Below are 141,815 nucleotides of genomic sequence, written 5' to 3'. Positions count from 1 at the left end.
CTTTATGCATGTTTACAATCTGTCTTTGTCATCTTGATTGTCCATACTGTAAATTTACTGTTGCTCCGTTCTGTACACACAACATGTCTGTCTGTCCTGGACGAGGGATCCCACCTCTGTTGCTCCTCCATAGGTTCCATCTATTATTTTTCTGTTAAAGTTTTTTAGGGGGGGGGGGGGGTTTCCTCATAATTCAATGGTCTATAGAACAGAGGGTGTTGCATGTTTTATGGCCACTGTGGCAAATTAATGATTTGTGCTATCTGGCTATATATAAATAAACTGACACACTGAAACAATCAGACCTTCATTCAAAGCTTTTATCTCTGATGACACTGCAATGGTTAAGCTTTAATACATATAATGCTTCCAGTATAAAACACACCTACCAAATCAGTTGGTTGTATAGTTTTTAGCTGTAACAATAAATGTTCACTTCAACTGCATATACATTTCAAACCATTCTCTCCAGTCATTTGTACAATATTAAATGTAATTTCTCTCATCACCCACAGTCTCTTAACATCCATGTGAAGAATCACTGTGCAATGTCATAATAATAATCTCGTAGTCTCGGCTCAACTATGGTAAATCCAGGTCGTTCATCTGCCCTGTAAGACATGAGAAAGCAAACAGTTATCTCTAACACACACTCATCCATTATTCCCGTCTGCTGTGACAACATGTCAACCTTGTGATGACTCACTTGTACGTCCAGCAGGTTCTCATCATTTCATATATCTCTTGTGGACAGTTCATTGGGGCGTCCATTCGCATTCCACTCTCAATCATCTGCATCACATCGTTTCCTTTCATTCCCTGTGAACACAGACACATTCAGATTCAATGTGAAACCAGCAGGCATTTCTCAGTACCTCTGAAAGGTACACAGAATGATTGAGATGATACAAAACTGTATTAGTCGATTTTTCATATATGGTTATCAACAAAACTGAGTTCAAATGACTTCTTTTATTAGTAGTATAGCCCTTCTTTGTAGCCCACTGATACTCTTCTACCTTCTCCCATCATTGTGAAGTTGCACAATCTAGTCTCTTACTTGTTCCGGCAGCTCAAAATTAGACACAACCAAGCAGCAACCTCTGGTGCTGAAACATGTGAACAACAGTGAAGAACCAAAACCTGCAGTTCCTCTAATGACCACTGGAGTTTGGCTCCAACAGTGAGTCAATCCCCATAGACTCCCATGTCCTTACAGCAGAAATAAACACGTTTTCAGCCTGGTACTGCCAAGATGGTGACGGTGGAGCAGCTCACTCTGAGCTTCAAAACTGCTTTTCAGAAACTTGTTGGTGACGTCACAGAGGCTACGTCCATCTTTATTTACAGTCTATGGACAGAACCCAGGCAAACACTAAGAAAGATGTGGAGTTCATAGGGTCTTTGTCACTTTGTTCAGGCATTTTAGCCTTAACTGAAAATCACAGGTGTGATCACAATAGTTGCAGTGAGCACAAGTAAACTGACTTTTGTTGGGCCCAAATTCTCAATATAGCTATAATATAGGTAAGCAAATACCCTACACATTTAGTGGTATTGCACAGAGCTTTTTTGTACTGTAGGTGGTGACATTGACATGTCGACATGCAGGTCTGACAACAACCAAACAAACCCAGTGAGTGAATGACTTCATGTGTAAAAAGAAAAAAGCGTCATCATGTCTTAGGTTGGTGAGTAATTGTTCATACCTTGTATGGTTTCTGGCCGTAGGAATACGCCTCCCACATGAGCACCCCGAAGCTCCACACGTCACTTTTGGAGGAGAATTTGAAGTAGTTTATACACTCAGGAGCGTACCACTTCACTGGCCACTTCCCATGACCCTTTGCCTGCAGGAGGAGTTACACACAAAACATTAGTGGATGTGACTTCCTGTTATATTCTACAGTCTCGGATTAGAGTCTGTCTCATGGCACTGAGGGGACCCTGTCAGTTATTCTGATGTTCATCATTCTTTCTTCCTGGCTGATAAGCAGGTGTAGGTCCTCTGCTTTGACTTGTCAGTATTGTAGTAATTCTTGAGGTAAAAAAGCCGTTTTGTGTGGTTTTATGTCTCTTCTTGAGCTCTAGTTTGATCTTTAGAAAACAAGGACTTAAGACTTAAATTAAACATGTAGACATTTCAGATCAGATCTCAAACCTTTCAGTATTGGTTTTTCTAGTCTTGATGCAAAAAACAAAATTATGAGCTCTTAAAGAAGTAACATCGGCTTCTTCCTTTTTTGCTTTAAATGGCTGTATGGCAATGTGCTGCAGGGATGATGTATTCTCTCTCAAAACACAGCCAGAATAATCCCCTGAGAGTAACCTCTCTCCTGCGTACCTCCACAGTTTAACAGCTTCCCTGCCTGAAGATATCACCAGCTCAACTCAACTTTAATGTAAATATATTATCAAGTCCTTAATTGACTCTTCAAGGCGACCTGCACCTTTCCAAATTATATCCTTAGGGGCAACCTGGAGACTTCATACTGCGCAGTAGTTTAGGGAATATCTAGCTGCCCATGAAGTGACGAGGGAACTGCTATAATTAAACTGGGTTGCATCAACAATTGTTGTTTTTAAAGACATGTCAGCAGCCATAATTAATGTCATTGTGTTTTGGGAATGAGGGAACATGAGGGAACCCTGGAAAACACCAGGTTCATAGATGAGCCCCATGGTCTGATTATTTGAAACTGTGCTGGTCACAAACAGCAGCATGTTATGGTGCTGCACAGATGTTCAGTCTGAGCTTTTGTGACAGCAAAGTTTGATTCGAATTCTAATTTCGTCAAAAAACATTATTAAAACAGATTTTTAATGTTGAATGAAAAACTGTTAATTCTGGTCAGCCAATTGAAAAAGTCCTTGTATAAAAGCCATCAAGTACTAATAGTACTACTACCATATTGCCACACTCAACCATTCTGTTGTAAGGAGGTAGAAATAAGCCTTAGATGTGAGTGTCATGGGCCTGAATGAGTGTAATGCTTGATCTATGTATCCATCAGTGTATGTCCCTGTCAGCATTTACCTTGTAGTAGTTCTGCTCTTCAGCGACGGCTTTGGAGAGTCCAAAGTCACTGATTTTGGCATAGTGCTGCGTGACCAGCAGCACGTTCCTGGCAGCAAGGTCCCTGTGGACGAAGTTATGTTCCTCCAGGTACTTCATTCCCATAGAAACCTGATGGACCAGCTCTGTGATGTTCTTTATGGTTGTTTGCCTGCAGATGATCAATTTTGATTTTGAGTATAAATTTCATGTGATACAGACGCTAAGCTCTTCTTAACCAAACCTTTGAGATATCTTAAATTCATTTTCACTCATTTTCATTCAACATAAGGTTCAAGATCAGTTTTTAAACATGAAAAAAAATTCTGTTCAATAAAACTTTTAGTTATAATTGAAATGATTTCTCTGCCACCATCTGAAACTGGATTAAAACTTCAATAAAACTAGTCTTTGTTGGGAATGCTCTCTATTACAAAGAGCACTGTCCTTATCTTTGACTGATACTCAGTTCAGTGGGCCAGACCACGGGATTTTAATAATCTACCAGGGACTACTGGCTCAATCTCGGTCAGATGCTGAATCATCAAAACATCCATTAAGTTTTTTAAGTTTTTACCAGCTCCTTCAGTGTCATTCATGCGGGACGGTCACAGCGGACAAGTCCAAGGCTGAATTTCTTTCCCAGTCCTACTGTGGAGTCAATACTGGTCTGTCTTTACAGAGAGGAGAACTCTACGAGCTGCTAATTAGTCTTGAGTCGACTTGAACTGGCTCTTCTTCTCCTTGATGGCTACATAATGCACCGTGGCCAAATGGTTTGTTTTGGTCTGAGATGCTGGTGGTCTAGTGTGACATCTAGTGGCAGTGATGATCATTTACAGAACCATTAAAAAACAAAATTCAAAACAAACAAATGCGTATCATTGTCCCTGATAATAATGTAAAATAAGCAGTGTGACATTATGTCTTGTTCCAGAGCATAATAAGGATCCATGTGGAGCACATACTTGTGTTTCTGCAGGAACTTGTTGAGTGGTCCCAGCTCTGCCAGCTCCATGACCAGCATCAGGTTCTCTGCCTCACAGATCCCAATCATCCGGACAATGTAAGGATTGTCCAGCTGCTGCATCACGTTGGCTTCCCGCAGCATCTCCTCGCGCACTGAGGGGTTGTTATCATCATTCTTCAGGATTTTGACTGCAACCGACTTCTCTGTTCTGTGAAACAAGGAGTACAGTGTCAGGAAGTCTGTGCTGCCTGGTTTGTATTGATACTCACCATAAATGAGCTTTGCAGACATTATTGCTCAAACACAGTAAGCCACATTTTTTAGACAACACAAACAGGGATCAACAAACAGAGTGACACAACATGATGGAATAAGAGTAGGCAAGTACACAAACTGTCTCACCTAAACTCAAAGTGTCATTCATATGACTTATTTGGACATGGGGAACATTATCAAAACTTATGGAAATAAAATCTGCAGATGTCTGATAATCTAAAATCGTGGCATCATTATGTACTGGGTGATTGAAATGGAGGAGTGGTGTTTGGGGGGTGATGTGACGTGGTGTGATTTAACATACTTTCTCATCTTGTAGATTCCCCTCATGACTGTACCAAAGTTCCCTGAGCCCAGTTCTCCATCCTCCAGGAAAAGCTGGCTGCGATCCACTGTTGAGCTCCTCAGTTCATCTGGGTCTGCATATGGACTCTCATATACCTCTGTATCCATTGGCATGGCCTCTGATGAAGAAATTACCGTATCACAATAGTCTATCCTGTACATTATGTGCATGTTTATGTCACCAAATTTAGACACGGATATTGTTTTCAACAAGTTCTTGAACCTGAATGATTAACAAATAATTTGTTATTGTTTCCAAAATCACCACTTTGAACGATATGATCATCATTCTGATTTGGTGCAACATGGTTTTGGTTAAACCAAACACTTTGCGCTCTTTAGAGGACCTTCATCATTTTGATTGAATTAAACATGTCATTAAAGTTATAAAATCATGGTTAAAAGAAATGTTGACTATTGGCTGGAAATGGGAGATGAATGTGACGAGTCTCTGGTGTGACAGTCCTGTGCTTTGTATAAGCATATGTGGCCTATAGCATATGGTGGGTGTGTACCCACCATCCAACCCAACAGACAAACATTCATTTAAAAAAAAAAGAAAAATCCTACAAAACGATGTATCGAATGCTAAATGCTAAATGCTAAATGGTGTGTACACCTGTACAAATGTACAATTAAAAAGAAACACAAAAAGGAAATTATTTTAATGAACAGAGAACATCAAACCCCAAGATTTTCTACCTTGTGTTGGAAAAAAACATGTCTCTGAAGGAACCATAGAACTGTTTAAAAGTTTTATCAAGACACTAAATCACTAATAGCAATGAACACTCAAACAATGTTATCATCATCATAATTTTCTGATACCGAGTCACTGTAGCATCCAAGCTAGGTGTGCTCTGAGGGCGTATTGTAAACGTTGGCTAAGTGGCAAAAGTAAAACTTACAAATACTCTAGCTTTAGATTTGCCATCAACCAGCAGTGATGTGGGGGGTATGAGTGAGATTGACAATTGTTTTGATTTCCGTTCTTAAGTTAAACTTGCTAAGTTCAAACTCCCAAGATTGCAAGTTTGAACTTATTTTACTTTGAAGGTAATTGTTAAGAAAATCAATTTGCACTTAAACAACTTACCTTTTCCGCCAGCCTGATTGTTAGGCACCCTGGTTTCATAAGGATTGAGATTATCAGTGGTGTTGTGTCGAGGTCCCTGGCTCTGTCATGCATCATCAAAGACAACATTTGAGAGAACAAACAGAGAGAAAACATATGAAGCATATTTTTCATAAGGTGAACTGCTGAAATATCATCTGCAATGAGTGAATTAATTCAGCACTGAGGGAACAATAAAATGTTTCTCTTATGCAGCAAGATGCCACTCTTTATATGGGGCCTGTATTACAGCGACAGACTGAAATTAAACTAATTCCAAGAATGTGAGAAAATGTGAAAATGTTTATCCAAAACGTTGGTACAATCTGGTTTCTCAGCCATCAGTCAGTATCACTCTAATACATGGTGTCCATTAAATGGGGCATTCAAAAGGGTTGAGAGGAAGAGAATAAATGCATGAGGTTAATTCACATGCATTCAAAGAAGGGGTGTGGAACAGGTTTAGCAACCAATTTACTGTCCAAATGTTCTTCGGACCATTTCATAATAGCTTCATGTCAATGATCTGTAAACTTTGAAAATATACTGTATTATGTCCCACACCCCTGCTTTTAAAATATTCACATTCAAGACCCCCATTTGAATCTCTAGCATTGATAACTAGAGTTCATAGAAAAATTATTAAAAGCAATTGCATTTTAAGTTGAAGATGCTGAACTCAAAAAGCAAAGACAGGCGCGAGATGCAAAAAGCTCCAAAGTCAGCAAGACCAAGGAACAAAGTCGAGGGTCAGGCAGAGTTTGTTTCAGCGGTTGCCTCATTCAAAGACCACGTTCAACCTGACCAACCAACATGACGGTGATTCACCAGAGCCTCACAGGGGACAACTCAGCATTTTGTTTCAAGAACCCCTCTGTCAGTTACACATTTCAAGGCCAAACACATCAAACACATCATAAAAAGCTGCCGAGGCGGTTCAAAACCAAAGGCTGCTCCAGGACATGTCCTCTCTTGTGCCCTAAAGGAAATATTCTGAGACGCCAAATATCCCACAGTCAATTGTTAGCCTTAAGTCTCCCATAAATTACCCTTGTTATGTTTTATTTTCATTTTCTACATAGGAACTAAAAATGACTATGTAATTTGGTATTAATTAAGAAAAACAGAGACAGTGGGCTGCATCCAAAACCCATTCCTAAAGATTTGCTCTTCAGCGGCAGATACCAGTGTGTTAAGAGATCACACCAATTTTCTCATATTTTGAATTTGCAGGTGGTGTTTCTCTGGTTGTTTACTGCAGTTGATTTTTCATATGAAAGTCAAATAGACAAACCACAGGACTGTGCAACAATAGCTATATGATTTTAGAGTAAATTTAAAGGGACTATTTGCAAGTTCTCTGCCACCAAACATGGTTTCTTGCGGGTGGTGGTGATTGTGCCTTGACCAGAGCTTCAGTCATCGTTGTGTTTACAAGACAAGAGGTTATAATACATCCTCTAAGCAGCTACTTCTTCAGATTGGGCAGATTGGAGGCTACAGTGAGTCGCTATCTTAAAGTGACGAGACGGGTCAGAGCTAGCTGGTTAGCATGCTAACTTCACCTCTGGAGACAGCTGTTGGTGAGTAAAGGAATGATGTTTGATGCTTAACTCACAATGTTTCTTCTAGACTGGTATGTAAACCGCTGCTAATGCTAACATTAGCTATGTGGCAAAACTAACAAATAGCTCCTTTAAAAACTAAACTATTATTAAATCATGTGGCTCTAAATCTGTTCCACAGGATATGTGAAAAGTTTGACCTGTTGATAGCACTAGAGGAAAAGTTGGGGGATCATCCTGAATATCTTAACCAAAGTTCATGACACCCACTGGACCAAGATGGTGGACCAACAGACTGACGAATAGACATTATCATCTTTAAACCCACATCACTAGCATGGCTAAAAACTCAACCAAATAAATGGGTACATGTGTACTTCATACAAATTGTCTAAGAATATTGTCTCTTATTTTATTCTAAATCTTACAAATATGGGCAAAAGAACATGTGGAGCAGCCTTTGAATGGGACATGGTTGGTCTTGTTTGGTCTTGACATGTTGGGTCTTGACATGTTGGGTCTTGACATGCACACATAGAAGGAGGCAGTGAATAGGACACGGCATCAGACTGCTGGCTGTGGTTCAGGATGTAAGTGCATTGAGTAACCGCTGGGTGGCGGACGACTCAAAGGAGAGAGGAAGGAGAGTCGAGCAAGTAAGTAGCAATCTACACTTAGGCTAAATCACAGAGGGGGTAAGAGCTGGGGGGGTGGGGGTGGGGGGGGTGGGGGGGTTACACACTGCTGTGACCAGTAGGTTCATGAGGAGGCAGGAGGTGTGTTAGTGCACCTTTTTTCGGCCAGGTATGGGAACAGTTTTGAGTCTGGAGAGAATTCCACCTGCTGCATTTTGCTAGAAACCAAAATGTCAGAGAGGTTATCAGTAGGTGACCTGGCAATGTTAAAGTCATACATTTGATCATTACAGTAGGAACAGATTCAGGGAAAATCTTAAAACAAGAACCTGTCAGGTTTATCTCTTACTGACTCATTCATCAGTGAGAAACACCTTCTTCATACAGTCGGCCTAAATAACATTTACATGTTCATTTTACTGTAATGTGCCTGTAAGGAGGAAGAACAAAATCATACGGGTTGGCTCACCAAAATGACGAAAACACATATTATCAGACCTCCCCGCCTCAAGCCCCTCAAGCGGAGCGAGGCAGGAAGTACGTTCATGTCATATGTTTCACTGTTTTTCTGACAGGCTCTGGCCCATGAGAATATGTAAATACATCAAGAACTTACAAGAGCAGAGGTTAGCCCAGGGTGGTCCCGTGGGAGCAGCGGCCGCCCTATCAACCCTGTGAGCACAACACATGACAAATGTGTTAGATTTGAGAGTTTTCCATCACTTTTGATTGTTAGACACTGATTAACATGCAGCAGACTTTGTTTGAATATCAGTCATGCTGTAGACACGTGTGTGTTTTTACCGGTTTCTCCATCAGGTCTTGGACAGGGCTCTGTGAGCACTCGCAGCAGGCCGTCTGGTTTGTATGAGTAGTGCTCAACCAGCTGTGGTTAAAGCAGAAGTTATAATACATGCATCAATAACTGTACAAGACTGTCATTCAGTTTTCACAGGTCAAAATGTTTGTAATCCCTAGATGATAAGAAACCAACTAGTCCTCCAACCTGAACAGCCATACAGGTTGTTTTTTTCAACCCTCTGATACAACCCAGCATCAACCTCTGAGGCTGAAACATGAAGCCAACATGGAAGAACAGAAACCTGCAGTTCCTCTAAAGACCACAACAGTCTGGCTCCAACAGTGAGTCAGTCCCCATAGACTCCCATGTTAAAATGTCCAACTTTACAGCACAAATAAACATGTTTACAGCCTGGTACAAAAACAGTTTGGGTCTCTATAGACAGACGACCTATGGGTTCATTTTGTACACATGCTTCAGCATAAATGAAGAATAAAGTTCCCAATAATAAATGAATGAATAAACACGTGCAGCTTTCTGAAGTCTTGTCATTATCGAGGTTACCAGGTTTGATACCACTGTTACTGTCCATAGACCAAAACCAACATCTGTCTTCACTCATCACATCTGGACCTCTGCCCTGTGACGACAGGAGCTGCTCAGAAACTCCAGGCAGGTGGAGAATGTTGATGGATAATCAATGTCAAGAAATACTGAACTACTCTGGACTCCAGCACATTTCAATACAGTGTCCATAATGGATATAAATGTAACTATAACAACCAACAAATACATCCTCATATTAGAATATGAAATCAGAATAAGAAATAAGGATAAATTGTATTTTATCAGTCACCAACATTTCAGACGTCTGCTGGGAAACCTTTAAAATAACAACATGAGAATAAGAAGACAGATGAGGATCGTTTTGTTAACCTGCCACAGCGTGTCAAACTTCTTGCCATCTGGGATTGAGAGCTTGCCGGTCCGGTCCCTGTCGATGCGATAGTGCATGACCTGTCCTTCATGTAGTAAACACAGAGCGTAGGATCCATTCAAGTCTCTCTGTCGAATCCTGTTCACACAAGAAGAAGATGAGAGGTATTTACTTTCTACTGTGGAGAAAGATGGATACAGATCACACATCTTTCTACTGACACCAAAGAATCAGTCAGTAAAGACAAATCAGTTGGAGCAAAGCTATGGAGCTACGGAGGAGGCAACTTCTCTGACTATAATGTCTGTCTGTCTCTAAGGAAAGGCTTTTGTAGAAGAGGTCAGAGCTAAATCAAACTACAAGCTGAAGTTTAGTGGTAGTGACGTTCAAGTCATGTGACCGTGGTGTTGAAGTCAGGGGACCGTGGTGTATTTGGTTTATAGCCTAGTTGAGTTTATTTTCTGTAATAATCCAAAAGACAATGTTAAAATCCCATCGGCTTTTTGTGGAGGGAACCAGGGGGATGATAACTTCAGGGTTGGACTACAACAAAACATCATACCTGCAGGACTCAGTACACATCAACGTAAGAATATCATTGATAGATAATAGTAATAGATGGTATTAAACCCTGTGTCATTTGTCTGTGAGAGTAAATGTAGCAGTAGTGTAATAGTAGTGAATAACATGTTGTAAAAAAAAACAGTTACTTCATCAAAACAATTGTATGAGAACAAAGATCCAGAATAAACCAGACAGGAAATACACCGTGGTTACAACAAAAGCTTGGCTCAACTTGAAGAATGTGAGGCACATCATGTTTCTTTGAAGAAGACGATTATTTACATCTCTTCCTCCTCGTGACTTCAGTACTTATGTTTTATGGTTTTAGACTTCTGTGATGGAGGAACCTTCATGGAACTACACTTACATATATGAAATATATGTACGTATGAATTAAAATCAAACATGTACATATATGTAAAAAATAATATATATGAAACTTATTAGAAATTTTAACAATTTCCTATATTGACATACATGTATATTGTAGATACATAAATATATATGCATAGCCTGTCACAATATGTTGATACAAAAGGTAGAATGTGTAAAATTTATAAGAACATATACAAATAAATTTAGAACTATTTAAATGTATATCAAAATTTAAAAAGCACATTATTTTAATAAACTTGCATCTAGAAATAAAATATAAATTGTTAACAAATATGGTCGCAACATGTTATATCATATAAACATTTTTCATATAGATTAATATATACATTTTACTGTGGATATTTCCTATATGTTATAACTTATATATTTATATATACTTTATGTATATATGTTATAATAATAATATAGTATATGGACATACTGTATGTGTCATATGTTACATTTCTGTATAACCCAAAGACAGGATCTGAGTACAACCTGTTGCATGAGCAGATTTTAAACTTTAAAAATATATATTTAAATCTTTACATCAAACTGTATTTTATTTTCTCTCATGTACTTTATATCTTAATTGCTACCAGTCAAAAGTTTGGAAACAGCCTGAATAACCTTTACGTATGCGGTAAACTGCTCAAGGAAAAAAAAAGTTTAGTTCACCAACAACTGATAAATCATGTAAATGTGATGGAAAACAGGCTTTTTTATCAGGGGTGAAAAAATTGGTTAATTTACAATTTTTTTTTCTGCAGCTGTGAAAGCAAATGAAGCTCTGACAATTTATGCAAACAATTTCTACAGGTTGATGACTGACAAACCCTCTATCTGTACAAAGGCAGTGTTGGAGCAAACTGTGTTACAAACCCCTGTGTTACGACAATGCTGTAATGCAGGATGTGGTGTTAATGCTGTCAGAATGGTGAGAAAAAGGCGGGTGAGACAGACCGGTTGGTCAGGGCTTCATCCTGCAGCAACATAATGAGCCAAAATATTAGTTCATCAAAGAACCAGATGGTGGAGTTTACAAGGTGAACACCGGCACAGTCTCCAGACTTAAACCACATGCAGCTGGTTTGAGATGAACTGGACTTCTGCAACCTGCAAGTGCAACACATCTGTGGGGACTTCTGCAACAGTGTTGGGACGAACTTTCTGAACAATGTTCATTTCCACTGTAGAAAGAAGGTCACAGGTGTGTTCGATTGGTGGATGAGAAAAAAATTTAGATTAAAATGAAACTTTGCACCAGTTGCTCATTGTTTGACATTAATCAAAAAATGTGCAAAATGCAAACTTCAAAGTGAATTACAAAGATAAGGCTGGAGTCATAGATTATGAATGAATAATAATACTGTCATAAAAGGTATAATCTTTACCCATTATTTTACAGGTGTGTCAGATCCATATCCATCCATCTTTATTCCATCGTTACTTCCTCTTTCTGAACTGTGTGTTTGTGTGCAATTGTAACAAACCATTTCCCTGTGGGATCAATAAAGTTTTTCTGATTCTGATCTCTCCCTCTCTCTCTTCAAGCATCCGTTGAAGACTCCTCTCTTCAGAGAGCACCTCCTCTTCTAACACCCCCACATGTGTAACTAGCTCTTACTGTGGACTTCACCTGATCTCCTTCACTTATTAAACACATGTACTTAGTTCTTACACCGAGGTCTCTCCTGCTCTGAAGCTTCAGTGATGAACCTCACTTGTAACACTCATTAAACTTCTGCCGAATGAGTAAGTGTAAATGTAAATGGTAGTCAGGCAGACGTCAAGCAGGGCACATATGTGGTCTGGGATGAGGTTGGTTCTGTTGGACAGATTGTTGTCCAGTAGCAGTTGTTTCCTACAGTCTTCACTACGGTGGCCCTGAGAGCTCAACAAACTGCAACTTCAGAAAACACGCAAATACACAAAAGAGCTGCAAATTCAGAAAACATCTTCATCAATGTGACAACACATGTGCTGCAAATTCACACAACACAATGGAAGTGTTTCCAGGGGACACTAAACAGTGATGAACCTGGCTGGGACTTTTTGTTCAATGACCAATTGTAACTTTTGAAGTTAAAAGCATCGAATAACAAGTGTGTCTCAGCAGGTTCATGTCTTTTTCTTTGTAGAGAGAGATTACGCCTTCGTGGTACCTCGTGGTAATCCCACACTTGTGTCCACTGGAAATACTTCTGTTGTGTTGTAGGATAGAATTCGCAGCGCATTTGTTTCAAACTGATAAAGATGTTTTCAGAATTTCTTTGTGTTTTGTCTTTGCATGTGTTGCAGTGTGTTGAGCTCTCAGGGCCACTGTACACTGTACTGCTTCGTAGGTGGGAGTGCATGTACAGCGTGAGGTGACACCGTTTCATCTGAGTCCAGTTTTTGATGTGGTGCGGTGTTGCCGACCAGACAGCTGTGATGGTGGTCAGGTGGTAATGTTGTAAGTTACCAAAAATGCCACTGGTGATGGGTCTCAGTGCGGCTGCTTCCACCAGTATCTTGGGGAGTCCAAAAATGCAAAGGGTGGCCTCCCCATGTTACAGGCGGTAATATAGTGGTCAGTCAATGGCTTGGTCCAGTCTTGTCAGGGACACGTCCACCTACAGTATGAGACACTGAGGCAAGATCCTACCAGCAGATATAACAGGACAGCAGTTAACTGCCTCCAACAACTTGTAAAGGTCCAAGAACTGAAGCAGGTCCAGATGCCTTCATATACGTCTAAGACAAACCTACATACAGTGTGTTGACTCCTAGCTACAGCTAACTTGCTAGTTCCATATGAAACACATCAGTACCTCGCCAATGTCTGTACTTACAAGTGAAAAAACGTATATTTCAGTTTAAAACTATTCACTCTAAAATTAAACTCAAATGACACGGGTGGAGTTGGAGAGTGAGTCAGAGAATCTTGTAAAAAAAAATTAAAATAAATCTTTATAGTTTAAATGACAAAGAGTAGCCCCTCCAATTATTTATATAATAAATAATCTAAAAGAAAAATGTAAAAAATCTAAACATTGTTTTTACTCCAAATATTCATGTAGAATTTTCTAAATCTAAATAATAAATTACTAAATAACTTCAACATTGTCACATGTAAATAAGACACATTATAAGGCCAAATAGTTACTGTCAGTTTATTTAAATTTAAGTATCTACACCCTGGGGCCCCAAGCAGTTGCCTGTCTCTCCTCACAGGCTGCGCCTCTGTTCATTATTCATGACTGATCCAAACTGTGATCTCAATATTTCTAAAATGCAAAACTATTCTAGAAACAAAACTCTAATGACAAACCGTAACAAACTGTAATAGTATTATTGTGAGCTGTTGTTGTCCACTGCTGAAATCTAAATCCTAAACCAGGAAAGTGACTCCAGGATATTCATCTGTGCAGAGTGTCTGAAACAGCCTCGACTTAAGAAAGAGGACAGAACAGTCACATCGCGCCCTGCGTCTCTCTGTCTCTGGTTTGGCCACTTCAGGAAGCTTTGCAAACTACCAGAGCGGAAACCACAGCGTGCGTGTGTGTGTGTGTGTGTGTGTGTGTGTGTGTGTGTTCGTGTGTGTCCGTGTGTACTGCTCAGCTGCTATAAATACTCTATACTCTGTTTGCTCAAACGTAACAAACGCCCATTTCAAACATTTAATATCTTGAATTAAATGTAAAGCTGTGCTGCGGTCTATGTGCAGCTGCAGCTGTAGATGTAAATTTCCATTTATTACACCACTCACACTGTTACAGTGCAGATCTACATTTACACCACAGCATTATGAAATCCACCAGCACAGACAGAACAGTTGTCTGAACGTCTGTGACTTACTATAGTTAATCATTAAATCATTAACAATGAGGCCTAGACGGGACAACATTGCTACAAATAAGAGTTAGCTCAGAAAATGTTTAATATAAACTAAAAACAGCTGACTGGTTTGTGACTGGAGCAGCTTCTGTCTGCCTACCAACACCCAGCTACACCCCCCACTCATGAAGAGGAAGAAGTCCCACTGTTGCATTTGTAGTGAACTTCGATGTCCTGCTTGTAAAGTGCAGAGGAAACACAAGAAGAACCTCACAAAGTTCTTACAAGTCGAGCTTACAGGTTGCTTGGTTCCTGCCCACATAACCATGGGTGTAAGTTTGCATATGGACGTAGAGACACGTCCTTAACTATATTTAAACTCGTTTGCACTATGTTTGGTCATATTATATAATTCTGACACCCCCCCACCCCCCCACCCCCCCAGAGGCTGCATCTGCAGGATGACTGATTTAGGCTAGAGCTTGATTGGTTGAAAGGGTGGGGACTATCTGGAGCCGCATATCACGTACAAATATCACAATTACTGCCAGACACGGAGGAGGGAGAGCAGATCAGTGTGCGGTCAGTTATCAGTGCTGTCAGTCCAGACCTCAAACATATGCGTAAATATAATATTTCAGATGACTCTCTGTCCTCTGTTGAACTGCAGCACACATAACTTCATGTTGGAACCAACACCACAAGGAACATGAGACCTGTTGAACTGTTCAGTGTTGAGTCCATCTGACTTCATTGTGTCACACAGCAGAGACATGTCGTCCTGTCAAGAGCCTCTCATACTTTGCAGTCCTAAAAGACAACATGTATTGTACACATCCAGTTTATGCAGTGTTTAGCTGTGCTGCGTCAATTACACCTGTAGGGTAAGCTCCAGATCAGAGGCAGCTTCATTTGTCTGAAAGGCTCATTTGTAGAAAGTGAAACATTTTTTTGTGGTTGGATCTGATATTTAGACTGAATTTATTTAGTTTTTATGAGGTGGGTCTACTCTGCTTTATTTTCCCATGGCAACACACAGCTTTGAACCATCCAGCGACATTTGGGATCAAACCATGACTTGATGTAGGCTTTGTAAAACTGATTTTTAAGAAGGCTGTACAGATGATGTTCAGCCTTTCACATGATTCCCTCCAGGCATGGATTGTGATGATGTTCTGCAGGGTTTTTAGTAGTTTTTACAGGTTGAGATGGTTCAGTTACAGTTTGGAATTTGAATTGGTGAAAATTTCTGGTGGACTGATGGAACCTGGGAGGAAAAGCTGCTTGAGAGGATGAGAAGATAAGCTACTTTTACAGTGAAATAGGTTTGACTCTGGATGCTCTGAATACTGTGAGTTCTGGAGAAATACTGAAACTGGTCAGATTTGGATTGTAATTCATTTTACATCATTAACTGTAAACGCGGCCGAAAGACACGTGAAAATACTTACAGGAATTTTCCGTTGGTGCGGGAGCCGTTTTGCAGCCGGGGCTCAGACTCTTCTCGAGCGATTGTTCCGTGGAACCAGGGCATTCGTTCATGTGCGGTGGTGGCAATGAGCTTCTCCAGCTGAGGCCTCTGGCTGATGATGGCCTGCTCCAGAGCCGCCCCCTGAACACACACATGAACCCACGCTTATAATAAAGAAAATATTCAGGCCAAACCAAATCTGTGGCTTGTTGGTAAGCCACTCAGTACAGTATTGTAGTATTGTGTGACTCTGAACAAGTCCCAAAATGGTGTGGATGACCAGACACAACATCCTCCTAAATTTCTCACTTGAAGGTGGTTTTTCAACAAGATTCAGGGCGATCAAATAATGGAATGACTTTCTCTCTCTCTATTTGTCAAAGACCTGTTCCTCTATAAAATGTTACAAAAGGTGCTTTAAAGACCATTCAGCTGCTGTTTTATAACTGTCTTTTTCCCATGTGTTACTGTCCATGTTTAAATGTTTTGTATGTTTTGCTCATATTGACATGTAGCTATTATTACTGTTGCTCATGGAGTTACACTCATACACATCACATTTTCTGCTCTTATTTTGATATTATTATTATTGCTGTTCATTTTATTATATATATTTTGAATCATTTTTATGTTGTCACGTTATTTTCTCGTATGTTTATTTTGTATTTCTATAATTTTGTGATATTTCAACATAGTTAAAATGATGTAGGTCACGTTCACAATTTTCAATTTTGAGTTCACAGACCTAAAAAAATGGATCAGTTTCACATTTGTGTCTTTTTTTTTTAAAAGGCTGCTCTGAGCTTTTTCTTTTCAGGAGAACCTCCTCTTATCATCCTTCCCCAGCTCCTTGTCATCGCCACTTCCCACATTATATGAATTACTGTGCACTACCACTGAGTCACAGACAGACTTTTAAAAGCCAAGAGAAACCAATAAAGAATGTATCATAAAGCAGGACAGGTCAAGACTGATCAGTTTATAAATATAATTCAGCACTATGTTTTTTTTTTGTTTTTTTTACAGAAAGTGAAAAAAATATTTAGCAGCATAAAGGCAGAATAAAATTTCCATTTCCATCCATCTACAGTTACAGCTCCTCTTTTTTCACTCCTCTCTCAGGCTTCTCTCTGGAGCTCTAGTAACAACAGGTCGGTGAGCCAATCAGTAGGGAGGATGCTCAGAGCCTCTCTTCTCATTGGCTGACTGTTTTCTGAGTGATCCAATAATAACATGGCAGATTTCAAGTAAACGCTCAGAGAAACCAAATCATGCAAGGTTGGATGGTGAGTCCAGCAGTGACTGCTTTGTTGTGACATCACAAAGTTCCAGAAGTCCTGACGGCTGGTTTTAAGGCTCAGTTTCTGAATACAGGCTGTGTGCATTTCTCTGTGGACTGAGGCTTTGATACTTTCACAGTATTAATATAGAACCTAGACCTGCTTTATAATCAAACAACACATGGACAGAGACCTTTAGATTATATGGGACCTTTAAATGGTAAAACATACTGGCTTCAGCAGTACCGATAGCTGCATTCTTTGAATTGTCAGCTCCACACATGTAGGACATTGTCTGACTGTCTGTGTGCTCGTGCTTCTTGACCTCTTCACCGTTTGGTGAGTACAGCGTTATCACTGCCAACAAGTAGTCTGACTGTATTGCTACTAATATTCTATCATTTCTGTTAGACAGTAGTTGAAACTAACCTGCAGGTTCCAGGTCTGCTTTACATACTCCCGGATCAGTTTTTCCTTCAGGTCCTCAAAGGGCCCCACCTTTGGCTGCATGTTTTTGGGCCGGTTGCAGGGTTTCTTGAGCAGACACACTAGGCCGTCCGTCTCCTGGGAGTGGTAGTCAATTACATCCACGGGGCTCCTGTGGCTCTTACCACCAGCTATTGCATATGTTTCACTTGGTTCTCTTTCGATGGTGTAGTGATAGCAGCGGCCTGAATGTAACACAGAGAGCGCAAACCCTCCGAGATAGTTGCGACTTTGCCGTAGCAGGTACATGCCATTGCCCGTGCCCGCCTGCTTCAGGTAACCCTCCGCCTCCTCCCTGGTGATGTTGCCATAGAAGAATGGCAGTGTGTTCACCTGGTCAGCCATTTTCCAGATGGTGGCTCCTAGAAGGACAGTCCCCAAACAAGTACAGCCACCAGGATGCAATCAACCTGAAAACAAAAATAAATACAAATCAAGATTAATTTACACAAAGAAAATTATGCACATTATTAATGTTAACTGTTCAGTTTTCCCAGAAACAACAGGAAGTCATGAATTGTCAGACATACCTTCAGTTTCCTAAGTTTGGCCTTGGTGTGTGTGTGTGTGTGTGTGTGTGTGTGTGTGTGTGTGTGTGTGTGGTTTGTGTTTTGTATAGGCTCTGTTAATGACCAGGTGTTAGGTTCGGTTGTTCGGGTTGGAGGACTGGTTGAGACCATTTCACTCACATGGCAAGAAGTTCAACAGTTCACCAAAACATTAGAGTTCATCATCTGGGGGCCGTGGACATCAATACGAAATTTCATATCAATATGGCCAGTAGCTGGTGAGACATCCTGCTGTGGCTCTAACTGCTGGATGGACCAACAAATCTACAGACTGACAAACATCTGATCAGTATTACACTATACTAGCAGGGTAAACCTGTGGCGGCCCTGAGAGCTCAATGCAATGCAACTACAGGACATGCAAATACACAACTGTGCTGCAAAATAAAAAAAACCCTGGTAGAGTGCAGCAGCCTGGGTTCAAGTCCGATCCCTGACCCTTTGCACCATATCATCCTCTCTCTCTCTCTCTCTCTCTCTCTCTCTCTCTCTCTCTCTCTCTCTCTCCCTCTCATAATTAAGACAACGAACAAAAAACAACTACAACTTCAGGGGTCACTGTATAAAACTGACAAGTGCATAAAATGACCAGAAACACAAAAGGCCTTGAGCCATTTCTATACCTTGTCACAGTAACCAGGGTAACCACAATACAGCCACAAGAAACTGCAGTGTAGTGAAGTGAGGAACCTTGAGCAGATTGAGTTGCCTTTGTCTAACATTTAGAAACACCACGACCTGGACGACTGAAGTTCTTCACAGACATATGCCTGTGGATCTGAAAACGTTCACAAACACGTCCCTGCAACTGTGCAACTCTCCATCAGTTACAATACCACAGCTCCAACTTCTCAATGACTAAGGAAACTACAGCTACACCTGCAGCAGCACCAACAACATCACAGCTTCACTGTCTCATAGAACAGAATATATAATCCTCAAATCTAATATTATCTTAAGACTCTGGCCCGCAAACGCTCAGTCACTTCAAGCATTTCAAAATGGAAAATCAAATGCAATGCACTGGCTCATACAGCCACTTCACAGAGCCTCTCGTTCACCTGTGCACACCCACGCACACTCAGCACGGATGGAGGCGAGGGACTGGGGTCTGTCAACATCAACTGTCATATTACTTGACGCTTACAAATATGCTTGGACAGTTATTTACGGCAAAGTGTGTTTGTCTGATTTCTTGTAAGAAAAATCACCAAGGTCTTTATTGTTTAGTAAAATAACTTCTTTTCACTTTCTTCGCATTTGCATTGTGTAACATAAAACAGATTTACACACAATTGACACCAAATGATCCCAAAGCAAAATTAAAAAAAAGATAAAACACATTTTGGTATGTTGCTAAAATCATTTAAGTTACCCATAATGACAATGTGAAAACAGAATTTTAGACATTTTTGCAAGTTTATTTGAAAGAAAAAAACAGATTTATTCTTATCGACATGGGTATTCAGACACTTTAGCTCAGTTCCCTCCATTTCTCTGGATCGTCTCTGAGATATTTCTGCACCTTGATTGGAATCCACGGATTTAGTCAGACCCTTGACTCAGCAGTTAGGATTCATGGATTTTCTGCTCTTCTTCTCTGTAGGTCCTCTCAGACTCTGTCAGGTTGGATGGGGGCCGTAGATGGACGGCCATTTTGTAGTTTCTCCAGCGATGTTCAACTGGCTTCAAGTCCGGGCTGTGGCTGGGTCACTCAAGGACATTCACTAAGTTGTCTCTAAGCCACTCCTGCGTTGTCTCGGCTGTGAACTTAGGGTCATTGTCCTGTTGTGAAATAAACCTTCAGCCCAGTCTGAGGTCCTGAGCTCTGGACCAGGTTTTTATTTAATCATCCGACATTTTTATCTTAAGAGTTGAATCAGTTTTGTTAAAGGTGGTGTTCTTTCATCATGTGAATATCTGAGAGACAGGCTGAGATCCGCTGAGAGACAGTGGGGTTGTATGGCGGGAACAGCAGTTATAGCTGGGGGTCGTTTACATAACAGTGATAGAAGAAGCCATGCGAGTGGATAATTGTACCCAAGGAGGTGGTGTATACTGCAAAGAGAAGGGGCCCCAGCACCAAACCTTGGGGCAACCTTGTGGGGAGGGGATGGGGTAAAGACGTTTGTCCTTGCTATGACACACTGAAGTGCCCAGTGAGATAGGACCATATCAGAGAGTACAGATACATGTCCCACAAAGCATGTCCTGCTTTCCATCAGACTGTGAGAAACATGATTCTCTGTTCTGATGAAACTAAGATGAACTGTTTGGCCTTGGTCCTAAGTGTCATGTGGTCAGGATACCAGACATGATGCTTAGCACTGGTTCTCCTTCTAGAAGTTTCTCCATGTCCACACAGGATCTCTGCAGCTCAGCGTGACCATCAGGTTCTTGGTCTCCTCTCCTCTCCCTGATGTCTCAGTCCAGGTCCAGCTCTAGAAGAGTCCTGGTGGTTCCAGACTTCTTCATGTCAGAATGATGGAGACCGCTGTTCTTCTCAGGAACCTTCAATGCAGCAGAAATGTCTCTGAGCCTGGACACAGTCCTGTCTCTGAGCTCTGCAGCAGCTCCTTCCTCCTCGTGGTTTCTGCTCTGATCTGTTTGTCGGCTGTGAGACCTGATACAGACAGGTGTGTGTCTTTACACATCATGTCCAATCAGCTGAGTTTACCACAGGTGGACTCCAGCCAAGGTGGAGAAACATCTGAGATGATCCAGAGAAATGGAGGAACCTGAGCTAAACTTCAAGAGTCAGAGCCAAGTGTCTGAATACTTATGTCAATGGGATTGTTTGATGTGAATTGTGTGACTGTTCTGTTTTGGTTTGTGTTCTTTTTGTCTTTTTAAGCTCCACCTTAGGGACAATCAAGAAAGACTGAATGTCCAGCTCGAGGACACATTGACACATTGGCTACAGCCACTGGACCAAAGCAAAACTGTAAAAGGCCTTTCACTAGAATAATTAATGCTGCTTACATTGCAAGTCACACAAGTCACAACTAATTGAAAGTTTCAACAACACATTATTTCCTCTTTTTAAACTTTGTGATAAGTTCGTAAAACCCCATGAAAGTGCTGAGATCAAAAGTTCCTATTCTACCCTGCGCTGCACCGACAGAATCAGTAATTGAACTTGTTTTGCTGGAAGTGCAGTTCCTGTATTTGGTTTTGTTGTGAGTGTTTGAAGTGCGTTTGTCTATTTGATTGTGTTGCGTGTATTTGCAGCTCATCAAGTGTCAAAACTGATGAAGACGTTTTCTGAATTTGCTTGTGTTTTGTCTGTTCGCATGTGTTTTTCAGGTTGCAATGCGTTGAGCCCTCAGCAGTATAATGTTGTTAGACGAGACCGTCACTTAAAACTACTTCGGTATGAAATCGCTCCAGGCTCTGAGCTCCTTGTCGGACTGTTGCAGCCACAATTAGCTCCCGGGTTTCCACTCAAAACACATACTTCTTGGTAACTGCAGGAAGTGTGTGTGTGTGTGTGTGTGTGATAAGCTAAAACAAAGGTAATCATTGGGAAGCATGCATAAGTACTTTTATATGTTATTTTGTGATTTATTTCAGATATTTTCTATCAGTTTTTCAACAACAGAAATATGTATAATCTGTGTTTGCAGATGCTGTTAAACACAGAGTCATGGCTTGATGGCGTCACGCTGGAGAGTTGTGTCAGATCCTCTCTGACATAGAGAACTCTTTCTCATCATATTGGACGTTGCCTCTTTTACTTTGTACAACTGCTGTCGGTGCAACCGACTAATTCTGATGCTACAAAGTCTAGTTTGTGTGTTTTGTAGTTTTTCTGTACAAACAAGTTGCATTGTGTTGGAATGTGTCTCTTCAGGCTGCAGCTGATCATTGTTGAAAATAAGCCACAATATGTTTTACTCTTAAAGGAGTGAAGCATCATCTGAATTCAGCCACCAGATAACTTCTGAATTTATATTTGTCTTTTCATCAAACAACGTGACAATTAGGCTGCAGCCAGCTTCAAACATGGCTGCCGGCCTGACATGCGGACATAACTGTCTTTTCAGAGGTTTTGTCATTTTGGGAAACTGATTACTGGCAACTCTTTTTGCACATTCAGTCCATGTGACAGTGCTATTTAGTGTCAGCATACAAAGCTCAGTTAAGTCAGTGTTATGTGAGAGCTGTGAAAGTATTCTATTACTAAATTTTGTAAAGGTGAGGTATTTTGGAAACTGATATTTAACACACTACAGGGTCAAAGCTTTAGTGTTGTTTAGAGTCTGCTAAATGACTAAATGTAATGTAATTCCAAAGTTTGTGGAGGCTGTCAGGATTTTTTCTTCTAATGCTGTGATGAAATTGTTTACCTCTCATTTGATTTTTAATGCTTCAATTGTTTGAATTACAGGAAGTTAGCAATTCTAAGAATTACTTAATAAATTTGGTTATTAAACATAAATTATTGGATGTTAACATGTTAATATTTGTTTTTTAAATGTAATTATTTTATTTGTTAAAATGTGAATTGTGTTAATTCTAACTAACTATTCAATGTTAATTTGATGCAAAACACAAGAAAATGTTAAAATTCACAACTACAGTTGATTAAACTCGATTGTCAAAGCAATTCCCTTAAATTTACTCGGTTTAATCGAGTCTAATGTAATTCATATGTTGAATGTAATGAAGTTAGTTGAACTGATTTCTTTGCTTTTTCATGTAGAATAGACTCAATTTTTAGTGTTACAGTTACTTTACATTTTTTGGTTTTACAAGCTCAAATTACAACTACAATCACTAAACTTCTTGATTTTTTTTCACAATGACGTGAGCTGTGTTTTATTATTGTTAGAAACAACACAGAGGAAATTTGAATTGCTCGCACAATTTTATCTTTTTACTTATTAAATACTTTACATATTTTGTTACACACCTTCCATTTCTGATGTTTTGAATTTGTTTTACAGTGTATCATTCAGGTATATTTTTATGATTGAAATCACAAATTCATTTCTACTTATGGTCACCTTTAAAATGGTATGGTGCTGAGCAGCAATGTACATTATACAGACCATTAATATTAGTGTTAAACATTATTATCAGATCTGAAAGCACATTCACAGGAAAGATATCTTTGATGTTTGAAAACTGGACCAAAACTGTCAACAAAGCGCAAAGTGTAGAAAAATGAAAATTAGATTTCTACAGTTTTATCTGAAGATGAGGATGATATCATATGATTGAAAGCTCTACAACAATGACTAAATGGTCCCTGTGTTAAGACTGTTATGTCAGCATCTGAATCCAAATGATGCCCCTTTCTTTAACAGCATTTCTACGGAGCTTCTACTTTGTTCCCTGCAGCAGCTCCAGCAGCTAAAACCCACAAAACAACAGAATCCAGGCCTTTACTTTGGAAGAACTCAGACCTTTCACTTCAGTAAAAGAACCAATACAACACTGTAAAAACAGTTGTACATTCAAAATATAAAAGAAACATTTTCTTTAACTATCAAAGTAAAAATGCTTCTGCAGAAAACTGGGCCCTGTGACGATGTTGTGATATGTCACACTAAAATACTGTCAGTGTCACTGCAGCTGCTCGAGGTGGAGCTAGTTTTAGCTATAGTCATGTAATCAGGTCGTTTAATTCAGTCGTTCCCAACCAATCTAAAGCACTTAAGAGAAATCTGGGGAGGGTTGAGATGATTAATGTGGTTGGAAAGAAGCAAAGACAAAAGCTGCGCTACACACACATGAGAAATGACTGCTAACAAGACACTGCAGTGGAGAAAGAGTCCAATATCACCCTCTGAAATGTAATGAAGCTATATTAATGCATACACCAAAGGTCCTAAAGTTGGACTTAAGTTCAATACTTTCATTAATTACTTTATTAATTAGTACTTCATCACTTTCCTCCCCTGATACACACTTGGACAAACTGTATTTGTACTTATTCAGATAAAAAGCCTCCTGGTCGACTGAGTCTGAACGAAACGTCTGTTCCTGTTTCCTAAAATATCTACTTCATTTGTCCAGAATCACTTTGTCTAGAAAACACAAAATGGTTCTATGCAGTTTATGCTGATTCATTCATTTCTAGTTAATTTATTTCCTGAAACAAGGTGAAGGGCACTGGCAAGAAGAGGAATGATCTGAGCCTGATTTTTATTTTGTTTGGTCAAAAATAAATTAGCAAGGAGCTGCGGTAGTAAAGTCTGACACGTCTGTCTTAAAGAAAACACTAAAACTGCACTTACTCTATATAATGTGGTGAAGCAGAGCCAGAGTCTGATCCTCCTCTAGTTTAGTCCTCTCAGCTGCCAGCAGCCTGAACAACATGTGAACAGCTCATCATCAACTCACCTCCTCACAAACAAGAAGAAAACCCCTGCCGTCTAACCAGAAGAAAAACAGTGGGTCACTCACAGTTAGATCCCGGCTGTGTTCTCCAGCTGGAGCACATTAACCGTCAGTCTGTTTACTGACACACAGGAGCTGCTGGAGCACTGACGCTTCCTCATTTCAACCACTTCCTTGACAATTTAATGCTTTTACTTCCCTTTTTTTTTTTTTTATCTCAACACTGACCAACGCGTCTGTTGTGCACAGGAAATCATGTGACAACTGCAGCCATACAAATGACGGCACTAATTACTTTAAATGTACCCTTTTTTAAAGTTGAAAAAATATATGTTTAAAATGTATTTTTTTGAAATGTATTTTTAAACATTTTTTAAAAATGATCCTGAGCAGGAAGGAAGACTGTGAGAAACAGTTGAAAGCTACTGAAAATAATAATTGAACCTTTGAAGTCCTTTTTTTTTTTTTTTTCTAGCATGTGACGTAAAAAATATGCGTGATTATTTAACTGAATTACATTATTAACTATGAATAATTAATAGTTTTTTGTCGTTCCATGTGTTTTTCAAGTCTATCAAGATCTTTGACATCTATTAATATAAATAAATAAGTACTTAAAATGACACTGACCATAGGTGACCATTACTAATATTATATGAATATGTTTAGGTCAGTCATTTTTTTATCCAGCTTTGTTGGCAGTTGGTGTTACTTACGTTGCTAATTTTGTTGTTTCATGTGAAACACTTTGTGTTGCAGTTTGCACTCAAATACTCTGCCACCAGTGTAATTAGAAAATACACTGTGAGTGCGGTGTCTTCAGTTCTGTACTAAGATTATTACTTTATCTGTGAAATGTTATTTCATGTTATCTCATGTTATGTCACGTTATGTTACGTTAATCCTCCATTATAAGTAAGTATAAATAAGTCATGTCTTTAAACATTAAGCAAATGTACTATTAGCAAAATGCGTTGTCATACAGAATATGATACAGAGTGTTATATTATATACATTATTTGATTTATATTACTGATTATTATTACTATTATTGTTATTACTGATGCATTAGTAAGTAGCATTTCCTGTTTCAGCTTGTCAGGGAGGAGCTCATTTAAGTTTAATCTGTATAAATCATTTACAAGCTTTTCATATGTTCTGGATAGAAAATGTGAATCTGAAACGTAATAATTAACGAGAGCTGTCGTCATGTAGTGGAGTAAACAGTACAATATTTACCTGTGGAGTAGAACTGTAACATAGAATAGAAATACTAGTTAAAATCGAGTAAATGCATATTTGTAATAACTGACACCATGAGACTCAGATCTGTGTGTTTGAGCAGAGAACGAGAAATGACTGTTTTTGGCTGCTTCACGCTCTTTTCACTTTCAGCCAACCACTGACCAGGCTGCACAATTACCCTGATTAACCTTGATTAGTCTTTAAGTGATGGATATATTCATTAATATGGAAATATATTGTCATCAGTCATCATCACAGCCTCTGTGTCGTCCACACTTTCACTTAAAGGCCCCTCTGTTTATCTGTCTGTCCGTGTGTGTGTGTGTGCGTGTGTGTGCGTGTGTGTGCGTGTGTGTGCGTGTGCGTGTGTGTGTGTGTGTGCGTGTGTGTGTGTATTGGCGGTGTGTTGGCGGTGTGTTGGCGGTGTTCGCGCTGAGCGGTGTGAGGCAGCAGGAACAGTCAGTCAGTCAGTCAGTCATGTGTCATTACCAGAACATGTTTACCACTCCGGAAATACCAGCTGGCTTTGGTGTGTTCACACTCACAGCACAGTGTCAGTGAAACACACACAGCAGCGCTGAAGCTACAGCCGTCAGCTGACTGTGTGACAGTGTGTCCAAAAATATAGTTTCAGTTCATTTAAATTAAAAAATTAACGTAAATGTAAAATGTATTTTCCAGTAAGTAGTCTGTGTGTGTGTATGTGTGTGTGTGTGTGTGTGTGTGTGTGTGTGTGTGTGTGTGTGTGTGTGTGTGCATGTGTAAGTGTCAGACAGTTTTAGACCTTTACACTTCCTCACTGGGCTGTTTGAAGATTAAAGTCTGGATTCAGGATTCAGGTTGTGGCTGTAACGGTTGAGATCTACAGCAGTTCTGTAACTCACAAATATGGAAACACAAATGTGTGTCCACAGTTTATAAGTGTGTGTGTTTGTGTGACCTGTTCTTACTCTTTCACACATGCATCTGCATCATTACTGTGACTTCTTGTTACCACTTTTTATTCTTATGAGCCTTTTATTTTGTATCTTGAAAACCTTTCATGCTAAACTTACCTTTCTTATAGCAATGCACATTTAACTGTGCTGTTTTTTAAATGCATATATTGACATATTTAATGAAGTATTCCTGAAAACAAAAGTTTATAAAGCCACAGATCTCCACTTACATTTGAAATACTAACAAGTCAACTGATATGTAAAAGTGATTCTTGTCTTCTGGGACTTTTATTTGAGATAACTTTATGAGTTATTAAGTTATAAAATCAACGGCCTAGATATAATATGTATATCGCTATACAAACTCCAGTCCAGTCTCAAACTCCTCTATATCACACGCTTGTTGACTATGAATAAACTCATGATGATATAAACAAAATTCTCTAAAGCCAGATGCAGAAGTGATTTAAAACCACTTCTACTGCATTTATTGCTAAATCAGTACATAAAGGTCACACTGAGTTTTCTCAGAATTATTTCTCAAAATAAAATGAAATTATATCAATCTGCATCATTAATCTCTAAAATTATATTTTCCTTTAAACAAACAATTTGAGTCATATATGATTTTGTGGATCAACGACCTGCGATCAGAGTCAGAGAGACAAGCAGTAAAACAATGTGGCATGAAAGAGATTGTGCAACACGGTGACATTTCAGACTCAGACCCGCTAGCGGCAGGTCTGAGTCGGTCTACAAGGTGACGAGGTTCAGGTTTTGTTTGGAGTTGATGCACCGAGGAGTGGAAAATCTCACCATAAAATGTGCACTTTACATTCTGTGGTCTTTGTACTGTGGCTATGTAAAAACTACTCACATCTGTTCCCACTGAAGGAAGTGGAGTGTCTTCACTTCCTCAGTTGCTCTGACCTTGGCTGAATGTGGCCTCAAAAAGCTACAGGTCTCGATCTACAAAACAGATTAGGCGTCACCTTTACTTTTGGAACTGTTAACTAGCCTACAGCTAATATGTTTTTAAATGCTTCTGTTTTCATTTTGAAATGAGTTGAATCTGCTTCTAAAGAATTTTACAGTTTTCTTCACATGTGAAAATAAAGGACTTGAGCCACCGATGACTCTGGTGACCCCTGGAGTCTCTTCACCTGCAGAGCTCTCAGGAAATTCATCTTGACTGGTTTCACATTGAGCAGAAATCGGAGGGACGGGTTTTATTTTTGCTAAGATATAATGATTATTTTCTAAAAGTTCCCATCAATTTATCAGGATTTCACTGACAAAAACTGCCCTACTGGAAGAAAACATGCGCACATAACTTTAGTCCACGTGGCTCCACCTTGTGGAACAACAGAACCATCACAATCAGGGAGATGATACTGATGTTACGCCACTGCTGGGAGGGTTTCCACTTTAATCAGTGCTCACAGTTACAGACACCCAGTCAGCGCAACATGCTTCAGTTTGGTTGAAATAATAACACATTTTCACTGAGGTCACAATAAAGTCAATCAATCATAAAAAAAACAGGAGACTCGTTACTTGTCTTGTTATTTTATGAGATTTGCTGTCTGGTGTTTATCTGCTGCCACCTGCTCATTTGCACGATTGTGTGTTGTACATATTTTAACGGTGTGTTGTGTTATGTGGCTTGTAGGGTCGAGTCAGCTAAAATGGGCCATCAGGTAAGGTTGAAAAATTTTACAACCAATCAAAGTAACTGATCAAAAATAGTTTTTATTGGCCTGAGATGGCTGTGGGAGGCGAGGCATAGTGTTGCATAGTGTTCATAGTGCAAGAAGCGCATCAGAGAAATCTAAGAGTTGGGAGGAGTCAGCTAAAAATGGGCCACTGTTTGGTAAATGATTTATAAGACCATCAAAAAAGGCTATGCATGAGATCTAATGATATTTTTATAACTTGGCATGGCCCTCTTAAATATTTATCTTTTTAAAAATGTGAAAAAGTATAATTGTTTTGGCATTATATGAGTTAGAGTATCAGCAGGTCCCCTCCTCAGCTACAATGTTCCTGTAAAATGGGCCAACAGTAATTTCAGCTGGAATCATTTTACCTTGACAGTGAATTGACACTGCAAATACATTTCATGCAATAAAAAGCTGAACAGATCATGTTGTACAAGTGTGTGTTTCTGCACGTTAGTGTCTTTGGGTCTGTTTTGCCTGCGTGTGTGCGTGTCTCTGTGGGACTGTGTGTAGCTGTGTGTGTGTAGGTGCATGCTTGTGTCAGGCATTTGTCAAACATTTTGTTCAAGAAGAAGAAGCATGAACACTTCCTGTCGCTCGGTCTTAACAGCTCACCGCGTCAGGTCTTGTCCTGCGTTCTCTTCAAAAACAGATGATACATTTTTAAAAAAAGATTGTTGGGATTTTGCATGATACATATCCAGACATATGAACCTGTTTTACACCCTCAGTATATGTGTAACTTTTGTGTAAGTGTGTATGTGGCCCATTTTAGCTGGATCGTTAAGCTAAAATGGACCAGCACCTAAATTGACTTTTTTCACAAAAATCAAAGTTTCTTTTTAAATTTCAACCTTTCTTTCTGAAAGCGCCTGTCAAAACATTGTTCATAACCATTTTGATTCGTTAGTAAGTTTGCTTATAATTGCCTTATTGTCCTTATTAGTAATGAGTGAAATTTGCTATGCCATGCTCATTTAGCCTTTGTATTTTTAATGTACTTTCTTTGGGAGAGGCCAAAGACAAATAAAGTCAATCAACCAACAAACAAGGCAGATTTTGATCAGTTAATCTTCATACTTAAAATATCAAAAATGACTGCAACATGGAGTCTGATTAGAAATGTATGTTTGTGATATCTTTATTTATCTTTTCCAACATAACATAACTATGTGCACAGTTATACATAGCCTGCAGTACATTAACATCAAATTAACATTAAATATAAATTGATTTGATGTTAATTTGAATAAACAAAGGGCAGAACAGCTGTACAGGGAATACATGTGTATGGAGGTATTCAGGTTCAAACTGCAGTACACTGAGTGTTCTCTCTTTTTGCTTCTGTCAGGTTCCTCTTTTCTGTTATCAGCAACATGTGTTGCTGTTCCATTACGGACATTTCCTGACTGTGCCTGGGTGCAGTTTTACACAGTAAATATTTTAATTATTGTTGTTGCAGAAACCAATTCTGTCTCTAAAGAACAGCGGAAAGTTTTATTCTTAAATCAAATGTGTGATGGATGTCAGTGACTAACCCTATAAATACAGTACCACTGGTTTGAATAATTATAAGCCACATAATGTATTTTTTTAATAATAATAATGATAATAATAATCATGAAAAGAGACAAAAACAAGTTCATATTTACTCCACTGATGTATGTCATCAAGATCAAGAGCAAAAGGATATTAAAGCATTGCTGATATAAAAAGCTAATTCATTACCATATGTTGCACTGAATGGTAAAACTGCAAACTGCTAAATACATTATAATTAATGGCATCATTAATGACCCCACCCGCTTCCTTTCATTCGGTATTTCCCTCTTAAATATTGACACACTGAGGTTCTTTTATATTCAGTGTGAACAGTGTGGAGGAAGCTGAACACTACCAGTTACTTTACACTGGAAGAAGCTGAACTACAGCAAAGCTACAACTGAGCCCAGCTCTGGGCACGGGCACGTGGGGGGGGGGGGGGGGGTGCTTCATCCCAACATTTAAAAAAATAACTGAAATAACTGAAAAGTATTTTATTTAGTCCTTCTCCATTTGACCAATCATAAACATGCCACATTCAAATAATCATAGTTTATTTATATCTGATTGGCTGGTCTGGTGGACAGGAGGAGAGCAGTTACTTCCCTATCACTTCACTTCATCACTCAGTTACTTACACTCTGGTTACCAGCCTACTTCACTCACACTCAGTGACAACAGCTGGTTTTATTTTTAGTTAATCCATGAGATTTAATGTCTGGATCTGATTTATTTGGCTACTTGCAAATTGTGTTTTTTGTGATTATTTATTGTTTTTATTGTTGATTATTATTATTATTTGTGATCACCTTCTAGACGCAGAGGTTTAAGATTAAATACATTATGGGCTTATGTATTATTAGATTCTATGGCTTCAGTTTTAGAGAACATTAAACAGTGCATGTTACAGTTTACAGTCTTAAAGAACACTCATAGAGAACCCCAGTGATGAGTCTTGAAGTCTGGCAGTTAGTGACCAATCAACATCTCTTAATTTGAAGCAGTGTAGGACTGGGCCTGGCTACGCCTGCGGGAGAAATCCAGTTTAGTCACTAAAGCTAATTAGAAAAAGTTCAAAGTCAAAGTCAAACTTCTTTGTAAAAAGAATGATCAGATTGACACTTTACATGTCTTATGAAATTATAACAAAATATAAAAGTCGCATGTCAGCTGTTTGGTAAAAGACTAAAATACCCCACTATTCAGCTGGAACATAAACTTTGGTTTTGTAAACAATAACAGCTTAATTATGGCTGTGGTGATTCATGATTGTGGAGGTTTATCCATGAGGATGTCGCTGTGTGAGCACTGAGAAACACCCGCCTTTGGCTTTTGCACATGAACTACACAAAGGTCAGGTGTGTGGTGCTGTCTGCTGGATGAATGCATTACCTGGGTATGACTTCACAATGGTCAGGATGAAAGAGAGAGAAGCAAAGGTAAAAATACATTTCCTCTTGTGGCCCAAAATCATTTGTAGTTTCAGTTGTTAAAAACACAAAATGACAAGAAAGTAACTGGACTATTTGAATCACTGCGCACATATGAATGTAGTTAAACTGCTAGTTTATTGTGTAGTTCACTGCTCCCAAACACTCTGTGAATTATATGATAAAGCAAAAGGTGAATTAAGTATAATAATAGTATATAATAGTATGATTAATACAAGTGAGTAAGAAACATGATAATAAATGTGTGTGAACAGGTAAAGTCAGATCAATAAATGAATGTGCGGCTGTTTCTTGAACAAAATGCAAAGCTGAGTCAGGATATTGATCCTAGTTCTGTACAGTCCCATCTTTAACCAACAGGTGCCGACACAGCAAGAAGATACAAGATACAATTTCTCTATGAAACATACTGATGGTTTCATTTCTTCACACTGATGAAACATGACCTGAACATCCTCTCTGTTACAACAGCGATGAAGTCAGTGATCTCCATCTGTTGTTCATGTCACATGTTTTTTCTTTTCCGAACTCTGAAATATTTCCTGGGTTTTGTTTACCTGCCTGCAACGATCTCTGACTTGTTTTTTTGTCCAAAGCCTTCTTAACTTCTTCTTTTAGAGTCCACACAACTCGGTACGAAGTGTTTCACCTTGTCTTCACACACTGTGACTGTCTGCTCAGTCTGTTTTTTTAGGACATAGAGCAGCAACGCTATGTACAGCACATTGTGGCTTCTAAATGAGTGCTAATGGGAATATGACCCTGTCAGAATAACTTAATTGTTAAATTTGTGCCAATTTTTTATTACAAAAATACACTGTACAAATCCTCATCCCTCCAAAAAACTACAAATCCCAGTCAGGAATAAAGAGTAACCTATTTTTAAACATATAAACTTCTACAATAATGCCCTCTAGTGATGAAAGTGTGGAAAACATGTAACTGTCAAATGTATGTGGACTTGATTTTAATACCAAAAATGAGGTGAAGTCTGTCAGTAAGAAATAAGGTAGTCACTTCTTTTTAAACAGAACAATTAATTAATTAATTAAGTAATTATAGTGATATTATATAACTATCTGATTCCTCCTTATTCATCTTCCTTGAACAAAAACTAAACAGAGGGAAACAAAATAAAAAAGGGAAGCATGTGACATCATTTACTGTAAAAATCAAGTGGGAATTAAACTATAGAATCAGAGCCATGAGAGAATGAAATAACGAAATCATTACCTAACATAAAAATAAATTGATATGACAGAATATTTGATAGTAAGGCCAGGAACAAACTGGCCAGAACATCTTGGTTTTCATGCGCCCATGTTCACGGTTAGAGCGTTGCATGATCTAGAGATTTGCCGTCTCGCCTATTTTTAATGCTTGACGCGTCTCCCAGTAAAAATAGACCGAGAAAATACCTGTTGATGTCTTATTCACGTCATAGCAGCAATATCATATAAAACTATGCCTGGACTGAATCTGAATAAAATACAGACATGAACAAATATAAATATATTTTTTAACCATTTTAGCAGCTGCATGTGGAAAAAAAATCTGAAATTAATTTATAATCAAAAGAAAGTCAACATTCAAGTAGCCTGCAAACTCTATGTAGGGAAATCGAGCGGGCAGCCAGTGTGAACATACACATGTGTGTGTGTGTGTGTGTGTGTGTGTGTGTGCAGTGTGGATTCTTCCATCCATGCATTGCTATTAACTACTTCTCTTGACTCTTGGGATATAAAATAAATTGGTCTAAAAATAAGGCTCTTCCCCAACACCATAAGCTACTGTCCCAAAACTTTATTCCAGGCAGGGAACTTCAGATAGTCGGACCGGCGTATTGGGCATCTTGGGGTCTTATTCACACCCAACCAGTCAGACATTATAAAGGTAAATATAGAACATTTACTTGAGAAATTCAAACTAGACAAGAGCACCCCTTCAACCTCTCTCTGTGGGCAAAGGCTAATGTATTATATATTAATGTCACCCCCAAGTTCAACTACAATTTGCAACCGCCGCTGGTGACAGTCCCACCAAAGTGTTACCACGGGGTTGATCGCTTGTGCAGCCTCTTTCTTTGGAGAGGTAGATGGGTGCTGGGACGCACATTAAAAACTACAAAGCAGGGTGGAGCAGGGAGGCGTAGGGAGGCGTAGGGATACCGAACCTACACATGTACCTTTCTGACTTTAACTTCACCTTCCAGAGCGCTCACCCCCATGGTTCAGTATAGAAGCATGTGCCTATCTTTCTGCCTCTCTGCCCCCAAGTCTTCAGTCTCCTCCTGTTCTGTCCTGCCTTGAGGGTATTTGGAAGATGACTGCAAAGATCCTCAATTTCTACCCCTTCCTCAACACAACCTCTGGTATACGGTACAACTGCGTATTGGCAAATCTTCTCTCTATGGGAAAGAATGGGTGCGGAAAGGTATTACAACACTTGTGTACCTCTACACAGAGCAGGACTTAGAATCCTTGGGCAACTTGCAGGACTAGTTTAAGTTGCACAAACAATAATACTGGCGGTAAGTGCAAATTCATAGTTTGCTGAAATCAATTTTTAAAAACACTGCTGTTCCCCTTGTTCATTACGGTAGGGGTCATGAACTATCACTTTACTTCTCTATGTTTTCTGAAAACACAACTAAACATGGAACATGGAACATATCTTTGAATTATATTTACAGAAAATAATGGGTCGGCATCCTATGTAATTTTAAGTGCATGAGGTTAATTCAGTTCAGGATTATTGAACGAATGTATTGGAGGCCTAGATTGAACAGAGCTAAGGTTGAGGGTGACTCCTGGTGCTGGAAGCGCCGTGACGAAGGTTTATTCATGTCCTGTGGTTTTGCCTGAAAGCACGGGACCTCTGGGGGTCAGTTCATTGTCAGGATTGTATCCAGAGAATTACTGGTAATTTAAGTTGTAATATGTAACTTTTCCACATTAAAATGTATAAAAATGACTGGACCTATGATATATATTGAGTATTGATTATTATCATCCCCAATTCTCAAACCAGAGAAATCTGTGATTTCAATCATGGTAACGGTACATGTCATTTGGTCACTTGTCAATGACATCATGTCCTCTATGATCAAGTGTCAGTGTTGTGGTTGTCTGCTAGAGGACCCGTCCATCCTGAAAGACACAATTCCTCCTATATTTACATCGACTGGGTGAAGACCATTCTCATGCTGGGTAGGACACTTCTTGTCTTTTAATGGAAATTAGAAGTCACTGACTTCTGGGCAGAATAGAATGGTATTATTTGAAATGGGAATAAGTTCCTCTCTATATTAAAGACAAATTTAAGTCTTTCTTCACACCCACACACACATCCATACATGAGCTCACCAGGTCTTAACTACAACACAGCCTCAGCCTATTGTTCTTATTTTTGGAAATTTTTCTTGTTCACTAGATGATGTCTCAATCTTCTCTTTCATGTTGCACATGTACATACCCCCCCCCCCCCCCCTGTAGTTTATGTTTGTTTATGTGTCTGCCAAAAATTCAATAAAATGTCAATCAAAAAAAAAAAGATTTGTCTATCCAGTGTGGGTTATTGGAACTGACATGGGGTGTGTTTGTGTGTGTTTGTGTGCATGTAAGTGTGTGTGTGTGTGTGTGTGTGTGTGTGTGTGTGTGTGTGCGCATGCAGTAAAATAATTACCTTCTTCTGCGTTGCTCCTCCTCCTCTCTGCAGCCACATCTTCCTGGTTTTAGTCAATAGCGGAAAGAAACCTGGAACATTAACAACATAACAAATTCAAAGTGCTGCACTATGACACAAGATCAGTTTACACAGCTGAACTGTGAAGTATAGACTGTGATACTGAACATTAACTTCTTATGGTTTATGGTGTGCTATGTGAGTGCTACGTCATCACTACAGTTTTTCTTGTACATTGTTTAATCCCACTCTTTCTCATCGTCTTCATTACCTCCCTCGCCTTCTCATCGCACGTGGTCTGACTCATCTAAGGCCTGTATCCTGAGACAGCTTAATAGCAATCATAATAACTAATATCTAGAAGGTGATGGAACAACTAATCACCATCAACAACACTAATTATCCTGCCCTGTCCAACAGTTGTTGTGGAGTAAAAGACATATTTAGGGTTCCCCTTGAGATATCATTATTCCCAGGAGGTGAGAGTTCTCATCACTAAAGCCTTTTCTTTCGTATGAGTGAAACATGAAATACAGTAACTTGTGTAGCTGTTCTATCACAGACTCACACTCTCTGCTGTCAGGCTGTTGAAGGTCAGAATCATTTTCTCTGACAGGGAGGATTTTTCTGCTCGTCATCTGTAACAGCTATAATCCATGGCTATTTGTCAGATGTTCTCCATGATTCATTTCTGCAATAAGGACGTAGGGAGCAGCTACGAACCTGTTTTCACTTGTCCTGAATTTATTACCATTGTGGCAAAACATGTTACACCTGCTTTCAGGGACAGCCTAACTCTGGACTCACTATAGTCACTATAATGTGACTCAACATTAAAGGTCCATGTTTTACACTTTTCAGTTTAAAGTGTTGATCCATAAGAATATATATTTGTCGGTGAGGGTCGGTGAGCAAATCAGAAGAGAGGAGGCTGTGACTCTCTTCTGATTGGCTCACTGATTTCTGAGTAATCCAATAAAAATATAGCAGATTACAAGTAAACACTCAGAGAAACCAAATCCTGCAAGGTTGGATGGTGGGTCCAGGTGTGCGGGGCTTGGGGCATGGATGAGGGTGGTGACTGCTTTGTTGTGACATCACAAAGTTCCAGAAGTCCTGACGGCTGGTTTTAAGGCTCAGCTTCTGAATACAGGCTGTGTGCATTTCTCTGTGGACTGAGGCTTTGTTACTTTCAGAGTATTAATATAAAACCTAGACCTGATCTATAATCAAAAAGGACTATGTCTAAACCTAGTATCTCTCTGGACCGCCTACAGTCAAATCCCGTTTTTATAACTGCAACTTCGTCTGACACAATCACCAAACACATAAATGAAAGACAAAGACTGAGCTGTGACTTCAGCTGTTCAGCTCACAGAGAAAGTTAAAAGAGACAGACTATCTTTCTTTTTTTAAAAGTTATTTTTAGGCTTTACTACAGTCATAGTGTGTGTGCGTATGAGAGAGAGAGAGAGAGAGTAGAAGCAGAATGTAACAGAGGCAGGTCTTTATGTCTAACTCCCTCTGTAATAATGATACATGTAATGAAAGTAGTTTATTTGCTGTAATGGAGGCGAGGCTCAGTGTGTCGGAAGCACTCCTCCTCTTCCCTGCAGTTCTCAAGCAACTGGGAAACCACAGCGGCCATTATAGGGCTGGCTGCGCTGCAGCGGTCCAGCCAAAAATATTGTCAACAAATTATTGTCTAGCCCTCGAACAGGAGATGTCTAGACCCCCGCTTTCTCAGACATAATCTCCCGAAAAAATACTATTTCATAAACTGAAGAATATGATAACTGTCCTCCCACATACATCTGTCAGCCTTCCTTCTGACTTAGGTTAACTGCCTTAGACACGCAGATACCACAGTTTGAATTTTCCATGGTAAAGTTACCTGTAAAGTTATCTAAATTACTCAGCCAAATAAATAAGTGCTGTAAGTGAAAAACACACTTCACCAAAGCAGCCAAATTCTCACAGCAGAAATCTTTTTTTTTTGCTTGTGTTAAAGCAGATGGAATGAAAATGTCACTCACTTCACCTCAGCAGTCGTCATCCACGGGCAGAGGATGAGACGTGATGCTGCGGCAGAGAGCGGCTCTGAAGTGTACAGTCATGGTGTTGGCAGGGGCAGCTGGCAGCCAATGGAGAAACATGTGGAGGGAATGATGTAATAAGCCAAGATTCTACTGGACATCAAGTTGGTGGGTCAACTGAAAACATTAACTGAAGTATGTAAAGAGTTATTAAGCCATTTACATAAATGTGTGTTTATTTTTATTAACTAGATGCCACATCAGTGAGAGACAGAGGGAGAGATCCCTTTCAATTTCCTGATCCCCATTTTAAAATGATTCCAATGACCCTTAGTCTAAGAGTGGCTAATCGGAAGTCACCGGATGATTCCTGGTCAAGCAACAACCTCCGAGGCTGAAAATGAAACCAACGCTGTGGTTGCAAAAGCTGCAGTTCCTCTAATGACCACTAGAGTCTGGCTCCAACAGTGAGTCAGTCTCCATAGACTCCCATGTTAAAATGTCCAACTTTACAGCAGGAATAAACATGTTTACAGCCTGGTACAAAAACTGTTTTGGTCTCTAGAGCTAATTTCCTCCTTCATGACACCTGTTAACTCACCTGTTTACATTTTATTAAGACTTAAATTTATGGATAATTGAGGGCGTGGCCTCTTTAGTGACAGGTGGGTTGGTCACGCGTTACTTAAACTGGTATTGTACATTCCACATCTGCCAGTACCCGAGGGTCTCCTAGGGTCCATGTGATGTAAATTTCATCATCATAGGCTCAGAGCAGACGTCTGTGTTCCCTCTGTGCCGCTTGTCTGAGCCAGTACACGAAGCCACTGCTGGCTACTGGAATGCACTCCTCCCAGTCAACCCAGCCAACATCAGCTGCCAGGACCACCTCCTCTGGCCTGGCACAAGACTGGGAGCTGAAACTCAACCTGGAGAAGCAACTAAGTTCCCAAAAGCTGCTGCTACAACAACAACTGCAAAATCAGACATGATGCTGATCTCAAAAGTCTCCGAGCAGATCATTGTCTTAGACCTCACTGTTCCCTGAGTGGAATGCACTGAGGAGGCCAACGAGAGTAAGAGGGCAAAGTACGCTGGGCTGGTGGAAGAACACCAAAGTAACAAGTGGCATGCAAGATGCGAGCCCATTGAGGTGGGATGCAGAGGTTTCACAGGCAAGTCCCTCTGCAGGGCCTACAACATGCTGTGCATCACAGGGCCCGTAGGCGAAGGGTTATCAGTCAGCCACAGAGGCAGCAGAAGTTGCTTCGAAGTGGCTGTGGATCGGAGAGGAGAACCGCAAGTGGGGTAGAGCTACCTGGACACAAGCCAGGGGCTTGATCAACCACAGCTGGATTGGCTGAATGATGTTGAAAGACCCGAAACACCCAATGAGGAAGAAGGATTTTAATTAAAATGCATTTAATGGGAATCAGGGACTTTTTAAATGAGAGAATATTCAGGTAAAAGTAAGACTGAAATGTCCAAAAAATATGTGGCAGAACACAGGACTCCACTTCATTATTTCTAAATTAATACTTTCCTTTGTGCTCTGTGCCTGATCATTACAACAACAGCCATGTGCAAATGTAAATGAAATATATATGTACAGATAAAATAAAAACAGATATGTAAATTAGAAATTTTAACAATTTCATATAACATATATGTCCAGTCCATACAAATATGTATGTTTATGTATGTATTATATTGTGTGTGTGTGTGTGTGTGTGTGTGTGTGTGTGTGTGTGTGTGTGTGTGTGTGTGTGTGTGTGTGTGTGTGTGTGTGTGTGTGTGTGTGTGTGCTTTGGGAATATATATATATTACATATCTGTATGTTGCAGGTTATTTTCACCTAGCAGGTTAATCTGACCCTGGCTTCTGCTCCATTTTCGTATTTCCATTATAAATCATACTCAAGTTCATATTCATTGAACTGCGACTTTAAAATCATCCGTGCACAAGCTCTCCCACATGCATAGCAGAACATATTAATCTTTGGTGTCTGCGACAAGAGGAGCATCTCCCTGCAAGGATCAGAGACGAGGCTCAGTGTGTTGCACCTCCGCATTGCCTACGTCGTTACATTTCTGCACTGGGACCTGAGTCCATTAGTTGAACGGGTCTATTTAACGCACTTTCAACATCCTCCGTGTCTGCTGATCCATGTTTATTGCTAAATAAATGATATCCGGCACATGTCCTCTAAATTAAGCTGTTACAACGATGCGGCTAAATGAATCGACATTGGCGGTCATATACTCACCCTGTGGAGTGCAGTCCATTTATTCTGAGCATCGCTCTGTCACCCCATTGTTATGATTCTGTGAGGTCGCCTACTTCAATATGTTTGTATATAGGAGATTAGTCTGAGTCTGTGCTGTGGACGGGGCTGGTGGTGTTTTCACGGCTCGGCAGAAGCATCCTTTTATCACTGCTTTTAATGTTTAGAGATGCACAATATGTCCTTCCGCTCCGGGGCTGCCAGATTCCTGGATCATTTCCTATTGGTCCGGAGTCAGAGACAACGAGCTGACTGAGCCGGCCAATGATTCTCCTTTTCACTTCATTGTCACATTTCAATTTAACTGTCCATTTAACCACAAATAGGCTAGATATCTACATATATTGAATTTCCATAAAGCATATATGTAAAAATTATGAAACCTATTAGAATTGGGAACAATTTCATATATTGACATACCTGTAGTCCATACACATGTTGTTATGTTTATGTATGTATACTTATATTGTAAACATATTCATAAATATATTTCCATCCAAAATCCTGTCAATATACAGTATGTTGATGTTATAAACAGTGGGTACCACTTTCTCCTAATGGGAAGATAGACATGTTTAAAAGTAATTAAAAATTAACAAAAAAACCCCAAAACATATATATTATATATGTTGTTTTAATAAACCTGCATATATAAAATAAATAGATGGTCTCAACATTCATCATATAGATATTGTTATTGTATATAAATTTTACCATGGGTATTTCATATATGTTATCTTCATATATGCAGAGGATGTACATATATATGATAATAACAGCCAACATTCCCTTATAGATGACATATATGGTGACATCAGGGCGCCTTTAAAAACACTCAAGGACATCTTACAACACACAGAACAAGAAATAAAATAGCACAAACAAAGAATATAAATACAAAATAAATTAGAATAAATATATGACATTTACAGAATTAAATATTACATGTCTGTATGAGTTAACAAACTAATTATTTATTAAAAACCCTAAATCTTTGAAACATCCACTGTGGTGGACTATTTGAAGATTAGAGGGCAGGTCTCAAATCACCTCCACCTGACAACCAAAATATCTCTAGCTCCAAGAGGCAGCTTTTCTTACTACAGTTGGGAAGGTCTTCCTAGAGTGTGGTCAAAGAGTCTGACATTACAAACCCTTCTCACCCAAAGGGAACATGGAACATGGAGAACCCAACGTACAGCTCACAGGTGATGATTTGAATGATGCTTAGGAGAGTGCAAACTTGATTGTCTGCAACAGAGCAATTCAACTCTTTAAATTTTGCAGGGCCCACATATCCCCCTCCCAACACTGACCCACCATGTCCCAAATGCAAAACAGAGATAGGCAAGAAATTAATAAGATCCTATCTATTACTACAGAGTACGACCCAGTATGTGTGATATCAAAGGTGTATTTAACATAAGTCAGTGGACATAACATAACACTGAGATAAAAAAAAACAGAAACTTCAAACAAGTCTATAGGTGCTCCTAAAAAAGAAAAAAAAAAGATGTTTGTGATGACTTTACATGTGTATGTTTGTATTGAAGGAGGTGTGTACAAGTGCTGGTATATATATCATCAGCTGCTGAATTTTGGTTTTGCAAAAGATCAACAGTGGTGCCATTTTCTGTATGTAGAAAACATTCGTAGGCTGTGCAGAAAAAGGCATCATCAGCAGGCAATGAATCTAGAAGCCTACAGTATTCATGGTCACCACCCAAACACACTGCAAAGATAACTGTGTAGACCACATATCAGGTATGAGAGATGATTGTAGAAATATTATTTTGGGTGAATAATTTTTTTTAATGTAAATGTATATCATAATAGTGATGGTAATTGCCTGTGGTGTTTTGTTTTCAATTAAGAACCTATAGACAATTTAAAAGTGTCTTAGTAAGCACTCACTGACCCCTCGGGCCCTGTGAATGGGGACAATGTCATCCTGTTTCTCCACGAATTTTTCAGGTTTTTCCTTTCATTTTAATAATGATTGGGTAGAACAGGCCTGATTTAGTCTAAATCAGAGAATCGTTTTAATCCTTAAAACAAATCGCATTTTCACATTTTACAGCCCTGTTGATTGGATTTAAATTAACATGCCAGTGTATACTTTAATTTATTACGAATAAGTACTTATTGCCAATACATGCCCGCTGCCAGATGTTTGCTGCTGTTGCTGTAATGAGAAGCACAGTCGTTACGTCACTGCCCGGGGTTTCCTAGTGAAGTGAACCCTACGGCGTCATGGCGGAGGCCGGTGGTCGGAGGACCCTGGATTGAAATGCCAGCTTTCTACAATCGCAGTTGACCGACGAGCATTAGACTTTGCTTACATCTAAAACGGGAGAGGGGACTTAACTTGATTTTTGAAGCGAGAGGAAAACCAACATTGCACCAGCTTTACAGAACTGAATCGTTCGGGGCTGCTCTCCCGAACTGGGAGATAGCTAGCTAGCGTAAGGTAGCGTTAGCTACCAGCAGCTGCTAGCTCACTAGTTAAATAAAAGAAGAAAGGACCTCTGAAGTGGAAAGGTGGATTTAGACAACTATTTCATTGGAGTTTCCCAGGTAACATAAATTAACTCAAAGTAACATACAGCGTGGAGCTACTCGTACCTTAGTTCAGCGAGAAAGTAAGCTAGCGCTGCATGTTTATGTGGTAAAAGCCGCGAGAAGTGAGCGGCGAATTAAAACAAGATGGAAGAGGGTGAAGTTAGGTTAGCTAATTTGGTTTTGTGGGTTTAATGATGAATAGTAAATAAGTTTCGAACTCTACTGTGGTCCACTACTTGCACAGACATTTGCATAGTGAAATATAGGTGACTGCTAAACAGCAAGTGTCGACCATAACTGGTAAATGAACATTCCAGCGGTTCCCTGCTCAGATGAACTGGGGCAAAGTTTTGTCATTTTGTTAGCTTCCGTGGTAGCCTCGTGCTTCAACAACGTTAGCCAATGGTACTTTCCTTGACAACCTCAGTAAACGCTGGGCTATCATCTCCCCGAATGTTCATTGAACTCACGCTGACTTAAAATAAAATGGGCACCACGTTTAACATTTGGCCAACATAGTTGCGGGGCATTTTGTGCAATTTTAACGCGAACTGTTGTTTTTTTTGTTTTACAAGTGTTGGGATTTTCTAATCCTGAAAATCATAACGCTAGCATAACACATTAGCGCTAGCAAACAGTAATTGGTTATACGTAGGAGACAGTGGCTAGCACAGTGGTTAGCATTAATCAAGCTGTTGTTGGTAATACGATATTGCCGCTTGTTGTGGGGTTTTATTGTCGGTTTGAATGTAGAGATGAAATATTGACTGGCGCATTGATCGTTTCTGTACACACTACTGCTAACGTACCCCGCCAATAGCTAATGTTTGCGTCACTAACCGGTATTAGCTAGTTAGCAACAAGCTAATCTGTAGCAACAGTAAGACTAAATGGTAGCCCGAATCGAAGGTTTGTATCACCTCGAGTAGTATAAGATGGTTTTTGACCACGGCTAAGGCAAGTGAGGTTATTTAGTGGTTATAATTCTCAAGGAGCTTTGTGTGAGTGAGAAAACACGCTGCTGCTGCGCAGGCCTGATAGGCCTCTGCGGTGAGAGAACAAATGCTGTTAGCAACAGCCATCCGCACAGGACTGTCTGTTAAAATTTTAACTTAACATTTTTTTTTTTTTTAAAGTGATTTAGTGTGCAACAGAGACACTTATTCTCGCTAAGAGATGAAGCGCAGAGCATAAATGAATTTAGAGATATTGACATTTTAAAAGATTTCGTGCGAAAGTGTAGTGACAGCTCCACAAGGACAGTTCATTGTTGAACTTTGATGCAGGGGCTATAGTTTGTTTGGGATGGTGTTCTGAGCTGCAAATGCATTTTACTTTATAAGCATGAGGATTTGTATCTGCATTGTGCAATATACCCAAGTTGTTACATATTTTAACAACCACAAGGTACTGTCCTCAGATTTCCCAAACAGTACTTATTATGTTTTTAATGTGTATCTTCTATCAGGTTCACCACGTGGAACATAATACTACAGGTTGTCAGGGGAAGTCTATATTTTGGACTTCAACATGGCTGGACGCAGTGAGGATGAAAGTGTAAGCAACAGCAGTGGAGAATCAAGGTAAATCAATCTTTCTCAAAATGACTTTAGAGTACTGTAAATACTGATCAAAATCTTTATAATTTATTGTATTGTATTTTTATTATTTTTACACAATAGACAGGAGCAGGAAGCTTTTGACAACTTGTCTCCCATTTCTGTGTCTGGAATGCTGTCATGTGTTTGTTTACATTGAAATGTGTCATTTATAAAGTTTCAGACTGATATCTCATGATATACTACTGTTGTTTTGCACAAGTCTTTATTCTGCACAGCAGTTAATAATTCAATTCAAGTTTTTTTGTATACTGTCAAATAACAACTTACATTAAGATCAAGACCTTACAATAAAATAGATCATATGTTGCATTGAGGTAGGATTTTACTAGAGAGTGAAGCAGGGATAACATGTTTTTAAAGGCCAACCGGGATGTTGGCATCACGCTGGTTCCCTTCACAAAAAGTCAGTGGGATTTTTACTTGTCTTTTGGATTATTAGAGAAAACAAACAACAGTTAATGATCCTGACAGGTTTTGTTCAGCAGGATCATCTTCACTACTGAACACCGCTTTATGATGTTTGAAGCCTCAATACAATCAGCAGAAGTAAAAAGCTAATGTTAGACTATAAACCAACTACACCACGGTCACATGACCTGAACATCACCACTACTAAACTTCAGCTTGTAGTTTGATTTAGCTCTGACCTCCTCTACAAAAGCGTTTCATCTGACAGAGTTCGTGACAGTTTGTATAAACACAACGAGGCTGTAAAGGTGGACTGATGAGTAGATCAGTTTTCATGTTCAGCGTGATGATGTTTAACGTCCCCGACAACCTCTGTAGTCTTATTTAGACACTTGTTAACAACCGGCCTTTAACAGACGTAAAAGCTTCAAGAAATCAGCACTGGGGTATTTACTGATGTATTTTATGTTGTAGAATAAAACTTGAAAATGGTTTGTTAACAACAGACCTTATTTCAGTCATCTAACTAGAAACCCATTCAGCAAACCCAGACACTTCAGGAGGTAATCATTTCTGAAAATAGAATTTACCCAATGCGAGGTAATCCAACTCCAATGTACAATTTAAAATATGTATTTGGCTAACATCCATTATTGTCGAATGACATTATATTATATTCTATTAAAAGTTGTGTGAGGACAAACTTTTGTTGCTGCACATCTGCTTTTTTTTGTAAAGCAGTGTTGTTATTTATTTATTTATTAGTATTATTTTATTGGCACTGATAAAAACATTTTGAATGAGTCAAACTGATTTGTGATTGACTGATCTATTGAAATAATAATTTGATCTATTACTAATGCACAAATATGTGTTTTATTATTTTCTATAGTAATTCTGATGATGAATCCGGTTCTGGATCGGGTTCTGCATCAGGGTCAGGCTCAGGCTCCAGTTCCAGCTCCTCCAGCAGCAGCAGCAGCCAATCAGGAAGCAGTGACTCAGGAAGTGGCTCAGACTCTGGCAGCCAGTCAGACTCTGACACACAGAAATCCAAGGAGAAGATGGAACCACCAAATAAGTCAAACATTGATGGAGCTGAGGTAAAGAAACGTGATCAAATAAATAATCAAAGATGGACTCCATCATCCATTTGTTACAGAAAAATATTTGAACATCATGTGTTAACTGTAAAGCTGCTTTTGTATAATCAGCATCAAAGTGCTTAACACTGCGCGAAACTATTTGTCAAAATCGACTCAGCATTTCCGTCTCTGCGGCAACACTGCATCAAATGACTGCTTAAAAAATGCAGAGTTGCAATAGTCAGAGTTCACATGGTTTAACCTAGTTTAACATATTTTACTATAAGTGGTACACAGGTCTTTTTGGATGTTTTAACACAGCATGTCATGTGTTAGGTTGTAAACCTCACATATTTTGGTTAACCTTTGACCTCACTCATTGATTTAGTTCTGGAAGTCCAACCCAAGTATCCTAGCAGTGCAAAGGTCTGCTATGCTCAGGAAACAGCAACTTCAGCAGCAGCAGCAGCAACTGCAACGGAGACAAAGCTCCTCAAACAGTGGATCTGATGAGGTTTGTTACAAAAAGAACATTTTTGTGCTGTTTAACTGGAAACGAATCAATGTACCTAAATATAACATCTGTAAGTTGATTGCTAGTTCATGAACATTCTGTCGTTGACGGTAATCTTTTGTAGGACTCGTCCAGTAGCGATGAATCTGACTCATCGAGTGGTTCCAAAAGGAGAAGAAATTCAGGATCCTCTGACTCTGGATCTGGGAGTGGTTCTGGATCAGACTCATCAGCAGAGGACAACAGTGATGAAACAGCGTCAGACTATGAGCCCAGTCACAAAATCAAAAGCAGAAAACCTCCAACCAAGTAAGTGGACAGCTACCTGTGTATGTAGGGTTACATTATTGTCCAATTATGTCGTTTCACAGTGGTCACTCACCGCAACTGTTTAGGTATTGATCATAAGACCTCTGATCTTTGAAGAAATACACAGTGGCTTGAGCTTAACTTGACAAATGCCTCCTCTTGTTGTGCTCCAGGATGAATTTTCGGAATGGGAAAAAAAGCAGCACCCAGAGGAAGAACACCAAGAAGTGCTCTTCTTCTGAGGACGAGGACGATAACTACAAGAAGGTGGCATCAGCAGGGCCGCGGCGGCAGGCCACGGTCAACATCAGCTACAAGGAAGACGAGGAACTTAAGACGGACTCAGATGATGTCGTGGAAGTTCTGGGTGAAGATGTTCCGCAGCCTGAAGAAGACGAGTTTGAAACACTGGAGAGAGTGATGGACAGCCGGATAGGAAGAAAGAGAGGTAAGGGAGACAGCGCTAAGATGATGATGCCATCCACTCTGATTTAACTTGGGCTGTACACAGGAAATTGTTTAGCCCAGTTCTAAGGATGAATAAAGAAATGTTATAAAGTATTTCTTTTTTTTTCCTAACAGCGACAGGAAGTGTAACCACTGTATACGCTGTAGAAGCAGACGGGGACCCCAATTCTAACTTCAGCCCCAACAAAGAGGCTGGTGATGTCCAGTATTTGATAAAGTGGAAGAACTGGGCCCATATCCACAACACTTGGGAGACAGAGGAGACACTCAAGTTTCAGAACGCCAAGGGCATGAAGAAACTGGACAATTTCAAGAAGAAGGATCAGGAAAAAAAGAAATGGTGAGAGCTTGTTTATTTACCTTTATCAAAACTGTACACACTGAGAGTCAGAGCTGCCCTGTCTTCTACTGACCAATGAGCAGCAGGAAACTCAAATGTGATTACAATCACAAAAGTACTGGAGGTCTCAGTGGCCAGCCAACCTCCCTGGTGAATTCAGTGACCATATCAATGCTAAAGCCATACCTAAACATAACCACTCCTATCATTATGCATTCATATGGATAAAAGAAAAAAACAAAATGTCACCATCTCTTTGTTCTACCTAAACAATCAGTAACAGTGTCTCAAAATAGCCACATGCACGTAAAAACAAATGGCATCCATTGGAACCTGTATTCAGTGTGACTGGTAGTGTAAGCCAGTGGCATAACTGTGAACCTACAAGACCCTATTTAACCTCTGTGTATCTAAAATAGCCCACAGCCCCCCTCAGCCCCATGTGACTGATGACGACTGGCCACCTTAATTGGTTAAAATTTTAATCACATTTGTCCCCTAAAAAAAACAGGTGCCTCATTTATTTCATTGGTACCATTGCATTGGAATGAAAAGGTAACTTTGGTTCATCTTTTGTCACAGCAATTTCCTGCTCCAACAGGGATTCAGACCATTCATCTACTGCTCACAGACCTGCTCAGTTTTGATGATGAAAAGTTTAGAATTTTATATAGTACCCTCTGAAAAAATGTCAGTTTGGCCCAGATTAGAAATGAAATACAGGTTATTGCTTACTTTGTTTTTTCCCTCTCCCCAGGTTAAAGGCGGCTTCACCAGAGGATATAGAATATTTCAATTGTCAGGAAGAATTGATGGATGACCTGCACTCTCAGTACCAGTTAGTCGAGCGAATCATAGGTGGGTTTTCTACTCAGTACTTGTTGTTTGCATGAAGCAGTTTACTCAGACTGGATTTGTGTGACTAAATATGTCTTTGAATTGCTTTGAGCAGGCCATTCAAACCAGAAGTCAGCGGCAGGTTACCCAGACTACCTGTGCAAGTGGCAAGGCTTACCATACTCAGAGTGTAGCTGGGAGGATGGCGCTCTGATCGCCAAAAAGTTCCAGAAGTGCATCAATGACTACATGTGCAGAAACCAGTCCAAGAACATTCCATCCAGAGACTGCAAGGTAACATACAGCCAGGTCTCTACTGGCAGTGCCAGTGTGTTGGTGATGTTGCCTTACATGTTGGTAGAGTAGTAGAGTTTCGAATTTAGTCTAGCTTGGTGTCATCTCTTCCGCTGTCATTTTCCAATCTTAAATAAACTGAACTCTGAGTTCTGAAAACTGACTAATTGCCGTTCTATCCTGCAGGTGCTTAAACAGAGACCCAGGTTTGTGCCCATGAAGAAGCAGCCGGCTTACATCGTTGAAGGACTGGAGCTAAGAGACTACCAGTTGGACAGTTTGAACTGGATGGCCCACTCCTGGTGCAAGTACGGCTCAGACTGTCCTTAAATTCTCAGCTTCAGATGTTAATGCACTGCTGCCTTTTATCACATGACTGTAAAAAGTTGAAAGTGAATATAGCTGCTGGTGGAAATCTGCAGGTTTTAACTGTTTTACGCGCAACAGAAAGAAGCAGGTTTAAGTTTGGGTTGATGCTTCAGCTGTTTTTCGCATTATGCAAATTAACTAACAACTCATTACGGCCTTTAATTAGGCTGTGCTATAGAGCCAAGATGCTACGCCCATGCCCAACTGCAATATCAAATCGATAGTATTAGTTCGAACATGGTTGCAAAGTTTCATGAGTTTTTCTGCATCCTAAAGACCTAAAAAATGTCTTTGTGAAATGAAAATTGATGCATGAAATCCAGAATGACTAACTTCCTGTCCGGTGGACAATTTTTAAGAAGTATGTATTATAGCCAGAAAAATGAGAGCAATGATCCCACCAAATTTCATAAACATCCAACCCCCCATTGTATGTACAGAAGTAGCATGGCCATTTCAAGTCTGCAGCTCTCCCCATCTGTCCTTAGCTTTGGGGTTGTGTAGCAGCCAGTGGCACAGGAAACAGTATCTAGAGGCATGGATTCCTCTGGATTTCAGCAAATTGTAGATGTAAATGTCCTGCAGCGAGTAAAGATACTGAAAATCAAAAGAGGCCAGCTTCTGCAGCAGGACAGTGATCAATGCAGAGCTCAAAAGCCACCATGATCTACTTAAAGACATGCAAGGTAAAGCTTTTGGTATGTCCCTCCCGTGACTTGAATATCACTGAAAATATACGGGTAGATCTCTCTATATTCCATGTTCATATGCTGAATGCTTCATAACAGGCACACAATTTGAACTTCTGCTCCGTCTTCATTCATAGAGGCAACAGTTGCATCTTGGCTGATGAGATGGGCTTAGGGAAGACCATCCAGACCATCTGCTTCCTCAACTATCTGTTCAATGAGCACCAGCTGTACGGGCCCTTCCTGCTGGTCGTGCCTCTCTCTACGCTAACCTCCTGGCAGAGAGAGATCCAGCTGTGGGCCACGCAGATGAATGTTGTAGTGTACCTGGGAGACATCAGCAGCAGGAACATGGTACAGTGGTTCAGGCACCTGTTAGACGGACACTCACTCACTCACTCACTCACTCACAGTAGAGTGTGACTTTTTTACAACTACATTGAAACAGTTGATACAGTTTCATATTCCCTTCTCCTGCAGTTGATGGTTAAGAAGTTAGTTAATGAATGTCTTAACTTTTGTGATGTTTTCTTTTCTCCTGTGTTTTCATTTAATAGATCAGGACACATGAGTGGATGCATGTCCACAGCAAGAGACTGAAATTTAACATCCTCCTTACAACATATGAAATTCTCCTCAAAGACAAGGTAAACAAATACTTAACTGTGTTATGGAACAATGTCTTGCTGTTGTTTGCCACACATATGAAGTGGTATATGTCAGATCTTAAGCTGTACAGCATGAATGTTGGCACATAATGCAACTGTAATAAATATGTGTTCTGTCTCCAGTCATTTTTGGGCAGTGTTAACTGGGCCGTCATTGGTGTTGATGAGGCGCACCGACTGAAGAATGATGACTCCCTCCTCTACAAGACAATGATCGACTTCAAGTCCAATCACAGGCTTCTGATCACAGGGACACCACTGCAGAACTCCCTGAAAGAGCTCTGGTCCCTGCTGCACTTCATCATGCCTGAGAAGTACGTCACATCAGCTGTTAAAGTTCTCTCATTGCTTTAGAAGGACAATGAATATGTTCAGTGGTTACAGGTGAAACACAGAAATCTTAAAAAGTCGCACATGTAAAAAAAAAAAAAAACAAAACAAAAAAAAACCAGACGTATAAAGCCTTTTGTGTCTCCAGAGGGAGCTGTGAGAATTCTAAAAGCTCACCTCAAGGTACTGTATGTCACTTGAGTCATCAATTTTATTGGCTGAAGACTACAAGTTTAAAAAAGAAAAAAAGACGAGTGACTCGAGGCTACAATACCTGCTACTAGCATAACACACCTGAAACTATGGATAAGTTGCATTGTGTGATTCAGGTGTCATATTTTGGCAAAGAAGAAGAATGTGTGGAATAACAAACAGTATCTGTGGCTCTGCTACTCTGATGCTTTTTTTTAACCAACTAAGAAGAAATAATAGCTCTACTGCACAAATTTCTATTGATTTTGTTTAATTTTTATTTTGCCTTTTTCTTCTGATTTTGTGAGCGCATCATTACTGATGTAACAATATGAAACATACATACAACATATACCAACAAACCAATGAGACACTTTGTAAAAAGTCAAAATACTGAAATTGAACCAGTTTTGCTTCTAAGGAGGAATAAATAAGGAATTTTCACCTTTTCTGTTTATATCTTGTACCATGAGCTGACTGTATCTCTGTTTGTTGTATGTCTTGTGTCTCAAGGTTTCACTCTTGGGAGCTGTTTGAAGAGGAGCATGGTAAAGGCAGGGACTCGGGCTATACCAGTCTGCACAAAGAACTGGAACCTTTCCTGCTGCGCAGAGTCAAGAAGGACGTGGAGAAATCCCTTCCTGCCAAAGTGGAGCAGATCCTCAGGGTCGAAATGAGTGCTATCCAGAAACAGTATTACAAGTAAGAGCTGCACGCTACGCTAGCTTTTAATCAAAGAAAGCATGTAGTTGTTTTATTTATTGACATTAAGAAACGACACATATTATTGCTTTCCTGACTGGCAAAGAAAACTGATTCATAACCACTTTTATCATGAAGACATGAAAATCTGCTCATGTTTGTGCAGGAGTTTAGGCTGTGTTCAATAGCACCATAACAAAATACTGCAAGTGTCTGTGGTATGGACATGTAAATGATGAGATGATAAAATGTGAACCCAGTTTGAAGAAAGTTCAGGTGAAGCTCTTGTACCAACCATAGGCATTATTGATCCTCAGTTTGTTAGAGCAGGATATTGTGAGTGTGAACGCAGCTGTACCCTGCAATCAGCTGATGTGTATTCACCTCCTGCTGAGTGATACAGAGAAGAGTCGGTCATTATGGGAGTGGATTATATATAAAAAAGTGTGTGTTTGTGATTAGATGGATCCTGACCAGGAACTACAAGGCTCTGAGTAAAGGTACCAAAGGCAGCACATCAGGTTTCCTGAACATCATGATGGAGCTGAAGAAGTGCTGTAACCACTGTTACCTGATCAAGCCCCCAGAGGACAACGAGTTTCTCAACAGAGCTGAAGCCTTACAGGTCTGATTGTTTTGTTATTGTGTTTCACATCAGGGTGACTGTGAGTCCTGACAAACATTTCTATATATTTTTATCATTTAAAGTCACGATTGTCGTTTACAGTAGCTAATAGCACTGAAGAAGACGACCGTGATGAAGGTATTAAACATCATATTCTGGTTTTTAGAAACTCAGACAATAATTAGCATCATGTTAACAGGGATATGACCCCATTTTCACACTGTCACATTGATTTCACATGGATCCTTAACATGTCTTAAAAGCTCTAAAAATAGATTTTAGAAATAGATTAGAAAGTCTTATTTCTAACGATGAAAGGTCATAAATTTTGAGATAATGCACACCCATAAGAAAAATTTGCAGGTTCACCTGGGTGTTGTGTTTACATCAATGCTGATTGAAGCCAGAACTGATAAATACCTGCGTCTACTGCAGAGTCATGTGACCCAGGTGTGAATGCAGATTAAACCCTTTTCCATTATTGGCAAAAGTGGGGTTTTTGACCAGTGGAAAAGGGGCTTTACTGTAATGTCATGTAGGGACCAGTTCTCCCCAGACTGTCACCTATTCTTAAGATTTTCCCTGGAAGTAACAGGGCAAATGCTGATTTCAACATTAATAAGTGAATGAGTTGAACTGAAAGAGCTGGAGAGCAGTTGTGTTCAGACAGAGACGTGGTGGGGGGTGGATGGGGAGGGGTCTCGTGAGAATAAGAGACAGTAAATCTTGAACATGCTAACAGATTGTGCCAATTAAGGAAAGCCAGGGGAAGGAGAAGGAGTCTACCCTTCTGTCATCGCCAGACCGTATGGAATTTTGAATGACATTGTTTGGAATTGCAGACCAAGGATCAGTATTGTTTGGTCCTGTTTGCTAATGTTTGTGAAAGCTAACCCCTTTGTGGTTAGTTAACAAGCAGGTACCCGGGTCGTGTGTGTGTGTGTGTGTGTACACGTTGCACTTTGAGCGAGAGAGAAAGAGCCAGTGTGTGGAGTGTTGGTAGAATGATGAATACATTTCATGGCAACGTTAAACAGAAATTGTCATCACAAATAAAGCATTATTTATTTACATGTAATAATCAGAGCATTCACAGTAATCACTCAAAATCAGCCAGAAGAGGTGTGTAGAAACATTATAGTATCAACAGCAGTCAGAGTGTGTGTGTACGTGTGTGCACATGTCGGTGTTTCAAGCATCAGTTATAATTGTTAAACTATAGCAAGACAAATTAAATTTAATAATTTAATACTACAAATAATGATGATAATAAGTAATATATCAATGGGAAAACAAGCCAAATATCATCTTATTGCCACATTGGCAATGGCATGAGCTATCAGTGATCACTCTGATTGTCGATCACCAAGATCATCGTCCATCAGCACAAACATATTGCATATTGTTTTATTGTTTTTACACATTTCTCTTATTTAAATTAAGGATTTCAAGCAAATTGGAATTAAAAGCTCCCAAAAGTAGTTAAGTAAGGCCCACTGGCAATTATTCTGCTGTAGAAACAGTGCTGCATTTTCTCTGTTGAGGTCATAAAAGGAATTAATAATGTTATTATTATTTTTTGTAATTCATATCAAAAAGTGTGCTGATACCACATTAATATTTTTTTATCTGCTTAGGGCGGCCTGACAGAAAAATGTTGTGCTAAATTTCAGAAGCATACGGATTCAGATCTCTGACTGTGGAGGCCACAACTGAGCATACTGTATTGATTTCATGGCATGACTTGAAGAGGCCTGACCAATAATCGTCCTTTCGTCTTACAGCAACTGATCCGCAGCAGTGGGAAACTGGTTCTGCTGGACAAACTTCTGGTGCGTTTGAAGGAGCGAGGCCACAGAGTTCTTATCTTCTCCCAGATGGTACGGATGCTGGATATCTTGGCTGAATACCTGAGGAGCCGACAGTTCCTCTTTCAGGTAGTTACACACTATCCTCACATGACCATCTATACACATGACAAACTATACACACACACACACACACACACACACACACACACACACACACACACACAGAGACAGCATTTTGTTAGAAATTGTCTGCCACTAAAAATCATGTCACTGAGATGGTATTTTTTCCCTATTCTGCTGTATGATGATGAATTACACTGCTGCCACATGATTGGCTCATTGGCCAATTTCTAGGAATAAACAGGTGAACAGGTGTTCCTAATAAAGTGCTCAGTGAGTGTACTCATACAGACATGCTCCACAAAACTACTCCTGGAATTTCATTCCAGCTAACCCCAAAAGATGAAATGTGTTTGGCTTCAGAATGTATTCAGACCCTCTTCACCTTTTGCCTCCTTTATTGTGTTAAAGGTTTCATTTTAAATGAATTATATTGCCATTATTGCCCATCAGTCTTTACTAAATAATCCATAAAGCTGCTCCAGGACAAGTCTCTAACTGTCGTTGACCGGCCCAGCCAAAGTCCAGACTTAAACCCCAATAGACCTAAACATCCCATCCAATTTGATGTAGCTTGAGAGGATCAGCCAGGAAGAACGGGGTGAACAAGTCCAGGTGTGCAAAGCTTGTAGTGACTTACCCAAGAAGACTAATCTGCAGCTTCTGCAAAGAATGGATGAATTAAGGGTCTGGATACTTTTGTTAAAGAGAGATTACAGTTTTTCATTTTAAATAAATTTGCAGAAATATCTAAAAACATGTTTTTACTTTGTCAATATGGCAAATAGCAGTTTTGGCCATTTACAATCAAATCTACAACACACAGTGAGGTGGTTTGCATGCTGTTGGAAACCACTGTATGTCTTGTTATGAATGTGTGAATCTGAAATATTGTGTGTTTGTGTAGAGATTAGACGGCTCCATCAAAGGGGAAATGAGGAAGCAGGCATTGGATCACTTTAACGCTGAGGGCTCGGAGGTGAGTTCTGTGCTCTACATATAGGTACTGCTGTTTGCGCTTTATTTAAATAAAGCGGTGTGCTCTTATATATGGTCAACCTCCTCATGTGTTCCCAGGATTTCTGCTTCTTGTTATCAACACGAGCGGGTGGTCTGGGTATCAACCTTGCATCAGCTGACACGGTAGTCATCTTTGACTCAGACTGGAACCCTCAGAACGATCTGCAGGCCCAGGCCAGAGCCCACAGGATCGGACAGAAGAGACAGGTAAGCAGCCACTGTCATCGACCTCGGCCCATTTCTACTTAATTGTTTGTTGCAGTGTATTTTGCCACAGCTGCAAGCTGTCACCTATATTCATGTAAAGATAGAAATACAAATTCTTCTGATATTTATTTTACTTAATCTTTGTAAAGTGCTGCTGTCTGCATGTGTTCAAGAGACCACACAGTCTGCCATCTCTGTAATGGCCCAGACAAACATTTTCTCATCCAGAGTGGTTTATGCTTCTGCTTTTGTTTTTGTCACTGCAAAGTATTAAAACTGTTACAAGTTGTTGCACCACAGGCCATTTTGTATACGTCCGTTTTCGCAGTGAGATCATGTGAGGTGGTGCATCATGCCCTAATTGCTCCCTCTGGCATGATAATCTAAATAATATCCTGTAGTGTGTGATGAACCATTATGTTCAAATCTTGTAGTGTGAGCATGTTTGGCATTAGAGAGAAGAACGTCTGTTAAATTTCCCTTTTATGTGTGTGATGTAACCTGATTTCAAAATGGGTTAAAACTCCTGTAATCTGAGCCCGGACTAACACACACCATAGTGTTCACACATTCAAGCTTTTCTCTCTATTTAATTGTCTGTGAGCTTCTGTAAAGCTGCTGGTTCTAATTATAAATTCTTAGTGTTGTAACAGGAATTAACCTTGATCTGTATCTCAAACTCTGCCACGTCAGGTCCTTGAATTTGTGGGAATTGGGCCTGGAAAGTCCTTGAATTTAATGTTTAAGAAGCATGATAAAGGAAGGAAAGAATAGCTGGCCAGTGGAATGCTAAATGTAATGTTGACAAACAAAAACAGCAGCTCCTCAAAGAGTGGCTGAGAAATAGGAAATTATCACCTGTAGTGTTTTTACCAGTAGCTCATTACTGATGGAGATAAATGTTTGATCAGTCATCAACAAGACGTTTTCATTCACAGAACTGCAGAGATGTATTATAGGATTATTTTATTATTATTGATGATAGTAGTAGTGATGAAAGTAGCATTTTAATCTTGGAGCAAACTTTATATCATATTTATGACAGGTTTTATATTTTTAAAATATTTATTTATTTCATATTTTTAATCGATAAAGTAACTGGTATAGCTTTAAATGAATAAAAAGGATTAAAAACTACAGTATTTCAAACTGAAATGCAGCTGAATAGAAATATAAACTAGCATTAAAAAATAATAAGTCAAGTTCAGTGCAAGTACCTCAAAATTATACAGAACTTCACTGCTGTGTGGCTTTCCAATGAAATCCCATGTAGAAGTATAAAGTAGCAGGAAAAAGAATAGCTCAAGAAAAACACAAGTACCTCAAAATTTAGGTAAACTTCAGTAAATGCTGGTAATGTGGTAACTTTTGTAGACCCACTCAGATTATCCTTAGTACATAGAAATTGCCCACCTTATCCAAACATGTGTCCAGAGCCCACACAGCCCTCAGTCTGCTGTTCTTTATTGATTTACTTAGTGTGCTGTATATCTTACTGTTTCCTTGTGGACTGGCAGGTGAATATCTACCGTCTGGTGACAAAGGGCTCCGTGGAGGAGGACATCATTGAGAGGGCGAAGAAGAAAATGGTGCTTGACCACCTTGTCATTCAGAGGATGGACACGACAGGGAAAACTGTCCTCCACACTGGTGCTGCTCCCTCCAGGCAAGCAACACACACCACACTCTGCTGCTCGATTAACTCCCGCCCTCTTTGTCTGTCGACCACCTTGTTAATGACAAAGGTGCAGCTTTTCTTTTTATGCCTCCAGACTAGCAACAGCCAGGGATTTGAGTTTTCCATCCATCCATACCATTCCAGTGAACTCAGTATCTCAGCAACTCCTTTAGGGAGAGTTTTTTAAATTCTGCACTTTTTTCTTGATGAAGATATTGGCACATCCAAATGTCTTAGATGCAGGTGCTTTGGAAAATGTCACTTCAGTCTTATAAAGAATATCCCGTACCTTGCTCTTGCTCAGCATCACCATTTATTGATCATCTTAACATTTCAGTCTCTCTAGACCCCCCAGAAGTATTTAAATTTGGCACAAAGTTTCATTTGGACTTGAGGAAGAACTTGTTGGTGGGCAAAGGTCAACATCACTGTGACCTTGCACTAGTAGACAAATGAAGAGATTTCATATGTAGGGATTACATTCCTCTCAAAGTTTTCTGCCATACTTTGTCATTATCTCACTTGAGTGTTTTATTTCATACAGCTCAGCACCTTTCAATAAGGAGGAGCTTTCTGCCATCCTCAAGTTTGGTGCTGAGGAGCTTTTCAAAGAACCAGAGGGAGAGGAACAGGAGCCTCAAGTATGTAGTTCTTTTCTTAATTGTATGAACATAATTACACATTGTTTCTGCAATGTACTGGAGTAGCATGTCATGGTCTGTTCTACACTGTAGGAAATGGACATTGATGAGATCCTCAAAAGAGCCGAGACCAGGGAGAACGACCCTGGACCCTCCACAGTGGGAGAAGAACTGCTTTCTCAATTTAAGGTTAAAAAATACTTCTTGAACAATATCCACAATGGTTATACCCTGTTGTTCTGCGAGTTCACATTTACAGTTGTTTGTTGACCCGACCTGTACAGGTAGCCAACTTCACCATGATGGAGGAAGAGGAAATAGACATTGACTCTGAGCGTAGTCAACGAAGTTGGGATGACATTATTCCTGAGGAGCAGAGGAGGAGGATGGAGGAGGAGGAAAGACAGAAGGAGCTGGAGGAAATCTACATGCTACCACGCATGAGGAATTGTGCCAAACAGGTACACAAAGATGATCAGGACCCATGGTTTAGATTTTTGTTTTCAGTGCCATATCTGTGCTCACGAGTTTTGCAGGTTCTGGGTTCTTGATTAATCTCCAGGTGATTTTTCTTGGTTTATGGGAACAGATAAGCTTTAATGCTGTGGAGGGCCGGCAGAGCAGGAACAGGAGATACTCCGGGTCCGACAGCGACTCCCCCTCAGACAGAAAGAGGCCAAAGAAACGAGGGCGGCCTCGGACCATTCCACGAGAAAACATTAAGGGTTTCAACGATGCTGAGATCCGGAGGTGAATGTATTAACAACAGATTTCTCAATGTGGCTTTTTTTCTTCTCCTCCCAGCAGATTCCTGTTAACATATCTGATCCATTTACAGGTTTGTCAAGAGTTACAAAAAATTTGGAGGACCACTGGAAAGGTAAGCTACATCAGATTTACCGGCTGTTTTTATTTACAAAAACATACCACACAGTATGTTCACAGTGTTTGTTCTTCACTCAGGTTGGATGCTATTGCTCGTGATGCTGAACTCGTGGATAAGTCTGAACATGACCTGAAACGATTGGCTGAAACGGTTCACAACGGCTGTGTGAGAACACTACGAGAAAACCCCTGTGGACCAGACAAGACCTCAGGTAACCAGACCTGATCCTGGTGGTTTTCACAGACTTGTAAAGATTTAATCTCTAAATCGTGATGATGAGGATTTCAGAAGATAAATGACTAATATACCTCAGTTATTTAAATACTGCTGGAGAAGACAGAGTGTCTTCCCCAGTGAAGTTTTCTATGGTTTATGTGAATATGAAGTGATCATAGTGCTGCACTGCTACATACACATAGGCGGAGCTTACTACATACATGGTATTTTGTTCACTATGATGTGATGCTCATCATGCCATTTCACACAGGATTAAATGGCTATTAAAAAGTATGAAACCAGATGAAACTCATGCTCTGATCCATCAGTTGCAGTTATCAGCCCGTAATCAGTGGTTTCCAGACCAATCAGATGACATAAAGTTTGTTTTAATTGCGATGATTACGGTGTACAGCTCATGAAAATCAAAAATCTAGTATCTCAAAATACTACAATATTTCCTAAGATCAATCAAAAAAGGATTTACAATACAGAAATGTTCTGAAAAGTAAGTTCATTTATGCACTCAATACTTGGTTGGAGCTCCTCTAGCACGAATTATTGAATCAATGCGGCGATCAATGGAGGCGATCAGCCTGTGGCACTACTGAGGCGTTATTGAAGCCCAAGTTGCTTTGATAGCGGCTTTCAGCTCGTCTGTATTGTTGGGTTGGGTGTTTCTCATCTTCCTCTTGACAATACCCCATAGATTGTCTATGGGGTTCAGGTCAGGTGAGTTGGCTGGCCAATCAAGCACAGTAATATCATGTTCAGCAAACCAGTTAGTAGTAGTTTTGGCACTGAGGGCAGGTGAGGAAAAGGAAATGGGCATCTCTATAAAGCGTGTCAGCAGACAGAAGCATGAAGTACTCTAAAATCTCCTGGTAGACGGCTGTATTGATTTTGAACTTGATAAAACACAGTGGACCAACACCAGCAGATGACATGGCTCCCCAAATCACCACAGACTGCGGAAACTTCACACTGGACTTCAAGCAACTTTGTTTCTGTGCTTCTCCACTCTTCCCCCAGACTCTGGGACCTTGATTTACAAATGCAAATGCAAAATTTACTTTCATCTGAGAAGAGGACTTTGGACCAGTGAGCAACAGTCCAGTTCTTTTTCTCTTTAGCCCAGGTATGGTGCTTCTGACGTTGTCTCTGGTTCAGGAGTGGCTAGGTTCTAAGAATGTGACAGTTGTATCCCATTTCCACAGATGTCTGTGTGTGGTGGCTCTTACATTGACTCCAGCTTCAGTCCACCGCTTTGAAGCCATCCTAAGTTCTTGAATCGGCTTTGCTTGACAATCTTCTCAAGGCTATGGTCATCCCTGTTGCTTGTGCGCCTTACATACCACACTTTTCCCTTCCAGTAAACTTTCCATGAATATGCTTGGATACAGCACTCTGTGAACAGCCAGCCCTTTCAGTGATGAACATCTGTGACTTAGCCTCCTTGTCTCACCCCTTACCCTCTATCGTCTTCTGGACAACTTTCAAGTCAGCAGTCTTCCCCATGATTGTGGTTGCATGTACTGAACTAGACCGATAGATACCCGGTATTATTCTGTATGAATGGTAATTTAACCAAACTCAAAATGCAATATTCTAATATTTTGAGATACTGGATTTTCGAAAAAAAAAAAAAAAAGGAAAGAAAGAAAAAAAGCTTGAAATATTTAACTCTACGTTTGATGAATCTAGAATACATGAAAGTTTCACTTTTTTAATTATTAAGATTATTAAGATCATGTTTAGATTCTCTTAGCACATTTGGATGTCTCTGGAAAGAAAAAAAAAAAGCTGTTGATGTGTGTTGGTTAGATTTTTTTTCCCTGAACACTTGGGGGAAAATTTTCAAAAGCCATGTGTAATTTGAATTTTATAGTTCTGTTTGATTCATTTAGCGTCATATAACTATTTGTACATTCATGTGAGATCACTGGAGCATCCATATTCTGATAGTCCAGGATGTCATGGGGAAAAAAAGATGCTTCATTAACTCAATTGTACATCACAGGGTTGAGGTTACACAAGAACTGGTGCACAAGGAAACCAGTCGAACCAAAAACAGGAAAAGACTTCAGTGGTTTAATACTTCATACAGTGTTGTTCATAGTTCAATAAAAAATGCTACATGATACAGTAAATGGGCTTCAAACAATCCCTGTGATCAGTGATCGTTATCATTCGATACTGCTTCCATTGATCTTTGATCAGCCAAAGAAATCCTGATTAGAGCACCCTTAGATGAAACTGCTTGTTTTTCCTCTTGTTCAATCATCAGGAGGCAGACGGGGGAAAGTAAAAGGCCCCACATTCAGGATCTCTGGAGTCCAGGTGAATGCCAAGCTTGTTATCTCCCACGAGGAAGAGCTCGCTCCACTCCACAAGGCTATTCCTGCTGATCCAGAGGAGAGAAAGAAGTAAGGCTCCCAATAAACTGCATACTTTTCTGAGTTTAGTCAGACACCACAGCTCCTTTTTATTTGGCTAACTGAACTGAACCAAACTGAGACCATCTGTTGATATATCAGAGCTGAAATGGACTATAAAGAGAAGAGTCCTCTTTCAAATGAGCTCACAGTGTGAACACAGAAAGACCTGAGTCCCTTTTCTTTTGGTCCACTTTAAGAGGACTGAGTTTGGTTCATGTAAAAATGACTACATGCGAAAACAGCCCCAGTCTGTGTAATATCCACTAAGTTAATGTCACATCGGCTTTATATTGTTTCTACATCAAGCACCCGTGTTAAGTATGACATGATGAATGTATTTGTCTGCTTTTTAACAGGTACATGATTCCATGCCACTCGAAGGCAGCTCATTTTGACATTGAGTGGGGGAAGGAGGATGACTCCAGCCTCCTGATAGGCATCTATGAGTACGGTTACGGCAGCTGGGAGATGATCAAGATGGACCCGGACCTCAACCTCACACACAAGGTGAGTTTGGAGGAACACACTTGCATGTATATACATACTTTATATATGTCTGTGTATGTATATGCGTGTACATATGTATGTACACATTTTGTTATGCTGAAGCCTGATGCTGAAATAAAAAAAAATCTTTTTTTCCCTCATCACTTTGATTGAAGTCCACCTGTGGTAAACTCAGCTGATGGACATGATGTGTAAAGACACACACCTATCGTGTGTAAACATGCATGTGTGAGACAGGGAGTGTAGGATTGACACATTAGTGAATCAGTCCTTTTTGGTTTTACTTCTTCTATGTAAGTAACAATTAAGTACCAATGCAGAGATAGTCTTCCTGTCACAAAATGTAGATTTTGGTTGTTAACTCCCACAATGCCTTGTGTCCATGTAGTTGTTCCTCTAAAATGACCATTTGGTCTGGTCATAGATCTCTCTGATGAACCAACAGCTGGTCTGGTACTGAAAGAAGGATCCTTCGTCTCTGTTTCCTGTTCATTTGATAGTTTGATGGTTGAAAGCTAGGAAGAGTGGCCTGTTGGTCCATGAACTCTAGGATGTCTGCTCCTATGTTTTCCTTTCAAATGCCACTACAAGTGCAAACTGATGGAAGACTTTAATGTATTTGCGTGCGGCCATTTAGGAAAAGTGACTTTAAGTGCGACGTCATTGCTGCTTACTCATATTGAATTTCAGAACTTTGACCGCAACAAATAAATTCTCATCCGTAATCATTTTTTATACCTTTCCAACACATGGACACATTTGTCAGTAACATCTTAAAACAAAGTGGTTATGTTCTTTCATAAAAAAAATATTAAATAATGTTAACTGTGTCCACTGTTGATCAGCTCCTACCAGATGACCCTGACAAGAAGCCACAGGCCAAACAACTACAGACCAGAGCAGACTACCTCATCAAGTTACTGAGCAAGGACCTGGCCAAGAAAGAAGCACAGAAACAAGCAGGGACAGTAAGTCCAACAATGTCCAACTCTGAATATCTGACTAGAGTCATTTTCAGCATTGATTTGTAAAGGTTAAAGGGTCTACCAGAATGTAGCATGCCTCTGTGTATGTCTTTAGGCTAATTCACGGAAGAGGAAACCAAGAAGTAAAAAAAGCAAAACTCTGAAGCCGACAAAGACAGACGAGGTGATGAAGAGTCCGTCCTCAGATGCCCCATCGGACAAGAGGTCAGACGATGAGGATGCACTTAACGAGGAAAAGGTACGTTCAGATTCTAGGTGTACTGTTGCTGCAGCATGTACTGGATGTTTCGGAGTTGATGTGTGATGTGCTTGGACCTTCTCAGGAGATGGCACCGACGAAGCCACCGAGCAGACGAGGCCGACCAGACAGAGTTTTGGTGAAGGAGGAAGAAGATGAGGAAGAGGAGGACGGCGATGAAGAGGCAGAGCCTGAGCAGGACGAGGGTTCTTCGTCGGGGGAGAGAGAGGTCAAAGAAAAAGAGATCAAAAAAGAAGGAAAGAAGGAAAAGAAGGAGGACATCTGGGACATGAAAGAGTCAAAAGAGCCAAAAGAGAAAAAAGAAACAAAGCCTCTGGAGGCCGTTCATAAACAAGAGGAGAACATGGACAAGGTGAAACAATAACTCTATATGTGATACACTCTCCATTAATTAAATGACCTATAATTATGCTGAAGGCTGTCAGTGTAAATAAGTAAAGGAGAAAACATGATGTGGTTAGGAATTAATTCTCAAATCCTTTTCATCAGAATGAAGTAAAGGCTGAGGTACGAGAGCGAACGAAGAAAGCCTCCGATGTCCCAGTCCACATAACAGCAAGTGGAGAGAACGTGCCAATATCCGAGGAGTCGGAGGAACTGGACCAGAGGACCTTCAGTGTGGTAAGTTCCACTGAGAACCAAATCTGCAGGTGGTTAAAGATTCAGCTACCACAAACCATTTTGCTACATGCATAGCTGAGTTTAGCAAACCAGATGTTCACAGTTAATTTTTCTACTTTATTGTTTCTCACACTGCGCCTCCCCTGAAGTTATCTGGGGCCCCCCGGGGAGGCGCACCTCACTCTTTGAAAACCGCTGCTATAGTGTATTTATACTGTGATTTATCTTGGCTAAAATTGTCTCTGTGTACATTGTCCAGCCATTCCATGAGTCATTGGCATATTATTACAGACTGACTTTTAATGAAGTTGTGTGTTGGAATTGCTGGAGTTGACTTGTGTTTGAATGTTGCAGTGTAAAGAGAGGATGCGGCCGGTGAAAGCCGCCCTGAAGCAGCTGGACAGACCCGAGAAAGGGCTGTCGGAGCGCGAGCAGCTCGAACACACAAGACAATGTCTCATAAAGATCGGAGACCACATCACAGAGTGTCTGAAGGAGTATTCAAATCCAGACCAGATTAAACAATGGAGAAAGTTCGTATACACTTTTAATGAGTTTACAACCCAGAGTGAAGCTGACCATCAACACAGATCGCATCTTTGTTGATATGTTATATATATTAACCTGGAGGTGTTTTTCTTTCACAGAAACCTGTGGATTTTTGTTTCCAAATTCACTGAGTTTGATGCCAGGAAACTTCACAAACTGTATAAGCATGCAATCAAAAAGAGACAGGAGAACGCCCAGGTATGAGGAGGCCTTAAAGTCATTCGGATTACACTATGACATCCTGTACTGACGACGACGATGATGATGATGATGATGATGATGATGATGATGATGATGATGATAATGATAATGATGATGATGATGATGATTGTGTTTCTTCAGGCAATGGAACAGAACACTAGAAGTATAAACATCCATGGCTATAAACATGCAGGTACACTCACTTTCCCTTTGTTGTATATCAAACATAAGATAAAGTTGTCTCCGTCACAGTGCACTGATTCATTTCTCCTCATCCTCAGATGTTGAAAGACTGAAGGACAACTCTCACCAGGACGAGAGCAGCAGGGACAGCTACAGCTCAGACAGGCACCAGGCTTCAGGTCGATACCACGAGAGCAGCAGCAGCAAGGAGAGACACAGCTCAGAGTCCCACAGGAAGACCACCGGAGGAGAATCCAGGAAAAGACCACACTCCTCCTTCAGCAATGGCAAAGACCACAGAGACAGAGACCACTACAGACCAGATAGCAGGGACAGAGACAGACAGGACAGGTGAGGGACGAAGACCGGCTAAGTGCTTATTCCAGGAATAAAATACATATTATTGTCATTTATTTGGGACCGTATAAGGGACTGTGCAAAAAACATGAATCTCATACAAAGAGGAAAAAATGCTTTGTACCAGCTTTAGTTAGTAATTTCCATCTGCAGTCTCGGCTGGTAGAAACAAGTGTTAACAAATGCAGTTAATACAGGGTGTGGCTCGTTTCACAGTCAGTCAGCATATCTGTCTGTTTTTGCATTTGAATAAAGACTTATGGAGACATAAATGTTATTGATTTTGCATATTTTGAAAAATCAGAGTGACAAACTTGTGAATCGACTGTAGGTTGTATTGAAGCAAAGTTTAATCACAATTTAGTGGATGTGCTGAAAGAGTTTCAGCTCTGTAAGACGTGCAGGTGATTTGTTTTGTTTAGAAAGTTAGATTACTTTGTAAACCCACTTAAATGAATTATTACCAAATTTTATGGATGGACTTGAGCCCTATTAAACTGACACAAACAAAATTATGGCACTGCTCTGTCAGTCCTTGAACCATAATAATAATAATAATAACAATAATAAAACTGGCGCAAAAACTCCAGGGTTCTGCCGCTTCGGGTTTGAACACTAATGACTTGAAGCTGGTACACTCAGTGTTTTGTTTTTGACTGGATGTGGTCTCCTGCTGCCCAGTCATGCTGATGTGTGTTTATGTGCAGATACTACAACGACAGTAAACACAGGAAGCTAGAGGAGTTTCGCAGCAGCAGAGACCACCGGCTGGACGTAAAGGATTATTCCCACTCAGACCAGCGCTCTTCCTACCGCTACCACTCAGACTGGCAGTCAGAGCAGCGGGCCTCAGCCAGTGGGCCCCGCTCTCCCCGAGACCAACGCTCACCGTATGACTCACGCTCACCCATGGGCCACCGCTCGCCTTTCGACTACTCGTCAGACCACAAGAGCACACCTGAGCAGATCTGGAGCAGCCGCAAGACATAACAGGAGCTGTCTGGGTCTGCTACTAGCAGCCATAGACTCAGCAAATGCCTTACAGGGACTGTTGACTCCAACCTGAAGCTGTTTGAAACACTGTGTATCAGTCAGTTCAGCATGACTGTCATCTCCACGCTTCAGCTCATCTCGGGAACCTGGGAGATGAACGCCAGGGCACGGCTCAAACCAGGTAGCAGATAAAAAATCAAAGCATATTTTTATATTTAAGAGTTGAAAGCTGCATCGTTGTGTAGGCTCAACAGCATGCAGCACAATTTTTTGTTATTTTTATAAACTTTTTTAAATTCTGGAAATGGACACAATTGACCCTGAGTGCTGCCTCATGTTCCCACCAACCCATGACACTGGATCCTGTATTTGACTGTTCTCTATGTTCATCTGTCTCTGTCTCTATCATGCTCAATGTGATTATCTAGCTTATTTAAGTGTCGGCCCGGCAAGGCGTCAGTCGTCACATGAATAACATTAGAAGCTGATGTAAAGGTTGAATCCAGTCTGGGCTCAGGCTCACCACCTGAAGTACCTCATTTACAGCATTTCTCATTTCCTCAGTAGGTTTTCTTTTTTCCACCAGGTGTGAATTATTTAATAACATATCTTAGCTGTAAAAAAATAACTTGGATTTTTTTTAGAGCAACTTGTATCATGTTTTTTTTCCTTCAGTAATACTGTTGTAAATTTTTGTAAAATAGTAAATCAGTGGTCTTTTTCCTCAGGCTTTTTGGATTTATTATGACTCTACTTTTCCCCATCAACTCAGGCTTTTTTGTCGTTCTACTATTGACTTTATGTACAATAGTTCTTTCCTGATAATGCTTTCAGAATGTAACTTTTAGTAAAGGGAAAGTTCTTAAACAATACTCAGTTTTATTCACTAGTGCTTAGTTCTTTTGTCTCAGTGAAACAGTGAGTTGGAAGGAACTGACTTTTGTAATCACAGTCTGAGAGAGACGGTCGTCTTTCACTAGAAGCACCTGTTAGATCTTAAATAATCTTTTTACATGATTTTGTTTTCTTTACCTTTCATTTTATTTTCTGTGTAGGCAATAATAATGTTTCTATGCAGCCAAGTATATTTGTGGTGAACCACCCAACTGAATGAAGTCACTGTTACAGTTCACACTGTTGTACATAAATTTCCGCTATTTCAAAAATGAATTTACACTGAAAGTGCATGAATTTTTATGAATTGTTTTATATAGTTGTTTACGAAGCCATTAAAATCAATCAGTGTACTCACTCGTACCAAGTCTTCAACACAGTGTCCACTTTGTAATTCTGCCAGACTGCAAACATTTCAGGAGGTTAATTTCATTACACTTAATTTGGAACACTTGTATTCATGTAACGCAGTACTCATTCAATCAGCCAATCATGTAGCAGCAGAGCAGTGTATAAACTCCAGCAGATCCAGGTGAGGACCTTCAGTTATGGTTCCCATCAAACATCAGAATGTGACTCAGTGACTGAGCTTCATGACTGTTGGTCTGAGTGTTTCTCAAACTGCTGATCTCCTGGATTTTCCCTCACAACAGTCTCTAGAGTTTTTACTCTGAATGGAGCAACAACAAAAGCATCCAGTGAGCAGCAGCTCTGGGTTCATGAGAGAGGTCAGAGGTCAGAGGAGAATGGACAGACTGGTTGGAGCTGACAGGAAGTCTACGGTCACTCAGATAACCTCCACCGATCGGGTTGAGAGCATAAATTTGATATCCTCTGTCTCATTTCAGTTCGCAGTGTAAGCGGTCTTCGTAGCTGTGGGACACATCTATGTCCATGGCTATGTCTGTATTTTCATTGCTTTTTTTACATTTATTTATTTTTTTATGTCTGCATTTGTTATTTATCTCTGCATTTGTGTGTAACTCTGTTAATTGGGTTGGCGGTCCTACCTCAGTCTAAAGTTATTGGTTAGAATAGTGATAATAAGCTTTATGTGTATAGAACCCTTCAAAACACAGTGCTTTCCAAGACAATATAAAATTGAGGATGAACACTAAAACATGAAATTATGGGCACTAATGGATTTATAGCAGTGTGATCGGACAGTGATCACATTTACTTCTGCCTTGATTAGTACACAGGAGCTCTGCCTGTACTCCGTTAGCTGCTCAGCTAAACTGAAGTTGTTACTGTAGCCCTGTGTTTGTGATGGAAAGTTTTTCATGAGCTGTTGCCAATGATTTAAGATCATTAGCGAACAGTGCACACAATGACTAACTTCAGTTTCATCTGGGAAGACTAATGGAGGATTTAGTTTATCTCAACGCTGATATGGATGTCACCAACTTCACCTCCTCCCTGAGACAGGAAGTGATGATTGGACGTCCATTGTACCTTTTACCTCCTCATATGGTTAAAACTCACTTCCTCTGGGCCACACTGCTGGAGACGCTGCAGTTGTTTGGACTGAGAGAGAGAACAATTGGTCATAATGGGATAAGGTCATTTTAATGAACATTAATTTAACCAACAGTGTGTCTGGTTTACATTTACATCACAATACACCAGGATCAGGTCTGACAATCTTCACTGGTATGATTCTGTTAGTTTTCTGTTTGTGAAGAGTTCACAGATCTCTCACCTGTCCATATTACTGCCCTCTCTGGCCTCAAGTACTACACTGACCAAAAATATAAACACACACACACACACACACACACACACACACACACACACACAACACACACACACACACACACACACACACACACACACACACACACACACACACCACACACACACACACACACACACACACACACACACACACACACACACACACACACAGTGACAAGATCCTGACGCCTATTGTCATAATAACTTAATATAACTTCACACAACCATTGAAGAGGAGTGGTCCAAAATTCCACCTGATCAACTCTGTACAAAGGAGATTTGTTGCACTGCATGAAGTAAATGGTGGTCACACCAGACACTGACTCGTTCTCTGACTTTGACCTTTGACCTTTGACCTTTAGCCACCAAAATATAATCAGTTCAACCTTGAGTCCAGGTGAATTTTTGTGCCAAATTTGAAGAAGTTCCATCAAAATGTTGTTGCTGAGATATTGTATCTATGAGAATGGGATGTACGGACAGACAACCTGAAAACAATAAGCCTCCTGCACCGACTGTCGCCAGCGTGGAGGCATAAAAAACCTGCACATTTCAAAGTGGCCTTTTATTGTGACCAGCCTGAGTCATGATGTGTAATCAGCATCTTGATATGACGCACCTGTTAAATTACAGTTATTCTCAATCGCTTTGATGCAATTCACTCATCAGAAACATCATTCTCACAACTCTTAATGATGATCTCCAAAACAGTTCATTTCTCAGAACCCTAAATCCCCAGATTCTCTAAAACAACCTAAACCTTGTTCACATGTCGAAACATGAAAAGTCAGTCAGTCACTTCAACATTGTCACCAGAGCTTCAAGACTTGGACTACAAATGTTTTGATGTTCTGATAAAAACCTGACTGACTTTAGAAAAAGAGAACTGCAAAAATATAGAGTAAAACTGTTCATACACAACACTGAACTGCCATTACAACAGTAACATGTTGGAAAAAACATTGTTTCGACATTGCATTGGTGTTTATTGTACTGTTTACATTTCAACAGATCATTGTCCTGTCACTTTACAACACTGTATGGAAATGTATTTACAAGCCTGTGGAAAACAGAAGAGCTTTAGATTTAGAGTTTTACCAAAAAGAATTACTTTACTGAAAAAAGTGTTTGGTATTTTGATGCAAAATACTTGATTTTTAGATGTTTTTACTGTATTTTCTTCATTTTGCAGCAGATTTGTGGCACTTTGTATTTTGTGAGCAAGTTTTGGATTTGTGTGCAGAGTTTTGAAAACATGAGGCCTAGTTTAGAAAATGAGTGAAAGCAAGTGAAAAAACTGTATCTGTAAATTCACAGAATATAACTGCTGTAACTGAGGAAAGCAAAATGATAAACATGGAACTATGCATCGGCAAATAGACAAAGAGAAATAAGAAATCATACTTAGAACATATCATCGATTATAGTACGTGTGTGTGTGTGTGTGTGTGTGTGTGTGTGTGTGTGTGTGTGTGTGTGTGTGTGTGTGTGTGTGTGTGTGTGTGTGTGTGTGTGTGTGTGTGTGTGTGTGTGTGTGTGTGTGTGTGTGTGTGAGAGAGAGACTATCCTTGCTCTTTCATACATATTTGAAGAAAGTTTAAAGTGATCTGATTGAAAACACTGATGCTGCAGGACGGTATCAAAGTGAGTGAGAGGTCTGTCGTTCTATCTGACGGAGGAACAAACTGTTTCCATGAGTTGTCAGAGTCAGATGAGAAATGCATCAACACAATGAGAAAACATCTTTAGTAGTGAAGTATGTGTGGATACAAAGGAGGCTTGTATTAATACAATATGAAATGCTAATTAGTGCGGGGAAATGATGAACTGTTTTGAGAACTGCAGTAAGAGTTATGTTACGACCCTAGTGATGTTGTAGGATATGCTGCTCTCTCTCTCTCTCTTTCTCTCTCTGTCTGTCTCTCCAGGTGGCGCTCGTCCTCCAAATGGAGGAGGTGGGCTGCACGCAGCTGCACCCACTTACAAATCAGCAGGAGATGTCTCAGTGGAGAGTGGGAGCTGAGTGGAGGTCAGTAGTATGGAGCTGTGTGTGCCTGTCTTACTCTTTGCCATGAAGGAGGGTGCTGGGTTTCCTGTTTCTTTTGTTCTCTGATTCCTCCTTAGTGTTGTGTTGCAAATATTCTGGTTGTTTATTGTTTCTTAGTTCTTACTTCTTTTAGTGACCTTTTTCAGTGATTTAGTTGTGTATGAGTTTAATAATAAAAGTCATTGGTTTTTCCCTCACACATTGTTTTGCTTCCTGATCTTTCTTTCCTCCCGGAACACATTTTTACATTTGTTTCTTCCCCTCATCATGAGGGGAACAAGTAAGAAGTTGTGCGAATGATGTTTGTGATGTGAGAACTGCATCAAAACAATGGAGAAAAACTCCATCTCCAAAATGGAGCTCTCTGCAGTTAAACTGGACTCAATGACCTTATCTTTGTCTCTTCTGTGCATAACAATGATCGAATGTCTGTCCTGTAAGAGGGAACCCGATTCTGTTGCCTGTTTTTCTGTATCTGAATCCAGGGTCTAAGGATGGGGGATGCTCTATTTGCTGTACTGATTGTAAAGGTCATTGAGGCCAATTTGAGATATTGGGCTGAACAATTAAATATAACTTTACTTAACACAAATTTCTCTTAGACCACGTTTGCTCTACAGGGCAAGACAAGGGTCAAGGTTAAAGTGCTTTTGTTCCTGATATTGTAATTTCAATTTCTTTGTGTTTTCAACTACTTGAGATGCCCCACCTCCCGCTTTCTCACCAAGATACCAGGTCCCTTTGTGTTTTAAGTTGTGATGTCTAGACCTCCCACCTGAATACAAAACCCTGCAGGATACCCCAGGTGTGAAACACCTCCTCAGGTATAAATGTTTAGGTCTCCCCATGCTCGGGGTCTTTCTTCATTCTGACCGCTCGTGTGTTGATTGACCTTTTCTTTGCAAAGAAAATAAAAACCTTGTCGGCCGGCAGAAGTCTCTATTTCATTCTTCACCAGCAGTAGAGAACTTCCACAACATTCCAGACACACGTTTACCTTTAATCACAGCTGAGCTGACGACAGACCTCCTGTGATCACTGTGCTGAGTTTGTACTGCGATTATATTTGTGTCATATTAACTACATAAACTCCCCTGCACGACATTGATCTGGGTGAAACTGACCAAAATTCTGCAGCACAATCACAACTATAGATACAAAAAGGTGTTTGTGCACCTGAATGCACCATGGCATCAGCATCAGGGTAAGTGATTTTAGTCGACAGCTATTAATTGGATCTGGGGATCATTTACCAACAGCTTGGGGTTTGGGCGACTTGCTGATCTACAGACAGTGTGGAGAGAAGTTGCTTTCTTTACTGCCAGGCTGGAGTTTTTAGGGGTGCAGTGAATTTACTGTGAGAAAGGAGATTGGGAGACAAGACCCTCTAAATCCTGGCAGTGAAGTTCCTCTCTGCTCTACACTCCACCACAGTGTGGCTGGAGCTGCCACTGAAGGAATTCAGTCCTCACTTCAGTTGTGGACTCACCATGAGCATGAGGCCCAGTAAGATCCCATACTGGTTTAAATATATTCTTTTTTGTATAACTGTTCTACAACTTATCTGATATTATACAAGTATTGTGTTCCAATGGTTAATGCAGATGCACCACTCCAAAGTCCTGTGCTGCACATCTGCATTGAATAAGACTAGTGGCGCCGGCTGGACTGTATTTCATAGTACACAGAACTACCTACTAACTTTAGGTTTCCCACACACACACACATATCTACTCATTTAACGAGTAAGCGAGCAAGAGAGAGAGAGAGAGAGAGATTGATTGGTGTATTGTAGCGCTAAAGATAAGACACAGCACCACCATAAATATCTGATTATAGCCTAACACATGTATTTCAAAGACCAATCAACAGGCCTGAAAAACAACAGTCAGTTATTAACAGGCTACAATATACTATTATATACTATATTGAATATCCCCGAGAACATAAAATTCCTCTTCTCTCCACATTAAACGCTAATCCTTCTCTAATCATTCTTTCCATATGTTTGGTGTCAGTTTTGTTGTCCTATAGTTTGTTGGACTTGATGGACCCTTCCCTGGTTTCCAACTAATTGGCAACTTTCCCTCTCCCAATATTTCATTATGTACTTCATGCTTCATAGATGACAAAAAAACTCAAATGTTGTAACATTGTGTAACACAATTCATCCTTCCTTGGAGATTTTGGTCTAGATCTTAGTAAGTAAATGGAACTTCCATTGTCACTATCGTCCCTTCTCTCAAGAATTCCCAGATGAGCTAATCTTGTTATTACCCTTCCTCAGTCAGGATAACAGAACTATGGATCTGAGTACGTGCCTTGGCCATCATCTCTACCTTCTCTTCATTGGACACTACTGCTTCCTCCTCATCTCCGGTACTGGACTGCCATTCCCTTCGGATTCCTCTAATGCTCCTAATCATGCCCATGAACTGTATATAACGATGGACGTTACCTCCGTTACGTCACCCACAGGTGAGTGAGCTGCTTTTCAGTTGCCAGCTAATCCAAAAATGGCCATAAATTCCCACAAAGGGGGAAATTAGCTGTAAAGACCAAAACTGTTTTTTGTACCAGGCTGTAAACATGTTTATTTCTGCTGTAAAGTTGATGCTGTAAAATTCTGAAAATTGTGAGTTCTTCTTAATATCCTGAGATTCAAAGTTAGCAATACACTGCAATCAAGTGAAACCCTGGTCTTACCAGCTGAAGGTTTAGAAACAGTTCTTGAAGGAGTGTAAGTAAATGAAGTATTAGCTGAAGTAGTAGTAGTAATAATTTGGAAGTAATGTAATAGCAGTAGTAGAAGAACTTCTTCTTAACAATACCAAAATTATAGTGTAATAGTAGATTCTTGTCTGAAAACAGTGGTTACAGTGCACCTGAGCACCTGAGCACCTGAATCCAGAGCAACGCAGGTAAAACATTCTTTTTCTGCATTATCTCAAGAGATACCCTGAACTAATCTCATAAACCACAAGATTGTCCTCAAAGAGAATAAACCTGTATGTTTGAGACCCTACAGGATTCCAGAGAGACTGGTAGAACCACTGAAGCAAGAGGTGCAAGCCATGCTAAACATGGGAGTAACTGAACCATCCACCAGTGAGAGGTCTATCCCTATTGTCCTGTCTCATCAGGAATGTTTCTGTTCAGAAATGAGAAAACTCAACAGCGTGTCATGTTTTGTTTCATTCCCAATGCCTCATATTGTTGAGTTGCTGGAGAGGTTAGGCGAGGCCAAGTACATCACCACATTAGACCTATGTAAAGGTCATTGGCAATGACCTCTGGACCCTACATTTAGGGAATACTTCCAGATTCCAGGGTTAGGTTTGTTCCAGTACACTGCTTTGCCTTTTGGATTGCATGGAGCACCTGCCACTTTCCAAAGGTTAATGGACATTGTTCTCCAGGACTATTCCAGTTTTGCAGTGGCCTATGTGGATGATGTGGTGATCTACAGTGAGGATTGGGAGGACCACCTGCAGCACCTCAAAACTTTCCTGGGAAAAATCCAAAACGCTGGCCTGACCATCAACGGAAGTGTTCTTGGGCTCAAGAGGCGGTAAGATACCTGGGTTACCTAATCGGGGGCAGGCAGAAAAGGTGAAAAAGTGAAGGCTGATGATAAAGGTATAGTTAGAACAACCTTCGACCAAGATGGTTCGACCATTTACCGGAAAAAATAGATCCTCAAAGAATCTGTGTAGGAAATGAATAACCATTTCCCCGCTCAGTCTTGTTATCTCAAACATCCTAAGCAGAACTGCAGCAAGACATGAGAATTTATTTTACCCACTAAATTCCTAAATCTAAAAGACATCAGATAACTGCTGATGAATCTTAAATAGTTGGCGAGGTAACCCAGAACTGTATATCAATTCATTAATATTATTATTTATTTTGTTGTTGTCGCAATGTTGGAACTGAGACCTAGTTTAATGTGAATAATTCATTCCACTGTGAGAAACTGACAGAGATGTGTTTGTGAGTTCTTTTTGTTTGGTCGGTTGTGGAGAGCTGCTCCACCAGCAGGAGACAGCAGAGTCAAAGTGATTTTCAACTGAAGCCCTAAAACAGAAGCTGTGCGTTAACATCTGTTTACCCAGCGGTCCGCAGTTTGTTCTCTGTGATCAAGTGCCATGGCCTCATGTCAGCTTGACTTGATACACCTAAAAGAATGGACTAAAATAAAAGGAAAGATTACTGTAACTTTCATTGTCCACATAAAGAAAAAGCCTCACAAGATGTGCATGTAGGACTAAAGTGTCACATTAACCTTTTAATATCAACATCTACCTGTAAAACAGGACTGAACACATTTTATATTTCTGGTAAATGGCCGAACCATATATTATGAAACATCTCTCTGGCTGGTTTAGTGTCCCTCATCATGACTTTTGCTTTAGCTCCTTATTTATCAGGTAGACCCTCTATTGGACCATTTAACCTTTGACCTTTTGGAAAAAAGGTTCAGTGCATCCTTAAGATCAGTAGACTATATTAATAATTGGAAAAGCCTTTATCATATTAACAAAGTGATTTACAATAAAAAACAGATAATGCAAGTAAATAAAATCCAAAACATAAATATTAATATAACCAGATAAAATCATTTTAATAGTTACATCAACTCAAACAGCAAAGGCCCAGTCCCCTAGTGACAGGTGAACATGTTGGGACTGTTAGTTTGGCCCTGCTGGAGGATCTGAGGCAGGGGTCAGGTTCACAGGGGTTAAACTACCACAGATACAGATACACAGACTGATCTGGAGTCATTCACATGCAGGTTTTAATTTCAGCCAGGCAGGACAGAGTACAAGAATCATCTGTGGTATGAGGCTTTAACGGGACGCACACGGCGGTGTCACCCGCACAGAAATGGACATTGTTGTCATGACTACACATGATGTGCGCCAGGGGTAAATATATACATATATACAGTGAACATGACTCATTAACTTCTGCTGTTGGTTTGTTAGAGTGAGAAATCTGTGAGCTTTTATTCAAGACTTCACAAACATATGTAACCACAGAATTTAATGTTTATTACTCTTTATTAATTACTTATGATAAATGATTTGAGTAATAATGACTCCCAACCTGTCAGCCACTACACCCTTTGGTTATTGTGCACTGTGTGACCCTCAGGTAAACAATGTGTGTAGCAGCTTTAATTCAGGAGGAATCTATCAGAGCAGACAGTCGGACATTTCTGCAGAACCCCTTTTCCCTGAAGACATTTGCTTCAGTCTCAGTGAGCCAGCATGAGCAGAACCAGGACCCTGTCACATTGTCACAACCCAGTAGAACACTGAACAGAACCGAGCCGTCATATTATTATTAGTGACACCTGTGCTTTTTTTACCTGTGATAAGTTAGATGAGCATTTTTCCATCGTCGCTGTCACTGAGGACAAACTGAGGCCAACATCACAACGTCTGAAAGTGTTTACTGTCAGAGAGACTGCAGTACATCTGAGGCCCACAGCCACCTGTTGAGAAACAGTTAGAACAGAAACGTGTCTGTACATGTGGAGGAATGAGACTGGGCTGACCTGTGATGACAGAAGCCGTTCCTCAAGAAAAATAATCTAAAAACTGAAAAAAACAAAGTCAAAAACGCTGTGAAGGATGCCGTTACAGTTACACCTTCGACATTTCCCATGAGCAGTGGCTTGGGTGCAGGCCTTCAGTGTTGGGGAACCGGTCTTTCTTTACGCAACCTTGACTTGTGGTGAGATTCCCCCCCGGCTTAGAGCTGGACATCTGCCGGAAGGAGGCCAGCCACAGTGGGGATGTGCAGCCTGGTGTCAGGCTCTGTGCAGCAGCATGAAGCCACAGGGCAGGCCTGCACGCAACCGCTGGCCAGGGGCTCAACAGTCTGTTAACAGGCTCACACACACACACACACACACACACACACACACACACACACACACACACACACACACACACACACACACACACACACACTTCTATCCTCATGATAACCCTGACCCCACTATCATCACCATGACAGGGACTTGACTCTACCCTGAACACTGAGTCCTGATCACAGTGTAGGAAAACATGGCTGCAGTGATGTCACCCACAGGTAGACTGGAGATCAGGTTTTATGTGCATTGAACTCGTCGATAGAGCTTTATTTCAGTTTGAGGTTGAAATAAATGATAATACAAACAGACTGAAAACAGACACAATAATCAGTGTCATACAGAGATAATAGAGGTGACTGAACGTGCCATGTTTGTTATCGTAAAGTAAAACCAACAAAATAATGAAACTAGATGTGAAAAAACATTTTCATTCACTAAAATAAAATATTCAAATTCTAATAAAATAACAATGTGAGCCCTTTACTCATCCATATTAAATCTGTTGGGGATAAAGTCTGTGTTGTATGGCAATGCCAGAGTGGCCATTGAAAAGAACCAGGACTTTTCCCGATGTGCCACCACACTATGTGAAGAACATAAAACATCAGAGAGAGACTGTGGAGCCCGATCTGGTTCTATCTCCCTCACGTCATGTTTCTCCTCCCCAGAAACTATTTGATCCTGCTTAGGGAGCTATTCACTGAGTCTGGTCCATTTTCTGTAGCACAAGTTTCTTGTGTTTACCTTAAATTAAATAGTTAGACTGAAACATTAAGTTTTTAAGTCTATAAACAGGGAGGGTCCCGCTCCTTTGGAAAACATCATGTCTTGTTTCGGTACATAAAGTAAAGCTGGTCTTTATCTCAGCTGATGGCCCTCACATCACACATCATGAAGACCCTGGAGCAGCTGCTTCTCCACCTTCTGAGGTCACATGCTGAACATGCACTAGTCCCCCTACAGTTCGCCTACAAAGAACATATTGGAGCGGATGATGCCGTCCTTTACATGCTCCACCGGCCCATTCGTACTTGGATGAGCCAGGTGGTTACATAAGGATTATGTTCTTTAATTTCTCAAGTGCATTTAACACCATCCATCCCCTCATCCTTAAAGACAAGCTGGAAGGGATGGGGGTGGATCCCTGCTTCACGTCCTGGATTGTGGATTACCTGACAAGACGACCACAGTACGTCAGGCTGGGTAACTGTGTCTCAGGGACAGTGATGAGCAGCCTGTTCTGGCTCCGTTCCTGTTCACCCTGTATATGGCCGACTTTAAATACAACTCTGAGTCCTGCCACATCCACAAATACTCGGATGACACAGCTATTGTGGCGTGTATCAGGAACAGGCAGGAAGAGGAGTACAGGGATCTGACGATGGCCTTCAGTGAATGGAGCGACAAGAACTGCCTCCTTCTGATCACCTCCAAGACCAAGGAGATGGTCATGGACTTTGGGAGGTCTAGGCCCACCCTTCAGCCAGTCAACATTAGAGGGAAGGACGTTGAGGTGGTGCACACTTATAAATACCTAGGTGTGCACCTGGACAGTAAACTGGACTGGTCCTGAACACAGATGCCATCTACCTGAAGGGGGATCAGGTCCTTTGACGTCTGTGGTGGCCAGTGTACTTTTTACCATGGTAACAATCAATGACACCTGCGCTGACCAGTAGCAACCAACAACAAAAAACAAGAAAATGTGGCTCATAATTTGTGGTTTGCTAACATCGTTATGGAAAGAGCAAAGAGAAGGGAAAGAGTTTTTAGAGACTGCAGAGATTTTTTTTTTCTTTTTATTGTTTCACTCTCACTGAATGAAACATCCTTGTAAGTGATGAATTCTTCCTAAAGACACTTTCTGCTGGGGTAAACAGAGCAGAGGCTGGATGCGGTTCCTGAGTTGCCTTTTTTTTTTTTTTTTTTGAAAAAAGTCTTAATTTACCCAGAATTCATTTTTACTACAGTCCAACTCAAGGTTGTCAAGAACTAAACTGCTTTGTGCAAAGGTTGAATTTAGAGTCAGTCTATCTGAAGTCTGACTGTTTATTATATCTAAGCCACAGTTAAAATCTATCTTTGTGAAAGCAGCCCCAGGCTTCATTCGTTTCCACCTACACCCCACCTCCTCAGAGTCAGGAAATCCAAAGATGGCAACGGTCAGAGCCACCACACTGAGCCTGAAAACCACTCCTCAGGAAACTTATGGGTGATGTCATGGAGTCTATGCTCATTTTTATTTAGTCTATGCTAACATCAAAAAAAGGTGTAAAATGCATAAGTGAAGAACCTTTGGGGTTAACTGCTTAGTGGTCCTTAAAGCCAGTATATGTAGATGGTTTGATGTCATTTAGAGCATAAGCTGAGATTTGTAGATAACTGAGTCAGACTATGTGTTGTTTTTGTTGGCTTAGTGTTTTTTTTTTTTGTTACAACCAAAAATAGAAATCATTGAATCCACCACATTTCACCATTTTAAATCCAACACTCTGGCCTCTGAACATGGATCACATGAGGGAAAAACCAGCTGTTTAATGATTTCATGCAGACACCTCTGGTGTTATTCAGTGTCATGAACACAGTAGTACATTTCTACCAAAGTAAAAAAGCGACGGACTTTCTGAAGCATCATTCATCGGCAGAATTCACACAACTTTATGGACATTTCAGCAGCTCTTGGATTGGTTCATTAGTCAGGGAAGCAGTGTCCAATGCTTGGTTAATTCACTCGGTTTCTCCAAATGCTTTAGTGACAGTTGACATACCCAGCTTTACACATTAACATTTAAGTCACTGGCCGAAACAGCAGCCAGGATCAACCCTAATGTCCTGCAGTCCCCTGGATACTGTACGGGTTAATGCGTTGATGTGTACAGTTTCACCCATAAATATGTTGGAAGCAGTGGAACAGGAGCAGCGCTGAGGACAGAACTGTCTCTGTGCGGAGTGATGTCTCACTCCCCCTTGAAGTGAGGACGCCTCTTCTCCTTGAAAGCAGCCAATCCCTCCAATCGATCTTTAGTTGGAATCACCTTGAAGACAATACATGTGTGTCAGTGCTGAAGAAGATGCACCTCTATTTTTATTTTATCTTGAGTCAGTTCACTGCTTTCATTAACCTGCTTCCTGGGTACGACCCTGCAGGGAGAGCTGTTTCACTTGTGTAAATAATTGTGAAGTGAATGTTTTAAACTCTCACCTGGGCGTAGCACGCCTCTTCAATGGCCAGACCTGTAGATAAATCCACCTGAAAGAGAAGCAAATGCTCATAATACAGCTGAAAACTATTGTCTGCTCATATGTAACTCAGACCTGATTTCTCATTAATAACATGGAGATTTACTGACTGCAACTGCTACACAGCAACTGGATAGAAATTCTCACAGAAATCAGACTCTCAGAGCAGCTCTCATCACCATCTCATGACATGAGCTTTTATCTTAGTATCTGTGGGAGCAGGTGATGCAGCCTGGATTTACAGTCACCTCCATCTGCTTTGGTTCAATTTTCACAACAGAGCTTCGGTTTGCACAGATGTTGATTGAGAGTCAAAACCAGGTTCTCACCTTTAAACACAGAAGAGTGTACTTAAATACAAAGTACCAACAATAATAAATTCTCATCATCAAATCCTCATTATGTTTCCAAGATGGCGGTCAGACGCAGCTGTGGCGCTCTTCAGGCTTTGGCAGTTGTATTGTTTTCATCGGGTCATGTGTCATTTTATGTTCTCTGGTCAAAGTGTCGGACACTCATCTACTGTATTGCAGATCTACAGCTTCTTCCCAAAGGCTGTCACCTCTCTATCTACAACACCCAGAGGTGCCACGGGTGAAGAAGACGCTCTGAATGATGCAAAAGATGTTAAAGACGCCCTCAAATGTCCATGTTTTTTTTAACTAATACAAGACATATGATGAGAGAAATAATCATCAACACCATGACTGAGTGTTTCCACCTTGAACTGCAGTGAACCAATGACAGTCTCATAAACACAGATTCAGACAGCCAGGGTTTCATACATCACAAACCTCAGGAACCAATCCTGTCAACTTGTGGGGACGGGGGGCGGGGCTAAATAAACCTGAAACCTTTTCAGTACAGAGAGAGAGAGTTAGCATTAGCACAACCGCTAACACTGTGTAAACCAATGCCAGTTACAAGCTAACAAACCACATTAACAAATAAAAGATGCTAACTATGCTAACCATTCTGATCCGTCTGCTAGTCTCTGGTTCTGGTCTCAACAGACTCCTCATCTGAGTCTGGGTCTGACTGAGGCTCAAACATGTGGCTGAGTCTCTCTGATGTTTCCTCCTCTAACCATCCTGATACTCTCTGCTCTCTCACCTGTACACCTGGAGCAAGCAGGTGGTGGGCGGGGCACAAGGCCTGATCCACATTTCTCAATCAGGAAGTAAGAGGAGATGAGCTTCAGACCCAGTTTAATGTGTGAAAACATGTTAAACAACATATGAATCATAGCAGAGGATTTTAAGTTTGAAACATGTCTAGAGAGGAACTTGGAGTTTTGCCAACTGAAACACTTTTGTGAATATTGAGCCAAAGCAGTTGTACAATAGTGTAAAAGCTGCTCTATACTGACTCTAAGACTCACCTCGATCCCCTGATTGATTGCGAGTTTTGCCATCCTTATTGCAATGGGACCCTGTGGAGTCAAAAATGAGAGTGGGACTTTTTACAGGTTCAAAGGCTTAATGAATGACTGCGTATGATATAAACTGCTCTTGTAAATTGTTGAATCAGCACAATATTATGATGAAATTACTGCAGGCCTAAAGTCATGTTGATTTAGTCATGACATTCATAACTAAATCACCTTTATTTTCCTCCCTCAGTGGAACGTTCTTGATATAAAGGTCTACTCGTCAGTGAGCAGTTACCTGAGGGTTGATCTCGCGGGCGAGCTGCAGAGCCTGCAGGTAGGCAGCGTCTCCGCTCTTATTCTGCTCCACAGAGTTACTGACAAGACCCAGGCGACACGCCTCTGTTCCATCCACCACCCTGGCAGCGAAGATGAGCTCCTTAGCAAGAGAGACGCCTATCACCCTGGGGAGACGCTGTGTGCCACCTGCACAGGAGAGATCAGAGAGAGATGGAACATGGCCTCCACCACAGAGGCCGATGATAATACAGGTCATCGCCTACACTGACATTTAAAATGAGTAATTATAGAAAAAGGGTCCTCATAGTACAACCACAAAGTATCTGAAGAAACTGCAAATGTCTTCAAGTGAAAAATGTCAAAACAACTGAACTAAATTGGAAATGTGGCCACTCCTAAAGCGTTCCAGTGGATATTCAAGCAGTGATGGAGCTGCAGGTTAGCCAGAACGCTACAGGGTTACATAAGCCTCATCTCCATAAAAGTTAAGTGAAGATTGCAGTGGCAAGGAAAAATAGCAGGTAATCTCTGGTCTGCATTAATTGGTGATAGAAAGTGATGTGATCTTCGTTTAAGTCACATGTACAGACAAATATAATGTGCCGGAGCTAATAATACAAACTTCTATGTCTTTATTGAACACAACCATTAACATAAATGCTGGTGGAGAAAGTAAGTGAACCCTTTAATAACCAGTCACACCTCAAACCAGCTGTCTGTAGCTGCTGTTGATGAACCAAGGTGTTCACACACTGTTTCCAACCTAGACTGTGAATATCTGAACGATGCATTCAATATGGGCAAGAATACAATAATTTGTGTTATCAAAGTTATAAAAAGAAACTTTTCCACATTACAATTACTAGACTTATGTTATACATTACTGAGTTGTGTTATGATATTATGCCAAATGTTTCCATGAATTTTCAAACCAGAGAAATCTGTGATTTTAATCAAGGTAACAAACACCTGTCAATGGCGTCATACCTCTTTTGTGTATGCATCAGTGTTATGGTTTTTCACTATTCAGTGTTTTTACTGGATTTAATCATCTGTTCTGTTTGTTATAGAGAGGAGGAGACTTCCTGGTTAAAAACCCCCTCAACGTCTGAATCATAAGTTGTCAGAGAAACAAGCTGAGCAAACATTAGTGGCAGCTCGATTCACTCTGACGTGCTGGAGAAACTGCTTCAGTCAGTGCTTTCAACGGTTTTGATCACAGTGACAGCAATGGTGCAATGGATCACACGCTACTTCACAACTTCAAAAGTCAGTGTAGCCTCCAATCTGCCATGAAGACGTAGCTGCTCAGAGGACGTATTATAACCTCTTGTATTATAAAGACAATGATGACTGAAGCTCTTCACTGCCAGATGCTCCTGACAAGAAACCACTTTTGGCAGCAGAGAAAACTTACAAACAGCCCTTTAAATGAAGTGCAGATATGTACAGAAATTTAAAACAGGTACTATGAAATAAAAAAAAAAAAACAGCCTTACCTGCTCCAGGAATAATTGCAAGCTTTGCCTCCACTAGTCCCATTTTCGCAGTATTTGCTACAAAGATCAAAGAGAAGCTTTACTATTTTCACATAAATACTTTCGCCGCCACTACTAGTATAAGTTCATTCTGTACAAAGAAGAAAATCATTTAGAATTAGAGTCATTTTAACTGGACCAGTCAAACATCAATAACACCATTTCCTCTCTTTACACTTGTCATATGTAAAACATCAGGACAGGAAGTGGTGTCACTCAAAGAACAACGTCTTACTTACACGATTTATGTTGGTTTTTCCTTTAATTTGTCACCTGTCTGTAGCTGGTACACACACAATCAACTCAATTATCAACCAAACTTTTGTGCTCCTTATTAACACGAACAGTTCTGCTCATAGACCAGAGACAGACTTATCAGTAACCTCAGAATAAAGTCCACTGAGTCTTACAGGCAACTCTGATGTCACAGGCCAGGGCCATTTCCAAGCCTCCTCCTAATGCAGCCCCATCAATTGCAGCAATTGTTGGTACCGGCAGGTTACCTGTAAAATAAAAGACCAACTAATCAAGACCAATTAAGAGATATAAAGTGGCAAGAAAAAGGACCTTTGAACCCTCTGAATGACCTGGTTTTCTGCACTGGCCTGTCATAAAATCTGATCTGATCTTCATCCAGGTCATTAACTCTCTGAACTGATACCACACCAACAATTATAACCTTTTGTGTCTTTACTGAACTCAGCCATTAAACATTCTCAGTGCTGATGGAAACAGTGAATGAACCTTGGATTTGGCCCCAGTACCCTGAAACCCTGTCTGGTAAATAGCAAAGTCACTAATACAGATGCTGTCCTATCAGGGCCGAGAGCTTTAACCTATAAATGATTGAGGATTATTACATTTTGACAGTGTTTCTGTTTTAACCAGCACAGCTCTTCTAACCTTTACAGCACTGGTAATATGTTGCTACTATTTTTTTATGTATGAAAAGACTCTACATTAACACTGTGAGTGGACTACTTGATTACTATTAGTGAATTATTTAAATAGCATTTTATATAGGAGTGATTATGTCCCAAGCGTTCTATCCATATAAACTGTTAATCAGAGTAACTGTGAGCATTATAAGAGGTTTCCACTGTGAATCAAAGAGGTATTCATGTATCTGTTCATGTTTAACAGACGGTGGAGACCTGTGCGGAATGACCTGACAACAATTACGGTCGTAGCAAACAAGCAATTAGTGTCCTTCATCACACCACCTGTTCAACCAGATTTAAACAAAGAAAAGCTACATTGTCAATTTCTAACAACCACTGCGGTTGTTAAACACGAGCGCAGCGCGCTGACGTTAAGCTAATAGTGGAATGTTATCAACAAGCTAAAAGGAAAACTCTGTGTGTGTAGACTGCAGCTTCATTTGCCACAAACATTTGTCAAATTATAACTACAGCCTGAGACAGTAGCCCCCCCCAGGGAGAAGGACGGAGGACATGACTGATAGTGACCTTTGACTGTTCTTCATTCAGCTTAGCTCAATAAAACTGTATATGCACACTTCAGCATTTTTTTTATTTATCGCAAATTTTCCTCATATCGTGCAGGCCTAATCCATACAGTGTTAGTAGTATATAGCTGTTTAAATGTTTTTAACACATTGGTATCGGATTAGTACTCTTTATCGGCTGATACACAAATTCAGGTATCATTAAAGAAAAAGAGGGATCAGACCATCTCTAGATCATGAACGTAACTGGATTCCATCAGTCTTTACCCAGCTCTGTGATGAGTGCTCGTGCTTTGGACACAAACGGTCCCACTTCACTCTGGTGCATCTTAGCCCTCTCCTTCAGGTCCGCACCTGCACACAGAGAGAGAGAGAGAGAGAGAGAGAGAGAGAGAGAGAGAGAGAGAGAGAGAGAGAGAGAGAGAGAGAGAGAGAGAGAGAGAGAGAGAGAGAGAGAGAGAGAGAGTGTCCGCATCAAGCCAGAGGGCTGCAGGGTGGTATCTGCTAAAAGTTCACCATCAAGATTTCATCAAGAATACACAATTCTATCTACTAGATTCAAACCTGATCAGCATGACAGAGTAACAATCCCAATATGAAATGAAATCCACTGCAATAATCACAGAGTACCTGCACAGAAGATCCCAGGAACCAAACTGCATAAAATGACACTGCGCACTTTGTTATTCTTCTTGATATCCTCCACAGCCTCAAACATCTGAAAGACAAAAACATTTTTTTCCCAGAAACACTCATTTTATATATTACCTAAGAAAAAAAACACAAACTGGAACATAGTTCAAGACAAACTCAGACATCATTTATTCTGAGAGACAGTGACCTCTGTGTATACGAACCTACATGCAGCTACATGAAACAGAATTCCAGCCTTCCTTTTGTTACCAATCACTGACTTTTTCATCTTCTTTATCTATCTTTAAGACTAAAAAAGGTAAAACAAAAAGCCATACATACCATTTTGACCAGATTTTTGCTGATGGCATTTTTGGCTTTTGGTCGATTTATTCCAACGACAACAATACCTGAAAGACAGTGTTCAAACGTTCTGATTAACAACTGCATGCATTCCAGACATCACATCACATGATGTCAAACAAAAAGTTCACATTACAACAACGGAAATGCAAGTCCCAGTCCCACCCAGGGGGGGCTCTTCAGAACATCTGGGAAGATTAATAAAAACTGATGTTAAAATCATGTAAACCTCGGCTTTAATACACTCGTTAATACACTGCTAAAGACTTGGTACTCCTTGACTGCTCTGATCTATCCTCCACCGGCACCTTCCACTTGTGGCTGAGAACCAGGCCTACTGTCAGTCCTGACACATTAACCATATCTCGTCAGTAACGTGAATGAACTTTTTTCCCCATATTCGAAGAACTAATGATGTCTGCACTCTGCACTGTTTCACCTGTCCTCAAGATTCTCCTCCTCGCGAGATCTCTTTTTAAAATAATCTGTGATTTGAGACATTTCTGGAAAAAAAAAAAACATACACCATGGGATGTAACATTAATTTAGGGGAACTTTTCAAGAAGCTGGGTGTGCTTGGATGTAAAAGATATCCATCTGTTGGGTTGCCACCTTTAATGTGAAAAAAAGTGGCAACTGGTTTGGTTTTACTTGACATTACATTATTCACAGCACTTTGAGGACATAGCATGAATGAAAATACAGGACAAATTGCGTCCCGTATTGATTCAAATTCACGGAGTAACGAGAAAACAAGTACTAAAATTATGTTGGGAGGCGGAAGCGTCCCACATTGATTCAATACAGGACGCCGCATTTTATTTTCAAATACGGGACGGTCCCGTGGCAACCCTGTTCACCTGTTAGAAGACACGCAAAATCAGGTCGCCGCCTCCTTCCGCCGGCAGAAAATCCAGCGCGCACCGAGAAAACAAGTAGGTATACAGGAATTCTGTCGGGAGGCCGAGGCGGCCGCCTCCCAATTCTCTATGCAGGAAAAACCCTGTCATATAAAGGGCAGAAGATGGTGTTTCGACACTGTAAACTTTAAAGGGATGTTCCAAAAAATAATAATTATAGGCCTATTTATTATATGTTATAATAATAATAGTAATACCAAACAGAAGAAAAATGAACCCCGGGAAATTAAAAAAAAAAAAAAAAAAAAATTAAATCTGCAGCCTCGCAACAAGCTGCCACCTGCTCGGTCTCTCTCTATTGACTCGTGACTGGCATCTTAACTTCTCCTTCTCACCTAACTGGAGTCTACCACCAGCTCAGGTTACTGTTACTGCTGACAATTCCCACTCTATAATAAGCACCAGATATTATTCATGAGTGCACAACTTTCACCCCTGTTATCTACTGCACAACAGTTCTACCTATCTATCTATCTATCTTCCCACATAAATGTTATAGCAGAGAAACATTTCATGGGAGTATGTGTGGTCAGGAGGGTCATGAACAGAGACTGGATACTCAGCAGAGATAATGAAGTGAATGTGCATTTTTACGGATCATCATCATCCCTCTCGCTGGTCAGGAGGGGGCAGCAGGCGAGGAGGGGGAGGATGGATAAACAGTTTTTGTTACATCTTTGGGGCCCATTAGCTGCATGGACCAGGACCAGGTCTCTGAGAACCAGTGTCTCAGAGGAGACCATGGTTGTGAAGTGAATAGTCAGAGACTAGTTAGGCTGTGGACTGGTCCTCAGCTGACACATCCTCATGAGGTTTGTGTCACCAAGTAGTACTGGCAGTGGTTTGGGTCTTGGGGGTTCTTATCATGTACGTAACGTCAACAGAATCCCCCTACTTTACTGGTGGGCGGGGCTCTACTTTTGTTTGCATTTGATGTGGATAGCGGACTATGCCTGTACAAGGTTTCAGTTAGTTCCGGTTTGCTGCGATGCCAACTTTTTTAAACAACAACCGTTTTTTCCGCTACCAAACTTACGCGTGAACTGCTCCCGACTCTGACCGGAACTTACCGTCGTCCTCACCGTCCAGGTATCTGACGCGCAGGTCGTCCTTCGAGTCGGAGCTGTAGTGTCGTATTCCTACTCCCTGGCCGCTCAGCCGTGACGCGGGAGACACTGTTCGGGAGAACAGGTAGTGTCGCGTGCAGGAGGAGGTCGCTGCCAACCTGCAAGCGCTGTCCCGTTCTGCCACCTGCACGCGGAAGGCTTGCAATAGGGATCTGCGTCCCACCAGGACCGCCATGCTCACGAGCTGCAGTGCTGTTTGACTTTCAACTCTGAACCCGGTCACATGGTGTGATCACATGATCTCCTGCAGTCAGAACCATAGGTCTGAACGTAACTAATAATAAAATCTTAGATTGTCAGCGCCCCATTCATATATTTTTTAACGTATTTGTTGCGAAATATATAATAACAATAATATAGATTAACAATAATATATAATAACAATAATATATTGTTGCAAAAAATATTTGAATAGCTTGAAAATGGTTGATGTTGCCACGGGTAACGTCTCTGTATCTGTAACCTTAATTATTGTACACATTTGGATTATTTTAATTGTAAACACACCATATTAATTTGTGTTGTATATTAAGTGGTGCAATATTGTTTGAGTTTATTATATTATTAATTAATATTACTCAATTGAGTTCATTGCATAATTTTATTATCAGTTGCAGTACTTTATTATTTTATATATATAATTTATAAGTGTAACATTTAAGTGTGGAGCACGGTTCCCACCTGCCATTGTTTGCAGGGGGACAGGTGTGAATGTGACAGTCTATGAAGAGACTGGAGAACGCTACCTACTAAGAAATAAGGGATACATATCTAATAAATCTTTCCCCCTCCTGTCTGTTATGAAATCACATAACTTGAAATCTACATATCTCGTGCACACACTTGGTGGAGACTGGGGGCGATTGCAACACTTTTTTCATTTCTCTCAGTTACTCAGAGACTATTTGTTCTAAACCAGCTAAAGTTTTATAAATAAAACTTATCTTATCTTTAGCTAATGACCCATACCATTTAAAGATGATTACATATGTCGGATCATTCACTATATTTATTTGGATGGAAAAATTCAAATGTTGTAACTGACCCCAACCCTGGGGATGGTTACAACACAGATCAGGATACCAGGCCCTACATGAAAACGTATAGATGATTTTATTTAAGGTCCACTCACCCATATCACAAGACAGTCATTTCCCATTTATGTTCTGAGCAATTTGACTCACTTAATACATAAGGTCACAGGATTTTTTTTTTTTTAATTCTCAAATATTAACATTAGTATCAACTTCAAAAGTCCAGCTACCACTGGCCTCTTTTAGAGTTTGGTGTAGCAAAGTTTCCTTTGAGGATACTGAAACATAATTGTTTTTTTTATCGTTACAAAATTTCTATTTCAAAATGAGTAATTGCAAAAATCACAATTACTATTTGTTTTAGTGTTTTATGTTAAGTGTGCTTACATCAGGATACTATGAAAAATACAAAAAAACACATGATTTGGTGACAAGACATTTATTGTAAACAAAAAAATTCACTGTTACAATAAATCTTGAGAAAAGTGTTATGCTGGGAAAACGGAGTCATCTCGCTCTTCATCAGTGAGATTTTCAATACTGTGACAACAAATGCATAAACCATGTGTTTGGAATGAACTGCATTATTTTATGTCATATCAGTTAGGGTTGACTGAAGTCAGCATTTTTATATTGACTATGGATGAAGTCATAGTGTATGATGTAATCACCCCAAATGTCTATAAAAAATTATGAAACCCTGACAGCTCTGGATTCCATAATATGTAATAATACAGTTACTCCAACTATGAAGGTGTAATGCTGAATTTCATGGAGACCTTTTGATAATAAAAATTGAGGGGATAAAACATGAGGGGATATGTGTCAGAGCTTTATAAAACACAGTTACACTCCAATTCTGCAGCCAGTCTCACACACACATTCTCAGTTAAAACAAGTGCCCTGGAAAGTTTAAGTCATCAACAAGACTACTGAAAAAAACATAAGAGAAGCAACGGCTGTCTGGCAACCAGTGAATGTACCAGAGCCTGTTTAAAAGTTACGTTAAACTCGGGTTAAAAAAAGTCTCTGCTTTTTAAACCACAGCAGAGACGATGGAGTGTGCAGTGTGGAGTCAGTGAGGCTGTTTCTGCTCCCTGCTGGAGAGCAGTGATAATATCACTGACTGCAACATGTACAACAATATAGCACTGTTTACTTCACTGATGAAGGTAAGCGGCATTAACACTGTCAGTCAGTAATACTGTATAGGTGTGTAACTCAAATACATTCTGAGTAAGTTTCCTGTAAAGATGTAATTTGACACTATAGGGAAAAGAGGAATATCATTGAAAAGAAGCTCAATTTAAAATGAACTTATAATTAATTCATTATGCATTTATTATTAGAAACTTCATTCTCCATGTGTTCATTTATTTATTAAAAAATACATATTTTTGCATGTTCAGCTGACATGCTGCATACTGACTACAGAATCCCTCTACATTAGTAACAGCGGTTAATTTAAGTTGCCAATTAAGCATCTAGTTTTCCCATGATACGTATCAAATTTCATGTTTCTTTCCAGGAAAGGGAATTATTCCGAAATTACAAACCTATAAAATAAAACATTCCTTTAAAGAAGTAAGGGCTGCATCTCCAACCACTTTAAATGAATTCATAACCTATGGATTTCAGCTTTAAGGCAAAGAATGACCAAACATGTAATGATAACGGCAGCAGTGCAGTGTTCAGTAGCAATAGGTGTGTAATGATGCTTGAAGCCCAGTGACAGCAGTCAGAAATAATGTGGTAAAAGTAAAATAAAAATTTCACTCCACACATTGTGTGTCATACATTACTGATTAACAATTTATGGTAAATTCTCAAATGGTGCCTGTAAATGCTTTATTTAAGCCTCCTCCACTGCAGAGAGAAGCAAGCTGAAACAGGTCTATGGAGGAGATCGGCCTTTATTTCTATTTCTCCCTGTTTTTATAACCACAATCAATCACATAAAACATCTCCCTGTTTTCTGATCAACTCCTGTTAAGGCAAACGTTTCCTCCACTTGATCAGTCAGTCATGTCATACTCATCACTCTGCTGCTTTCTGTTTGTTTTAACAGAAATACTGTTTTCAATTACCATTCATTTCACTTTTCAATCCATCGATCAAACTATTGTCAATGAAATTCAAATCTTCTTGATTTTTTTTTTTACATGAAAAATATTCCAGATTTCTTAAAGGACAGAATCCTGCTGTTTCTTTGGAGGTTTGTAATATTGCAGGAAGTGTTCATTTTAATTGATGGTAGTACAAAAAACAAAAACACCAAAGAAGAGACCAGAATTAAAAAGTGGATGAAAACAGTATTTGTGTTAGAGAAGCTGAAATCAGACTGACTTTAACCAGGTGAGCTATTTAAATACAGGTGACCTGCTTGCAGCAGCTCTCTTTTAGACTGTCATTATTTGAACCTTTTATTTGAAAATGTACAGGAATCGAAACATTATTTGACCCTTATAAGAACCACACAGTGCAACAGCAAAGGAAGTGGAAATGCACAATATACAAAAGTTATTCAGAGGAGCGTCCTTTTGATAATGACTCATAATGATCAGTGGTGCTTTTGGTTGACTCTATTACAGACCCTGGCTGTGTCATGGTCAGTCTTCTTGCAGACAGGGTGGTCGGGTCCTGTTGTAAATGTGAGTCCTCAGCATGTGAGTGTGCATAGGAAGGTTCTTTTACGTCCACCGCAGTTTTGTTTGAGATGGGGCTCGGGGTTCGCCTGCTACTCTTGCAGCCATCCCACAGTGTCTCTGTGCTGCTTTTGTGCCACCCAGACTGGTGGGTCCACCCCTGCATGTTGGAGACCTGCACTGACAAAGGGCACAGGGGGTGCTGCTTGTACTCTGAAGAGTCCCGAGTTGTCTGGTTGCACCCTCCCTCTGTGATGCTGACAGGGGATGAGGACTTCCCAGAGAACTCGTATTCAGGGTCAATGGCCTCCACTTTGATTTGGATGGTTCTGGCTTTGATCCGCAGTTTATGGGGCAAAGCTGAGGAGCTGGCATCGGGCACTTTGTGTGTGGCGACAATGACACTTCTTGGGTCAGCTACAGACGGTATCAACCCTTTGGGTACCTGCTGCTCGTCCTCACCATCTGAAGATTTGCTCACAGCGCCGTCCTCTGAGCTCCTGGGGGAGTCGCTGGACGACCTGCTGATCTGCAGGAATGAGGCAGCCTGGGAGTAGACACCAGACAGAGGGCTGGCTGTGTAGTTTCTGTAGAGCTCGTAGGGACTACTCCTCTCTTGTGCATAGCTGCCATTCTCTGCTGGTTCTTGCTTGACCTCTGCAGTCCTGCAGATGCTGAAGCCACCCTGAGTTGCAGTGCATGTCTCGGGCATGTGAGGTGAATGCTTGATGACTGATATGCAGCTGCTGCGCAAATGAAGAGGCTCCAAATCCCTGCTGGAAGAACCTGGGTCAGCGCTGGGTGGAACAAACTCCTGGTAGAGGTTGACAGTGGCAGAGCTGCATAACTTCTGGGCCTCTTGGGCATACGCTGCTGAGCTCACCAGGCCGAACTTCAGCTTTAATGACAGGAGCTCAGCCTTCAGGGAGGCATTTTCCTCTCCAAGGGCCATCAGCTTGTTCTCAAGCACCATGTCATTTATGCGCCGCTTCTCCCTCGAGCGTTTGGCCGCCTCGTTGTTCTTGCGACGCCTCTCCCAGTAAAGGTTGTCTTTTTTCTCCTCTGGGATAAACTCTCTTTTCCTACGGCAGGTTGTTTTACCCTTGAATGGGATTGCAGAGATTTTGTGGCCCATCAGGTCTCTGTTGGCCCCTTGTAAGGCCACAGCCAGGACCAGGGCATCCTCTCCACTGTACGACTCACTGGAGTCCACCTCTTGCTTGATTGATTGCATATTACCACTGTTTGGTACTGTCAGTATTCACATAGGTCTTTAACTGTACACCATAATGCTTGTCTGCATTAACAGTGACTGCCACGCTCAATTAATCCACTGGAGTTGAGGAAATCTGTGGAATAACAGACAATGAGAGAAGTTTGAAGGAAACAAAGTTAATCATTTTATCAAATTAATGATATTCTAAAGAAATGTATTTCCTCTGCGGTGGGTATATGATGAGTTCTTTCAATTCTAGATCCATGGTTCACAATATGATACAAAATTATAGACATATACATATTTGTTATATGAGTTGATACAACACCTGTGTGAACCCACTAATTATCTCCCCTTTTCCTGCTGAGCACACAGACACAGTAAACACACCTGTCAATCAGAAACAGGGATGAAAGAGTGAGCTGCAGCCCCAAAGTAAGTTTTAAAAACACACAATCACTGATCAATACAATATGATCAACGTCACAGTGACACAAAAGAAAAGATCCCCTGGTCAAATTGAGGGTCTGCAGTGAGCTCAGACATGCCTGCAGTGACAGCAGGAGAGGGAGGAGTGAGCGCTGTGAGTCTTTACACTGCACAGGAAATGACTTTACAACAGAGCATTGGTGAGTTTAGTGGATATGGACAAAACCAAGTTACAATGAAATAAGTATCCACAGTGACATATGAGCTGTGGTGACTGTTTAACACTGTTAACATCACAAAGGCTGTAACTTCTAACATCAGATTTGTCTTACAGTGAACTCCAGGAATATCCTCCATTTTTTCAGAAATACTGAGGAAGCTGTCTGGACTTCAGGTGGAGAGGCTGAAAAACACACACAAACACACACAGCGAGAGAGAGAGAGAGAGAGAGAGAGAGAGAGAAAGTTAGTGTCGTTGTATCTCTGTCTACTGAGGATGTAACAGTATTTGTGCCGTGCTGTTCAGTACAGGATGAATATAATCTATCTTTAACCCTGCACATTACGGGCATAAAGTTTTGTGTTCTGATGGTCAGTCTATGACGTTAGTGAATAAAGTCATAGAGGCGAGCGAGAGGGGTTTTTCAACTACAGGAGACATTGTTGATGCCAGTAGATCTGTCATTGCAGCAACATCAATAACACCTAGATGACTTAGGTTTTTTTTATGTTTTTTTTTAAGCAATGTGCCTTTATGAGCATTTCTTGTGTTCAAGAAACAAGTCATCCAGTTTTAGTTTACAATGACACATTTATGTTTACAACTTCAATTCTTAATGAATTAAAAGAAATGTAATGTATTTCATTTCTTTTTTAATCACTGTACTGAAAACATACTGAACTGTGAATTGTAAAGTGTTTGTCAAATGTTATTTCCTCATATCCTTAAAAAGTCACAAAAATAATATTTGGTGAATATTTAAAAAATATAAAATACCAAGAATTTGACAAATTATATATTTATTGTAATTTGGTGTAAACAGAATGAGTGAATATTGTTCTGTTCAGAGTCATAATAACAACCAAGAGTTTCACTTTTTAAATGGTCCGTCATATTATTGGTGTTGATTAAAGCAGTGGTTCTCAAAGTGGGGTCCGGGGACCTACAGGGGTCCTTGAAGGCGTTCCTGCTGGAGATGATGTTAGGATGGGGCCAGTGCTTTGTATGTTTCAGGCCAACATCTTGATGGATATATACTGTGATGATTTATGTGGATGCCTGTACAAAAAGCCAAAAGGCCTGTAACTGATGTGTTTCAGAGTTGAAATGATTTGATGATGGAGTAATTGATGAGGAAAATAACACAGATTAATCAATCATGAAAACAATATTTGCAGCCCTAATATGTTTAATAGAAGGTTCATTTAGTGATATAAAGTATGCCATAGGTGTGCAATACTAAATAATGAGTTTTATAACAGAGAATTGACAGTATCTGAAAACAACCAATTCTTTTGTTGACCAGCTCCTCAGAAAGACTAGAACCTGACATTCTCTCTGTATTAACTTTTTGACTTGTTAAAGTTACAGTGAAGCACTGAACTCAGCAGATAAAGTACTAAAAAACTAATAATTACGATAGCTCATCACCATAAAGATAACATCTAAATATTTAACCTGATCTCTACTCCTGGGGTTAAAATAATGGGTTTGAATGGAGTGTTACCTAAAAAGGCAATTCTGCCTGTTTTTGGCTTCCAAGCTCCCGTACATCCAGAGAAGGAACAAAGGAGGACAGACAGCTGTGATCAAAATGTGTGGCCTGGCAGAAACACGCAGCCTGTAACCTGAGGCCGTCATTACACACAGTCATCTAACACACCCCCAAATAACTAATGTTAACCATGACTGCAGCAGAAAGATGTCAGCTTATAGAAATGAGAAATGTATAGGCTGGTGCTATGTGGTTTAATGAGATTTAATGTGATCCAATAAAGCCCAGTGTCAGTTGCAATTCTCTGAAACTGTCCATGCTTAATGATACAATGTGAAGTTTAAAGTTTTCTTTGCCTATTTTAGATCACTTGGGAAAGGTTTTACAGATGTTGAGATTGTGCACATCATGGCTGGGATTGTGCGGGAATCATCTCTCCCTTTTGTCTCTTCTGACAAGGCAACATATGACATCAAGACTAAATCTGGATGACACGTGATAAGGATGGGTGGTAATGTTACCGCATCGGGGTGGTGGTGGTCGACAGGCCGGGTCGATCTAAGGGGGGATCGGCCCAAACCAAAGCGGTCGGAACGTCCTATTGCCCCAGATTTCCTCATTGTGTCCGGATTACACAATACAGACTCCCTCCGGCCTCCGACTGCCAGCAATTTCTATGGTTGCAGACATTATGCAATATTTGCCTGTGTGGCAATAACAATACGGGCCTGTGTTTGTTCGCCTCCGTGTGTGTGTGTTTGTGTGTGTGTGTGTGTGTGTGTGTTTGTAAATAAAAATATCTGTTAATCTGTTAATAAATAATAAACACGTATCAGATCATTACCGCCTTGCGTAATAGTGTCTTGAGACAGTGTGGACATTTACTTCATGACATCATTGACTTGCTTACTCATTACAGTGGCGGCTGAAACGTGGGGTCTATCTACGCCCTGAAAAGTGAGCTGTTATAATGTGAACATAAACTACATGAAACACAGTATAAACCCGACGCACTGTTAACTTCACTGTAAGTAATCACCCACAGACTCATTACAGTCATACAGCAGCTGCAGCCATTAGGCTTTGATAAGGTTACTGCCAGCCACATCACATTCTGGGTTACAACACTGTGTCGCAATCTGTAAACCCCTGATACTGGCAGGCCTGTGTGCCTGAATAAAATTCAATACACGGCTCTTACACCGGCCATTATCCGGCGTTTATCAGCTATATATAATACTGTACAATAAATAATAATAACAACAACGGCACACCAAGATATTAATAATAAACTTAACCATGAACTTGAGCTTGGTTACATATTTAATTTGAGCACAAACGTGACTATTGTTCGTTTAAAATGAAAACACAGAGGTTAGCCGAGCCACACAAAATGTTAGCTAACAACTAGCGCCGCTGAGATTCTGGGGCGGCGTGAACAGCATCCCGCAGAAATCTTTGCAACACTTCAATAGGAAAAGGGTTGATTTGGTGTTGACCCCAAATCAAAACTGTACCTCTCTATCTCCTGGTTGGAGGCTCTGCTCTTGGTTTCCACCGCGTATCAAGCTCAGGGGAGAAGTGGAGGTTTCCCATCAGCTAATAAGGAAATAACCGTGGCGATAAAATCCTACAAGTTGAGAGGTACCTCACTCTCCTCCCGTGGCTTTTTCCTTTCAAGGTGGCTCCTGACTCATGGATCTGTGTTAGTAGGTCAGTGGTTAAGTATATTGGCAGCGTGAGGTTAAGTGACAACCACTGCAGCCAATCGGAGCGCAGCATTTCTCAATTTCAGCCAATGACTCTCGGCCTGAACGGAGCGCTCAAATCTCATATAAATGTATGTCGTCACCCACAGTGTGTATGATGCGTTCATGTGCGGTAGTTCACCACGAAGTACTTGATTTTACAACCAGACGTCTTTACTACACAAAAAACAACTTTCTATACAATGTTACACAGTAATTACTGAAGGCTGTGTGTAATATACAGTCATATTGGCTAATATGTTATATACATAATATATGTAAATGTAGTTATTGCTATATCATTTATATCTAATAAACAAAATATTGTTGTGTTATATTAACAGATGGAGCTGTTATGTAAAATTTAATGATTTGATGAATAAACTTATGCAACTACTACTACAACTACAACTACTACTAACAATAATAATAATAATAATAATGATAATAATGATGATAATAGAAGGAGAAGAAGAGGAATGAGTATTAGTTACGTCATTAAGTAGTAGTTAAAAATGCAAATACAATTACAATACTGAGGGCCATATCTAAACCACCACCACCTGCACAAACTTCATAATGTCATACAGATATTCACTGCAGGAAGAAGCATTCAGATCTTTAGCAACTCCAAAGTGTAAACATAATCAATTACAAAAGTTTACTTCATTAAAAGTATATAAACATTATCAACAAAACCTAGACTGAAATAAAACATATGCACACAATTTAATGAATTTGGACAAAGTGATAGGCAGTATAAAAATATAAAACATGCAAGTGGGAGACATTCATTAAAAGACAAAGATAATGATTACAAACACAAAGAGGTGTGTTAAAGTAAAAAAAAAAAAAAAGCATACATTTTAAGAAAATAATTTTTTACTCCAAGATACTCTACTTTATATTGTGTATTATTTTTGTTTTGTTTTGTTTTGTTTTGTTTTGTTTTGTTTTGTTTTGTTTTGTTTTGTTTGGTGCACGTGTGAAGCCTCTCTGTTGATGCGTCGCTTCATTTACTCACAGTGCTCAGCACCTGAAGGGGTCACTGTTGGATCGCTACAGCTGGTGTAAAGTTGAATCCCGCTTGCACCTAGAGTTTCAGAGTTAAAATGGCTGCTACATACCAGTCTCCGGGTGAGTCCAGGACTGCGGTCAAAAAGTGAAAAAATATGTCCTCTCCTGACCACTGTTCCTTGACCTCGGTGGAAAACATCATGAGATCAAGGAAGGATGTGAAGGAGAATTCATAAGGCGTTGGACACAAAAAGAAAACCTCTGTGCCGAGAGAATCCTACTGCAGCGTTTTTTTTTTTTTACTATACCAACTTTATGTATAACACAAGGAAGTACAGTGACAAACTCAATGCTGTAGGCCTACAATTCAACTAAGGTGTCCTAAGAAAGGATGTTTTTAATTTATACATAGGGAACATTTAACCATCAATCATAGGAGGTAACAGTAACAGTATATACTGTAGATGATGATATTATATGATATGATAAAGAAATTGAAGCTGCTTGTTCTTCATGATGACTCCTAACTGGCTTTCAAAGAGAAGAAATCTTCATTCATGGATTTGGAGCTCAGCCAGTCTTGCAAGGGTTTCCATAAGTTTTGGATTGTGTCACAAGCATAAAACAGATGTTCTATGGAACTACAATGGTGAGTTGCTTTAAATGTTGCTGCTGCAGGGAATTGTGGGTTGGCATTTCTCCTTTTCTCTAGTAAAGGTCAAGTGTTTCCTTTACTAAAGGAGATAAGATAGGAAGCACTGAAGCTCCTTTCCTCATCACTTAGAGAGGTGGAGCAGCTCATGGCTGCCGCTCAGATACTTCAGCTCATTTCACTCAGTTTGAACCTTTCTAAGAAAACTAACTTCTTGACTGCACTTGCAGTGTTAAAGTTTGTATATTAGTGCGTACTTGTGTGATGCATCTCTGAGGTATCTCTTGTCAGCCTCCAGTCCAGACCTGAGTAATGAGATAACACTACCCCCATCCCAGTGTCAGATGCATCTACCGCTACAATAAACTGGCGTGAAGGATCTGGCTGAACCCAAACCGGCGATCTGGTGAAGAGAATCTTCAGTTAGGAGAAAGCAAGGTATGCCTCAGGGTCCAGCTGAATGATATGGAGGATGTTAGTTTGTGAGGGGTGCTGCCAGGGGTGCTGCCAGGGGTGCTGCCAGGGGTCCTTTCAAGGCCGATAACTCAGTCTCAATTTTCTCTGGATCTGTCTTCACCTGTCTGCTTAAGGCTGACCGTCTTGGCATGGAACTCATATTCCTCCGCCGTTTTTTTTTTCCAGAAACCTCTGCAGTACCTGGCAGACATGAGAAATGTGTTCAGACATGTCTTTGGAAAAAATGAATGTAATGTTGATAAACAAAAACAAAGCATTTTAGGAAATCCCTTCCCACATCATCTAGTAAGGCTTGGAGGACATCAGGAGTATTGTATATCTGGCATCACCACTCAAAGTGGCCATATGGGGTGTTGAACGGCGTCTTGCACCCATCTCCTTCTCTGATCCTCACCGGATGATAGGTGTTCCTGGGGTCCAGTTTAGTGGACACTATGGCAGCTGGAGGGGCTCAAAGGCAGAGGTATTTGTTCTTTACTGCGATGTTATCATCGCAAGGGCGGAGAGATTGATCTTTCTTAGCCACAAAGAAAACAGCAGCACCAAGAGGAGATGAAGAGGGATGGGCTGTACCTGCAGCTACAGATTCATTGATTTATATCTCCATGGCCTCTTTCAAGGCGACCTTTACCTGTCTCACCTTACCAGAAGGTAAAGGGGCTCCAGAAAGCACATCAATAGTGCAGTCATGGGGACGGTGAGGTCCTTGCTTGAAACCTCCCCCAAGTCACAATACTCTGCAGGTATGGAGGACAGATTTGTGGGCTCAGGGCAGGACTGAGTAGCAGCGCCCTCTGTGGGATACAAAGCAGACTTCAAACAATTACAACAACTGAATCCATCTGAATCCAATCTGTAGCCTGGCTTTCCATGGGAGAGTAAAAACAGATCACAGCTACTGGTTGAACAGGTCAGGAGGCAATGAAATGTTTAGCTTGACCACAATATAAGCACCTAACTTACCCATCCTGATGCGGTACAGCCTCTCAGCAGGTGACGACCGGGCTCAACCTAGTTGCATGTGTTCTTCCTGTGAAAGAGATGGGTTGATGGTTGTTGTAGGTGACCAGCTTTCTCTCGACGCCGCTCTCACAGGCGACCGTCTAACCTCATGGTCAGAGAGACAAGAGATTTTCAGGTTAGAGGGTTAATCACAAGAAGCCAATTCATCTTTCAACTGTTCAACCCTGTTAGTGCCTCATCATTCCACCAGGAATCCAAGAGTCCACCACACTCCTAGATCCCTGTCACACATTTAGAAAGTGTTAAGAAACTTTTCCAAAACGATCAGGATGATCAAACACAGCTGTCATTTTGCAACAAAATCTTCATAGGAAAGCGCCAACAGAACTATTTGCCTCAGCCCACACCAGAATCCCTCCTCTTACCAACCCCATAATGTGATGTATGTAATGACTGATCCAAAAAGAAGGTAACGGGTGCTGATTAGAAAACCATAGAGCACTGTGGAGGGAATCTGCGGTGTTTCTGACTGGCGTGGGTGCAGGTGGGAACGCTGAGGCAGGCAGGGACCCAGAGGAAACTGACGTGGTGAAAAGACACGCTAACAACAAGACTTAGTTAGTTAGACTGAGTTACTTGGTTTACTGTGGCTTGATTGTTGTCGGAGACAGTTTGAAGCAGTTGTTCACAGTGACCCAGCCAGTATCCCTGCCTGGAGATTGCTTGTGCACATTTGCTGTTTCCTGGTCTGAGTCTCTCGGGTCCATTTCTTGACCAGATTGCTCTGTTAGGTTCACTGCAATAGTTGTGGGCCCAAATGTAGAACTCAGACACAGGTGAGGTAAAAGTTCACAGGGAGTTTAGTGTAAAGTTGTTAGAGAGGTTGGTAGCTGAACCGGAGCAGACAGAGGAGTGGAGGCAGGAGACTTCAGGCATCAGATTGTAGCAGGTAAAGCAGGTATTCAAGGAATGATGGACCTGAGGCAGAGGTAAAAAAAAAAAAAACAGATTAGCCAGGATCAAAAAACAACACAAAGAAATTTCTAGGAATTAGGAGATTTGGCCGAATGTTAAATAAAACAGAGATACACAGAACGATCTGACGAAGAGTGGAGTGAAGGGCTGGGTGTTTAAATACTGCAGGCTTCAGGTAACACACACACACACACACACACACACACACACACAAACACACACACACACACGCACAGGGAGGGATAGAGAGAGAGAGACAAACGAGACAAACTAGATACACATGGGAGGGGAAAACAGCAGAAACACAAGGACTGTGTGGGTCTGTTGTTTTTGAGGGAAAATTTAATCCAATAAACCAAAAATAAAACCAATATATAATATGTATGTATATGTTGTAATTAGAATGTGAAACCCAACAGAAAGATAGTTTATGATTCCTTAGATTCTTTTATTAGTATCAACAATAAATGACTGTACAGTGTACTTTTAATGACAAAACATAATAAAAAAGTGACAGCAACAGCACGTGATATTCTTCTCTTACCAAGGCGACATACACCATTTTATTCACATGACTTTACTGGATACTCCACAGATGGATGCACACAATGTATGGGAAGCAAAAAAAAAAAGTGGTGGACACAAACAAACAAACATCATATTAACACTAGGCTTAGCAATATTCACCAGTAATGAAAACTATAAACAAATAAAATTACAAATCTGTACAACTTGGTTATCAAAGTTGATGTAAAATATATCAGCCTGGGGGGAAATATGTCACATGGAATAAAACATATGTCAATGGCTTCAAAAAATAAATTCAATAAGACTTTGTCCTTTTTTTTTTTTCTTTTTTTTTTTTTAATAGATGTGAGTTCAAAAATACATCTCAGTGAATTTAACTGTTAACAAAGTTACTTTCAAAATTCCTGTAATATTTTATTTATCATACATTCTATTGTTCTGTGATTGTTTCACAAACCATAAAATAGTAACTTCAAAAACAACATTAAATTGTCTTTAAGGTGTGAAGGAGATTCGCTCAAGCTCAGCATTTATCCACCACTACAAAAACCTGGGTTCGATTCTGGGTCCCGGCAGCAACACTTCCAGCTTGGTAAACACAACTGTTATTGTAAGTGGGTGGGAAGACGGTGAGGGATCATATCACGCTACATCCACACTACTACGTTTTCATTTTAAAACAATGGTTTAAAACAAAAATGATCTTCATCCAGATGAGTGTTTTAGCTGCGTATCAGAAATGAACTGTCCAGACTATCACACCTGAAAACACATATCACATGGCCGCTCATGTGCACTGAGCATGTGCGAGTCGGTGTAAAAAGGAAGCAGATTAACTACTCTGCCGTTGATAAGTTGTAGAAAATCCTCTGAACGAGGAACAGCAAAGACAGTCGTGGTGTTAAAATACAGAATGTAAGTGAACAACAGCTGCTAGCAAAAATAACAATTACAGTAACACTGTAATTCATTATCATGTTGTATTCACCACTGGAAGTCCAAGCTGATGAGAGCCAATCAGGAGAGACCGTGGGTGTTTATATCATTGTTTCCAAAGGTCCAGATAGAACACAACCCCAGAGCTTTCAAAATAAAACAGGTTCAGCAGAGTTTCTGAAAGTTTCTGTTTCAGGGGCTGAAAAATTTGGAGCGGTGTGGACGGCAGGAGGAAACGTAGTAGTAGTGTGGACGTAGCCTCACTTTCTGCTGAACTAGTAATTCCTTCTGGTAGGTTGTGGTGCCTGTAAAGAGGTGCGTGTCATCTGAAGTGGGAGGGTGGGTGGTGGGGGCAAGACACAGGCGTGTGAGAGGTACAAACATGAGACACACTTGACATTCAAATGTGTCAGTAATAGCTAAAAAACTCATAGAAAACATTCAGTCACTTTTACTTTATGCTGCTCACTGAATTTTTGGCAAGCAAGCACAGCTCACAGAATATTTCAGCTCTGCTGTCCGTCAGACAGCAACACACTTATGTGTCTGACAGGTTGACCGCCAGTTCATCAGTCTGCGGAGGGTCATTGTCACCTAACAATTCTGTTTCAGGCACTGACAAGTCCTCATTCCGGTCCAGCTCCTTCTGGGATGCCCCGTCGGCTAAGTCCTCATCATTGGTCTTGGAGTTCTCACTTAGTAAAGCTGCTCGCTCTGTGATAGAGGCACTGGAAGGAGCAGAGGTGACATAATCTGTAGATGTGGATCCACTGCCACTATGGTGAGAACTAGCTTTGGTAACCATTTGTGGTGGGTGGTGCATCTGCTGGTGGGGCATGGCCATGGGTATTTGCATGGGGTAAAAGTTCTGCAGGTAGGGGTAAGGTGACATGGGGTGATACCCGTTGACGGGGATGTAGAGCTGTGGGGGAACCATGGGCCGATGCATTTGACCCTTCATGGCCATGAACTGGGGCTGATGGAAAGGCAGGCTCTTTTTAGGGCTGGTGTAGCGTGATGCGTTCGCTGTGCTCATGCTGATGTTGCTCACAGGGCTGGTGCTGAGAGAACTGGTCTGGGTTGTGTTGCTGGTGCCAGACGTCTGAGCAGAGCTGTTACAGTTGGACAGACTCTCCCAGGTGCGCAGACGTGTGTGGATGTCCTTGAAGCGAGGCCTTCTTGCTGGGAACTCACTCCAACACTCCAGCATGAGGGTGTAAATCCAGGCCGGGCAGTCGTCTGGACAGGACAGCAGCTGGTGGCTGTGGACCATCTCGATCACGTCCTGGTTAGAGTAGCCGCAATACGGCTGCAGCCCATAACTGAAAGTCTCCCACAGCAGCACACCATATGACCAGATGTCGGATTCTGTGGAGAACTTGCCGTACATTATTGCTTCTGGGGACATCCAGCGAATGGGGAAAGAGCTTGTGCCCATGAGATTGTAGTAATCAGCAGAGTAGACGTCTCGGAACAGGCCCAGATCCAAGATCTTGATACTGAGTTTGTCGAAGACTAGAATGTTCCGGGCAGCGAGGTCTTTGTGAACGACTTGCTGGCTGGAGAGGTACTCCATTCCAGCAGCGATCTGGGTGATGACATGAAGAAAGTCAGCCTGCTCCAGAGTGGACTTGACTGTCTTGTCATCATCTGAGCTGCCCACATCTGAGTTGGGGGAGCGCATCACCAGATACTCGTGCAGGTCACCCAGGCTGGAGTAGGTGAATATCATGCTCATTGGCTGCTCTTTGGTGACCACACCCAGCAGACAAACTATGTTCTGGTGCTGTAAGTGGAAGCGGAGCATGGCTTCATGGCGGAACTCCTCACAGAGAGCGGTGTCGACCTTGTCTTTTAAAGTCTTGATGGCTACCACCTGGCTCTGCTCACCAGGTGTGGTGCCGTACAGGTGGCCCTTGTAAACCTTGCCAAAACGATCCTCACCAAGCTCCTCCATGAAGCGTACCGCCGACATGTTGATCTCCCGCAGCTTCCCCTGCAGCCACAAAGCAAGGAATACACATACATGTCAACACAGGGTTTGACCACATGTAGTACTTCAGCACTAGAATGAAACATTTCTTAATTCAGGTGTTTTGGTCAAACCCTGTATTTGATTGACCAATGAAGTGCAAGGCTGGAATACCAACGCGTCATAGCTGGCAACTGCCCTCAGGGGGCAAGAAGGTTTGGTTTGGTAAGACTGTATGAGCCACAACAAGCACAGAGTAAAGTGAAAGGATAGGGGCCTTAAATGTGGGAATTATAACATAATCATTGTAGGAACCTAACTGCCGTTAAGTGATGTTGGACTAATTAGTTTGATTGCATATGTTTGTATGTATTACAGTTCATATAATGTAACACCGTGAGTTAGTCGCTTGTTCCTGTCACTAAAAAGTGTGTGTGGATAATTTAAAATATATAGAATATCATTTATGTTTCATTTGTAATATGGGGAATAGGTGACTACAGTCATTGTCTTTTAGTTGCTGCGCACCTGAATTGCTTTGATGTTCCCGTAAGGGGAGGGGCAAGGATATCCTGTAGGTAAGGTAATGTGTGGAGCCACACAGTTTTTGACTTCTCTCTGTCTCTCTCTCTCTTTTGTTAATTAGTTTAATAACTTTGGAAATGGACATTGTTCTGTCTTATTATTTTTGTCTGTGTTGAAGTAAACAGCTCAACTCTACAGAGTGGTTCTGTGGATTTTTTGAAGTGGATGAAGACGTGGAGACTGAACAGAGCGTCAAACTAAGGCTCCATTCATTGGAAGCCTACAATCATCAAGCCTGATCTTGGAGAGGGGCCCTGAGTTTAAATCTAGTTCTAAAGCATTTATTATCACATGGTGCAAATTCCTCACTGAAGTTCAGCTTAATCATTTATTTTTCCAGGATTCTCTGTGCTGGAACGAGGGCGCTGTATTTTCTAATGCACTGCTAATGTCAGTTGAACACTGAACAAAGAATGTAAATGAAATACATGGATGTTATTGAGCCTCTGCGCTGGGTGTGTGTGTATCACCTGGTGTTTCTGCTGACTGAGCAGAGACAGCTCCATGTCCTGGCTGGGTGAGCTGCTGAGCTGGCAGTGAGGTGGTGTGTCAGTCGAAGCCTTTTGCTTATTGCGACACATACACACCAGGAAGAAGAGGCAAGCGATGACCAGTGGGATGGCGATGGCGGGGATTAGAATGAACAGGATCTCCTTCCTGGGGTTGTCTGGAGGCCCTGAGGATAGTAAGATAGCAGCAACTTAAGTCCTCTGATTTGTAATGTGCCCATTGTAACATTATCTGTGCTACCAGCAACACTCATCCCTGTTGAATGTTCTACAACATTAATGTTTTTTTTTCCTTGACAATAAAAACAAAGGCTATTAATTGTCAAATATATTTCCTTCAACTGAGGTTTCAGTGGGACATCAGTGTACTTGAATCTGTCACTGTGGCCAAGTTCAGACCTGGCATTAACATATGCGTGATCTGATGACCAAGTGAATCATTGGTCTGGTCACAGCTCTACAATGGAATAAAGATGGATGTTAATACCAGGTCTGAACAGGGAACATTCAATTCATGACAGCAGCTTTTCCTGTGGCTTCTCTCTGTCCACATGGCCTCTACTATACCCGGGACTTAGCTACGTTTCCGCTGCTGTGGGATGTTTTGGCTCAGTACAAGCTGTGTTGGCAGTGCCAATAAGCTATGGATTCATTATAGTTGGAGATTTCTTGGATTAGCCTCGCTGCTGTTCTGTTGCTTGTGATCAGCATGAATTACTGGTATTTATGTGGTGCTGCTGGCTGCTCAGTTTATCCATTATGCTGCTGGAATCTCTGTGTTCATTATTGATATACTGATGTCTTCTGTAGAACACCACACAGATGAAAATGAAAATGCTAAAAGTCCAGTGAAGTATTGCATTATGGTACTTACTGCAGGGCTGGATGTCACACAGGTCCACCCTGACCTGAGGGTCCTGGGTAAAACACCAAGGCGCCTGCATCTGGCCTCCTGGGTTGCGACAGAAGTTGTGACTTGACCAGAGCTCGGGGTAATCCTGGGACAGATGGTGAGCGTGAGGGTACTGAGTGCTCCATCTCTGGCAGTGGTGACCGGATTTCGTGATGCTGACTGTGCCCCTGTAGTCAGCCCCACTTCCATTGTAGCAGATGTCATCTGTGGGGGAATCTGTGGAGCACACAGTGACTCAGAATGGATGCTCTTCAACACTACAAGAGAGGTGACCTGTGGTGTGCAACTTGTGCAACCATGGTTACAAATTATAACTGGACTGTAACATCTCATGTTATTCATATTTAATTCCCTTTTTTACATTTCACATGTTGGAGCAAACTAAATAAAGCTGGATGCTTTGGATGGAATATTTCAATATTTTTGGAAATATGCTTATTTTCTTCCTATGAAATGGTAAGCTAGTCTATCCTTGTGCTGATACCAGCTCTCTACTGAACATCAGATTCATATCCATCTTCTCATCTCACTTCCAGAAAGAAAGCAAATGAGCGTGTTTCCCTGAATGTTGAACTATTCCCTAAAAAAAATCTTAAAGGTCCATATTTTCCTGTGTTTTATTTGAAGTGTTGATCCATCAGAAGATATATTTGTGGTTTTAAGAACCAAAAACCATCTCAGTGTAGTTTTACATCTCCTCTCTCAGGCTTCTCTCTCTCGAGCTCTAGTAACAACAGGTCAGTGAGCCAATCAGAAGAGAGGAGGCTCTGAGCCTCTCTTCACAGTATTAATATAGAACCTAGACCTGCTTTATAATGAAACAACACATGGACATCTACCTTTATACTATATGGGACTTTAAGTGTGGGATAATTTGTGAAAAGCATTTGAGTTGTAAAAAAAAACAACCTCAGCTAAGTGCCAGTCTGAAAGTATTTAGATTTTATATACCAAATCTACTTTGACCTCTGCCGACATTTCTATAACATTTGTTTCTAAGTTAGACTGAACATGGTCAATTACACCTCTTAAATGAACTATTTGTAAGTTTTGCTACTGCTACTTAGCTAACGTTAGCATTAACAGCTGTTTATTTACCAGTATAGATCAGTGGTTCTCAAACTTTTTCACATCAATGAGCCTAAACTGACACAAATTAGATCAAGGACCCCCTCTGATAAGATTTTTGCTTTTAGATGTTTTGTTACAGAAATGGACCCATGACCAAAATGGTCACACATCCTGTCACTGTGTTTCTTATGGATGGACTTACAGTGAAAATAAATTATTCCTCATTTTTCTGAGGACCCCCAGGAACCCCCATAAGGGCCCATTAAGGTCCCTGGACCTCACTTTGAGAACCACTGCTCCAGAAGAAATGTTGCAAGTTCAGCATCAAGCTTCCCCCTGCCCCTCTTGTTTTGCTTCTATTTCTATCACTGCGTTTCATCTACTGAAGTTAGCATGCTAACCAGCTAGCTCTGGTCAGTTGATGCAGGGTCTAGTGAACCCTGAAGTAGCTGCTCAGAGGACGTATTATAACCTCTTGTATTAAACAAAATGATGGCTGAAGCTCTTGGCAAGCCACCATCGCCACCAGCAGCTCGTGTTAAGAACCCACGCTCAGAGAAAAGCAGACAGCAGAGAAAACGTACAAATATGAATCATCCCACACTTTTACGGACAGTAACAGGTTGTTTGTACTTTCAAGTGCATTAAACAGGTTAGGAATTGTTTTGTGAATTGAGCAGCTCCAGTCAGTGATACAGGTTTACACTTGTGGCTGTAAATTGTTGTAACTATTTATTTGTCATTGATCTCATGAGCAGGGTGTCTTTACGTCAAAAATTGTAGCGTGTGTGTGTGTGTGTGTGTGTGTGTGTGTGTGTGTGTGCGTGTGTTTGTCACAGCATCTACCTACATGGACCTAGTTTTTCCTGTGGCACTCCTATCCTCATACAGGAAGCAGCGTCAGGTGTGCCGGGCCGTGGCAGTAGGTGGCAGCTGGGGAGCTTCAGCTGCATGAGGATCATGGGATTGGTGCGGGCGATGGTGTACTCGGCGTGGCACAGGTCGTTCTCCAGGGCCTCGCACTCGTCTCGACAGAGCTGACGCTGCCGAGGGCCCCTAGAGCCCTCGTCACACAGAGGGAAGACGTAGTAGCAGAAGGACGGGATGGCAAACCTGGAGCACTGATCTGACAGATGGGTGGAGGTGCCAATCATGGTGAAAGCAGCTTGGAGGGAAGAAACACACACATGTTTGAATTCATGTAATCTCAGATATCTTTAGTAAGAATTATACCCAGTTGTTTACTGAAGAATGTGGTCGAGCCAGCTAATGATCTCACCTGTGATGCGGTTTTCACTCTCCCCCTGCATCTGCAGCGACTCCACGTAGATGCTCTGGTTGCCAATGAAGCGAGCGCAGGCGATGCCTCGGTATGGCTGGCAGAAACCTTTCTCACGTGACCTGAAAACAAAAACAAACAACACTGTCACCTCAAACATCCCATTAGTGCCCACAGCAGAGGACACATGGCAGCATTCTTATTTGCATTTGAGTTTTGGGGGCTGCTGGGGGTCTGGGGGTCACGGGGTCAGTTGGTAGCCCAGCCTTGGTCCATCAGAGACCTGAGTTTATTTTTAAACTAAAATGCCCTGCTCAGGCAATGTCTTGGTCTCAGTTCTTTAATGACCATATTTAAGGGATCCTGATCAATAATGAAAATCAGCAGATATATTGTTATTATTATTATTATTATTATTATTGGATTTTGTAATCTCTAAAATGTCAGCATCAGACACCCACTGTCATTGAGACTTGTGCTCTGTGTGCACAACATGGTGAAGAGCGTCACATAGTTGTTACAATAGCACCACTGTGTGGCCAGTTACTAATCTTTCTATTCGATTAATACTTTTAATACCTATATTTTTCTTATATGTTCATGTCCTTTGAATCACACACATCACCTTCATGAAACTCTCAGATCTTTGCTGAAGTCACTCATATGTTGTGTTTGTGCTGGACTTGGTCTCCCAGTTCTCTGCGGTTATGTTTCCGCTGTGTGTCCATATTAAAGGTTAGTTGAAGTACAGTAGATCAACCCTAGCTGACCCCTTACCCTTTTCCTTACATTCATTTAAGTGAAGGGCATTATGGGTTAGATGTAAGTGGATAATATATAACCTTTAATGTCCTTCACTTAAAGGAATAGTTCAACATTTTGGGAAACTGAACTCTTATGACTGTGAGGAAGAGGGGAAGGGGTCGCGTTGGGTCCGGGTTTGATTTAGAGATAATTGTGTGTGATGGATCGTTCAGGTCCTGAGCTGTACAGGATTCAGAATTTTCTGATTAAAGTAAATGTACAGCAACTATTGCTTAAATAGATAAAAAAAAGTCTTTGTACCTTGTACCCTCCCCTGACTCTACATGTGGGACATTAAAGGAGTCATATTGTTAGCCGTTGAGATAAGCTCCCTGGAAGAGGCCTGGTTGGTCTGACTGAGGACGTGAAGCATTCTTTCCAGTTCAGAGCAGGCCTCTCCAAACCACCAGCCAGTTTCTGACTGTTGATTGAGGAATCTGCTCTGAGCCCCGTCCTGGTGACTCAAAGCCACAAGGCAGAGAAAGAAAAAGCTGCTACCCTCATCATTTGGTTGCATCAATCAGTGCAGCATAGCACAAGGTCTTCAGCATTTCTAACAGTCAGTCAGAGCTCTGCAGGTATGACTGTAAGCTGACGTGTCTTCACATGCCCACTATCTCTGGGCAGACACTTCTAACACTACAAACACAAACCAACCTTCTGATCCATCTTCCCCTCTACAAACCTTTATCTTGTCTAATTAGGGGAAGGTTTCTAGTTAATCTAATCTGGATTCTGAACCTAAAATTTGAATCTTTATCACACTAAAATCAGTCAAGCATGACCTTAAAATGAACTGACCATACGTACAGTCAGGTAGATCCATAACCCACCTGGTATTTTGATAGATAAAAACTTATGGTGCTACACATCATATCGTTCAAATATTATCCGAACAACAGCCAAAAGAAATGAGCAAAAATGCTCGACAATCAATACTTCAGAGGCCTGAGTCATAAAACAGCTTGATTGGGCTTTCTGGTGGAGCTTTTTTAGTCCAAGGAAGAACAGGGATTTTTGCACATTAGTCCATGTTCTAGGTTGGAAGAGGTAATCAGCAAACATGTCAAATAAATCAGGAAAAATCTATTATTTTTCAAGTTATTAAACTGAGCACAAAGCTCCCAGACGAATCTTACACTGTAACTTAAAACAGGCCAAATGTTGATTGTAGCCTGGTAGAACAGTAATAAGTGGAGTGTAAGCCACTCATTCTGAGAGTAAACGTCAGAGACAATGTCAATGAATCTAGCATATAATAAAACAAAGACAGATATTGGTGAAGACCGAAATGGAGCAGATTCATGTGGGATGATAACGTAGCTTTGCACCTGAAGCAGGTTGGTAACTGCACAGCACTTTGACCTCCTGGCCTCACCTCTGAACCACCGAATCACTGCTCTACACCAGAGGTCTACAAGTGCCTGTACGGGGAGCTACAGGATGTGGATATCCACCCTGCCTCCTCCACCGCAGTGGGTGAAGTCCGAGTAGGTCACGTGTCCCTCGTCTTTGAACTTAACCTCCTAGGACCTGGCGTCCACATATGTGGACCTCACATTTTGGGTTCTCTAGACCACAATACTAACTTTTTCTCAACAAGGGGCTGGTGACCATATGTGAGGATATTATACTGCCACTCAGTAATCGAAATTTAAAACTAATGTCCTCATATGTGGACATCATTTTTCTCAGGTCCCAATCAGCCTATATAGCAAAGAATAGAGCTCGGGTCTTAGGAGGTTAAATAAGAAAGTAAGCCTGCTGCATTTAGGAGGGAGAAGGGGGGCTGAGTCTCTAGGTGGATAGCTCAAATGTTCATTGTTAAGATTAGATGACCTTCGTTGTCATGGTTACAATAATAACAATGTGGTTAGAAGATTGTGGAAACGTCGTGGATAAAAGAAACAACTACTGGTTTCACACAGAAATTGTACACCAATCCATCCACCCAGCCTACTCTTAAGGTGGATTTTTTCTCTCTTAATATTATGTCACCTGACCCCTGACCTTTGCTCCTGTCATTATTACTATAACCACTAGATACTGTCTAATAATAACATGAAACTGAGCTGTAATAAACTGCTGCACAGACGACCTATGGGCTTTTATTTTACACATTCCATAGTGATGTGGATTACATTTGTATTTTATAATTTTATCAATAAAGGAGAGGAAATAAAATGATACAGTATCTATGTTTTTTTTTTGGGGGGGGGGGGGGGGGGGGGGGTAGAGGACGTGGTCCTGCTTGGTGAGCCATGACAGTGTGAACAAGCTAATGAAACGTAATGACGAGAGACATGCATTAATAACCATCTTTGCTAGATCATGAAAACTTGTGTGATTAACACTTGTTTTTGCATCATTTGATAAATGCATCTTTTCACTCACACATGCACACATAATATTCAAGCATGACTATTACGTTGTTATTGAGCTCAGTCATTATTAAACTTCCAATGGTGTGTTTTCTACAATAGAAAAAAAAACTTCCTAACTTGCATCTTATCTGTAACCATGGTGATTAGGGTTGGGACATGGTTTAGGAAAAAAACCATTATAGATACATAGTTCCTAAGTCAATCTTCCTTGTCCTAACTGAAGATAAAAGAAGCTTCCAGAATCTTAAATAAACTCTCCTAACTTTAGGACAACTGTCAATCTGTCCTAACTTGTTTCATCCATATCACTACTGTTTTATTGCTTTTATACAACCATCAAAATCTCAACAGGCAGATGTTATTCAATGAGAGACTCATGGTAGACCCTAACAATGTGTTGTGGTTTGATGACAAAACGTTTGCCAGTGGATACAGTTCACCCTGGACCACGATCCTGCAGTTAGCCGAGCAGCTACGAGCAGCAGTGGAGGTTCTCCTGGATGTCTGACAAATACACTAATGGAGATTTTCAGAGAAAAGGGGCCATTTTTTGTACATTTCAGTGAGAAATCTAATGGGCTACTAAAATACCTCAGTGAGATGAGATGAGAATAGTAGCATTGGTTGCTAGGTAACAGACATTAAAGTTGATAACCGATGTTGGATTGAGTATTTGGGAACCTTAGATAAAATAGGACTCCTAAAGTAAGTCAGGATTTGCTTCTGTAAAACCAAAATATTCTCTTATACTCTTCCTGTTTTATCTTAAGACAGAAGGTTTCTGTAATACAGCCTCTGGAATAACCTGCACCTCCACTGTTAACCCTCCTTCTCAATTTGTTCTGAGCTACACTGCTTCTCTGATGCACTATGCGCTATGATCATTGCTATGCCTTGAATCTGAAGGAAGCAAAAATATGATTTTCACAAATGTACAGATGTATAGCAGAGAAGAGGGTTACGCTGCTACGCTGCAGTGGTGTGAGGAGTTTCTAGGAAAAATCTCCTGCTGTGAAAATGACAGTGAAATGTGTTTTAACTGATCTTAATTTCCAGTTTCTTAATTTAAATTTCGAGAGGCTTCTGGCTCTGTTGCTGCTCAGACATTTATTCATACGCACTCTGTTACACACTAATCCACAGAAATTGTTCACTTACGGTTGATCTGGGCCATGTGTGGGCACCTGTCCTGTGAATTCAAAATAAAAATATATATTAAACATTGAGAATTGTGTTAACAGCACATCATATATATTATCATAAAATAAAGTATCTATCTATCTATCTATCTATCTATCTATCTATCTATCTATCTATCTATCTATCTATCTATCTTATACTGTGATCTATTCAGCCTTATGACTCTATATGCATGGCCTCTTGTTTACTTAAAAAACCTCTGACAATATGGAATAATTTGGAATATCTTACAGTTTCTACTATGCAAAACAACATTTAAGGCCTAAAAACAAACAAACAGAAAAAACACAAGCTGCTCATGTCACTGAGACTCTGTGGGAACAGATGTTGATTAAAAACTCGGCATTAAAGAAAGGCAATCATTAAACACTTCAGATTCAAAGTTGTAGACATATGGTTTAGGCCTAAATAATGAAGACAATGTATAAATAGTGTGAACCTTACCTAGTTTAACATACAGGACGCCTGTGGCAGAGATGACCTTGAGCGAGTTGGAGGCGACACACTGATAGTAGCCAGTGTCTGTGGTGTCCAGGTCCTGGATGCGGAGCTTTGACCCCGCCTCCGTCTTGCGGATGGTTATGCGTCCCTGCTCCTGGACCACAGGGGCATCGTTCTTCAGCCAGCGGATGGAGGGTCGAGGGTTTCCCGTCACTCTGCAGTGCAGCGTGGCTGTCTGGCCCTGGAAGTGGGTGATGTTGTTGACTGGCCCCTGGAACTCCAGGAAATAACCTGGAGATGAAACACAGCAGCTGAAATACACAGCCAGGAGCAACTGAATTCACTTTTTAATCCACTCTGGACATGTTGAGGATCTTATGATCATCACGTTGATGCTGCACCGTTTCATCTGTCATACAATGATCCATGCTGCTTAATACCACCTCAGTGCCATGTGTAAAGTAGAATTAAAAAATACTGTATTTCTGAAATTATTCATAATGTTTAATTCAGTCTAGATTTTCCTATTTTACAAGAGGAATGATTGATGGCAGTCTGATAATTTAATGGTTTGCATGTCTGCTTAATCTTCATATTGTGACATCGCATCATGTTGCTTATCTCAGCCTAACATCCACCTTCAGGGCTGAAACATGAAGCCAACACTAAAGCACCAAAAGCTGCAGTTCCTCTAATGACCACTAGAGTCTGGCTCCAGCAGTGAGTCAGTCCCCATAGACTCCCATGTTAAAATGAACTTTACAGGAGAAATAAACATGTTTACAGCCTGGTACAAAAACAGTTTTGGTCTCTAGAGCTAATTCCCTCCTTCATGACACCTGTTTATATAACTCACCTGTTTACATTTTATTAAGACTGATATTAAGGCTTATTAAGAGTGTACGCTTGCCACAAACTAGCATGCACCGAAGTCTCAGCTCCACACACGCCCCTCCTCTTTGACGACTTTTGGATTAACTGGGGGTTAGCTGTGGAGTCAGGAACTGCCAAGATGGCAACAGTAGGGCAGCTCGCTCTGAGCTTCAAAACCGCTCTTCAGAAAGCTGTGGGTGGCATCACAGAGGCTACGTCCATCTTTATTTACAGTCTATGTTGCAGCCACATGTCTACCTGTTTTCTCATTAAAACTGTGGAGCTCCAGGTGTTACTCGTTAAAAAGAATATGAAGTGCACAGCTGTTGCCCCAGTTGCCTGTGTTTTGGGTGGACACACTGGAGAAGGGCTTTACTAGTATTTAGGCAGAATTAAAATGTAGTTTAGAATATTTAGAGTTAGAATTAATATTTGAATCAGGATACTATCTACTAGAAATAATGTATCTCTGATTCAGCCTTGGTCTTCATTATGTTAGAACGCAGAGATGATGCAGGAATGTTTTTAAGTACTCCTGACTCTCTAGGACTCCTGTCAGCCAAGTAGATTGCTGAATAAGGGAATAAAACGGAACGGTTCAGGAGCAAAGACAATGATAAACACACACTCACTCAGAAGTCCCCTGGCTCTCAGTACCATCTGCATGTCGGGCAGCAGCCTGGCTCTGGAGTTTACACAATGGAAAAACAGATGTGTGGCCAGCTCCCCAACCTGACCACAGCAGAGCTCCCCAGAGAGCAGCCCACAGATGAGTGATGTCACCACGCAGCTCTTTAATCATAACGTCTTCAGCCGTCATTAAAGGATGTGCTGCAGCTCTCTGAATGAGTGAGTTAGGGTGTGAGGGCGGGGCAGGAAGGGAAAGATAAAAACAGCTGACAGGCAGCAGTAGTAAAAGGACTCCGACAGTAAACTCACCCTTCAGGGGGTCAGCGCTGCTCTGCCTAATCACAACTCACATTCCCATTCTACACCAGCCCCAGCATCTTCAGTCAACATCTCCAACTGAACCGCAGCTTCTCCCTCCAATCACCAAATCCCAGCAGGCCACAGTCGTCGTATTACTCACATTTCACGCCTGGTGTAGCCTGCCTTTTCCTTTCCTTCACATCATCAGCTTCATCACCTCACTTCACTTCTCAAAATAAGAACGCCCACCATCCAAGTTTACATCAATGGGTTTAACGTCCTCATCAGTCTACTCACTGGAGCTCTACCCTCACATCAGTATGTTAATCAAAGGCCTACGACTACTTTCTCCTAGCATTATTCACTACTTAAACCTACAACCCATTTCAGCCTGCAGACCACTGTGACACTTCCTTCTCCACTCCATAAAGCAAAACTGACCGTACCATCAACATCCTCTGCTGCTGATCATCACACGCTTACCACAGCTACACACACAGCCAAAAGATCCAAGGAGCCGCTAGTTGCTAGGTAATAAGGTAAATTGGGCACTGTTGTTCCCGTCTTCATCCATTTACAGACACAGGATTGGAAAAGAAATGAAGTTTTATTTGAAACTATGAAATTCTAAATTAGACGTGCATTTTCACATAAACCAGGACAATTCATATTCCAGGAAAGAATGCTAATTTTCCAGGACAGTCGCTCAAAAAAGAAAACAATCCTGGGAAAACCGGGACGGGTGGCAACCCTAGTTCTTCGACGTCTGCAGGCCGTCGTACTTGACCTCCTTCATCTGACCTGACCCTCAGGTTCGGGAGCAAGACCTCACCTCATCCTCATTTCATTTCTTGTGTCTACCTATATAGACAAGTCTAAGCCCTTTCCCTCTCATTTGTCTGATTTCTCAAAACCCCAATAAACTAAGGTGTATATATAAATGGCGTGGCCATTGTTGGCATCAGCTTTTGTTGACACAGTGACAGTCTGTATGGAGGAGTGATCAAAATCTGAGGTATCCACAACACTGCAATCAGCACTTTTTAACTATTTTATCAATAACCACCACACTCTCGTAGAACGTATCCCAGTCCAGCAAAGGTAAAGGCAGCACGCCTGCATGTACTCAATAATCCACTGGGAGATTTAGACGTCATCAGTCCTGGTCAAAAGTCAAACAACTTTGAGACTAGTAAAGTATGTTGTCTCAAATATCAAGGCTAAACTGGCTGATTGATCTGTCTTATCCCCAAGAGATGGAGGTCATGAAAATCAGCTTTGTCTCAAAGCCAGCGCTCTGGAGAGCTTCCAAAGCCGGTTCACCATCCAGTCCACTGGACCATCAGCCTGTTTGTCTAAGAAATGGCCACTCAACAAATGCAGCAAATGCCAAAACTTCATAAAGGAGATTTTCCTATCAAATATGATATTTGGCCCAAATACAAACTGCTGAATTATGGTGCGTTCATGTGCTGATTAGAGGCTTTGACATCATGTGAATATGATATCTGCTTGCCTTAAAACTGTTCTGCTCAGCTGCCAACTGTTGATCTACTGATATCATGCTTCGGCTGGGAACAAACCTTAATACTTTGCTTGTCTTGACCAATAACACCAAGTATATACAACTGTCATTTAGGGTTGGTTGATATGACGACATACCGTGCGACATTAGAAATCTGTTGTCATGATAGCTATCTCTTAAAATCATTTTGGGGTATTAGACCATCGTGGCCAATAGTGTAAACAAATGAGCAGGACAAGCATTGCTGGGTTTTAATTGTGTATCACATATATTTTTATGTATACTTTACTTTTGATTGCAACTAATATTCTGCCCTCCAGACATATTTGTTAGTTTGAGCACGCCACTGTCGAACAAGCACACTGCTGATCGTACAAGTGCATATGGATGGTGACAGTCAACTTTCAAAAATGCTGTTAGGGGCCAGTGAGGGATGAGGTCTGCTAACGAGGAGTATCTGCTGTCCGTGTGAAAAGAATAGTCGAGTCCAGGTTAGCGACCCAGAAGCAGTTCTAAGTGAAGCCTGGGAATGTCCCCACGAACGTTACTCTTCTCCTGAACTTATGAAGGTGCTTTACTCAAACTGGACAGTTTCTGAAAATCTCCTCCATAAACCCCCATTAAGAGCGCTGGGAGACGTTCTTCGTCTCATCTGAGAAACAGACCTACTGATGTTCCAAAGCTTGACTCAGATACCAAAGCACTTCTCTCGCCTGGAAGAGACAATGTCAGGGTTCTAAGGTCAGGCAGCAGATTACTCATATGTGTGGGAAGTACTCATAAGACAAATGCGAGCACATTCCAGACCAACATGAAGAACAGCCATCCAACCGCTCTTAACCCGTGTGAAAACTTCATACAACTGAAGAAGCCTCCCACTCAGAACCAACTGTTCCTCGACTTGAATTATGTGTTAAGATGTGGAATTTGCAGAACTCATTTGTGATTAACCTGACCTTGAAGCTAGATGCTATCAACATGTTATTCTTTTTGAAAACCTCCTGAATTTCACCTAACACAGACAACATGGTTCATCAGTTAACTGTTCCTACACATGTGTTCAGGACATTTGAACTGGTACATGCTGAAGAGGAGGTAGAGATTCACCCAGAGGTGAGCTGCTTCATTTGAAAGACTAAAGCAAGAATTCATCCACCTTTAGCTCACTTGTAAGAACTGCACCCTTTCTCATCGGCAGGGCTGGGTTTTTCAAGTGCTCAAACCAGATTCTGGGGTCTAAAGGATGGCACCACTCATCTCATATCTCAGGCTATGTCCACACTGCTACATTTTCTTTTTAAAATGCCTCACTTTTGCTAAGTTTCCTCCTGCCGTCCACACTACTCAGAGTTTTCCAGCATCAAAAACTGAGACTTTTGGAAACTCTGCTGACCTATTTTATTTCGAAAACTCTGGGGTTGTGTTTTATTTTGAAAACTCTGGAGTTGTGTCGTAGTCTGGATGGACAGAAACTGCGACCTTTGGAAACGATGACGTATGTATGTGTTTTTCCGGTGTGACAGTGTGGACAGAGATTGAAAATGCCATTTTAAAATGAAAACATGTGGGCGTAGCCTGAGATGAGCTGTTTCAAGCCACCAATGTAATCACCAAGCCTTTCTGGGAGATTTCACTGTGCTGGTGAAAGAGAAACCTCTGGCTAAGAAGGACACATGTCTCCAGCTCAGTGTGATTCCTGAATATAATCTCACCTGCATTAGAGGCAGGTTGAAACTTGCACACTTGGACACAGGAGAGAAGAACCTTGTTATCCGCCATAAAAAGAGCCACATCTCTGCACTGCTCCTTCGTACCATGACCAGGTGAAACACCAAGGCCATTGTTTGACAGAGGGAGCCATTAGAGCAGCAGGCCTGTGGGGCTGTGAGGTGGAAAAAGGCTCATCCAGTCTATCCTACATGAACCTGCCAGAGACTTTACAGGAAATTTGAAGGACAAAGATCTACCACCAAAGCACTTCAGAATTTTTCCACTATACAGATACTGTATGTAGGGTTAGGGCCAATTAATACTTTCCACGTCCTTCCCTCCGTGAGGGTCCACGTGGACCCCTCTGCAGACGTCTGTGTGCAGCCCAAAATCTCTGACTGCACAGACTGTACACTGAAACAATCCAAAGGCTGCCAAATGGTGTTGAATTCCTGGCCCCTATGACTCCTATACTTGATCAAATAGGTCTTGGTTTAAGACAAAATGTTAAAATTTTAAACAGTTATTAATGCTACTGTTGGCTATTTGGCAAAAAAACAAAAAAAAAACAAAACAAAAGACACCAAACATTAATGCTGTAAATATTCTATATTCCCATAATGAGCTGTCCTACTGCAGTATAAACTGTGACCTCACTTACTATTACATAAGTAACACACATAAACAATGTGCTCTGAAACTGTAAAATAATTATAACGAAGAAAGAATAATGACACAGACAGCTCTGTATTATTTTCTTTCTGTTCTAAATGTTGATGGAAACTGTTACTGCTCAGTTCACTTTGGTCCCTACATGGTCATTTCTCTACCCTGGTATTAACTAGACGGTGCCAGTGTTGAAGCTTCCCCTTAAATTATAACGTGATTGATGTTCAGAGGAGGCCGCACTGAACACACACCACGCTGCAGGACAGAGCTGAGCTGAGAGGGCAGGGCTTTAGAACCAGAAGGCAGAGACATTAACAGATCTGTTTCTAATCATTAATGAACTCTTTAACACAGCTGATTGCCTGACTGTTGCCATGAGGAAAGACTGCTGAAGACTGTTAGTTTGAAACAACCGAAACAGACTCTGCTGTGCACTATTTCTGATCGGCGTGCCCAGCTTTAGTGCTGGTTGTCAGATACACTTGATGAGCACAGCTTCTGGTTTTAGGCTGCAGTCAAAAAGACAAATTGGCTCCTTTCCTAACCACTTCTTGACCTTCATGGAAACCTCATGAGGTGAAGGAAAGATGTGAAGGAGAATTCATAAGGACTTAGGAAAAGAATCCGACTGTACTTACACTTAGATGGTTTTTAACTAACTTTATTTATAACACATGGAGGATAAATGCTTCTCTCCTAACCACAAAAACAAAACAAACAGGATTGAAATGTTGAAATAAGATGACATGAAAGAAAAATAAAAGTAGAGAAATCTGAGCCATTAAAATAATAATTAAAAAGAAAAACAAGGAACTCTGCAAGAGAATAAATTATCAGAATAAATTATATTCAGGAGTACATGGTTTCCTGTTGTAGGCACTTTTGACATTTTTATACATTTGTTAACTAGATAAAATTAATTTTTAGTGCTTTACACAATGAGAGGGGATTTAATAAACAACATTTATGATTAAACTGTGGTATGTTGTCATGATGATGATATTGTTGACTATAAATTCAACCTGCTTGTTGTTCATGACTCCTCACTGGATTTAAAGAGAATAAATCTATATTTATGGATTTGGGCTTCAGTGGATCAGGCAAGGATTTCCATCAGTTCTGGATCGAGTCACAAACATAAAACAGCTGCTCTGATGTTTCTACATTTACGTGGGTCTGCTGTGGTGAAACTACAATGGTGCATCACTTTAAATGTTGCTGCTGCAGGGAATTGTGGGATGGCATTTCTCCTTTTCTCTAGTAAAGGTCAAGTGTTTCCTTTGCTGAAGGAGCCAAGATAGGAAGCACTGAAGCTCCTTTCCTCCTCATGTAGAGAAGTGGAGCAGCTGTGATCATGATGCTGCTCAGATACTTCAGCTCATTTCACTCAGTTTGAACCTTCATAAGAAAAAAAAAAGACTTTTCGACTGCAGCCTTGGTCTTTGTTGGAGCACAAGAGTGCCACACCTGGCAACCTTACTGTGATGACACAACTCCAGGAAACCATGCATAGTCACTGTTCCAGCATGACGCAATCTCTAAAACATTTCTACATCTGTGTTTTTGTGTGGATAAGCAAATCAGATATGACATATTAAAGGTGTTAGTGGACAAAACGAGGAGTTTTCCTCTTACCTTCAGCTGTAGGTGCAGCACCACTTTGAGCTTCAGCCAGACCATCTGTATCAGGACCTGGATCAGCTGCAGAAACAGCAATAGAGAAGTCATTAACAAAGGGAACTACGTGAAGAAATGTTTTTACAGGCTTGGCAGCAGTGGAGATTTAAAATTTGTGGTGCTTGAGAAGGCCATTAGAAATATTGAGGACAATCAGTCTGAGTATGACTGCATTGTGTGCAAGGTTGGTTGGTTTGGCTTGAGTGTCTAAAATGGAAATTATTCATCCTGTGGGAAGAATGAATGGCCTCAGTAAGTTTCATAGCAAACAATCCATTGGTTTTGATATTTCCTGTGTAACACTGGAAATTTTGGTTTGATAGTGGTGCTATAAGAGTGAATGAATATGGCGTTTGTTTCTGAGTTATGAACGTCTTCATAGGGACCACAGGGCCTTCTCTATCGGAAGCATGCCGAACTGGTCACTAGCACCTCCTTAAGGTGTCAGAATCATTCACAGGAAGTGCTAGCCAGATTGTCAAACAGTGTCTGAACCCCCATCCCCCACACCGCTCTAACATGGGAATTGGGGGCTGCGTGCAGGGGTTAACTGGGGTCGGAGCTGAGCTGTAAATCACACCCTGTTGGAGCACAGCTCTGTCTCCTCAATCACATCCTGTCTCACTCTCTGGAATCACCCAATTAAATGTCAAGCCAAATAAGAGCAAGCAACTATTTGGGATGTTGCAATGTTCTGTTGTAAGACTACATTTCCCGGTTAAAGGGTTCTTTACCAAAATAACCAACAAAACATTTAGTTTATCTCAGATATAACGAGACCTCTAGGCCTCTCCACTGACAGGGAAAACACAAACAGGTTAAAATGCACTGACAAAAAAAATATGACAGACGTGAATCAGCTAAAAGTCATATCTTGTGTTTGGTTTCGCGATGAGAGTTTGTTGTCTGTAGAGGATGCCGTCACTTCTCTCAGTCTGGCTGTGAGGCAAATTGGGTTTTCCCTCTGATTTACACAACACAGTATTTTAGAGGAACATGTGTAATGGATACTCTGGCCAGTGTGATTGGACCCGGCTCTCCCTGGGAGCTAATCAGAATCGGCACATGTAAGTGAACGCGATTCACGGCTCAGTTATTAGTGTGAGTCGACTTGGCATTGGCTCCTGTGTTCCCTGTGATACAGAGCATGTGCTGGACAGATGTGGGTGGTGGTAGAAGTTTGTGGTGTGAGGACTGTAGAGACTAAAACCACTGCATTCCTTTCAGTAGCCATACTTCCCTGTGTAGATTGGACTTTAATCCGGCCATAGATGTAAGACGAAATGGAGACAGGCCTCCTTCAATATGAGACGGATGGATTATTTCAGCATCAGATGCAGATGCTAGATTTATATTCACTATGTCTTGTGTCAGGCATAGTTCTCCTAGTCATACTGCAAGGATGAAGCATAAGCATCAAAACAAAACACTAGTCTTTGATTTTCTCTAGATCACACTCAGCCCACGGCTCATATCTGTGATTGATTATTTTATTTTATTTATTTATTTAATAGGGATGATGCGATTTTAATTAGTTCCAGTACAAAGCATGAAACTGATGAGTAAAACATTGAGTTTATAGCTGTTGCTTATTTTCAACTCTTTTACAATCTACTGCAGAAGTCACCAACAAAGAGTGATCTTCCCCCTTTAAAGAACATGAAACACATCTACATCTCCCACAGAGCAGCCAATGGCATGTCTTTATTAAACCCTCCCTGTCTGATAAAGGCCCACATCTTTTACACTGAAGATTCTCAGTCATCCAGGTGCTGGTATCTCTAAGAGCTACAGTATACGAAGGCAATTGGACTCGTCTGAGGCTCTTGAAGACGTTTAAGTGTCTATGTCAAACTGGAATAACCATCATGAAACAGAGGAGGTGGTCTACGACACTCACAATGCAGTCTTACCGGGACAGAAGGCCTGAAGGCCCTGCAGCCACATGTGCTTGTGGCAGGTGAATTAACTAATCGCAGTTGGATTTATAGTGGGTGGGACCAAAAATCACTGTCCTAGGTCTTCCTGAAGGCTCAAGATGAGAACTACCTCACAGGTTCACCTTCTTTCTGTCCAGAAAAAAGCAAATTGAGCAACAAACATTTAACACTTGTTTATCTCTTGTGCTCTTGATTCCTTTCAGTCTTCTTTTATCAATCATATCTCTGTGAAACACTGGTCAAAGAAAACACATGATGTGACATATTTCACGCGCTGGCATCCAAACACTTCTTCTTTCTTTTAAGCCCTATAAAGAACTGGTGAATAGGTTGAAAGTGAGAATTGGCATCCTATAAAGAAACTAATCCTGCCTCTCTTCTGCTAGTTAGATGACCAATGTATTGTCAGTGATCATGTCTGTATATTGTATTTACCACATACAAGCATCTCCCTACAATCTAACCCATTTATCTGAACTCCATCTATCCATGTTAAAACATAGTTCAAATGAAGACAGGTCAGCTGACTTTAACTTTAGATGTTCCACATGTTCAGTCTGATCTTTGGGTTCCTGGTTTTACAAAGCTGGATCACCAACAGAGCAAAGTAAACAAGGCATCCAACTGCCCCAGGCCCCCCAGATCCTAAGGGACCCAAATAGCCCCATATTTTTTTTTCTAGTAAATTAGTAATTTGCACATTTGTTTTAAATGCATACCACTAAATTACACAGCACTAAATTTTAATTTTACACACTACTGGTAAGACCCTTCGAAAACAGAGTCATCCATATGTTGTTTGTTTCCTTTAACTTGTACTGTGGGGTGCAATGAACACTGCAGCCTCTAGGGGCCATTAGCTGCTGTCAGATGCCATTGACCTCACCTGTAAACGGTGCACCCCACAACACAGTTTTGTAGTATTTTGTCATATTGTTTTGTGGGTACCCTAAAAGAAAACCAAGACAACCAAGAACTGAGCTGAGCTTCTCTGAGCCTGGTCGCAGGCAGTAGCTGTCATTGATTACATTTATCTACAGACTTGGAAAATGTGTAATTGGGGGCAATAGGATGCTTTTCCATCCAGAGCTGAGTAAGACTGCTGGCTGCTGCATTCCAGCAGCCTGCTGCCTCCACCATGAAAGGGCCCTTTGACAGCTGAGAGGCCAGGCCACAGCTCCATCTACTGGAGTTTTGACTGAGGGCCTTCTGGCACACCTCAACACTTTCCTTCCCACCCTCTTCTGTTAAAAGTGCTTGTAAGTGTGTGTGCGTGTGTGTGTGTGTGTATAGGTGGTGGGTTGGCGGGGGGATGGCGGTCTGAGTTAAGTCACTTTTGGGAACAAAGACCAGTAAATTGGGGGGCGGCTTTGGGTCAGGCTCAGGGTTTGGGTTTGGGTCTCCATTAAATGAAAACAAGTCTACATCATGTTCCCAAACGTGCCAAAAGTAAAAGTGCTGGTTAAGTTAGATTAGGGTTTGTGTTAGGCTGTCTACAATGAATGGAAGTCAGTGCAACGTCCTAACAAGGATAGCTGCACAAGTGTGTGTGTTTGTGTGTGTGTGTGTGTGTGTGTGTGTGTGTGTGTGTGTGTGTCTCCTCTTGCCTCTTACTCCTCTATCCCTTGTCTCTGTTACGCCCCAGCGTCCACCCCCACCTCTCTATATTTTCTGCTCTCACTTCCAACCTTGTATTGGCAGGGGTCGATGTGACAGTTCGTAGAGAGCAGGCTGGAGTTATACAAACATTTCGTGAAGACAGAGCTGCTTCGGAGGCAGTTTCTGGTTGAGTTAAACCTAAATGGATGGAAGCAAAAGAACCACAGAGTGTCAAAGGAGGAAAACGTGACTGAAAACTCAACCACTGCTTTTCTTCCTTCCAAGAATGAGAGTGGTTAATGGAGTGTTTGAAAGCTGCAAGCAGCCATGATGTTTCTTTTTCATCAATATATCTGTGTAGAGTGCGTGGTAGGTAACACGGTTAATGATTTACAACCTGCTGAGCTACTGAAAACTGTTGATCATCTTGTATGGTGCCTTCTAACAAGGGTAACAAAGGGACAGCATGCACCAACAGCAGCTCAGCCTTTCCCGGCTGATGAACAATGTTTTCTTGCCAGGGGCGGGTGGTGATGGTGGTGGTGATGGTGGTGGTGATGGTGGTGGTGGTGGTGGTGGTGGTGGTGATGGTGGTAATAATGGTCTCTTGTTAAGAATATGCCCTCTGGGCAGCACTACTTCTTCATCCTGTCATGCAAACTGGATGCTACAATGAATCACTATCACAAAGTAGTTCTAGTAGCACGAGACAGAATGGGCAGAGGCTAGCTGGTTAGCATGCTAACTTGTAGTAGAAGTAGTAGAAGTTGAAGAAAAGAGGAGATAGGAATATAGGCAAAACAAGAGTTAACATTGGTGTTTGTTTCCACAGCTGGAGACAGCTGTTGATGAGTAAAGGAATAAAGTTTGATGAAGTTTTGAGTAAACAGCTTTTAGCCTAATGAAAATGTTGGCTACCTTTTAAGGTTAGTGAAAATTGTGGCTTTAGATAAAGCTCCATATTTTCCTCTTCTCCTGTGTTTTATTTTAAGTGTTGATCCATCAGAAGATTTATTTGTGGTTTTAAGAACCAAAAACCATCTCAGTGTAGTTTTACATCTCCTCTCTCAGGCTTCTCTCTGGAGCTCTAGTAACAACAGGTCAGTCAGCCAATCAGAAGAAAGGAGGCTCTCAGCCTCTCTTCTGATTGGCTGACTGTTTTCTGAGTGATCCAATAAAAATATAGCAGATTTCAGGTTAGCATGCCTGGGGCGTGGCTGAGAGTGGTGACTGCTTTGGAAAACAACATCTGTGAATATTTTACTGAGATGTTCAATATCAATATATTTGCAACTTATACATTAACTACATGAATTAACATTTCATCATTATGTTAATATAAAATATAATTAAGTCACTTCCTTCAAAACATATTTGCTGTTGCAAATTAATTATATATGTAGAACTAGGAGACAGGGCTGGGTGGGAGGAGGCCATTCAGATGTTAGAAACCACATCAAGTGTCCTCAGCATCTGACAGAGGTACAACACACATGGACAGGATCCCAATGCTGATCCCAATGGAAGCTACAGGTTACTGGTTATTCACTAATTTCCAAATTTACAAGGTTCTACATGGTTCTTATCATTATTAAACCTCTACAACACCAGCTTGTGTTGTTTGTGTGTGGCTGTCTTCATTCATTTGAACGCACTTATACTTCTCTTGCTGCACAACTGCATTTGATATGTTAATCTGGCACTTGACCCGCTGCGATTTAGACTCTGCACACATTGATCTCAGTGTAGCTGGAGGGGCACACGTCATCTCCCCAGTCAAAATCAGTCAAGTCCTGGTCAACCTCCCTCTTCTACATTTCCAGGTCAGACCACACTGTGTGCCTCTGTCTCTCTCCCACGGCCAGCCTCTCAGTTTTCTGTCAGAGTTATTCAGAGCCTCCTCAGTTACAGAGATAAGTGCTGTCTCAGGAGGAAAACCCACACTGCTGTTTTGAGGTTTTGCATCAATAGGACCGTTGCATACATGCATCACTAAGTTGTTCTCAAAGTAGTACATTTTATGTTTTGTGCAGATATGCTTATGTTTGGTATATTACTTGTGTGGCATTGGAATTTTTCATTGAATATCTAAGGGTTCATTACAGGTATGCACAGGTGTGAAACTGACATTGAAAGGAAAATTTAAAGATTTGATTTTATGTATTGCAGTTATGCATTAATGTATTCTTTTGATGCATCCATAAAGCATTGTGACACAGTTGTTATTATTATCTAGAACTATTTAGTTTGTCCTGCGGGTTAAATGAAATGAAATGAATACTGGAGAATGACTTTGCCAAAGTTAAAGTCCATGTCCTCATTGGGGAGGTGACAGACGAAAGCTCATAGAGTGTCGAAAGGGTTCGTCCTCTGGGGTGCCGTCTGACCCACGACGGCATGAGAGTTAAGGGTCACCAAAATGGAGGTCCCTATTCAACAAAGCAAAAATGTGTTGTTGCTAAGAAAACTACATCTTCAAAAGATCTACATAATCTTCTCACTCTCTCTGTAGCTGAAGCAGAAGTGCTATGAAATCAGTTAACTGCACATGTGGGGGTGGGGGGTGGGGGGTGGGGGCAGACCTTCCTCACTTTGCAGCCGGCTGACGCAGAAACGGCAAACGTAAAACCAGCAGGAGAAAGAAGTGGTAAACTTCCCTCCCATAATCGAAAGTACAGACTAATTTTGCGGTGAGGCCATTTATGTACCACCACAACCAACGTCCTGTCTGGTGGACCGAGTTTCCACGGAGAGGGAGCGAAACGATGCTAAATCAAACAAGGAAAAAATGAGAGTGGAAATCCTAAATTATTACCCTCCCAAGCCAGTTAAGAGTGGGACGAAAAGTCTGGACTTAACGTGATGTAATGTATTATTGGTATTTCAACAATCACTTCACTTGTCCTGTCCAACGCACACCTTCATCTCTTCTCCACTGAAGGAAGAAAGAGAAAATGTCCTGAAAATACGACCCCTCATAAAGACTGCATGTCAGTAGATCTGATGAAAGCAACTGCCCTGAAGCTACACACCAGGCCCCACTCACAGCTGTTTGTTATATGCTCAAAATAGAAAGAAATACCTCATAAAACAATAATGATTTACTTCAACTAACTGAGTATGTATTCATCTCTCTGATTCTCCTTTATTATAACATACAATACTGACTGTTCATGAACCTCACACATCTTTATTTTAACATATGTGGGATTGATCAAAAGCCAAAATTTAAAGCTGTTTTCCTCATTTTTTGGCCACTAAAAGCAGAAAAAGTCAAAACAAGCTAACAGATCTTTATATATATGTAAAGAAATAAAATAATGAGCTTAAAGTGACTAAAAAGTTGACTGTTAATAACGTTTTCTGAACTACGAGTGAACCTTTACATTTGTTTGCAGTGATTTTATACGCCAGAGTCAGTCATGGTTAATGCTCTGAAAGGAGCTGTGAAGTCTGAGGACACACAGCAGAGACGCTGCAGTGTCAGACAGACGTTATGACTGATGTTGGTCGGCAACATTTCAGCCTCACGTTGAAGGAAGCAGCAGTTATCCAGAAGAACAGCTACTCGCTCAAAGTAACTATGTACATTTACTACTCCAGTACAGTTTTGTTGCTACTTCATACTTCCACTGCACTAAATGTCAGAGGCAAATATTGTTGCCTGCTTTACACTCCACTGCATTTGTCTGACAGCTTTACTTACTATTATATACAGTATATACCCTTCCTTTCCAGTGAAAACCATCTATCTCCACGTGTTGCTTTTGAATGTTTAAAGATTAAGTTTGTTTACAGGTAAGATGAACAAATTATTTAAAACGCTTTGGATCAGCTGGAAAATGCATCGTCACACAGCTGGAAACAGGACAGTGAGAACATGATGCATTACTGTAGATTAAAGATTAAGTTAAAATCAGCTCCACCATAAACATCTACAGCAGTAACATAAGACTAATGCAGTATGAAACACCCATCATAATAGGAAAACTGACACTGCACAATGAGAACTTTCACTTTTGGCACTTTAAGTACATTTTGCTGATGATATTACACACTTGTACTCCGGCTCAATAAGGCTCTGAATGCAGGGCTTTCACTTGTAATGACGTATTTTTTGGTTGCTGTATAGATACTTTAAGTTCAGTATGATTAACGATCACAGTGTTACTGTACAGTTCTCCTGTGTCACCTCTTTCAGCTCATTGTTTTGGTTTCAACTTGTTGTTTGGTTCAGTCATTGTGCAGCAGGCAGCTGTTGTGAGTGAAAATGCTGTGACAGACCCACACTACCTGTATTACCTGTACAAGACTGATACACAGCGTTAGCAACTAGCTACTGAACCCAGAGGAGCATTTGGCAGCTGATCAGTCAGAGATTTTTTTTCAGGGGTTGGTGGAAATAAAAGCGATAAAATCTAAAATCAGCTTATATATTAAAAAACACACAGCACAACATACAAAACAATCAGGTCTATTAAATGTTATGCTGTGTGTTTCATAAGCTAAATGCTAATAACAAGTAAACAGTGCTCTTCAACTGACACAAAAGAAAGCAGGAGAAATGAGGGCACAACATCCCCCAGTCTGTTTGAAGCACACTGAACTCTTTCGAAGTTCTCTTCTCGTTTTCTCTGTTAAACTCAAACTACAATTATCTGAAATGTGAACCTATAAAAATGTAAAATTTTACCCAACATGCACTGAGAACTTTTTTTTTTCCAGCAGTACTGGAAACGCGTTACAAACCTGGTCCAGATGTGACCACTTCTGTCACACAGGCTCCATCGCTCTTATTTAGACGTAAACGTGCATGTAAACCACGTTTACAGTCTCTCTGACATAATGACTGAATCATGGCACTCACTGGATTGTCAGATGGTATCACTTGCCATGGAATTTCCCCTTTACTGGCTCTGATGCTATCTTCCCACCCTGGGAGCCCTCATCAAAGGCAGCTTACACAGGGGTAACTCCATCCCCATGACTGAGTTAAAACAACAATAGCCATCTCATAAAAAAGCAGCGACTTCCGTTCAAATATTTGACCATTTGGAGGCTCAAAGACAAGACAATAAATGAGACTTGGGAAGGTCAGGACGGGGGGACGAGCTGAGTCATTTGCCTTTTATTGGCTCTCTGATAAGATACCAGGCACTGCATACCAAGCCATGTCTGTGGAGAACCATGCCCAACCATGAAACTGTTCTTGGATGCATGTAAAACACAGCTCTTGTGTCAATTGTTTATCTTTCTCCGAACCGGCACTTAGTCGTTCTTCCCTGCGTCCAAACAGTGCGATGGAGGAGCAGGAATGTGGAGATGAGAGGAACCACGCAGCAGAATATCACACAGTTTCACTTCAGTTTTAGCTTCTTCAATCCTCTCTGCCTCTGAACTGTGATTAACTAAGCATCTGCTGGAGGAGGAGGGACAGGCTGTCATCCTGACAGCCCTGCTGTTAACATATTTTCACAGACCCACGGCAGCCTGTAAAGGCCGAGCACCAAAACATCCAGTGTTTAACTCTACGACTGCCTCAGCAGATTAATCCATCAACACAAAGGTATCATAACAGTTTTTCTATACCTCTTCAGTTGAATTTGGTTTGTCCAATAAAGTGTAAAGAACCATATCAGTCCTTCACATCACATATATATATCCTTCACTCCATGTGCTGTGAACTTGTGAACAGAGGTTCAGGAGCCTCAGTTTCACTACGGCCACATGTGTCCTGGATAATGAAACAATAGAAGGTTTCTTTTTGGCCGTTGAACAGACTGATTTTGACATTTTCCTGGCATTTCTGCTGGAGACTGTCCTTCATGGGTTCTTAGAGCAAGTAGGTTATTACGATCTATATTTTCTACGTTTTCTAGTTAAGCCTCTACCGGACATATGTTCACGTTCAAGTGTCAAAGCCTTTTGATGGCTGTAGTAATGATGACAGGAGCAAAAGGAAGAGAGTGCATTTATCATTGTAACCATGACGATGTCCTCTAACCTTTACATGGTGCTTGTTTTAACCCAAAGCACCATCTTTCCCTAAAGCTGACCAAATGTTTACTGTAAAATCGTCACAAGATAAAGTGTTTATCTGTGGCATAAACACTTCTCCACCTACAGACAGTTGTCAGTTTATCAGGTACACTTAATACCAAAGCAGTGCTGCAGTAAACCTTGCCTCCACAATGCTTATAGTGTTCAGTTTGTGTTAAAACTGTGTTACTGATGTCTTGATTAACTGTTTGGTCATTTTGGAGGCTGCAGTTTGTCTTGCTGTTGAAGACATTATTTTGTCCACCCCATTTATATCAATGAGGGTTTGCTGTACTCAGCTGTTTGAAGCTAGGTTGAAGTCCACTGACCCATTCTCCTGCTTCTGTTACTGCTTATTATCTGCAGTAATGATACATTTATTTACACACTTTATCTATTGAATTAATTGCATGATTGACTAAATTACCTTCTAATTTGCTGATCTGCTGCTGAGCAGCTTAAGTGACCCGCTGCTTCCTGCTGGTGTTTCTGCCTCAGTAACTGGGAGCTGTAAGACGCTTTTTTGTTAATCCTCATTTAGTCAAATGTCTTTTTCTGTTTGTGGGATCAACATGTTTTTAAAGAGGGATCAATCATGAATGACCAGGTGCTTTTATTGTATCACTGTGAATTGCTTGTATTTTGATTGTATTTTATTGTTGAGTAATATGTATTTTAAAGGCCCATGTAATTACAGGCCCAACAGATTATTTTAGACAATACTGTGGTATATCCTTGTCCATATATAAATAAACATTAAATAAATATTATTCCATTGAAAGACTATTGGGAAAAAAAACTCTACAAAATATCCATTAAATACTCAAGTTGAACAATTGCTTTGCACTCCTGTAACACTGTCTCAGTCACTATGGACAGTTTCTAAATAAAGATCAAAAGTGATGCAGTAGAGCTAGAAATACCATCTTTTTTATTCCACATATTCTTCCTTATAAAAACCTCGTTGCAAAATGAATGACATGGACCATCAGGAGTTTGGTGGCAGGTTCAGATGTGTCATACTAAGAGTACAGCAGAGATGAAGAGTGGACTTCAGAGGTCAGGTAAGATTACGTTGTTCTAACTCCACAACTCCACATTTACCACTTTGATCTTTGTACTTAAGTCTATTTTTGTCTGTGAATTATAAATACATTTGGAACTTTTTAAATGCCTTTATAATTGCAGCCTTATTATTCACAGAAGTGGCTACATGGCTACAGACTCTATCACAGCTTCATTTTATATCATAATATCAAATTCTATGGTAAAAAAAATGTTCTGAAAAATCTACTGAGAGAGTATTCATGAATAAAAGACACTGAATGAAATACTCAGCTCAGACACGTGGAGAGTTTGGGGTCTCCAGTAGCAATTAAAATAAAGTTCTGAGGTTTTCGGTAGAATCCTACATGTTAGTAAAGATGGAGCCACTGGCAGGTCTACAGGATCACAGAGATTAAGTCAGATTTTGATTGCTGGACCTTTAATAGCCTGTTTTCCTGTTATAGTTTTAATACTTGAGAATGAGGAAATGATTTGAGGGTTTTTTCCAGAACGGATGAAGCCTCTTAATAAGTGGCATTTTCTACAACACATAGAAAACCAGCCTCAACTCACTGCAAGTGCTTTTATATACAACACTGAGCAAATGCTTGGTATAGAGACTGGAGACAGCTGCAACACTTTTTGCATTTTTCTCAGTTACTCAGAGACTAAACTTTTATATATTAAACTTACACAAACCTACTAATGACCCACACCATTTAAAGATCAGTACATATGACACATCATATAAAGGACGGTACTTTCCAAAAGTTCAGGAACTTTGGGGGTGTGGTCTGGAACATTTCTGATTGGTCGAGTATTTGCTGCATTTTATTTCACCCGTGATGTTTAAAAGTCTGCAGTGAGCGAGCGCGCACTGAGCGAGCAAACACATTTTCCACACCGCGAAACATGTCGAAAACTGACTGAAAACCGTCTCCACCCTGTCAGCCATGACAGAACATCATGTGATAGACACACTGACACATGCTAACCAAGTCACCGACACAATGATTCAAACTAAGTCAGTTTCGATTCAATCAAACAAAAGCTCAGGTATGGTCAGTTTAACAATGTTGAACATGTTTTCTGTCTTCCTGGTGGAGGAGGGTCTAACTGAGCATGTGCAGGACAAGTGTCCCCAGTCTCCACTACATATACAGGGTTTAGGGAGTTAGGGCTTTACTGAAATTATCAATAACTATTATAAGATAATAATTAATAGAGATTACTTATTACTTACTACTTATTTATTGATCATCATGCGCCCATATCAGCTATTTGGATCATGAAGTCCTTCTCTAAATGCTTTACTATGAAAACTGCTTCTCATTCAGATCAGCAATCTACTTTAATGTTGACTGATCCAGGATCCAAGTCAAACCGTGCAGAGCAGCACACGTTCAGAGGTAACCCTGTTTCTATTCATGGAGTTAGGGAGGAATGTGTGAGTGATCAACAGTCAAATATACATGAATACAACAAAGTCCCTCTGAAGACAGTTACACAGGTAGAGAAGTATTCACCATAAAACACAAGAACACATCCTGCGATGTCTTAACAGGATAATTATGAACAGACTCAACAACACTGCCTGTGGCTCCAAATATCTCCTCATCCAAACAGATGATAACCAGGCGCATGTTGGAATTCAGCGCGATTAAAAAACATCCACAGTGTTGTCTTCTGGGAAACAAAGATCTAGAAAAAAAGTTTTTCTCTTTTCTCTGGATAAATGTTTCTGAGTGATAACTGTTGTGACAAAATGGCTTAAATATACAAAGTGAGACACAAAAGGTCTGGCGACTTCACAAGTGCTTCGGCTGACCTTTGACCTCTGGGTGAGTGTAGAGGGTTTGGGAGGGGCGGTCTGGCTCTCTCTTTACAGACTATACAATTTATGTAACATAGTTCTTAAGGCAAACAACTGATAAAACCTCCCAACATGAAGATCCTCAACATAGTGAGGGGGTGTGGTCTAATGGGAACCAACTCATTTTCACTAAAGCAAACTTTATTTAAATTCATTAATTTAATCATTCATTTCTCAACATCTGTGCATTAAAAATATTTGGTCTGAACTTGTTCTTCCTTCTTTCTCTTTACCTCTTCAGTGATGCCTCACCCCGATGAAAAATGTCCGCCCTGTTTATACTCCACATATAAACACATAAACATATGAAGAACAAGGCATTTGAGGAACAGAGGAGTCTACAGTCACTCTGCTTTTTCTTTTTCAAACACTGAGGCCTCCTCCTCCGTGTCTGCTCACCAGCTCCAGTAATTTGCAGCATATGTTCACATATAGTTTCTTTTCAAAATTAAAATCAAGATTAAGTCCATCTATAGCATTAATGCATGCCGTGGCCACTGACACAGTTAAAGACAGAGCTCTGTGATTATTCAAACGGCCTATCACCAACTGAATGAGCCGTCTGTAGAAAAAGCCAGGAACTAATGTGTCTTAAACACACAACTTTTGTTGCAGCAGTTGGCTAACCGAGTCCATCCTGTCTACAAGTCAGTCCACACTGAGCCCTGTCCATGGGAATGTCTTGCATTGCTCTAATTAGTCCCAGATCCAGAATTATAATTAGTACCAGACCCAAGACATACCAGCATACAGCACTATGTCTCTGAGCAGTCGATTCTCTCTGTCAACAAATACAGGAAAGAAAAAGCTTTTGTTTGTTTCGAGTTGAGGATTGTGGCTAAATTCTTTCTTGAATTTCAAATACAAAGTAAGATAACATCCTTGTCAATCTGACAACACATTTGCTGCAAAAACACACAACACAAGCAAACAGACAAATGAGCTGCAAGTATCACAGCTGGAAGTGTTTCCAGGGGACACAAAAAAGTGATGAACCCGGCTGGCACACGCTTGTTGTTCGATGCTTTTAAAATAAACCAAAATAAGTCACAAAGCCTTGAACAATAAGCGTGTCGCAGCCTGGTGCATCACTTTTTTGTAAAGATATTTTCTTAAAAACAGTCTGTGACTTCTGCCTCTAGGGTCTCTCAAAAAAGTCAGTGACACGCCAACACAGCTCAGCAGACACAATAGCTGCGTGTTGACTAAAAAGTTTCCACTTTTTTTATTTAACTTGAATGAAAACAAAGAATATACATAAAATGCTGCCTATGTAACTTGACTTGACCCGAGCATTTCCACTGCATTCTTGCTTCTTAATGAAAGTATTCATATCAGCTCATATCGGAGAATACATATGCTGATACCGATATGTCTGTGATAGGCCGATATTGGCCAATAGAATCGGCCGACCAATAAATTGGTCAGGCTTTAATATAGAACGTAGGTCTAGTTGTTTTTAGACATTTTAATGTGGAAAAGTTACAGATAATAACTTTAAACCTTCAAATGAATGAGGTCAGTGTTTGTACCTGATGTGAAAAGATGAAGTGAAAATCATTGAAGGCCAAGACATGATGAATCATGAAAATGGGGATATGAGAGCACAGTCTCTTCAGAGGAGTTTATAGTGTAGCACAAAAAGTGAAAAAACTTGAGAAAGTGCAGATCCTGTTCGAATCTCACCTCCACTCACTGACCAATCACTGTGTGAAGGACTGTCTGTTTTAGAAAGTTATAAAACTGGGCAGAAGCAGCTTCAGATGAAACACACTGGAGGCTTCACACCCTCCTCCCTCACTGAGCAGGTATCATTCAGACTGTTGACTCTTTACCTTCACTAATTCAAAATGCGCTACAACCCCCCTGTGTTAGACCCTGGATTATGTTCGACATGTTCAACCTATGTTTGACCCATTCATAGCAGACGGCTGCCGTGGGTCAAATCCCTCCTTGTTACCATTCGCACAAGACCTGACTCTGCCACTGTAGCTCCATTCACATTAAACATGGTTGTTGCAGTGTTTACACTGGAGGACGGGGGTGGAAGCTTTGCTACCAAGCTAAGGACATTTCCAACCCCACACGCTGAGGCTTCAACTTTACAGCTGCTTCCTTTGTAATACAGATGAGTCTTTCTAGGCCAGAGGGCATCACAGTCTTCAGCTGTAATGATGGCCACTGGACCAAAATGGTGGCACAGCCCAGTGCTGCTGCTGGGAGCTTGGTGTGACCCATTTACACTGAGCGCAAGTACTATACTGTTTAATGTTTGTAATGCTGAGGTTTAGATTTCAGCGGTGTTGAAATGACCCTCAGTCATTTACATCTGCAGATATCAGAGACTCTAGGTCTTTCTAGAGCTCTGTCTCCATGTTGTGCTACAGCTCTGAGTATATTCATACAATAGCACCCTGCAGCTTCCTCAAGCAGTTTCACACTCCTTTGAGTGCTTGTCACCAGCCAGCAATTAGCTCAGACTTAGAACAAAGCTACCAGTGTTGCAGGAGGGATGACGAGGCACCAGTATTGATGGGAGACGGTGGGTTATAGACCTTTTTACACAGCACTGTTCAAGGCAGGAATGTTGCACCTAGGGCTGGGCGGTAAAACGATAGCAATGATGATCGCAAAATGATTTTCCTCGATTAAATTTTCGATATAAATAATTTCCATGTTTATAACACGCCCACAAATGAATCGCGAACAGTCAGCCCTAGTTGTACCTTTATTCTGCCTCTGTTCTGTAGGAAAGGTACAAACATGGACTCGGGGGGGGGCATCTGTATAATGCCCGGCATCTGTATAAGACAGAGTAGGTTGTCTACTCTGCATTTGATTAGTTGCAGTAAATACTCTGAACAAGGAACAGCAGAGACAGTTGTAGCATTAAAATACAGGGTTAGCAGCAGCTAACAAAAACAGCAAGATCAGTATTCACCACTGGTAGTCCAGGCTGATGAGAGCCAATCAGGGAGTAGGGATTGTATGGATGTTGATGTGGAGCTAAGCCGCTCATCTGAATGGATATGGTAGTAGTGTGGACTAGTTCACACATGCAGCGAGCTGAAAAACATGGAAGTAAACCAGGAAGCACCAAAATTGCTTTGGCTCATGCTTCAGGCATTTGCCATTAAAATGAATGAATGGGCCCCATCATGGAGTCTGCTATCTAGTTCTTACAATACATCCTTGGTATCAACAGAGCTGTTATGATGCACTCTGAGTGGCTAAACGCACCACTGCAAACAAGCAATCCTCAGAGGCCACCATTATAAAAGAGACATCTGTAAAACACAAACTGAGAACACGTAGTAATAGAAATTTTAAAACCAATTTTCGATGTGTAAAAATTAAATAGAGACTATAAAATATGAAAGTATGATGTCACCTCAATGTAAAGTCTATAGGGTGAGCCAGTGGAGCAGGAGCAGCGGTTTTATAATGCTGATACTAATGTGCATTATCCAAACCGCCACTCTGACCACTCTGACTTTGAAATGAACACAGGATAAACTGTACACAGCTTCATCTCTGCTGTCTTACTGTTGGTCCAAAATAAAGTTTTCACATCTTAGCAGAGAATCACAAGTTCATCTAAACATTGAGGGAAACTCATGGCCCTGCACACATCCCCCCACATTTTCACCAGCTCCAGATTAATGGAGTGACCTCTGGCTAACTCCTCTGGCTCTGTCCAGTGCTGCTACGCTTTGCTTCACTTCACAGTTTGACTGGGGAAGGGGAAACACGGACAGGAGGTAACAGAGCACATGGTGAGGGCAATAAAACTCTGGGAAAAGCTTGTGCTGCTTGCACCTCGCAACAGTTAATCATCTCTCCTTATGTTTGTCATTTCCATCAGTGCCAGGCCTGCAGCTAAATAACAACACCATTAGTTCATACTGTACATCAAACCATGGACGGGCTCCTCGCTGGAGATGGAATATATTTATAAACAGTCTATGGTTTCCCCTGACTATAAGAACAAAACTGAGCATTAATCACTTTGCTGTTTTATCTCTGCTGTAATAAATGGTTTCAATTCAACACTGTAAAATAATGGCTGGATGGTTTTACTCAGAATGAAGCAACAAATTGTTTCATAAAAGGAAAATGACCGTTTTTTACAACTTGTGACTGCGACTGCATCACTAACGATACAACAAACATGAGCAGATACATAATCACGCAGGCTGGAAACAAGCTGACGGACAGCTACCTATTTATTTGAAGGTGAAAATTAAAGTGAGCAAACCGATAATGTCACTGAAGCCCCTTTTCCACAGGTCAACAAACCTGCTAAGACCTGCTAACATCTGGCTTTCATCGCTAACGGAAAAGGGAACAATCAGCATTCACACCCGGGTCAAATGACTCTGCAGTAAACGCATGTATTTAGCAGCTCTGATCAGCATTGATGGAAACACATCACCCAGGTGAAGCCACTAATTTTCACTCCTTTTCCTGCTGCAACATCTTTCTGATTTTGGTAGAAAAGGGAATAATAATCCTTCCACTGTGCCCACACAGACCAGGAGTCAAAGTTAAGGCAGGAAGTGGTGTGAATGTTTTGTCTAACCTTATTTTTTTTTTAAACATTGTGTTTCTACTTATAGAAAAATGAGATGTGAGCAGTGAGGCTGCGTTCAGACCAACCTGAGCCGTCTCATTCATCTAAAAGGAGCCAGTCAGGCAGCGCAGCAGGGGGCCAATGCTGGGGGCTACAGCAAAACAACACGGTGTTGTCCAGCAAAAAAAGAAAACGGCTCAACCTCTGCTGCAGCACAACGTGACGTCATCTAGCAAAAGTGCTGCGCTGGCCAATCAAACACGCTGCAGGCCCACTGTCCTGCTGGATTTCATTGTTACAGCAGATTTAAGGCTGGGAACAAACTGGTTTTTATGAGTGTGTTTAAAGCTGTCCTGAAAGGTTAGACCTGAAGCACAAGCCTACAGACACAAGGTATCAGCACATACTATCAAAACCCCTAAACATTCATGGTGTTGTCATGGTTTATAAATTAGGCTTAGTGTCAAACTTATTTTGGAGTGTCACAAGGTTTTCTTCAGTGTAGCCAACAGGTTTCACCACAGGTCTCCATCAGACCTGTATAATCCCCAGTCTGATCAGTCCTGACACAATTTATAATGAACTAAAATTCCCATACATTGACTTATTAGTGAGGAATTGTCACCATATCAACACTGCCACTATTTGTTTTACTGTTTTAAATGGCTGAGACCTTATTTCACTGTATAGCTCTCTCACAAACACATTGAGAACTGACCAATCTGTCATAGCTGGACCAGTTAAAAACATCAACACACATGGTCTTTGCAAACAGAAATGATCTATGTGTTCATTTGCATAAAGAGCAGGAAGGTGAGATCTGATCACCAGTGTGGGGGAAGCTGAAAGCTACCAGTTACTTCACACTGGAAGAAGATGAACTACAGCAAAGCTACACCAGAGAAAAATCTATTTAAGTTAACTAAAGCTAACTAGAAAAAGTAGTTAAAACTACTTTGTAAAAAAGTGATCAGATTGACACTGTACATGTGATATGAAATTAGATCAATATATAATACAAAAAAGTTACTTCTTTTGACTTTACAAATTAACAAAGGATGTAGTTTCCAAACTTTCACACAACTGTATCTACAGTGGTAAGAAAAAGTCAGAGAACCCCGAGGAATCACCTGGTTTTTCTGCATTGATTGGTCATAAAATGTGATCTGATCTTCATCTAAGTCACAAATGCAGAAAAACACAGTGTCCTTAAGCTTATATCAATGTAATAAATGTAACAAAGTTAATGAACATTTACAGCGCCGATGGAAACAGTCAGTAAACTTTGGGTTTAATAACTGGTTGAAGCTCCTCTGAAACCAGCTCTTCAGTAGCTGCTGATCAGAGCTGCTCAATGTTAAAGAGGAAGTTTGGACCATTCTTCCTATAGAGCTGCTTCAGTCAGACAGATTCTCAGGATGTCTGGTGTGAGCGGCTCTCTGAGCTTCAGTCCGCAGCATCTCTACTGGGTTCAGGTCTGGGCTCTGACTGGACCACTCCAGAAGGTGGATTTCCTTTGATGTTGAGGGTCACTGTCCTGCTGCATCAGCAGCTTCTCCTGAGCTTCAGCAGGTGGACAGAAACCCTGACATGATCCTGAAGACACCTTGATAAACCTGATGATGTGGAGCTGTCCAGGTCCAGAGGCAGCAGAGACCCAGATCTTGATGCTCCCTCCACCCTGCTCCACCTGTGGGAGGATGTTTTCATGGTGATGTTCACAGCTGCACTGTGGAGTTTGACGATGCTTTTTGCAAAAGATGCTTCTTGTGAACAAAAAACTCAAAATGTTTGAGTGTTTCTTAAGTCAAAGTGTCTCTAACTCACACCTCCAATCTGGTCTCATTGACTGGACTCCAGGTTTGATAACTCCTGACTCCAGTTAGCTTCTGATGACGTGATCAGCTGACTTCACACACATTTAACCAGCTACTGAATGTTTGAACAATGTTTTCAACATGAACAAGAACAATATAGATTGTGGTTGTTTATAACTGTAACTTAGATCAAGACCTGTCCACATTTTAAGTTCATACAAAAACAGATGATTCCAAAGGCTTTGCTTCCTGTTTTATACTCTGTCTTTCTACTGCTGTGCTGATTTGGTCGGTATCATCCTAGAAAATCAGTAATTTCACTCAATGACTGTTATTCTCCTTTATTTTTAATCTGTTTTCTTCCCCCACATCGAGGACAACAGACTGACACCACCAGTGTAAGGTCAAAATGACACATCCTCATGTGTCTGTGTCCCAGCACAGCTGACGAAGATTAATCTAATTCCGTCTGATTTGCAGAGGTGTGAAAACTGTTGGCAGTTTGTCTTTCCAATATCTTCTCACTAGTTGTTTCCGCTCATGCAGTAGCAGATCATGTGTGCAGGCTGTTGCTGGTGTCTGAGCATTTAGATATTTGCTGTGATGGACAACCTGACTAGGTTTTGATAGCTCTATGAATGGAAGCAATTGGCTGCCTTTGAAAAACACTGAATCACATGGTTTGCTGTAAGAAACTGAAAGAAGTCCTGCAAAGTCAGTTTGGACAAAAATTCTAAATGACTGCTTCTCAACCAAGAACTAAGTTGTAATTAAAAACCAACTACCATCTGCTTCGCACATATGAAGAGTTTAAAATAGATAACAGCGGAGCACAGTTAAATGCTTTGAACATAAGTTTAGTTTTTTGCTGTACAATTAATCAAAATATAATTTAAATCACAATATGGCCAAGTGCAATATCCAAATCACAGAAGCTGCAAAAAATCGCAGGAGCTGCATTTAAAAATAAATAAAAATAAAGGTGAACCAATGAGGTGTTGTGATGCTACAGAGACACCCTGGCTTACAAACCATATTCTCCAGGCGTAAGGGAACATGTTTGTTTGGTAAAAGACCCAACAGAAATCACACCATCATCATTTTTATATTTTTTTTCAGTGAAAATGTAAAAATTACCATTCCAACTGAAATTGCAATATCTGCCAAAATACGTGCAGTATGATTTTGTTTGCATATCGTGTAGCCTCAGTCATAACTGTTCTGGGAAAAAAGCAATTGTGAATTTATCATATGTGAAATAAACTGCATATTTATCACATGTGAACTACTTGATATAAATTCACTGTGTGGAAGCTCACGTTAAATCATTTTAACATACAAAATCAAGTGTAACAGCAGTTCACATCTGATAAGTTCACTAATACAGATTTACACTTTAGTTGCTTTCATATATTTAAAGAGAGCCAGTGGTTTACATATATTCAACATGTGGAATTAATGAATTAAATTAATCATTTAAGTTTTCCAATAATGGAAAAGTGAGTAATACTGTGATACAGCTCTCAAACACACTGGCTCACCTTTAGGGTTTTGGACTTGAAGGATGGTATCAAACATGAATATGCAGTGAACTGTCCTTTAAAGACAAAGGGGTTGCACAAACTGGGGGGGGGGGTCATTTAGCCCGCTGCGCCCCACCCCCATACTCCTTTCACTTCATACCAAATGGTTAAGTCCTCAAAGCCCGAGCTGAAAACAGGAAATCTCCACAGCTCTCCCTCCCGCAGGGGGAGTAAATGAATTAGCATAACTGACAAAGACGCGAGATCACCTAGAGCTGAGCTTTCTATTAACATGACAACGACACAGTGGCCATTTGAGTCTGACACAAGAAGCTTTTATATGAAGAGCAGGAGCTGCAGGGAACACATGTCAACAGTGGCCGCACACACTCAAACACATTCATATTAAAGTGTGTGAGACTCAGATGATGAAGAGGGGATGTGAGTTCTCCAGCTCCAGGCTGAACAATGAACCTGGCCCAACTTTTAACTTGAAGTGCAACAAGAGAAAAAGCTCCATCTATTGTGTGAGATCACATCAACGCCCGAGAAAACTCAGGAATGCCTAAAGCTCCTTGCAAAGTTTCACACATGAATGTGAAATTATGTTTTTATTTTATTTATTTTGCCTTGAATAAGTGAACTACCTGTTGACTGGACTACATGTTGCGCAGTGCGTCACTTCTCATTTTAATCCGTGTTTCAGTCTTTTTGGAAGTTTGCAGTGTAAAAGAGAAACTTACCGTCACATCTCAGGTTAGGAGACAAGAAAAGCATCCAGATCCAGCTCCTCAGGAATGTGCTCATAGCTCACTCTTCACTCTTCACTTTTCACTCACAGGAAAGTATCAGGAATAATAAAGATGGTAGTTTCATCCAGTTCCAGGAGCACAGCTTCTTCTTCTTCTTCTTCTTCTCCTGCTGGAGCTTCTGCCCTCGTTGTTTTCCAGGTCAGCAGCCGGGCCCACGGAGACAGCGGCACTTCCCAGGTCGCGGAGGACTCGGACCTGAAGGTGCGGACCAGATGCGGGTTCAGAGGACAAAACAATAAAGCACGGTCCGACAGAGACGAGCCGCGCGCGGCGCCGTCACAGCGATTGATCCCGGAGTGTCCGCTGTCCTCGCGCTGAAAAGAAGCGAGATTGGAAAAGTGAAGCGGACGCACGCGCGCACTCACACGCAGAAGGGCAGTGACGTTTTTGCAGAGGGCCCCATCTAGAGACAGGACGAAGGTAAATGAACAGCCAGAGCACCCGCTTAACCACAGTTACACACGTTAACGTCAGAATGCTCATTATGTCTGACCACTTCTCTGAGCATACATATTTATAATATTTACATACCGTCCATCACTCTACATACTGTAAGATATAGCATCACTTATGCTGTTCTACCTACTTTTATTCCGCACTTATATGTAAATAATAGCCTACTAGTTTTGCACTTCTGGTTAGATGCTAACTACATTTCATTGGCTTTGTACCTGTACTCTGAACAATGACAATAAAGTTGAATCGAATCGAATCTGATCTAATCTAAATAAGAGTTTATGGATGTCTCAACTACATTACACCTGAATTTGTCCACACCTTTGATTTTTTCTGACCATTCTCCCATGAAGAAACGAGGCTAAATATTTTTACCTTATGTCTTTATAATTGTATTATATTTATCATTACATTTTTTTCGAAGTATATTTCAACAAAAAACAACAACAACAAAGAGCTCAGCACAACATTGTACTACACAGTCAGCATTAATACTAACGACAGTTAGAAATATATGCTGACAGAAAGAAGATAAATAA

At 40.7% G+C, this 141,815-nt stretch overlaps 5 protein-coding genes across 11 annotated transcripts; 1 reads left to right on the top strand and 4 right to left on the bottom strand.

Annotated features, from left to right (window-relative positions):
• Positions 1-302: 302 nt before the first annotated feature.
• On the bottom strand, positions 303-39,710 carry syk (spleen tyrosine kinase). Of its 7 annotated transcripts, none has more exons than XM_056403939.1 (16): positions 39,496-39,709; positions 37,229-37,326; positions 35,193-35,263; positions 17,638-18,104; positions 15,909-16,069; positions 9,699-9,837; positions 8,765-8,846; positions 8,577-8,632; positions 8,116-8,178; positions 5,743-5,824; positions 4,606-4,765; positions 4,024-4,233; positions 3,038-3,227; positions 1,710-1,850; positions 707-819; positions 303-611 (listed from the first exon to the last, which is right to left on the bottom strand). In XM_056403939.1, the coding sequence occupies exons 4-16, from the start codon at positions 18,037-18,039 to the stop codon at positions 539-541; spliced, it is 1,872 nt and encodes a 623-aa protein (XP_056259914.1). In that variant the 5' UTR covers positions 18,040-18,104; positions 35,193-35,263; positions 37,229-37,326; positions 39,496-39,709; the 3' UTR covers positions 303-538. The 7 variants fall into 7 exon arrangements, with proteins under 7 accessions (XP_056259914.1, XP_056259915.1, XP_056259921.1 ...); XM_056403940.1 differs by having other exon boundaries at positions 37,234-37,326; XM_056403946.1 differs by lacking the exon at positions 8,116-8,178 and having other exon boundaries at positions 39,496-39,710.
• Positions 39,711-41,751: 2,041 nt separating this feature from the next.
• On the top strand, positions 41,752-66,457 carry chd1 (chromodomain helicase DNA binding protein 1). The gene is made up of 36 exons (XM_056403508.1): positions 41,752-42,090; positions 43,544-43,658; positions 44,998-45,208; positions 45,579-45,704; positions 45,829-46,013; positions 46,187-46,461; positions 46,596-46,821; positions 47,579-47,679; positions 47,774-47,952; positions 48,139-48,260; positions 49,148-49,364; positions 49,568-49,657; positions 49,802-49,992; positions 50,714-50,902; positions 51,365-51,527; positions 53,312-53,464; positions 54,366-54,437; positions 54,536-54,685; positions 56,203-56,351; positions 56,908-57,004; positions 57,098-57,193; positions 57,289-57,465; positions 57,594-57,754; positions 57,843-57,884; positions 57,968-58,101; positions 60,394-60,532; positions 60,901-61,051; positions 61,897-62,019; positions 62,132-62,275; positions 62,361-62,648; positions 62,786-62,917; positions 63,272-63,450; positions 63,565-63,664; positions 63,809-63,860; positions 63,949-64,201; positions 64,915-66,457. The coding sequence occupies exons 2-36, from the start codon at positions 43,606-43,608 to the stop codon at positions 65,195-65,197; spliced, it is 5,403 nt and encodes a 1,800-aa protein (XP_056259483.1). The 5' UTR covers positions 41,752-42,090; positions 43,544-43,605; the 3' UTR covers positions 65,198-66,457.
• Positions 66,458-78,272: 11,815 nt separating this feature from the next.
• auh (AU RNA binding protein/enoyl-CoA hydratase) lies at positions 78,273-86,934 on the bottom strand. The gene is made up of 10 exons (XM_056404095.1): positions 86,664-86,934; positions 84,653-84,720; positions 84,308-84,395; positions 83,945-84,031; positions 82,620-82,712; positions 82,171-82,227; positions 80,670-80,857; positions 80,384-80,434; positions 78,965-79,012; positions 78,273-78,797 (listed from the first exon to the last, which is right to left on the bottom strand). The coding sequence occupies exons 1-10, from the start codon at positions 86,893-86,895 to the stop codon at positions 78,720-78,722; spliced, it is 990 nt and encodes a 329-aa protein (XP_056260070.1). The 5' UTR covers positions 86,896-86,934; the 3' UTR covers positions 78,273-78,719.
• A 1,243-nt stretch (positions 86,935-88,177) lies between these two features.
• Positions 88,178-95,477, bottom strand: nfil3 (nuclear factor, interleukin 3 regulated). The gene is made up of 3 exons (XM_056403904.1): positions 95,277-95,477; positions 92,377-92,447; positions 88,178-91,748 (listed from the first exon to the last, which is right to left on the bottom strand). The coding sequence occupies exon 3, from the start codon at positions 91,631-91,633 to the stop codon at positions 90,275-90,277; it is 1,359 nt and encodes a 452-aa protein (XP_056259879.1). The 5' UTR covers positions 91,634-91,748; positions 92,377-92,447; positions 95,277-95,477; the 3' UTR covers positions 88,178-90,274.
• Positions 95,478-99,999: 4,522 nt separating this feature from the next.
• Positions 100,000-141,411, bottom strand: ror2 (receptor tyrosine kinase-like orphan receptor 2). The gene is made up of 9 exons (XM_056403837.1): positions 140,752-141,411; positions 119,556-119,621; positions 112,217-112,504; positions 111,731-111,761; positions 107,385-107,506; positions 106,956-107,270; positions 104,996-105,250; positions 104,083-104,288; positions 100,000-103,051 (listed from the first exon to the last, which is right to left on the bottom strand). Exons 1-9 carry the CDS (start codon positions 140,813-140,815, stop codon positions 101,594-101,596), a joined length of 2,805 nt encoding a protein of 934 aa, XP_056259812.1. The 5' UTR covers positions 140,816-141,411; the 3' UTR covers positions 100,000-101,593.
• Positions 141,412-141,815: the final 404 nt, after the last annotated feature.

Source organism: Seriola aureovittata, chromosome 18 (assembly GCF_021018895.1).
Source record: "Seriola aureovittata isolate HTS-2021-v1 ecotype China chromosome 18, ASM2101889v1, whole genome shotgun sequence".
Taxonomy (NCBI): domain Eukaryota; kingdom Metazoa; phylum Chordata; class Actinopteri; order Carangiformes; family Carangidae; genus Seriola; species Seriola aureovittata.
Note: the sequence above shows the minus strand (reverse complement) of the source record. Positions and strands in the feature narration are given on the sequence as shown.

Bases quoted from the DNA above. Each gene is read 5' to 3' on its own strand.
- ror2 (XM_056403837.1), bottom strand. From the start codon at position 140,815: ATGAGCACATTCCTGAGGAGCTGGATCTGGATGCTTTTCTTGTCTCCT. The intron at 112,505-119,555 runs GTAAGAGGAAAA...TTTCATCTCCAG, and splicing joins TGCTGCACCTACAGCTGAAG to GTTATTTCCTGGAGTTCCAG. The intron at 107,271-107,384 runs GTGAGATCATTA...CTTCCCTCCAAG, and splicing joins GAGTGAAAACCGCATCACAG to CTGCTTTCACCATGATTGGC.
- chd1 (XM_056403508.1), top strand. From the start codon at position 43,606: ATGGCTGGACGCAGTGAGGATGAAAGTGTAAGCAACAGCAGTGGAGAA. The intron at 49,993-50,713 runs GTACGTCACATC...TTGTGTCTCAAG, and splicing joins CACTTCATCATGCCTGAGAA to GTTTCACTCTTGGGAGCTGT. The intron at 51,528-53,311 runs GTCTGATTGTTT...TTCGTCTTACAG, and splicing joins ACAGAGCTGAAGCCTTACAG to CAACTGATCCGCAGCAGTGG.
- syk (XM_056403939.1), bottom strand. From the start codon at position 18,039: ATGGCTGACCAGGTGAACACACTGCCATTCTTCTATGGCAACATCACC. The intron at 3,228-4,023 runs GTATGTGCTCCA...GATCATCTGCAG, and splicing joins AAGTTCCTGCAGAAACACAA to GCAAACAACCATAAAGAACA. The intron at 820-1,709 runs GTATGAACAATT...CTGTGTTCACAG, and splicing joins ACGGCCAGAAACCATACAAG to GGAATGAAAGGAAACGATGT.
- auh (XM_056404095.1), bottom strand. From the start codon at position 86,895: ATGGCGGTCCTGGTGGGACGCAGATCCCTATTGCAAGCCTTCCGCGTG. The intron at 84,721-86,663 runs GTAAGTTCCGGT...ACTGTCTTTCAG, and splicing joins CCTGGACGGTGAGGACGACG to GTATTGTTGTCGTTGGAATA. The intron at 84,032-84,307 runs GTACTCTGTGAT...CTCTGTGTGCAG, and splicing joins TCCTGGGATCTTCTGTGCAG to GTGCGGACCTGAAGGAGAGG.
- nfil3 (XM_056403904.1), bottom strand. From the start codon at position 91,633: ATGCAATCAATCAAGCAAGAGGTGGACTCCAGTGAGTCGTACAGTGGA.